The 115632-nt window shown below is 38.7% G+C and overlaps 5 protein-coding genes, 4 long non-coding RNA genes and 1 pseudogene across 17 annotated transcripts; 7 read left to right on the forward strand and 3 right to left on the reverse strand.

Moving 5' to 3' along the window:
• Positions 1-13989: 13989 nt before the first annotated feature.
• Positions 13990-17132, reverse strand: LOC133723156 (nudix hydrolase 14, chloroplastic-like). Its single transcript, XM_062149979.1, has 10 exons — positions 17099-17132; positions 16545-16610; positions 16276-16359; positions 15934-15990; positions 15596-15830; positions 15393-15498; positions 15229-15306; positions 15038-15130; positions 14776-14868; positions 13990-14091 (listed from the first exon to the last, which is right to left on the reverse strand). The coding sequence occupies exons 1-10, from the start codon at positions 17130-17132 to the stop codon at positions 14050-14052; spliced, it is 888 nt and encodes a 295-aa protein (XP_062005963.1). The 3' UTR covers positions 13990-14049.
• Positions 17133-17547: 415 nt separating this feature from the next.
• Positions 17548-40104, forward strand: LOC133723157 (uncharacterized; annotated as a pseudogene).
• A 3380-nt stretch (positions 40105-43484) lies between these two features.
• LOC133719751 (small ubiquitin-related modifier 1-like) lies at positions 43485-44420 on the forward strand. The gene is made up of 3 exons (XM_062145921.1): positions 43485-43719; positions 43853-43996; positions 44110-44420. The coding sequence occupies exons 1-3, from the start codon at positions 43633-43635 to the stop codon at positions 44176-44178; spliced, it is 300 nt and encodes a 99-aa protein (XP_062001905.1). The 5' UTR covers positions 43485-43632; the 3' UTR covers positions 44179-44420.
• Positions 44421-61527: 17107 nt separating this feature from the next.
• LOC133722272 (phytoene synthase 2, chloroplastic) lies at positions 61528-65930 on the forward strand. 5 transcript variants are annotated; one of them, XM_062149123.1, is made up of 8 exons: positions 61528-61619; positions 61732-61795; positions 62015-62550; positions 62654-62704; positions 63790-63962; positions 64488-64723; positions 65251-65443; positions 65631-65930. In XM_062149123.1, the coding sequence occupies exons 3-8, from the start codon at positions 62109-62111 to the stop codon at positions 65805-65807; spliced, it is 1272 nt and encodes a 423-aa protein (XP_062005107.1). In that variant the 5' UTR covers positions 61528-61619; positions 61732-61795; positions 62015-62108; the 3' UTR covers positions 65808-65930. The 5 variants fall into 5 exon arrangements, with proteins under 5 accessions (XP_062005107.1, XP_062005104.1, XP_062005108.1 ...); XM_062149120.1 differs by having other exon boundaries at positions 61531-61619; positions 62069-62550; XM_062149124.1 differs by having other exon boundaries at positions 61547-61619; positions 61729-61795.
• A 2687-nt stretch (positions 65931-68617) lies between these two features.
• On the forward strand, positions 68618-70800 carry LOC133720210 (uncharacterized). Its single transcript, XR_009851757.1, has 3 exons — positions 68618-68879; positions 69993-70125; positions 70303-70800. It is a non-coding gene; the product is annotated as an uncharacterized LOC133720210 (long non-coding RNA).
• An 8862-nt stretch (positions 70801-79662) lies between these two features.
• On the forward strand, positions 79663-81479 carry LOC133723823 (uncharacterized). Its single transcript, XR_009853287.1, has 2 exons — positions 79663-80717; positions 80855-81479. It is a non-coding gene; the product is annotated as an uncharacterized LOC133723823 (long non-coding RNA).
• Positions 81480-83868: 2389 nt separating this feature from the next.
• Positions 83869-86462, forward strand: LOC133722163 (F-box protein CPR1-like). Its single transcript, XM_062148984.1, has one exon. It carries the CDS (start codon positions 84572-84574, stop codon positions 85808-85810), a length of 1239 nt encoding a protein of 412 aa, XP_062004968.1. The 5' UTR covers positions 83869-84571; the 3' UTR covers positions 85811-86462.
• Positions 86463-86591: 129 nt separating this feature from the next.
• LOC133722164 (glutathione S-transferase F11-like) lies at positions 86592-98709 on the reverse strand. The gene is made up of 3 exons (XM_062148985.1): positions 98424-98709; positions 98292-98340; positions 86592-87203 (listed from the first exon to the last, which is right to left on the reverse strand). The coding sequence occupies exons 1-3, from the start codon at positions 98568-98570 to the stop codon at positions 86755-86757; spliced, it is 645 nt and encodes a 214-aa protein (XP_062004969.1). The 5' UTR covers positions 98571-98709; the 3' UTR covers positions 86592-86754.
• On the forward strand, positions 91187-93370 carry LOC133722166 (uncharacterized). Its single transcript, XR_009852515.1, has 4 exons — positions 91187-92223; positions 92640-92758; positions 92858-92959; positions 93072-93370. It is a non-coding gene; the product is annotated as an uncharacterized LOC133722166 (long non-coding RNA).
• LOC133722165 (uncharacterized) lies at positions 95230-98280 on the reverse strand. Of its 5 annotated transcripts, none has more exons than XR_009852511.1 (6): positions 97695-98280; positions 97489-97586; positions 96534-96634; positions 96347-96438; positions 96159-96228; positions 95230-95563 (listed from the first exon to the last, which is right to left on the reverse strand). It is a non-coding gene; the product is annotated as an uncharacterized LOC133722165 (long non-coding RNA). The 5 variants fall into 5 exon arrangements; XR_009852512.1 differs by having other exon boundaries at positions 96521-96634; XR_009852510.1 differs by having other exon boundaries at positions 96347-96634.
• Positions 98710-115632: the final 16923 nt, after the last annotated feature.

Genomic DNA, 115632 nt, shown 5'->3' on the forward strand with positions numbered 1-115632 from the left:
ATTTTTCAGAGAACGTATAGTCCTCAGACATAAAATCTGAATCTGTGTAAGAACGGGACACTAAGACAAGTATATTATGCATCATGGTATCAAGTTAATGCTGCATGCCTGATCTGCTACAATACCAAAGAAAAGAAAGACAAAAACTGGAAACAACTTACCTTGAGAAGCCTTTGATACACTATCAATAGCAGCCTACATATCTCCACTGAAACATAACTACAACCAATGAGAAATGTACGTTAATACACAATACATGGCACATGATTATTGAAAACTCATACGTACCAAGAAGCAATAAAGACACCAAGACCATAATCTTCAAAATTTGCTGACCACCGACAGCCAAATACGCCTCTCCATGAAACAGCAAGTATTCATACTTTACCATCAAGATGGCAACTCCTGGCCTTTTACAACCAATGAGGAATGTGCATTACAACACTAAATTTTGAAATGACTCATATTAAAGGAAAATTAAGATTTTAAGTTGCAAAGAAACAAGTAGATGAACACATTAGACAATATTTATGAAATGAAGTAACTAAGAAATTGATGCAAGTCAAACTGAAAACAAATATGAAGTTTCTTACTTATAGTGGAATTGGAGAAAAAGACTAATATTGAAGTCAAAATTGGGTGATCAGAGGCTGCGAAACAAAAGTTAAACAATTAGAATGAAACTATAGCAGATGGAATATGCAAGCTAGAAACTTAGATCCCACATGGCTTTCACCAACCAACTGAAGGTGTATCTTGGAATATATCTCCATACCAAAATAAAACAATGTTACAGCTCTCAGCAATAATATTTTATTTTCTGATAAGTAGTTATATTAGAATCCAACACCATATCTGACACATTATATGCTGAAAACTTGGAATAGATAACTCACAATGACACATTAGTATGGTAAGACATCACAATGGGGACAGACAATAATTTAGCGATGATAAGAGCACCGAATACTACCAAAACAGTTTTGGCAATTGTTGTCTACACTTTACCACAGAAAGAACAAGAAAATAAATGTACACCATGATTCCAGGTGAGGATGCCTGTATGATCTCAGGATACGCATATCTAGTAGTGTCCTTTCTTGGATTTCAATTGGAGGATCCACCTGCATATGCCAAGAAATTAAATAATGCCGAAGATCTGTAGATCTGTAATCAGCAAATATGTGGCCAGAAAGACAATCTTAGAAGGAAAGATTTAACAAATATATTAAACTCTGAACCTACTAACTAAAACACTAACAATAACTTTTCAAAAATCGGATCTTCTCCAGGATTGGCGGCGCGATCTGGTGTGGCACGGCGGAGCAGGACGAGGCGTACTGGGGCTGTGCGTGGATGGTGGAGGCGGCGCCGTGGGTCCTTCCACTGGTGGCATTCGACGGTTGCAGTGGGAGGGTAGATGGGTGGGTGCCCAGAAAAGGTCTGATAGGGTGCCCATGTACTTGGGTGTCCAAATCAGATTCAGATGGGCTTGGGCTTTTGTCCAATCTGCTTTGGCAGATTTGACTTTGGTCTCAGGCCGGATTTGGATCCGTATTTGGGACCCAGGTCGCATTCATATCCGGATCTTGGATCCGAAACAGCTGCTCATATTGTTATGGTATTGGTTCTGGTTCTTAAGAGTTCGTCTGCCTAAATCCGAGGTCCTGAAACCCTTGGTCGCTTTCGATCTCTTGGTGAGCGAATCGCCTCTCCTAGGTGGTCATATCATCGGTTACAGTTACGGTTACTCTCCTATTTACACTGCTTCAGTGACATATGCAGTGCAGCAATGCCTTACGGCATCAAGTCACATGGTTACCTGGTTACCTTTTATTCTTGATGCGATTGTGCATCTAAGTATGCTTTATTGTTTTTTCTTTATTACAGATGCGTTTGTGCATCTCGTTATGTTTTATTGCTTTCTTTTGATGTTTTATGCATCACTCCATGTAATCCTCAATTTTCACTTAATATAGTTTGTCGTCTTCCTTTCAAAAAAAAAAAAACTTTTCAAAAATCAGTTTGTCACCTAATTAAAAGAATGTCAACTGAAATTGAAAGATTTCCAGTATTAAAACTATACACAATTTCAAGAGCAGCAAAAACAACATTTTTTATTAAATTCAACAGAGTTTGAACATGAAAAAGGTTAATGACGCTTACTTTGGTTAACATGTGGGATGAGGACAATTATAGCAGTTTGTTATAAGGTAGAACAATTCATTGAAAACATATTACCAGGTAAAATAAAAGAAAGTTTACTACGGCACTGTCATCATTGTATCCACATTTTTCAGATTATATGCATTAGATATTACCCACATCATCATGTCAACATATTTATACAGATTGTGCCCTGACTCCACAAGTAGGGTCTGTTCTTTTGAAACAATAGGGAAGTTAAGGTAGTATTTGAAGCTAATCTCTTGGCCTTGGGCCTTTGCTAATCACAAGAGGTCAGCTTTCTACTATGATCTTTGGAATATCAAGTACTTGAGTAAAACAAAGAGAAGGATTTCTACATCTCTATGGTTGACACGTCTTGTAAGTTGAGTGCCATAGAAGAAAGAATGAAGAAGACCCCGAATCTAAACCAGTAAATATAGTTATTTACAGGAAATCACTAACATTAAGAATCTCATTCCATTTATTTGCAAATTGCTCTGAACCAAATATTTCAACACTATCTTATCATCAGCGTAACACAATCCAAGATCAATACACACTGAACACATCAAAAACATTAGAAAAAGGAAAAGAAAAAAAAAAAACGATCCAGTAACCTCACCTTGTACTTGGCAACCTCTTCTTTCACTTCCTTCAATAACAAACTACCAATAGATTTCTATAAACAATTAAAGGTACTTTATAACAGAGATGAGAAAGATAACATGTACCTCCCATCCTTCAGCAAACGATGGTAACCACTTAATTGCTCGGAAACATATTGTGTGTCATTTGTATGTACTCCATTCAGTTGGGGAACAGTCTTATGGTTCTTTTTAGGCAAATGTGTTAGTTCTTTATTTGCTACATATCCATTGTAGTTTCCCATGTCTTCTCTGCTCCGGACATGGCCTTCTTTGTGATTAGATATATCGCCTTCTACATTCTCTGAACAGAAACTACTTAAATGAAATCGGTAAATAAATTTGTATGTGCAGCAGCAGCAGCAAAGTAAGTATCTTCATGTCATAAACGCAGAAGCAAATTGTATCTCAATGGATAAGGATTTCTTCAGAATTGTCAGCTGAGATGTTGACATGCCAGACAAGTGTCAACATGACATTGGCCTACAAAAATATCTAAAATAGCTAGGAGATTCCATCTGGATGTAAAATGAAATGTTGCGTTTTAAGAGTAAATAGAACTAAAGAAATAAGACTAGCTATTCCTAGTCAGCCTAGGTAGTAATTCCCTCTTTCATGACAAACAAAATCCTCCTGGAGCTGCAGCTGTAGCTGATAACTGCCACAAACTGCACAATACTCGTGAATGAGTTTCTGCAATAGTTAGCTAAATATGTGTAACAAAATTCTAGAAATTTGTAATTTTCTGTTACTAAATCAGTCAAAATATTAGGAGATAATCACTACTAAGGTCAGCAACGATTCTTGTATACATAAACTCAGTTGTAGGTGTGTGAGAATTAGTTCGTGAAATCCAAATTTTTCCAGAGCTTCTATTTCTCTTTTCTCATTTCAGTTTGAAGCAAACTGAAAGTCTGAAATAGATCTTTTTCAAGCCACAGTTCTCTCTCTGCTTTCTATTTCTCATTTCTTGATCGGAAAACCCTAATTTCTTTCTTGATCGGAAGTTGATGCGCTAAAAGGAAGCGTATAATTTAACCCTGAAAATATCGTTAGTAGTATAAGCAAATAGGGATCGTTCTATTCCGGGGATTGAGGGTACACCTGTCATTGTCAAACAATTAAACAATTAAAATTAAAACAAAGTATAATATTCACAAAGATATTCACAAGTATAAGTATTATTTACGAAATTAGGGGGGTTTTTGTTTTTGATTTTCGAAAATAAAACTAAATAAGTAAAACAAATAAAATGCAAAAACATAAAGATAATGATGGAATGAGAGAACAAAGATCAAAACCGAAACCATGATTAAAATCGATTCAAACCCTAATATTGTTCATCTAAGTCATGAGAAAGGAGTTGATCATGTGAAACATTCGAAAGCAAACGATTTCCCATTTTTTACTTTTCAATGCTAATTAACCTAAGTGAAAGCACCTAGATCAATCCTATTAAACATGCAATCAAGCCCTAGAAAGCTAGTCAATCATGACATGTTTAACGCATTAGACATAGAGAAAGGCTATCAACTCAAGTGTACAACTTAGTATGGAAAAGTCCACCTAATTGCAATCCTCGTTAATTAAATTCGATCTTTGTCCAAAACCTTTACTACTTTTGATTCAAGTCACACAAAGCAAAAAGTTGATTTATGTTCTTAAACCTAGCACCAATTACATGCAAATCCTATAAGTGTCGACCCAAATAAGATAAACATATAAAAGTTTTCTGTAAAGCAAATATAATTAAACAAACTCACATAAGAAACTCTCGAATTACAATATATGAATCTGAAAATTCTCAATTAATCATAAAATTCCAGAAATTAACAATTGTTCAAACATATATGTCAACTAGAAACAATTCCAACGAAATCAAACAAGGTTACAAAGAAAGAGGTTGAATTACACCGTGAGATGGAGATGGGGATGAAAGATAAAACGTATGGAGTCTTGAATCTCGAAAGCAAGCTTCAAGGTGGAGAATGGATGATGATGCTCACGGCTTGGTTCTTCTTCTTCTTCGGCCTTGCTTGAACTTCGTGGCTTGCTCTAGAGGATGGAGAGAGCTTTCGCGTATATAGTAAATTTCTAAATTATGGGGGTTGTGTGTAACGTCTAGCATAGGGGGAGTATATATAGGGGACGTTGGCCTTGGTCTCCAAGTCTTCATGAATCTTCTATTATTTTCCAAGGAATTATCAGAAAATGCCACATAACTTCAACCAATCACAAATTGCTATGTAAGCCCTGATGTGTCATCCAACCAATCATAAGCCTTCAAAATAAGTCCCAAATATATTATTGCCGAATATCCATGAATTAATTCTGATTTTCTTCTTTATTTTCGGCCAAAATTCCTTTAAGAATTGTAGGAATGAATCTGGACTTGTTTTTGAACCTTTTATTCCTTAAATCTCTTCATGGACTTCCTTTAATGTCTCCCCTTGATTTTCTCTTGATTTTCATGACAAAATACAGATTTTATTCCTCATTTTCGTCCAAAATATCTTGAGGGGATTTAGGAACGAATCTGGACTTGTTTTGAGCTTTTTCTTGTTGCACAATCCCTTGAAACTCTCCCTAGAATATCTCCAACGTTTTTCCTTGATTTCTTCTTGATTTTTCACATTATCTTCATGATTTCCCACGGCAAAATCAGATTTAATTCCTCCAAAAATATCTCCATTACGTCACAAACCCTAATTTCCATGGGTCTTTATCCATTTTGCCGAAAATCCAACTTCTCTTGACAGTTCTTGGGCCTTTATGCGTCACCTTCAAGCCATGTCATCTTCTAATGTCTTCAAGAAGCTTCTCAACATCATGACACTTCAATATTTTCGATCACACTTCTTGGACAGCCTAAGGAGTCATTTCCTTTCCTGGACAGGATTTCCTGGTTGAAACAGGAAAACTTCTTTTCTTCATTTCTGCTCATTTGTGCATCCCTTTGTATCTCATCTTGTTTCCCTCCAACGTTCTCTAGCTCCTCTTTCCATTTATGAGCTCATTTCAGCTCATTTATTCCAAGTACCTGAAAATAGAAACTTTCCTAAAATGAAAAACGGAAACTTTCCTAAACTAAAAAGGGAAACTTTCTAAAAATGAAAAATAGAAACTACAAAATGGAAACTTTCTACAATAAGGAACCTTCCCAATCAAAAGATGGAAACTTTCCTAAACAGAGTTTTATTAAGGAAATAACGCAAGAAATGTAGGGAAAAGCAAGTAAAACGTCGCATTAAAATGCTCCTATCAGAAGTATGGAACGCAAGGTTGCCGTTGGTATCGTAGGTGGAGAAGCAGACTCTACTCGTCCATCGTCTTCAACCTCGCTACCTCCAGCCTCCTCTTCAACCTCGCCGTCCCCGCCCTCATCTTCCACCTCCTCGCCTCTGGCCACCTCTTCCACCTTGTCAGCTGGTCAGGTATGTTCTGCTTCCAACAATCTTCATTTCCTGATCACAATCCTTACCGGTAACGATTCTAATGTGCTATTCCAAACAGTCGTCTCCACCACCTATACTGATTGAGGAATCTGAGATCGAGACCGAGGAGAAGTAGGAGATCGAGGCTGAAACCGAGTCAGGCGTCTTCAAGAAGAAGACTCAGGCCCAGAGTGGCTCCGTAAGTTTCCAAATCCACCTCCTCTTTGTGTATCGTTTTATTCCAGCTACTTAACCTTGTTCTACATCTTCGTTTTTTCTTCCTTTCTGTTTGTATTGAATGAATAGACAAACTAAAATGTTGACGAGCTCGAAATGAGTTCTCAAAATTAACCATGTTGACAATTGTTAGTATATAGCAAGTAGGGATCGTTCTATCCGGGGATTAAGGGCTCTCCTGTCATTCAAACGTCAAGAAAAGAATTATTAGTTGCAATTATACAATATATACAAAATTTACAAAGGAATTAAGGGGATTTCCGACTTTGTTATTATTTTTAACCTAATTAAGTAATTACAATAATCAATCAAACCATGAATCATAGATGGGATGGACGGCTAAGATGTATGATGAAGTCAACATCCATTAACACGAAAACTAGATAGCAAATCATAATTCACGAATCAAAACATACACTTGGATGAAACTAATCAAGAACAATGATGAACGCATACAAAGTTTTTTTACTTTCCTTAGTTAAATTAACTAGATGAACGCACCATAGTTTATCCTATTAAACATGTAATGCTAGTGAGTGATCAATCCATTAACAAAAAATATTCAATGCATTAAGCACTTTGAAAGTTTGATTGATTTAAGAAAAACACACAAGTTAGAACGCTAATCAAGCATGCAATTCTCTTTGTTGATTTACCTAAGGAATTATTGGTTTTCTATTTAACAATTAAGACCTAGAACGCTAGCAATCTTAATATGGATTCAATCATGCATTCGAAACCTAAGTTGGCCATCAAAGAAATCGAAAATCATGAAAGGTGGGATTGAAGAACAAAATCAACAAACATTGAAATTCACATAAAGAAATCGCAAATTTATAATATGAAAATCCTAAAACGTTTTCATGCTTCAAGGCTAAAGAAAACTAAACATCAATACACATACTTCATTCTAACAAAGAATCGAATCATCCATTCAAAACAATTATATAGAACGCTACATAATCTGATTTTAAAGTTACAAAACTTGAAAACCGAAAACAAAAGGATAAAGGTCATGGTTACACTTTTAAAGAAGCTTCAAGAATGCAAGAAGGTCTTCAAAGGTGGTGGATGATAATGAGGGTCACGGCAAGGCTTGTGGATGGAGAATGGAACTTTGCTTTCACGGCTTCAAGTCTTGAACAATAGAGAGGCCGAAACTTTGAGATAATAAAGGGGAGGAATTTAGACTTTGATTCTGGGTTTTGATGATGATTTCAACGTCTCATACTCCCCTCCTTATATAGTGCACGACATGCTAGGGTTTCCTAAGAATTCTTCTCTTGATTGCATCATTCAACCAATGAGAAAATTCCATAAAAATTGGAGAACAAGTAATCATTTTCATTGCCAAAAGTCCTAAATGAACTTAGTCATAATTCGGCCTCCATGCATGCAGAATGTAATCAGAAATCCTAAATTGATAATTATTCTCTTTTATTTTCCTTTCTTGATTGCATACGACTTGGATTTTCTCCCAAACTCTCCCAAATTAGGACTTGGCCGAATTCTTCTAGTATCTTCTCCATATCTCACGGCAAAAATCAATAGGAATTGATTTTTGATTCTTCTAAGACGTTAAGAAGGTCTAAAAATCAATAGTTCTTTTATCTTGCAGCCTTTGCAACTCATCCCCAGGATTTTGAGTACCGAAGTGCAGAGGGCTGCTCAATTGGAGAAGGATGAAGAGAAGTCAGAGAAGAGCTTGAAGGAAGATGAACTGAAGAAAAAGAAGATGATTAGAGCAATCATGGAGGGCGACCTAGAAGAGTCAAGATTTAAATGTGAATGAAGGAGATTTACCGAATGCAGTAGATGACAAGCCTGAGCATACATGAGACTTCCAACAAGCCTTGCATCAGACTTTGTTTCCATATCGACTTTCTCAACTTTGGACTTTGCTTCTTAGTGAGTTTATCTGCCTTTGACATTAGAACTTCACCTGATGCACAAGTTTGTTAGAATTAATGTTTTCCTGCTCCATCCGTGAATGTTTGCTAAAGTGCGTTTGCGAGATGAAGTCACTACGGAGAAAAGTTCGCGAAGTAAGTTCGCTGCGAATGTTCGCTAAAAGTGCGTTCGTGAGATGACGTCACTGTGGGGAAAAGTAAGAAGTGAGTTCGCTGAGAAGTAGTGTTCGCAGATAATAGTTCGCTGAATAACTAAGTCTATTCGCTAAAGGTTGAGTCCGTTCGCTGTCGCAAAACATGCTGCGGTGAAAGTCTTAGCTGCGGTGAAAGATATTTTACAGCAACTTGCATTACTGTTTGCTCCACTCAAATTAAGCTAGATATTTTCTATCTAAAGTACTTTTAATCTAGTTTAATATGCTTTCATCTTAGATATTCTGTAGGTTAATCTTATACCCTATATAAGGGAAGACATGGTTGATGTAAAAGTATGAACAAGTTCAGAAACTCAAGTACACAAGTTTGCTGGGTTAAGTTGATCTGTTCATGCTTCATTTGCTACTGCAAATTAATCAAATCAACAAAGTAGTGGTTTCGATTATATTTTGTTCAAATACAAAGTAGAAGCAATCAAAATTATATATATTCAACAAAGTTTGCGTTCCAAACCTTTTCAGAATTTTGGCAATGCAGTTTTGCTGAGATAAACCAGCAAACCTTGCGTTCTGTCTCTTTTAACTTCTATCCCTAGTACGTATGGGTATAGGCAAGATGCATTATGTAGTTGTAATTGGGATCCGGCTCCTCTAAAGTTATTTTTGATGAAGTTTTGTGAAGTTCGTAAAATCTCAATCGTCCATAAAATCGCATGGTCCTTATTAAACCATGTCAGTTAAAAGACTTCATATTCCGTTTGCCTATCTTCCCATCTTCTTCCTTCTTCTCCCTTTTTGTTTGGGTTTTTTTTTTTCCACCTCATCTTCCCCTTCTCAGTTCATGATTACCTTTACTTAATAGTTCCCATGGCCAGATTGATACAAAACAGAAGAAATTGTCACATGAAAACATTAAATTAAAAGCATATCAGGAGGCCGGGTGTTTTCTTCCCCTCATGAAATGTGGATCACAACCGAGACAAATCTGGGATCAAAGCATCCTCCCATATTCCATATGCATATAATTTAAGAGCATGAAACTTGGATTAGATCATCAAAAAGAGAAATAGGGTTACCTAACACCCCTCGGATCCCAACAATTGACAATAAAACCATTGTTAGTCATTGCTTCCGAAGAAGAAAATCCAAGTTCACAAGTTAATTTGGAGATGAATTGAGAAACAAGGTTTCTGTTCAGCCAATAAACATAGAGTTAATGGCAAAGTTATCCCAATTTTTTCTTTTTCTGAATTTGTTTCAATGTTTAAGGAAAAAAAATGTTAAGAAAAATGAAATGGCTCACTCTCAAACCATTAGATTACACTGGTGGTTGAGATTTTACAAACTTCACAAAACTTTACCAAAAATAACTTTAGAGGAGCCGGATCCGTTTATTTGATCATGTTTCCATAGTCTCTTCCCAGAATGAATTGGCGTTGTTTGGAGTCATGGCCGGGTTAATATGGAAGAACAGGAATGCATGCCGGTTTGGAGAAAAAACTAGTACTGGTGAACAAATTGCCCTTCAAGCTAAAGAGTGGCTTTCCAACTTTCATGGGGCAAATTCAAGGTCTGTACCTATTTTGTCTTCTGATCCCTTAATTATGTCGTCTATTCCAGTTCCTAGTTCATGCACTAATGACAAGTGGATTCCACCGAAGCCTCCCTTCCTTAAGCTAAATGTTGATGTTGCAATTGACCGTAAGAGGAGTAAATTAGTTGGGTTGGGTGCAGTGGTCAGAGATGAGAATGGAAGAGTTAAAGGGGCACTTATGCATAATATGTTGGGATGCCTTTCAGCCCACTCTGTGAAACCTTAGCTGTTCTATTTGGTATGAGGTTTTGCTTGAAGTAGAATCTGATGATTTAAATGTTATTAAAGCAATCAACAGCACTGAGAGCGACATGAGTTTGGAAGGACCAGTTTTTTATGAAGTGAAATCTCTAAAGCCTAATTTTGAAGACATCAGCTGGAAGAAGATTCCCATAGGCAGAAACAAAGCTGCTCATTACCTAGCTAAGGAAGCTCTTACCATTAGTGGGATTCAGTTTTGGAAGGAAGCTGGGCCACCATGGCTTCATGATCTTGCAGGGGATGATATGTCTAGTTGATGTTATTTCTAGTCGATGTTTTTTCTAGTTGATTGAGGGGTGTGGTGCTCTTTTTTACTTGCTCAGTTCGGGCAGGGTTTTTAACGAGGCCACATTTAGCCCCTTGGATGTAACTTCCAAAAGCATTAATAATAGTTCTTTTTTCGATAAAAAAAAATTGAAAAAGCAAAACAGTTTCACCGTGCTCTCTTCATCTTCCTATGTCATCTTGAAACTTGAATGAAAGGGTTCATCGACTGGGCGACAATCTTAATTATTCTGTCTTCATGATCAAGTAGGGTCCAAGTAGTGAGTCATTGAGTAAGAGAGCAAAGAGTACTAATGGGGAAGAAGAGTAAGCTGAAACAGGAACAAGTTACAGATAGAAGAAGCCTAGTGGATTTGGTATTCTCTTCACTACTAGAATTTTGTTCATAGACATCGGTTCTGGACCGATGTTAAACTAATTTTCGACCGATGTCTTAGTGGGTGTAGAGAAAAGTATAGACATCAGTATAAGCGCGTTTTCAACCGATGTCCCAGACAACAACCAACATCGATTCTAAAAAACAAATCGATGTATAATCGTTATAATCATCATATTTTTGTATGTTAGGTATGTCTAATTCTTCATATTTTCACATTTTATGCTTAAAAAAATATATGTCGAACAATACCTACTTGAACATTTGCATCGATTTCTATTCCAGAAGCGATGTCCAGTACACTTGTAGACATCAGTTCCCATGAGTATTGTTTGTTCGTGGTCATTTTTACATGTAGGTTGCTACATTATTTTCCTAGGAACGATGTCTGTATCTTTATTCTACATCGTGTTTTTATTCAGAAATGATGTTTGTTTTGAGACTGAACATCGTTTTCAATTAAATAAACCGATGTTCAACGGTATTATTTACGTCGACTATGTTTATTCAAACTGATGTGTTAGTTCATTGAAGACATCGTTTATTATTTCCAAAACCGATGTTCACCTTTTGACCACACATCGGTTTACTCTACGGTAGGTGATTTGTATGTTCATAATAGATTACGGTTTGGTGATTAGAAATCGATGTGCAGTAATTTTGATTACATCGATTTTGAGTTACAATTCGATATATTGATAATCATAGGACATCGATTTCATTTTTGATACTGATTTCTAATCTCTCAACAGACTTCGTTTTCCTTGGCATTACTGTTTTATTATGCTTTAATACACTTCACTTCACTTTGACAAGTATGATGTGAAAACTTTGCATTTAGCTATTGCTGGGAAAAAAATTGCATTTCTCATCATCCAAAATAAGGGGCTTTCCCATTAATTTTCTTTCCAAATTCATGATTTAACATAATTCACAAAATAAACCCCTAAACTTACAAAAGCTAGCTTGGAAACATACGAGCAACAATGTACAAAAGTTCCACACCAAGCTTTGCTTCAAAGCCAAAACTAGCTAGCCTTACTAAAAAAACATCTTGGCAGTCACATTCCTACATCAAACTCTGTATATAATCAGCCACTTCAATGCGCACCTCGTCAATTTGATCAGGGGATGTGACACCATTGATAGGGTCAGAAAACTCTGCTACAAGTTCATCTGCAACCTGGAATACTCTAAACTCTTAGACTTACAATAAGATTTCAATGAGAACTTGTATAATCTGAAAAATTGAATGGCTGTAACTGAGCTAATGGCACTTGCATGCCAATAATACAACTCCTCAAAGGATTGACCATGAAATGAAGGTATATTATAAGCTATAACTTCATACAGCTTATCAGTTAATAACATGCAGCAGACAACTTAACACTTAAACAACTGGTTATCTTTTGAAAATGACTGTTCATGCACAAAGGGACACAAAACTTGGATAAGATGAGTTTTTGTATCCTTAAAACCACGGATAACTCCTTGAAGAACCAAAGATGCTACAACTGCAGAAGCACCAACTTTATGAGTAATCAAACAGAGAGCTCAAAAAAGAGCAATCTCTCACTTCCCTATGACCTAAATTGATGTAGTTTAGTGACTTTATATCTTGAACATGTGGTTTGGTGTGAGTCTTAGTGACTCCCAGATCAATCAATGAGTTAGTCACTTTCCTGTTATATGGAAGATGCTACACTTTAGCAAACCCCACATTAACCAAGTGGGAATGCAATGGTGTGGTGCATATACTAGCTCTGCCTGGACCACTGTGACAATAACCAAAGGAGAAACAGACAAAAACATTACAAATTTCCCTTCTAGATATCTATTCCAACTTTACATGATAACACAGAAGCAATGCAAATTTTCTCTTAAAAAGATAAGAACAAAGGTTTTTGAGATTTGTTCAAAACAAGCTAGAGAAACAATTGGAGAAGTGAAGCAGGTTGAAAGATTTAGAATAAAGCAAATACAAGGTAGGGAGGTTCAAAATGAATAACAGTAACATATATATGGTACAATGGTAGTACAGCAACGCATTTCAAATCCTCCATGCCAGGACCTACATTGATTCAAGAAAATGGATGCTTTACATTAATGTGATTCCGACTACTCCGGAAATATGTTTACCAAGGCAGAACTTTCAGTAAATCTGATCCGTTTGAATTTTGCCCAAGCAACTAAACATATACTGCCACTTAAAAAAGAACTTATCTTTTAGCTCAGTTCATTCCCTAGTCTCAAATTGCTGATCCGTATAGCATGTGATCCAAGTACACTAATTCAACTGCTAACCCAAAAAGATTGTGCAGATCCAAAAGCATAACTCCAGGTACAACAAAGTTAAGCCAACAAATCCATAGCAAATATAAGATTCAGTCTTTTTGCTAAAAAAAAAAAAAAAAAGATTAACAGTATGACCCCAGCTACAATTGTAAACTAAAATTTGAAGGAAAAAAAAGATTAACATACCATAACTAATGATTGAACAAGAATAGAAGCGAATTGGTATACTCACAGATAAGATATTTTTATTTGGATTTAGGGGTTGTTACCTGGCCATATCCAATATCAACTCCATAAACAAACAATGCACCATACTGAAGTAAACAGTCGGTAAATCCACCAGTTGACCAGCATGAATCAAGAGCTACTTTGCCAGTAATATCGATAAATAGCAGCTTCTAACTTATGTCCTGCTCTGCATATACAAAACAGAGGAACAAATTAGCATAACAGGTCTTACCAAAGTTCGAGCATAAAATGACACAAGTAGCTGTCAAGTGTTTACAAATGAACAACATAACTGAACAATGCTCTTGAAATGAGGATCCTGAAATCCAGCTTACCTACCAATGTTGGAATAAAACACATACTACTTGTTCGTTACAAGAGTTGATTAGTCTGTAAATGTGAAAAATTAAGAAGACGTAACTGAAGGCTACAAAACTGAATATAATCATTACAAGAGTTGATTAGTCTTCTTGTTTTAGGCATATGCCAGTCTCTTCTTCCACCTGGAGTGTTATAATAAGAATAATGTAACTTAGCTTTAGGTTAAAGTTGTAAAACTTGCATCTTACACTTAGTACTTGACTGTTGATTACAAAAGAAGCAGAAAACAGTCAAACAAATAAAATTTCAAAAGATTCTAAAAAGCAACATACTCAGGATCGATAGAAATATACAAAGACAAGTAGGAAAAATAAAAGTATTGAACAAGGCATATTTGCATAAGCAAGAACAAGCAGTAATGAATCTCAAGAGTACCTTGTAAAGAAACTAGATTGGTTTTTCTGAGGACGAAACAAAAAGGAGAAAACCAGTACCAAGTTAAAGAGAGGAAAAATATATAAACAAGTAATAAAACTCTCCAAGACACAGGGGCCGGAGGAAAAGCATATTATTGATCACTAAAAAGCTTATGGTTTTGTGGTGATGATGGATATGGATGGCCATGAACTATAACCAACCACCCGTCTTTTTTGGCTCATGCAACCATCATATATTATTGGAACAATAATCTTTTTAATAAACCAAAACCATAGCTTGTGGTTTAGAAGGAATCTAAATTAATTTTCAGCTGATTACATGAACTTTCCAAAATACAAGCAGAAAGAGATATGACACAGCAAATATACATGGCATTATACATATATACATATTGAGAGAGAGAGAGAGAAAGAGAGAGAGAGAGAGACCTCACGGATTGCGGTGCCGAGAAAATCACCCTTGTCATCATCCAACATTCCAGCAGGCAACTCCAGTATGATCCTTCCAACAGGTACTCTAACCTTCGATATGCAACAATTTTTAATAGGGTTTGATTACATGGAAGTACAATGCCGTAATTTCTTTTTGTGATAATATAAGAATTAGGACGAACGTGATTTTCCGATTTAAGTAAAGCATCATAATGTCATAACAGATACTCTAAAACACCAAAATGAAATGAAGAGCTACCTGTTCAGTAAGAACAGCATAAGCCTTGCCCTCCGATTCCAAAAGTATAAGCACAGCTACAGCCGGTCCGCATGCAAACACAATACCTGGAACCTAAATATGTTTTAGTTTCACAACAAACAAATCAACAACTATGGCCTCCAAAATATACCATTAGAATAAAAAAGACAAGTATGTATATGACTAGATACCTTTTCCCCTGTTTCTTTATCAATCACATCTGCTTCAAACTTCAGAAACCCAATCCTCTTTCCAAACATATCCACACCCTATTATAACCCAGCTGATCAGTTCCAAGACTATGAACTTATCAAAACCAAATCAATTCAACCACTTTAAAGAAGGACTGGATCACCTGAATTAGAACTCGTTTCAGAGCCAAAGAACCGTCGCTTAGAATCCCAGTTTCACTCTCCATGTTCTTCAGCCACTGCTTAAACAAAGACGAATCAATAGCGCTCCTGCAACGTTTTACCATCATTATGAATACTTGGGTTCAGTTTATATCCGAAGTTTTAGACTTTTCTGAAGAACAAGGAAGGGAAAAGCGTGACTGGCCTGAACTGGGAGGAGGAGATGTGGGGGGCGGCGACGATCTGGACGGGCTCGGCGGCGAGTTGACTCGGGAGAGTGAGGGAGTGAGTCAACGGTGGCGGGTCGGATGACATTTTGCAGGAGAAGGATCGAAGGGCGAGGAGTGTTCTGGGGAGTGTGAGTGTGAGTGTGGTTCTGGGGATCAACGACATGGAAGCTTGAACGAGCTTGCTACAACCAACGGGGAGCAAGTGCCCATCTCAATAACAATGCAACACCCAAAACAGATCACAATGTTGGCCAAACAAGATCATAACTTAGTCCAAAAATGGCAAAATAAAACTTGGTCAGAAGAAACTTACTTGTAATCAATCCCAACCAGCACAGAGGCTCCAAGAGATACGAATACCCACCATGGCCTACAAAAATTCAAAAGTAAATAAATAATCTAAAATTAAATAAAAAATCCAACTATAAATTACAATTGGGACTATGTATGACATTTCTGGAGTAGCCAAGTTCTTGGTAGTTATGTGTATTCAACATATATAATGGTCTAAAGTATCTAAAACTAAAAAAAACCTGATATATAGAAAAATACAAGCAGTTCAAATAACAAATCTAGATTAGTGGTACCTGCAGATGTAATCAAATTTTGAGCATATATGCTTTCAATTAAAATGACCTGAGAAAAGGAAAAGTACCTGAAGAAGCAACTCGAGTTGCACAAAAAGACACTGAAGCTTTGTGAAGTAGATTTTCAAATTCAATCTTTTCTATCAAGTAACCTGCAGTTGACAAAAGAAAGTGCTAAAATAATGAAAGAACAAAACATATGTACAAATAACACATACAAATGAGCAGCTTAATCCAGCATCCTCACAATCAAAACAAAACATTTGAAATAAAAAGATTAGGTTTTGATTCAATTGAGCTAAAAGAAATCAGAAACAGAGAGAGACAGAGCCATTACGTAGTCCCTGAAAGCCAGCCCAACTTCCATGCTTCGGAGAATCTCCTCTGTCAGCTCCAAAGAGACCTTATCTTCTCTTTCTGGTCCACCTTTTCGCACCCAAAATTGGAAAATCAAATCCCTAATTCTCTACTGATTGAGATCAAATTTGAAGACGAAAGCTTTGAAATTTCGGTTATCTGCAATTTGGGGAATGCTTGACATTGCTTATTGCTCCATCTTATTTCGAGGAATCGGAAATTTCAGAGCAGCCCTTCGTCTCCTGCCACAGTCCCGCCGTCTCTAACCTCTAGACAAGGTTGGGTTTCTTTTGCCTTAAAACCCCGACTTAGCGGTTTAAGGCTGCAACGGCTACAAGCCAGGAAATCGATGTAGGTCCTCTATGTTTTCGCCCAAAATCAAACAAACTTCACAAATGAAAACATGGAAGAGCAAAAAATAAAAAGAGGGGCTCGAGTAAATGACCTGCTTGTCGATCACAACTCTGAATAGTCGCTCAACTCCCCAAATGCAATCGCTCACAAGCTAAAGAAGAACAATGAACCACAACGAACAATCAAGAGCTAAAAAGACTGAAATCAAATCCATATGAACGAACAAAAGCTATGAATAAGCTGAGAAGCCTATTCGTAAACACAACAAATCTCCCACAAGCCTGATACCATCAACAAGTAAAACGACTGAAATTGACTCTATCATTTACATATATAGAACTAGAACAATACGTACTAAGATTACTTCGTCTCCGACCGGCGACTCCTAGAATCCTTCGACAGGCAAATCCTTCGAATCCCACAACAGAGTCGTTCTCTGAAGTGAGTCTCGCCGACTGGCCGCCGCTCTCTTGCTTCGATTCTAGAGGCTAAGACGGAACGGCGCTGTTTAGAAATGCTTTGATGAATAAGCTGAGGACGGACTGGACAGAGTCGATGCCGGACTGGACGGAGTTGATGCCGAAGAAGCTGAGGACGTAGATGAAGGAAGGAAGGAAGGAAGGGAGGAGATGGAGGTAGGGTTTGGGAGGAGATCCAGTTTGGGGTGAGTTCAGAATGAAGGCGAGTTCGAGTGAGATGGAGGCCGCGCGAGAGCTTAGGGTTTTCTGTCCAACTTTTAGGATCAGGCTTTAATTTTTTTATCTAAGTGTGAAAGTTTTTAGATTTAGTACCCGCTTCTTCAATTCACTTAAAACACTTAGCGCGTTTTGCACAAATAGGTTCCCGCAAATTTTCAAACAAAACTTTTAACACCGGTCATTTTAAGACCCGATGTTAATGATATACATTTAAATCGGTATTTTTGTAAAACGATGTTAGATTAGGTTTTTACATCGTGTGCAAGTCTGACCGATTTAAAACATGCGATGTCTATGAACAGATTTCTAGTAGTGCTTGGTCTATTAGAGATATACTAAATGAAAACCTTTACAGAAATAAGGTTTGTCTACATTTAATTTCCTTCATGTGTTTATTACAAGTACTTCTACTTGCTCAATGCCCAATTCTTAGTAAGAAAAGTAGCTACGTTATCTTAGTTAGCATCAACTATAGAGAAACTACAAATACTAATGCTAATTCTCTTCCCTCCTTTCATGGTATTTTTTTTTGAGTTCTTTGTTTGTTCTGTATTGGAAATGAGTGCTTTCATTATTATAAATGTGAATATGTGTCAAAACTTTTGGTTTTTCTTTTTCTTTTCTCTTTCTGTTAGTTAGTTTTTGGGTGAACTCTACAATCAAAATGGTTGCATAAAAGGTCATATTTGTTGAAGAATGTTGACTATTAGTGTGCCTTGTCAAACTAGGTTTAGTTTTATGATTGGAATAGGAGATAAGGTTTTAGAATTCCTAATTCTATTCAGAATAGGTTTCCTTGTATCATAAGAATGTGTACTTTGTATTCCCTATATATAGGGCTCCTATTATCAATAATAGAACACACAATTCTCTCTACAATCTCTCTTGCACCTATTTCCTTAAACACGTTATCAGCACGAGCCCTAACCCTAAAATCAGAAACAAAATAATTTTCTGCAAAGCATCCTGTCGCGCAAACATCAAACCCTAGAACCCCAAAACCCTAGAAACCCGTGCGCACCACTCTTGGCCGTGCACCAACTCCATCACCGCAAGTCCTCCTCTTATGCACTCGTGTGCCACCATCTTCGAGTTCAAGATCAAGATTTAGAAGAAGAACAAGAAAAGAAATCCAAGTAAGTTTTTACATTAAAGTTCCTGCTTTCTGCTTTTAATTTCCTTTTCTCTTGCAACCTCCCTTCTTCTACATCACACCTTTCTGTAACGTGGGTTTGATTCTACAAAAGCAGAATCATGGGGATTCACGCTATACGAACTAAGAGCATTCGTAGATTTCAGACTAAGAGCGTCCGTAAGCATAGATTTATACGAACTAAGAGCGTTCGTAAGCTTCGGACTAAGAACGTCCGTAAGCATCAATTTTGACCATACAAACATCATTGTTTCGGTCTAATCCAAATATTTTTGGAAATCGATTTCTTGGTAGCATTAAGGCTCGGAAATCTTAATATCAGTTTTCGTGGAAGCATTGACTCCAAAACTAATCCGTTCTTGTTTCCCCTTTTCAAGATGTCAAACTTGAACGAGCTCGATTTTACTCAATTGGATTCTACGGGCACGGGATATTTCATGTAGGCTAATAATGTTAAGCTCTACCTAATTCCCTTGATTTATCGCCTACAATCCAAGAGCCCTGTTCTAAAGGAACCGCTCAAGACTCTCAAACTGAGATAGATAATTCCAAGGCACTTACCCTGATGAAGTGCCATATAGAGATGGCACTCCAGTTTAAGTACATGAATGAGGATGGCGCTAGAAACCTTTGGGTAGCGCTTCATGAACGTTTTAATAAACATTCACCATCTTCCGAACTTAGAAGCATGATGGAATAATCTCCGATTCTCTAAACTTTGAAATAGTCATGAAATATTGTTCGGAAGCTCTCTGCATCATATCATTGATGCATGCTTATGGAAAAACTATCACATAAGAACAATTGATTGAGAAAACCCTAACTACCTTCCCTGTCACTGAATTAAGATTCTCTGAATTCTATCAAATCTTAATCAACGAAGGACGGATCACAAATTTCCATCAACTAATTGGAGCTATGGCATGGGTTGAAACGCACAACCACGAATTTGTGAAAAGAGAATATGGTAGGCCTCAAGATGGCTACTATGAGCACTGTTCAATGGCTAGAAGAAGTTATGATCAATATGATCAACATGCTCATGAAGGTAATCGCCAAAGTTGGCGAATACATAACCAAAGGAGTCATGACATTAAGGGTATAGGGGTTGGTTGCCATGGCGCCACTTTTGGCCATGGTGATCGATGCTATTCCAATGCCATTGGTCCTAGGAACCATATGTATCGCGTCAATACAGCTCAATCAAGAGAGCATCTCTTCATGGTACTTTATGGAGTATCTGATCAACGTGATCATGGCATCGAGTTAAAGAAGACTTTAAATCTGGTGATGAAGATAAAATGCCGCAGAGTTTTACTAGTATAGTCTTTATTTTTCAAGAATTATGTAATGGCAATTATGCCTTAAATCAATAAATGACAATTGTCTTAACTCTTTCTCACTAGGCTCACCCGATTAAGTATGATGTCTAGGAAACTAGTTGAGATTAGTGGTACTTAAGCAAGCTTTGCTCCACCGATATCTCTTCTCACTTTCCTCGTCATGTTTAATTGGAGTTACCGAAAAAGATTGAGTGACTACGATTTGTCTAAGTTTGATTTTTATTTTGGATTAGATTTTGGTCAAGAAACATTGATGTAATCATTGGCTATTATTAATAAAGTATCGGTTCTATTTCATGTCTTGGACATATCTTAAATTTGAACTTTATTATTTCAAAGATCTAAGAGCTAATGGTTTTCATGGGATTCCGACACATATAGGCTTTGGCATGACCGTTTGGGACACCTAGGTCATGACATGATGATCCGTATATTAAAGACTTCACACAGACATGCATTCTTCATGCAGAACAAAGAGAAGTAAGAATCATAAATTTATTCGAGGAGAAGCATGGCACGCCCTGCACCTCACGGCGCTGCCTACCCCCTGCGGCCATCACTTGGTTTTGATGCCAAGAACCCTAATTCAACTCCTCGTTTTACTTCTAAAGTCAATTGTGACTTCATGGCTCAACCAAAATCCTTATTGGTTGCTTCTAAAGCCCAAATTTCGTTCTGTAAAGCCTGCTCTTTACCTAAATTATGATCGAGACCATCCTATGCAAAGGACACTAAGGAAATAATTCCATTCTTACATAGAATCCAACGGGATTCTGTGGATCGATTCAACCAACTTGCAGATTGCTTAGATGTTTTATGGTACGTGTTGGTTGATGTGTGGACACGCTAGTCACATGTCGCGCTATCGTCCACTCATAATGCTGCTTATGATAAACTCCTAGCCCAGATCATAGGGCTCCGGGTTCACAACCCGGATCATCCCATTCAGTCAATTCGACTTGATAATGCTAGAGAGTTTACATCGAAAATTTTCTATGACTATTACATATCATTAGGGATTGATATTAGACATCATAATTCTCATGTACACACCCAAAATGGTCTCGCGGAAACAACTACAATGATAGCCCGGACATTAATAATGCGTACCAATCTCCCTATATCTGCTTGGGGTTATGCAATATCGCATGCAACTATGCTAATTCATCTACAACCCACTGCTACTCAATCTATCTCGCATTACAGCTAGTGACTGGGTGCAAGTATCTCGTACTTACACAAATTTGAGTGTGCCATTTATATGCCAATTGTGCCGCCACAGTGCACCATGGTGGGTCCTCATATACGAATGAGCAAAGATGTTGGATATAAATCTCCAACTATAAGTCCGCTATGTAGAACCCTTGACAGGCGATCTTTTTTTTTGCTAAATTTGCGGATTGTCACTTTGATGAGATAGTCTTCCGATCGTTAGGGGGAGATTAGAACGTCAACGTTCAACAGGAGCGATAGGAATTGTCGTGGTCTGTCCCTACTATGTCTCATCTCGATCCCCTAAAAGTGACGAGATCACATATACCTGCTGCAAACATGCCTGCAAGGATTGATGTCCCTACAAGAGGACATGGCGCCATCCAGAGGAGATGGCACGGCACCACCACCATGGATCGTGGTATAGTGACACCACAAAGTGGCATAATGGCGTCATAGGCCATGGGTTCCTCTAGAAAGCGTAGGAGACCCAATAGGTTAGATGGATTCTCGCCCTAAGAAGAGAGCGAGTTTGGCACAACTTGATCCATTGATCATTGATACTCAAAATCCGTCTCATGAGAATATTCTGGATTGTGGTTATGTCCAAGAGACATCGTTGGGGGACGCCTCAATGTTAAGACCAATTCCTGATAATATAGAGATCTCTACAAACTACACTAGTGTACATGAGGACGTGGGATTATTAAGACCAATGACATCGAACCTTGCTCCGTTGAAGAATGCCAACGTAGAGAAAATTGGCCTAAATGGAAAGATGTGATCCAGGTTTAATTGAATTCACTAACGAAGAGGAAAGATTTCGGGCCTGAGATGCCAACACCTCCTAACATAAAACATGTTGACATTATTAGGTCTTCGTTAGAGAGCGTAATGAGAAAAAGAGATGGTAATCTCACCTTACGCCACAAGGTTTTGCACAAAATGCCCTAGAATCGACTACGAGAAGACATATTCTCTCGTAATGGATGTCATTGCACTCCACTACCTTGTCAGTTTGATAGTTTCTGAATAATTGAACATGCAGCTTACAAATGTGGTCACTACGTATCTTTATGGGGATCTAGATACATAATATAATGAAGGTTCTTGTGGACTTCATTTATCCAAATCAAATGGCTCTAGACTACGGAGCTTGTTTGCAATGAGGTTGAAATACTCACTAAATGGCTCTAGACTACGGAGCTTGTTTGCAATGAGGTTGAAATACTCACTAAAGTGACTACTTGATTGGGAGGAGATATGATGAACTATGCCCGCGCGTTTCCATGACAAGTTCCAGATTTGCAATTGTCACGGTTTATGTTGATAAACATAATTAGAACCCTTAATAGTTAAGGGAAACCACTGAACACCAGAAATCCGAGTTTGAGATGAAGGACCTTGGGAGAACAAGGTTTTGTCTAGATTTAGAACTTGTATACCTTGTCATTGAATGCTTTGGCATGCACTCCCATGGTCGTCCGTAGTCTTGACCCTAAGAGGGATATGTTTCGTCCTAGGGATGACGACGAAAACATGTTAATTGGCATAAGTGTCTTACCTAAGTGCAATAGGCGCATTGTTGTACATAACACAATACAAGACCGGGCACCTCATTTGTTATGAACTTGTTGGCTAGATGTAGCCTTGCGCCAACGCGATGCCATTGAATTAGTGTAAAGACAATCTTTCGGTACTTAAAGGGTACGATTGATATGGGCTTGTTTTATCCCTATAAGGAGAAAAGGAATGACGGAAAAATGGGATCGGACCCCATTAGGCATGCCGCCACCACCAAGGGTGGCCAGTCCTACCCACCTCCCATATATACATCAAAATGATGATGATGTTTTGATGGGTTTTGCTGATGTAGGGCATCTCTCTGACCCTCACAAAGGTCACTCCCAAACAGGTTATGTTTTTACCATGGGAAGCACTACGATATCTTGGAGGTCTACAAAACAGACCCTTGTTGCTACTTCCTCGAATCATGCAGAGATTATTGCTCTACATGAAGCTGTGCCTGAATGCATATGGCTAAGGTCTGTAATTAGACATATTCGAGGAACTTGTGGTTTGAAGTCTACCACAGATGAACCTACATGCATTTATGAGGATAATGCAACTTGTATTGAACAAATAATGTTAGGTTTCATCAAGGACGACAACACCAAGCATATATCGTCTAAGTTCTTTTATAATCAGTAACAACAAGCACTTCTAAAGATTGAAGTGAATCAAATCCGATTAGAGGATAATGTAGCGGACTTATTTACTAAGTCGTTACCTAAATCCACCTTCGAGAAACATGTGAAGAGCATCGAATTGAGAAAGTTATCCGAACTCCCATGATTGTAGCAATCAGGGGGAGATGTCGACATCAAAGGGAGGTATGATGTCTACATGTTCGATCTTGAAGAGTGAAGGACGTGTTGTACTCTTTTTCTCCTCCTCGAGGTTTTTTTTGTCCTATAGGGTTTTTATTACTTGAGCAAGGTTTTTAACGAGGCAACAATCAAAGCGTCATCACCAAGTTTGAGTGACACAAGGGGGAGTGTTGAAGAATGTTGACTATTAGTGTGCCTTGTCAAACTAGGTTTAGTTCCATGATTGTAATAGGAGAGAAAGTTCTAGAATTTCTAATTCTATTCGGAATAGGATTCCTTGTATCATAAGAATATGTACTTTGTATTCTCTATATATATGGCTCCTATTATCAATAATAGAACACACAATTCTCTCTGCAATCTCTCTTGCACCTTGCACCTATTTCCTTAACCAAATTGATATTGCAAAATAATTTTTTCAGACCTCCATAATAAAAAAGTTTATTAGCATTCATTATATTGGCTCTATATTTATAGTAAGGTAAAATTGATTCTTTATCGATAGCACCTTCCAATAATATTGGCTCTGCATTTTGGGTCAATCCACTAGTGGCATTGGATTGAATGAATTAGTTTGAAGTGCTTATCTTTAGGTCAATTTTATTTTTCCTCTGTTCACTTAACAGGTGCAGAGGATCCCCGACACATTTGTGACATTGACGAGTTACATGAAAGCATTCATTCCTTCACTTGTTGAGGAAAATCATGCTGATTCACTATCGAATATGAAGACTCTGTCACATGTACCTACTTGTGAAATTCTGACAATCAAAGATTCAGATGAACCTCCTGGTGATTTGTTTTACGATATAACGGATAAGAGAGATACAGAAACTGATGAGAATCACAAAGGAATGACGTATGAGCCACAGGTTGGAGATGTCATTGCCTTGACATATGTTAGACCAAAATGCATTGATGATTTGAACAGACCTCCAAGGTTCTATCTAATCGCGTATGTTGATAAAGCAAATGATATTGATGAATTTCCTGATGCTCTCCAGTTCAAAATACTATCATCGAAGCCTATCAACAATGGAGAACCAGACATGCATAAGACCAACAGATAAACACTTTTTGCTGTCCATCTTATGAACTTGACAACAAATCTCCGTGTATGGAACTCAGAAGAGGGAAATAAAAATATCCTTAACAAAGTTTTGCAACCCATGTCAGATGTATGTATTTATATATCGACACTCATCTAATATTTCCCTCGACAAGCTATACTTTTCGCACTCTCAATATATTTATCTTCTTTTTCTGGGGAAATGATCATTTACCCAATTTTAGCTTAAAAATTGCCCACTTACCCAAACACTCTAAGAGATTGCCCACTTACCCAAACACTCTAAGAGATTATTTCCCTAATACCCAATTAAGTATTTTTTAATTCATTTTTATTTATTTTTGGGACAATTTTGCCCTCTCCTTCTTTGTCACTTTGAGAAAGTCATTGGAGACCTTGCTTGACTCCGGTGGCGGACTCCGGCAACCGGTGACCGGACTCCGGCGACCAATGACCGGAATCCGGCAATCGGTCACCGGAATCCGACTACCGGACTAGTGACCAGATTCCGGCGTCTGAATTTATTGCCCCCCAGTAATCATATCATTGCCCCCCAATACTCATATTATTTCCCCCCAATAATCATATTATTGCCTCCAATAATCATATTATTGCCCTCCAGTGAATTGCATAAACTCCCAAAACCAAAATGAATACACTACAGGCACAATTGATCAATTTATATGCATATTATTGCCCCCCAATACTCATATTATTGCCTCTCAATAATCATATTATTGCCTCCAATAATCATATTATTGCTCCGCAATAGACATGTATAACTGCTCAATAAAACTTTTTTTTTTCATTCTTCTTTCCTTATAAGCCTTCTGCCAAATTTACCAAAAAAAATTTAAATAAAAAAATAGAATTACAGCGCCGTCCAACAAAGTGATGTCGTCCGAGCCGTGCCAGCGAAGCCCAGACCCGATTCCTGTGTGGAGCTTCGGATACTCGATCAGCTTCGCTTCTTTCCCCGATTTCTTCAACCACAGTCGAATACAGACGTCGGGGAAACATGGCAACTCTTGACGAAAGGCTTGTATGCTTAGTCCTCCGCCGTCGTCGAACTGGACATTGATGTGCGGCTGCTTTGATTTCGAAATTAAAGCCTTGGCTTCGAATCTCGACGTCGTCGTCGTCGATGTGGCCGAACGGAACCGGACCGACCAAGAAAAGCAGCAAGCATCGGAAAAACGCTCGTCGCCGACCTGCCTGGCTCTCCCTTGATTCGGACAAATTGGACGACCGGAATTTTCCGATCTGCAGACATGGAGAGAGAGAGAGAGAGAGAGAGAGAGAGAGAGAGAGAGAGTGAGGGGGGGAGGAAAGAGAAAATAGATCGAAGAGGGGAGGGGGGAGAGAGAGATAGATTGATCAGTTTCAATTTAATAATAGGGGCAAAATTGTCAAAATATGTTAGATTGGGTAAGTGGGGTTAAAAAACTCTTAGTGGAGTAAGTGGGCAATTTTTAAGCTGAAATTGGGTAAGTGGTCACGGCCCCTTTTTTTGGTCCCTTACAGGATGGGGATTTGTTTGAACCCAAAATTAACATTTTTTCCTGACGAGGGCGTCTCGGGAGAATCGGGGCCAATATCGGTGGCCCAAGCTATTTATTTTCTACAAGTTCGAAATATATTATTTAGAGGCTAAATAGGGCCTACTTGAAGACCAAGTAATCTTAAGTCAAAGACGGTTAAATAGGGCTAAATAGTGGTTTACTTGGCTACGAAGACGGATCATATGGAAAGATCTTTGCATTAAAGATGGCCTCGTGGTTGTATTTGGCTAGGATTCTAATGGACATATTTGGCAAAAGATCAACAAGGAGTCCTGGTTACGTGCATATCATGGCTTTAATCAATTAAGGAAAGAGGAAGGACGTGATGCATGCATGGTAATTATCGAAGCTACACATATTGCAATTAAAGATGGCATGGACATGGACCAATTCAGTAAGTTTACAATTATCCATCAAGGCTGCCCACTGAATATATGTATAAGGGTATAATTGCTCATGCATGCATGGTGGGACAATTAAGGAAGGCAATCAAGCATTCGCTACCTATGATATGCAAGCAATTATATATTCCCATGCAATTAAGTTGGATGTGGAACAGGGATTGCTCGCGAAGGTATATATCAATATAAGATGCGTGCATATCTTATCGTTCGCATCCAAGAGATTGATTCCCAAGAGGCAATTAACTTTGCCTACATTCTAGCTACGACAGAGGATAACATTACTTATTGCCTACGATAGTTATCAAGACTATTAAGTGTTTTAATTTGATTAAAGGCTAATAATTGTGGCCTAAAATATAGTATTTCATTCCTATTAGGAAGGAGAATCTACGGGCAGCCTATATATAGAGGCTAAAGACGATATAGAAAAGACACAGCTCTCCAATTAATCTCTACGATTATCCAAGTCTCCCCGGAGCAACCTCTCATACCGGTGACCACACTCCAGTCCCAGTCTCCTCAAGAGCCGACTGTCAGCCCCACCAAACCAACCCGGCGACCGTACTTCCAGTCCCAGTCTCCCTAGGAGCCGACTGCCAGTACCACCAAACCGATACTATCTCAACCAGCGAAGCAAGGGTAACGCCCTCGCAACCCAACGAAGCTAAAGTCACGCTTTAGCAAAACCTTGTGCTTTCTCCCAACTTCCCAGTGATTGCTCTGCTTAGTCTACGACACTAAGTATCGATTTGGTGAACGCAAGAGATCACAACCGAAGCCCTTACCCGTAAGGCAAGAAGTCCTTTTCCGGAAGGCAGAGTAAAGAGCCTTGTGACGAGGTTGGTGCTCTCCTCGTCCACAGCGCTTGATTCAGAAGTCAGGTCAAAGGACTCCCCCGATGACTGCACCCCACGGTGTTGGCACGCACGCAATCACAGCAGCAAAAGAGACTATTTGCAGCCAAGCTGGTTTTGGAGCCAAACAGGATTCTTGTTCAGTTTGCTTCTCCAAAAAAAAATGCAATGCTGGCATTTCTGCTGTACGGCCTACAATTTGCTCTCAAAATCTAAATGAATCCTATGAGTTTGACTCAATGCCATCACCAGAATTCTGTAAAATTAATATGGGGTCCTCCCGGTACTGGCAAGAAGAAGACAATGAGTCTAACACTCTTTGCTCTCTTTCAGTTAAAGTGCAGAACTCTCACATGTGCTCCCACCAATATTGCGGTGCTAGAAGTACCAACAAGACTCCGGAGATTGGTTAACCAGTTCCTCGAGTATCGCAGGTCTGGACTAGGAGATATAGTTCTCTTTGGTAACAAGAAGCGAATGAAGATTGACAATAATGATGATCTTCGTGACATATTTCTTGATCATTGTGTTAAAATCCTCATCAAGTGTTTGGTCCCTTTATCTGGGTGGAATCATTTGTTATCATCAATGATACATTTACTTGATAATCCAGAGGAACAATATTCTTTGTATTTGGAAAAGAGAGCTGAAAAGCAGAAACAGAATACAGAAAAAAATGAGGAGGATAATCGAAAAACACAATGGTGATGAGGATTATCCTCTGACATTTGAGGAGTTTGTGAAGAATGAATTTGATTCAATCAGTCAGGAGCTGAAGATTTGTATGGTAGATTTGTACACCCACTTACCAACTTCTTGCATTTCACTCAAAGTGGTATAGGACATGGTAAGAGCTTTGGGCCGGGTTTGCTCAAGTCTATTAAATCTTCATTGCATAATATTGGTGCTGCTAATGAAGGGTTGAATTTAGTCCTCAAAGATTCCAACGTTCCAGGAAGCACTGTTTGTTGCCTTACGCAGTTGAAAACAAAGTGTACAAACACATTAAAGTCCCTTCCTATGGAATTCTCTGTTCCTATCAACGAATATTCATTAAAGAACTTCTGCCTAGAAAATGCTTGCTTAATATTCTGTACTGCATCAACTTCTTCCAAATTGCATATTGTAGCAGGAACAAGACCATTGGAATTGTTAGGCATTGATGAAGCTGCTCAGCTTAAAGAATGTGAATCAGCAATTCCTTTACAACTATCTGGTCTCCTCCATGCTATCCTTGTAGGAGATGAGAGGCAACTCCCCGCCATGGTTAAAAGCGAGGTTTTGTTTATCCTTTGCACTTTCGATTCTTTTCAAAGTATGATAGGTGTTTACATTGACAGCATCTTAATAAATGTGATAAATTACTAGATTGCAGCAAGTGCTGATTTTGGAAAAAGTTTGTTTGGAAGGCTGGCAAAGTTGGGACACAAGAAGCACCTACTCAATTTCCAGTACAGGATGCATCCATCCATCAGTTTATTTCCGAAAAGGGAGTTCTACGACAACCAGATATTAGATGGTCCAAATGTCAAAGAAAGAAGCTACGAGAGGTGCTTCCTCAAGGGAAAAAATGTACCAATCCTATTACTTCATAAATGTAGCCAATGGAAAAGAAGAATTTGATCACAGATTTAGTCGGAAAAATATGGTGGAGGTTGATGTATTCTCTAAGATAGTAGCAAGCCTTTATAAAGGTAATTCTTGTAGTAAGTTGGTCGATGCTTATATTTATGTGATACATTGCAAAGACCTAAAATCTGTGTTTCACTTTCTATTTTTGCCTCAGAATTCAGTGGAACAAAGGAGAGAGTTAGTATTGGGTTCATATCACCATACAAGGCTCAAGTTTATGCAATTCAAGTGATAGTCAGAAAATATACTGAAACTTCTGATGCTCGCTTCTCCGTAAGTGTGCGATCTGTTGATGGGTTCCAAGTTGGTGAAGAAGATGTGATAATTATATCTACTGTCCGCTGTAATGGGAACGGGTCAGTTGGTTTCTTGTCGAACAGGCAAAGAGCAAATGTTTCCCTAACACGTGCAAGGTACTTGCTATAAAATTTCATTGTAGTCTTATGCTATATGATGCATCTCAGACATGTCTGATGTCTGCAATTGTTTCTGTGCAGGTATTGCCTTTGGTTATTGGAATGCTTCAACTTTGATTACTAGTGACTCTGTTTGGAAGAAGCTAGTCCTTGATGCCAAGAAACGGAACTGTTTTTATAATGTTGATGAAGACAGCAACTTGGCTCAGGCTATTACAGCTGCCCTGCTGGAGCTTGACCAACTTCATTCTCTGCTTAATATCGACTCTATGCTGTTCAAAAACGCTATATGGAAGGTGTTCTGCTACTTTCCCAAATTTTTCCTTATTGTAAACTTGACATTGTCATAGCAAACAACAATCAGACCTTATTGAGAGTATAGGTCTATTTGTTGAAGGAAAATCGATTTAGTGTGCCTTATCAAACTATGAGTAGTAATAGGAGAGAAGGTTCTAGAATTCCTAATCCTACTCGGATTAGTATTCCTTGTAACATTAGAATATGTACTCTGTAATCCCTATATATAGGGCTCCTATTCTCAATAATATGTTGGACAATTCTCTCTACATTCTCTCTCGAATCTCTTTTTCCTTAAACACGTTATCAGCACGAGCCTAACCACCAAAAGCTAAAAAAACAAAAACCCGAAATCCCCTTCACCGTCAGCTTCACTATCGCTGCACCTAGCCCGCGCTAACCCTACTTCCTGCTGCCCCCTGCAGCCCTGCTGCACGTCTGCTGCTTCCTGCAGTACCTGTCGCGCCTGCTGCTGCCTCCTGCGCGCCCGTGCGCCTGCAGCTTTGCTTAAAGCTGCTGCTACTCCTGCAGCTTTACTGCACCTCTCGGTCAAGCATCCCAGCTGCCCCTGCAGCTCGTCTTGTCAGCCAAACAATCACCAAATCGGACCAACAGCAGCAGTTTTTGGCCTGCATCCCTGCAACCTTCGGTAGTAACTCAAACCTACTACCACCATCACCACCGAACAATCAAGCCACGACCAGGATTGTAAATAACTTGCAATCCCAGATTAGGATTGAACAGCCACTGCAATCCAAGATTAGGATTGAAGAAGCATCTGCAATCCCAACTTAGTATCAAGCTTCCGAAAGTTCAAAAATTCAAGAATCAAGTGTTCAAGCTCCAAACAAACAAGTAAGTATTTATAATTAAAGTTCCCGCTTTTCGTACTTTAATTTCTCCTTCTATTCTTCGGGGACTTGCAACCTCCTTTCTTCTACATCCCACCTTTCTTATAACGTGGGTTCGATTCTTTGAGAAAGCGGAATCGTGGGGATTCACGCTATTAACGAACTAAGAGCTTTCGTAAGACTTCGGACTAAGAGCGTCCGTAAGCATCGATTTATAACCATCTAAACATCATTGTTTCGGTCTAATCCAAATATTCTTGGAAATCGATTTCTTGGTAGCATTAAGGCTCAGAAATCTTATTTTAGTTTTCATGGAAGCATTGACTCCGAAACTAAGGTGTTCTTGCTTTCCTTTTCAGGATGTAAGACTTGAACGAGCTCGATTTTACTCCATTGGATTCTACGGGCATGGAATATTTATTTGCCTACAATCCAAGAGCAATGTTCTAAAGGAACTGCTCGAGACTCACAAACTAAGATAGAAAATTCCAGGGCATTTACCCTGGTGAAGCGCCACATGAAGATGGCCCTCAAGTTTGAGTACATGAATGAGGATAACGCTAACACCCTTTGGGTTGCGCCTAGTGAACGTTTTAGTAACATTCACAACTTTCCGAACTTTCCGAACATAGAAGCAAAATTGAATAATATCTGCTTCACTAAAACTCTGAAAGAGTTACAAAATATTGTTCGGAAGCTCTCCGCATCAGATCATTGATGCATGACTGTGAAAAATCACAATTGCCTATAATTGATTGAGAAAACCCTAACATGACCATAGGGGTCATGACGTTGAGGGTATAAGGATTGGAATCCATGGCGCCACTTTTGGCCATGGTTGCACTATTCCAACGCCATTGGTCCTAGGGACCATATGCATTGTGTCAATACATTTCAATCAAGAGAGCATCCTCTTCATGGTATTTTATGGAGTACCTGATCAATGCTAATCAAAATATCGAGCTATAAAAGACTTTAAATCTGGCGATGAAGATAGAATGCCGCAGATTTTTATTTAGAATAGTCTTTTAATTTCCAAGAATTATGTAATGGCAATTATGCCTTAATCAATAAAATGACTTACTGGATTATCTCTTTTCCTCTAGGCGTACTCAATTAAGTATGATGTCTAGGAAAGTAATTGAGATTAGTGGTACCTAAGAGAGCTTCGCTCCACCGACATCTCTCTCTACTTCCCTGGTCATATTTAATTGGAATTACCGAACGAATTGAGTGACTACAATTTGTCTAATGTTTGATTTTACTTTGGATTAGATTATGGTCACGAAACTTTGATGTAATCATTGGCTATTATTAATAAAGTCTCGATTTATTTTAATTTAATGTCTTGGACATATTTTAATTTCGAACTTTATTATTTTTCAGTATGTTTCCCGGAGAGCTAGAATGCCTCGTGGATAGTGCAACAACACATACTATCCTTCGAAATAGGTAGCTATTTCTATGGATGACACCATCTCGACCTTCCGGGACTACGATGGCTGGATCATCTCAATTGATTCATGGTCGAGGACCAGCCCAATTTATGTTGCCAAATGGCACAACATTAAATGTCACCGAAGCTCTTTATGCTCCTAGGGCAGGAAGGACCCTATTGAGCTTCAAAGATATAAGAGCCAATGGTTTTCATGTGGAAACACATTGTGAGAATGGACAAGAGTTCCTTTGCATCACCTCTAATGACTACGGACATAAACGAGTATTAGAGACACTTATGTGTCGCTCTAGTGGGTTGTATGCTACCACTATTCGAGTCATTGAATCCAATCATGTTATGAGAGATGATTTATGGGATTCTTACACATATAGGCTTTGGCACGACCGTTTGGGACATCCAGGTCGTGATATGATCATCTGTATATTAAAGACTTCACACGGACATCCATTTTTTAGAACTAAAAGAAGTAAAACTCGGTTTTTGGACACCGAAGGAGCTCCTGCGCCTCACGGCGCCGTTCACCCCCAAATCCGGCCATCCTTGGCCGGCGCCGCCATCCCCCTGCGGCCTCAGGGTGGCATTGATGCCACCATGGCTCCTTTGTCTCCAATTTTTAATTCTAAAGTCACTTGTGACTTTGTGGCTCAACCAAACTCCTCCTTGGTTGTTTCTAAAGCCCATCATTCATTCTGCAAAGCCGGCTCTTTAACAAAATTAGGATCGAGACCATCCTATGCAAAGGACACCAAAGAAAATATACCATTCTTGCAGAGAATCCAAGGTGATATTTGTGGACCTATTCAACCGCCATGCGGACCATTTCTATATTTTATGGTGTTGGTTGATGCATCGACACGCTGGTCCCATGTCATGTTATTGTCCACAAGGAACGCTGCATTTGCTAAACTCCTAGCATAAATAATTAAGTTAAGGGCTCACCAACTTGATCATCCTATTAAGTCTATAAGATTAGACAACGCTGGGGAGTTTACATCAAAGACTTTTGATGATTATTGCATGTCCATTGGGATTGATGTTGACCATCCAGTTCCTCATGTTCACACCCAAAATGGTCTCGCAGAAGCCGTCATTAAACGACTACAAATGGTCGCATTGGTAATGAGCACCAATCTCCCTATTTCTGCTTGGGGATATGCAATATTGCATGCAGCTGTGCTTATTCGTCTGAGGCCCACTGCCACTCAACCCTTTTCTGCGTCCCAGATGGTGACTGGGTATGAGTCTAATGTCTCACACTTACGCATATTTGGGTGTGCAGTATATCTACCTATTGCGCCACCACAGCGCACCAAAATGGGCCCTCAACGACGATTAGGCGTTTATGTTGGATATGATTCTCCTACGATTGTCCGCTACTTAGAACCCTTGACAGGCGATCTCTTTACCGCAAGATTTGCGGATTGTCACTTCGATGAGACAGTCTTCCCGTCGTTAGGGGGAGATAAGAACATGAATGTTCAACAGGAACGACAGGAATTGTCGTGGTCTGTCCCCACTCTGTCTCATCTTGATCCCCGAACCGCACAGTCCGAAATTGAAGTGCGGAGAATTCTCGATCTTCATAACGTAGCAGAATCGATGCCTGATGCATTTTCTGATATCAATAAAGTGACGAGATCACACATACCTGCTCCAAACGTGCCTGCAAGGATTGATGTCCCTAAAAGTAGAGGAGATGACGCCATCTCAAGGGCACCTGAGCATGGCGCCAACGTCCCATCTCACAGTGATGGTGACGTTATGGCTAGGCCCATGGCTCCTGCCAGGAAGCGCGGGAGGCCTATAGGTTCGATGGATTCTTGCCCAAGAAAGAAAGCAAGTTTGGCACAAAATAATCCATTAATCATCGATGTGAATAATCCATCTCATGAGAATATTCCGGATTATGGTTATGTCCAAGAGACATCATTGGGGGACGCTCCAATGTCAGAACCAACTCCAGTGAATAGAGAGATCTCCATAAATTACACTAGTGTACATGAGATGATGGATAGAAATTCTATGGCAATTGATGATGCGTTTGCATATCATGTTGCAAAAGAAATTATAGAATATGATGATATCGAACCTCGCTCTGTCGAAGAATGTCAACGAAGAGCGGATTGGCCTAAATGGAAAGATGCGATCCAGGCTTAATTGGATTCACTAGCAAAGAGACAGGTATTTGGGCCTATAACGCAGACACCCCCAGATGTAAAACCTGTTGGCCATAAATGGGTCTTTGTTAGAAAGCGTAATGAGAAAAATGAGGTGGTTAGATATAAAGCCCGCCTCGTGGGGCAAGCTTTCTCACAACGCCCTGGAATCGACTACGAGGAGACATATTCTCCCGTAATGGACGTTATAACGTTCCGCTACCTTGTCAGTTTGGTAGTTTCCAAAAAACTTGACATGCAGCTTATGGATGTGGTTACAGCATATCTCTATGGGGATCTAGATTCAGAGATATATATGAAGGTTCCAGATGGACTTCAATTACCCAAATCAAGTGGCTCTAAACCACGGAGCGAGTTTTCAATAAGATTAAAACGCTCACTATATGGATTAAAACAATCTGGACGGATGTGGTATAACCGTCTAAGTGACTACTTGATTGGGAAGGGATATATTAACAATGAAATATGCCCATGCGTGTTCATTAAAAGAACAAGTTCCGGATTTGCAATCGTAGCAGTTTATGTCGATGACATGAACCTAATTGGAACTCTAGATGAGTTGAAGGAAATTGCTAAATATTTGAAATCCGAATTTGAGATGAAAGAGCTTGGGAAAACACGGTTTTGTCTCGGTTTAGAACTCGAGCACCGTAGTGATGGGATTTTGATCCATCAGTCTGCATATACTCAGAAAATCTTAAGGCGCTTTAATGAAGATAAAGCAAAGCCTGTGAGTACTCCCATGATCGGTCGTAGTCTTGAGCCCGGAAAAGATCCGTTTCGTCCAAAAGATGAGGTTGAAGAACCATTAGAGGCCGAAGTGCCCTATTTAAGTGCAATAGACGCATTATTGTACTTAGCTCAATGCACAAGACCGGATATCTCATTTGCAGTGAACTTGTTAGCTCGACATAGCTCTGCGCCAACACGCCGCCATTGGATTGGTGTAAAGACAATCTTTCGATACCTAAGAGGTACTATTGATATGGGCCTATTTTATCCCTACAGAGAGAAGAGGAATGACGGAAGAATGGGATCGGACCCCATTAGGCATGGAGCCGCCGTCCACCATAACATAGTGGCCGGCCATGTTGCCGCCAATGCCGCCACCACCACCAAGGGTGGCCGGCCTCATCCTATCCCCCTCCATCAAAACGACAATGATGTTTTGATGGGTTTTGCTGATGCACGGTACCTTTCTGACCCTCACAAAGGTCGCTGCCAAACAAGTTATGTTTTTACCATGGGAAGCACTGCGATATCTTAGAGGTCTACAAAACAGACCCTTGTTGCTACTTCCTCAAACCATGCAGAGATTATTGCTCTACATGAAGCCGTACGAGAATGTATATGGCTAAGGTCTGTAATAAGACATATTCAAGGAAGTTGTGGTTTGAAGTCTACCACGGATGAACCTACATGCATTTATGAGGATAATGCAGCTTGTATTGAGCAAATGAAGTTAGGTTTCATCAAGGGCGACAACACCAAGCACATATCGCCTAAGTTCTTTTATAATCAGCAACAAAAATCACTTCTAAAGATTGAAGTGAATCAAATCCGATCAGAGGATAATATAGCGGACTTATTCACTAAGTCGTTACCTAAATCCACCTTCGAGAAACATGTGAAGAGCATCGGATTGAGAAAGTTATCCGAACTACCACAATTGTAGCAATCAGGGGGAGATATCGACATCAGGGGGAGTTATGATGTCTACATCTTCGATCTCGAAGAGTGAAGGACGCTTTATGCTATTTTTGTCCTTCGACCAGAGTTATTTTTGTCCCACAGGGTTTTTGTTACCTGGCAAGGTTTTTAACGAGGCAACGGATGAAGCGTCACCACCAAATTTGAGCGGCACAAGGGGGAGTGTTGAAGGAAAATCGATTTAGTGTGCTTTATCAAACTAGGAGTAGTAATAGGAGAGAAGGTTCTAGAATTCCTAATCCTACTCGGATTAGTATTCCTTGTAACATTAGAATATGTACTTTGTAATCCCTATATATATATAGGGCTCCTATTCTCAATAATATGTTGGACAATTCTCACTACATTCTCTCTCGAATCTCTTTTTCCTTGAACACTATTAACATTACTAAAAAGAGGGAAAAAATTTGTTAAGTACGTAAACAGGATAGATTAATGGGGAGTTACATAGCTAAATGGAATTCATCTATGTATTAGCTAATAAAATGCAGTATGTTGTTCAGTTGTTGAAATGGGATCAATATTCCTCATCAGATTGCCAAAAAAATAAATATATTCCTCATATATAGTTGCATGACATATAATTATTTCTCATTTCTTTCCCACATAGGTTTGCTTCACTGATGACTTTTTGAACTCCATAACAAAAATTAAAGACATTGATTCTTCGGGAAGTGCTTGCATTATTAACCAAGCATTCGAGTGGATGGCACTGACCTCACAGGGATACAGGAAATTTAGTGTATGATGGGACTTCTGCTCAACTGTTAGAGAAGTTAGAAGTATTAAATCAAAGGGCACTTAAATCTTATTTGGACTGTAGATATTCTCCAGGGGAATGCACATTACATCCAAGTTATGAAGTTTTGGGATATTTTGCCATTTTCTCATATACCAGAACTAGCAAAGCGTCTTGACATTGTTTTTGGAAATTTTACAGTGGATAAGATGAACCGCTGCAGGCACAAATGCATTGACAGGTATGTGATGTTTTAAATTTATTCTTTTCATACATTTTTAAGTCCATGGCACTTTTATTCCATCAATTTGGGTAAGAGAAATTTCAATTGTATAGATGGTGCATATATGATTACTAAAAGAGAAAAATTCAGTCACCGTCTCCAAACTATGCTGCCAAGGCCAATTTGATACCCGAACTCTCAAAAGTATCAATGTGATACCCAAACATGTATTTTGACATCAACGTGATACTTCAGTCAAAAATTCCTAACGGGGCCGTCTATTTGCTGACGTGGTAAGTACGTGGGTCCCCGAAAATGTAAAATGATCAATTTACCCTTTTTTAATTCATTTTTTTTCCTTTTCATTTCTTTTTGTTCTTTCTCTTCTTCTTCTTCTTCTTCTTCTAGGATTTTCCTCTAGCCAAACCGCCGCAACTTCTGCCGCAAGCTCCGCCACCACATTTCCTTACTTACCTGAGTACAAAGAGCACTGTATGCCACCGCAGCCTCTTGCCTCACCCCATAACCTTTGCAATTCAATTTCCAGACAAACAACATAAACAAAAATAAATGTGAACACACCCAATCACAATCACAAACGTAATAACCATAACATCAACCATCCTCAATATCACACACCCAGAATTTACCACAAAAAAAAAAAACAAAACAAAAAAATCTAATCTTTACCCAAGCCGTCGATGAACGCACGGCCACCGCCACCATCAAGGCTGCTTCTCTTCGAGATGAAAGGAAAACAAAAATAAAAAATACAAATCCCAACCCGCCCAATAAAGAAGCCACTTCTGTTGTGCAGTTTCATCTTTCCTCTCAATTGCCTTGCATGTACAGTATACTGGTACAACAATCCCCACAGAACAATTGTACCAAAGAAAGCCTCAACATCAATCAGAAGCCAATCCATAATATAACCACTTCTGAAGTTCAACATTGATGGAGGAACATTAATCAGGTCTCACCACGCTGTTCGAATAACAATGTTAGAACCAAGAGGAGAGAGCAGCAGCCGAAGACCGACCTGCACCCAATTCTCACAATCATCAATTTGACCATAACTATCATATAGGAAATCCTTTCCAACATCACATGCAACAATGATGCCAATGGTGAAAAAAAATCACTAAATCAGCACTATAATTTCAAATTCCACAATAATCACCGGTCCTGGAAACCAAAAATTCTAGTTCCGTAAAAAAAAAATTTAGAAAAACAAATTCAAGGATCAAGCAAATTGAAACGAGATTGAAATGAAGTCCAGAAAGGTAAACAAAATCGAAGGAGGAAAATAGTACAAATCTTTGAAAATGGATTGAGGCGGAGGGGAGGAGGTCCTTGAGGGAGGTGTAGGACTCGGAGCTCTTGAGGGAGAGAAGCTCCAAGTCGAGCTGCGGCAGCCGATGGCGCGGCGTCACGGCGCCGTTTGGGGTTGGGAAGCTGCAGCTATGGCGGGGCTTACTGGTGGGAGTGGTGGAGGAGGATAAGGAGGAGAAGAGGTGGCTGAGCTTGGTGGGGACGACGACGGAGGTGGAGATGGAGTTGCGAACCAGTCTCCCAGTTGGTTGCGCCAGACATCAGAGCCTCCTTCTTGTCGCCGACACCGGCGAGGATCCCCGCTGCTCCGACTGTTCTTCATAAGCCACAAACGCTTTCGATTAAAAAAAAAATTTCTCCATTTCGGCTGCTCTTTGTAAACCCACAAATCCATTCCCAGAAAAATAACCAATTGTGATAGAAAGGAGAGAGGATCAGATTGGCAAAGGAAGAGAGAGAGAGAGAGAGAGAGAGAGAGAGAGAGAGAGAGAGAGAGAGAGAGAGAGAGAGAGAGAGAGAGAGAGAGAGAGAGAGAGAGAGAGAGAGAGAGAGAGAGCTCGATCTCATTTTTTTTTTTTTATAATTAATTAGTTGAGAAAGACAATTTTACCCTTGCCACATCAGCAAATAGACGGAGCCGTTATGGATTTTGGACAGAAATATCACGTTGATATCAAAATAGGTCTTTGGGTATCACATTGATACTTTTGAGAGTTCGGGTATCAAATTGGCCTTGGCAGCATAGTTTGGGGACGGTGACTGAATTTTTCTCTTACTAAAACTACTTTTTCTCCTTTGTTTAAATCATGTATCATTTTCTTTAGGGATATTGTTGTTCCAATGAGGTGGCTGGTGGTTTTCAGCAATTTTCCTATAGCTGATCATGAGGAGTTCCTTTCAAAACCATTGTCTTCTTTCAGTATAACAACTAATCAAAGAACAGCAACTTCAACATATGGGTGAGCATCTATTCCAATTTTAGTTTGGAAGTCAAATTTTTTTTGAATAATCAAATAAAAGTAAATTTGAACTAAATGATACATAACTCTGTTTGCTATAAATATTGGTTTTGGCAAATAGGAATCAACTACCATGTAGAAAAATGGATGAATAATTCTGAGCATGAAATCTTTTCCTCTTCTTTACTGTAGGTGCTCATGTCGTTTGGTGATGCTGAAGTTTATTAGGCCTTAATTTAATTTTTAATAACCATAAACCTAAACTCCAAATGTCTAATACTGGAGGTTATTCTCAGAAGCATAATGTCATCATGTAGGTCATGCTTTTGGTCAAACATATTATTCACTTTCACTTGTTCATGTCGATAGGTGATGTTAAAGTTCATGTTCTGAAACAGAGGAATTAGTTTTCAATAGAAAAGATGGCCATGTCCTTATTCATTACCTGATACATTTTGCAAGCATATATTTGAGCTAATGTACCACTTGCTTGGATAGGGAGACAGCGAAAGCAGTAAAATCAATTATCCCTTCGAAAAGCAATGTCAATCAAAAAGAAAGATTGTTATGGAAAGAAAAGGCTGAGGAAGGAGAAGAGGATTTCAGCACTTGCCTTGAAGCTAATTCTTTGGAGTTCTTGTCAAAACCATTATCATCACTAAGTCTAGCAGATAAGCCAGAAGCATCTACTTCCATTGACATGTGAGTCATAAGTATTTATTCTGACATGCATTTAGGAAGTCTGTTAGTCTGCACATAGTCACTTTTAAGAAAAATAAACATATATGAAATAACTAGAGCACAATAACTGGGTGCTATAAGTTGTAATTGGTCTCGTCAAATATGAGTCAATTATTTTGTGTTATGTATATTTTCTTAGCAACAAATGCATTTGCTTTAACTTTTTAGGTGGCTAGTAATTTCAAACCATTTAATCTTGCATATATGCCGTTACTTCCAATTTCTATGTTGTTACTTCCAATTGTTCCTTCCCTGTTAGGTATGTTGTGAAATTGTGATACTACTTTCACTCGTCCACAATATGCGACCCTAATTGAGCTATTTTAAATGTGAAAACAGGAGATTTTCAAAGGCATCAATCGCATTTTCTTTCAATATTGTAGGCCTACATTTTTAGAAGCATCAACTCACAATTGATTCTCTGCTTTGTGACTTGTTCATCGTAATTGGTAATCCTGAGGTCCTCTAAACTTGAACCAGCCCTTTTTTTATTCTTTCTTTTAAATAAAACATGTTAAAAATCGTAGACAATTGTTAGCATATATCCTAACACAGCTCAAGTTTTTGGGGAACAGTTATCACCTGCTTTATCACATATGGTTGGGGATTTTAATCAATTTATACTTATATGTTCACTGTTATTTTTGCCGATTAGGTTTATTTGTAGACATACAATTTGGTTGGTGTACATCTGAGGTTAGAAGGATGAAGTTTCATTTTCTTTATTTTATTTTGGTGCTAGATCCACAGCGATTGGATCATGCCTTTCCAGTACTCCTGAAAGTCGTTCAAAAAGCAATGCGAGTCGAAGAAGGAGATCTTTATCAAAACTAAAAGTCGGAGACCATGTGTTCCTTAAGATTCGACCTTGTTGTGAAATTGAAAGGTATTCCAAAGGCGCAAAACTCACTCCAATGTTTACTGGTCCTTTTGAGGTTTTGGTCTTTGGAGGTAGTTGGTGAACATTCTTATCGAGTATCACTTCCACCTAAACTATCCGGTGTCCGTGATGTATTCCATATCTCTGTTTTGAAGAAAAACCATGAAGATGTTTCACATGTTTTGGATTGGAAAGATTTGAAAATTCACAAAGATCTATCTTATGACGAGAAGCTGGTTAGAATTGTTGATAAAAAAGAACAAATTCTTCATGGTAGGAACATTCGCTTGGTGAAAGTGATCTGGCAGTAACATGGTATTGAGGAAGCAACATGGGGAGTTGGAGACTCGAGTCATGGCTAAATATCCAGATTTGTTTCTGTGTTAGCTAATATGTAGAGGTTTTCTATTTTGACTAGGAAAATGTGAACAGTTTGATCCAAAATTTCATGCTGTGTTAGTACTTTAATGAAGTTTCTTATGTATGAAGTTTTTTGTATTTCTAATTTATTTGTGGTGTAAAGATAACAGTGGCACTCAGACCTTAACTGGGGTAGTGGGGTAGATTGCAAAACCATCCCATGGGTCATTTTGTCAAATTTCACTTTTTGTTCACAATGCCAACTTCTTGATTTATGTACGTAACGGTGTTTTCTCAATCCACTCCTTAGCTCAATTAATGTCCCCACTAACCTCAACAACGTACAAGAGTTTGGAATGGAAACAAGAGGGGAATGCATCTTTTCGCCCCCGGTCAGAAAGTTTGGACCAAAAACTTGACCACCATATGTGGTGTTCAAGGCAGATGCATCATTATTTAACAAAAAATTGAAAGGAATTTATAACTTGTGCAACATCTTTGGATAGTATGGTTGTGAAGTGGTAACATTGAAAGCTTTTGAAGTACTCAAGCTCTACTGGTCATGGTCTCTCTTTCCCTCGTTATTTGGGTCAAGAATATTCCAAGCATTGCTTCTTCAGTCTTTAATTTAGATCTTCTAAACTGTAATCGCCCTAGAGGCTTTTCATCTAACTTACTTTTCTCTTAAAAAAAAATAAAACAAACAAATAAACTCAAGCTGATGCCAAATGCCATATGGAGGGCTTAAAAGGAAAATCTAGCAGATGACTTTGCTCCAACACAGTATGCAAAGCTGACATGGATTTCGCATATGCAAAACTCCTGTCGAATTTGACTGATGAATCCAAATTTATTGTTTTTTTTTTTTAAACAAGAGGACGACGTCAATACATTAATATGGTAGAGAGAGATGTACAGTACACAGTAAATCACCTGCAGTGGGCCTGTCAATATCGAGTTACTGTCTAAAGACCTTAGAAAACTAGAAACTCTAAATAAAGATACCTTGGACAGCGATGTGATTCAAGTAACACGATTCCCTAGTAGTATGAGCCGAGCCAGGTTAAGTTCAAACTCTAATTTATTCATAATGCTTTTATGACCTCCCTATGTAGAGAGGGTTACCCAATCCAACTGAACAAAAGCCTCACCCCGCATTTGTAACTTCTTCTTCCTCATCTTCTGAGGAGGCTTCAAACTATGAACCGACGTTCCATCCTTAATTAGCCTCCTGAGACTTAGACTTATTCCTGCTTCCACGAGGATGTCTCATCTTGTGGATATTACCATATGCGTCCCAAATTTATTATTCTTTAATTAGATTAAATTAATAGTAGGACTCATTGTTTAATAAAAAAAATTAATTTTTTATAATTTTTTAAAACTTTATGAGTAGTATTTTCGATAAAATATTAAAATAGCATATGAGAAAAACATATATATAACAAATCAATTGGCCCAGCACCATTTAATATAGTGACATAAGTCTCCCATTTGTAAGTGGGAGGTCGTGAGTTTGAGTCACAATAGATTAGTTGTTGTATTTAATAAATAATAATAATAATACAAATTAGCAAACTTCCGGCAAATGTCAAAAATTACATAATCTATAAATTTATATTTGACATAATTCATTTCACATCTTTATTGAAATTACTCTAATGTAAGTCGTACATTGAATTTGTTTTGTGGCCAATACAAAAGATGGTGAATCTGGTTGGGGAGAAAGTTTGGTTACAAGGCATTCAGTTCTATACGTACAGGATTTAAAATAGACGTACTGCTAGTTTGATTAAAATACTATTGTTCTTGGGCATCATCACCACGACCTCAAAAATCAAATGCATTATTGTGGGTTCAGTTCTATCAGTACCAATTATTATCGTGACAGGTCTATTCAGTTCAGTGACTTCCAAGACGCAAAAGATTTTCAAAGACAACTGAAGACAACAGATGAACAGAGCTATTACTGTAAATACTACCACGTCCTTGATTGATTTTCCTTGCCTTGTTTGTGTCGAGTTTTTGCACATCGTATCATGACGTCTCCATCTTCTCTTTTCAGTAAATAGTTAAATACATTGCAACTTTCAAGATGCCAACCAATGTGCATTAATATTGTAGACCTGAAAGTAGAAGAGGTAGGTGAAGATCGAGAGCTACTTATTAGCAAAGAGTAAAAAGATATAACCCAGATCAATTTCTCTCTCAGTTAGTGGCTCAGTATCTGATTCAAAAGAAATATCCGGCGTCATGAACACAAACAAAGACAATGGCAAGAAGCCAACCGCCGCCTCCGGGCAGAACTCCACCGACGTCAACCTCAAAGTCAAGAACCAGGTACGTAGTCCGATGTAGTTCAGACCTAGCTAGCTAGAGATAGATAAATCGATCAGCTAATTTATAAGTTTGGTTTTGCTTTAATGATGATCGATCCATCTTGTTACATGTGCGCTTGTCTGTGTCTCTGTAGAAATTGAAAACAATGTACTTCAGGATGAGGCGCAATACTCCGCTCCAGGAGCTTATTGATGTTTACTGTAAGAAAAACGACGTGTACCACTTCCGATTCCTCTTTGATGGCCATGGGATTAATCCCAAGCTCACTGCACTCCAGGTCAACTACGTCCTTTTCTGCTGCGCGCTTTATATTTCTGCATGTTAATATACACATAGTACTTCAAATTATGACCATGCCAGCTGATGTGTTCATACTCACTCTTTCTGCAGTCTGGAATGAAAGATGGGGATGAAATTTCTGCAATGTTGCACGTTGACGGAGGTGGTCGACGTGGCTAGTCGAGAAATTTCAGAAGCTGTAATCAATCTCTTACCAAGTAGAAGTACTATGTGTCTCGTCTATTATCCCCTAAACAAAGAGAACTATGCGTGTCTGTCTATGAACACTATTGCTAGTTCCCCAGATAGTAGAGATGTTGGTTGTGATCTGTTTAATTAGTAACTATGAATGCTTGTTTTAACTAGCTATCGATCTGATTGGTTTTAGTTCATGATTTTCTCCCTTGACTTGACTTAGTTTATAATTGATTATGGCATATTAAATTTGAATTTGAGTATGGCTGTTTGGTGTTCAAGAAGAAGCTCAAAATGAAAACTAATTAATGATTGATTAGTCACACTCTAAATGCTGTTTGAAATTTCTATAATGTGTAATGTGTTGATTGGCTTCATGTTTATAATTACGAAGATACATGAATGCACGTACAACGGGAATCTGTCGTTGGTAATTATCCAATGAAATGAGATATCCCCTACAAGCCACTAGATGATATATCTTGGAAATCTCGGCAAGTGTACTTGTTGATCAAACTATGGTTTTTGTTGATCAAACTATGGTTTTCGAGAACTGCATCAACATGAGATACATCATGATGACCTGAAAATCTAGGTGACTTCACGATATTGCATGTTTGACCAAAAAAAGAAATATTACATGTCGCGTATATTAAGAGCGGGATATGTATTTGATAGAATAATCGAATTGTTTTATAATTACAACTAAGCTTTAAAAATGTAATTTGAAGCTCGATTAACAATAGGACCATCTAAATTATTACCCTCACTGCTAGGGTTTGAGTGAATGCCGCCTCTCATGGGTAGGCGTTTCTGCGCCTTCCTCCATCTTCAATGGAGTAAAATTCCGGCGCTTTCCCTGGTGTCACAGATGTCGAGTACGGCCCTTGCCGCCTCTTCCTTTTTACCATTTTTTCTCCAAGAAGTTGAGATCCTTGACCTGTTTTGCGGCGATGGATTTCTTTTCTACCCTAACTACTTCTAACTGGGGTTTGGAATTGTTCTCGGATCGGCACCCAGGATTGGTGGCGGCTGGCGACTGGAAGGTCTGTGGGATCCAGGGACCCTAATGTCGTCTTGGAGGTCAGGATTCGGATTAGGTGTGGCTCCGGTATGTCGGCAGTCAGATCGGTGGTGGAACTATGGTTTGGGGGACCCGAACCAAATATGGGATCCCGGACCTACTGCTTGGTGGTTGAAGGTTGCTGCACGCTGGGCGTTTGGACGGAAGATCCTGTCATGGTTTCAGGTTGTGTCGTGGATCAGGGTGTTACGGCTGGCGGTGGTGTTAGGTCCTCCCAGCGAGGGGTTTTTCCATTTGTGGCGCGGTGGAACGATTGGGCGAGGAGCGCTAGGGCTGGCTGTGGTTGGTGAGGGTGACGCCGTGGGTTCTTCCGCCGGTGACATTTGCCTGCTGCAAGCTGGGGTGCACAGACATTTGGGTGTCCAGAGATGAGTCGATGATAGGGTGCCCATGTGCTTGGGTGACCAAATCAGATTCAAATGGGCTTGGGCTCTTGTCAAGTCTGCTTTGGCAGACTTGATTTGGGTCTCGAGCCAGATTTGGATCCGTATTTGGGATCCGGGTCGCTTACAGATTCAGATCTTGGATCCGAGACAACTGCTCATATTGATCTGGTATTGGTTCTGGTTCTTAGGAGTTCGTTTGCTAATTTTCGAGTTTCTAACACCTTCGGTTACTTTCGAACTCCTGGTGAGTGAATCACCTCTCCTAGGTGATCATATCACCGGTTACGGTTACGGTTACTATTATATTTACACTGCTCTCGTGACATAAGCAGTGCAGCAATGTCATCCGACATCAAGTCACATGGTTACCTTTCATTTTAGATGCGTCTGTGCGTCTTGTTATCCCTTATTGTTTTCCTACTTTATAGATGCGTTTTGTGCATCTTGTTATGCTTTATTGTTTTTCTTTCGATGTTTTTGCATCGCTCCATGTACTTCTCAATTTCACTTAATATAGTTTGTCGTCTTTCCCTTAAAAAAAAAAATTTTAAAAATGTAGCTTATTTAAATAAGGACTAAATACTATTTAGTCCTTGAAGTTTTGACCATAAAACACTTCAGTCCCTGACCTTATAATTTCACACGTTTAGTCCCTGTACTTCAAAATTTCAGACCAATAGGTCCTTGTCGTCTAAAAGTCACGGCGAAATGTCTATTATATCCTCAGAGAAAGGAATAAATTTATTAAAAAAAAAAAGAACTGAGGGCATAATAGACATTTCGCCGCGACTTTTAGACGGTAAGGACCTATTGGTCTGAAATTTTGAAGTACAGGGACTAAACATGTGAAATTAGAAGGTCAGGGACCGAAGTATTTTATGGTAAAAAGCTCAAGGATTAAACAGTATTTAGTCCTTTAAATAAGCATACTTATATCAGTGAGTAGGCATGACATGCTACTAAGTGCCACTCACACTTTCACGAGGTGGTTAATTTAGAATGCGATTATAAATAAATAAAATTAATTAATTGTTTAATTAATTCTAGGGCTGGGATTTTTGAACTGAAAATCCGAGGAACCGACCTGAAATGGTCGGTTCGGTGCGGTTTCGATCGGTTCTTGATATGAGACTTTCGGTTCCATATAGAAACCGACCCAAGGAAGAGGGTATCGGTTCGGTCCCGGTGTTTGGTGTCCGTCATCCCTTAGAACCGAATATCCATTAATAGACACGTTGCCTAAATCGACTAAAACCCTAAAGGCCTAAAGTGCTAAACGCCTAAAGTGTTAAACGCCTAAACAGGTCAGAACCCAAACACGCCTCCTCTCATGAGTTCTTCACTTCTTCGCCTCTTCCCCAAAATTCAATTAATCGATTCAAACCATTCCCACTCTCGTTGAGATCGCCATTTGGCCATTTCGATTTCGAGTTCGATTTGAATACCCAAACATTTCTTTTTCATTCCCAACTTCCCATTCTCGTTGAGATCACCATTTCGATTTAAATACCCAAACATTCCCAAACTTGATACAAGGATGAAGGGAGAAAGCTTTGATCTGTCCAAGGAGCCACAGAGTGGGAAGAGGTTGAAGTGCTCGAGTGTTGAGAACTTGAGATCAAGTGAAAGCCGATCACTTGGTGCTCGTAGAAATTGATCCTGCCCTGTTAGCTTTGCAGGTTTGTAATCTTTGATTCTTTGTTATAAACTTCATTTGTGGTGGTCTAGGAGTCTGATTGCCTTGTTTGCTTTGCAAGTTTGGTGTTTCTTGCCTCCAAATTGATGCTTTGCGGCGGCTTCTATGCTTGGGGAGATTCGTAGTTTTTTTTTAGCGCGAGGAGTTTCTCGCTGATGATTGTTCTGAAGGTATTGTAACCGTTGATGATTCTCAAATTTAATGTAGGACGAAAGAGAGTAGACTCATACAATTCAATCGTGGATTTTGACATGCAAATTCTATATTGAGTATTCTATGCAGGCTCATTCTTTTCCATCATGCCCCAAACTTCTGGTGCCGGACAATCTGGGTCCAACAAGTCTGATGCTTCTGATTCTTAACAATCTGAGCCATCCTCTACTTGCAATGAAATCGTTATTGCAAGCAACAACCCAGAAGCAAGCAAGGGTCGAAGCACTGCTCCTATGAAAAGAAAACGAGGAGAGAAAGGCAAGTAGAGGTCAGATGTCTAGGATCATTTCACAAAGGTGGATCATCCATTAATCGACACTATTGATGGAGTTGAGAAGGTGGTTGGCAATACCAAACGAGCTCAATGTAAGTATTGTCCGACACATTTGGCATGCAATCCTTATGATAATGGAACTTCCTCTCTTAGGAAACACATAGAGATAGTCTGCAAAGGGTACTCGGGTAGAGTTAAGGTTGAATCTGGGCAACAAGTGTTAACCAGTGATGGTAAAAGAGGGAAAGGCAGTTTAGTTTTTGTGAATTGGAGTCAGGATAATTGCATTGAAGCTGCTACTCATATGATTGTTGTCGATGAACTTCCTTTTAGTTTCATCAAAAAACTTGGGTTTAATTACTTTTGTAGTGTTGTTGTGCCTCTTTTTAAAGTCCTTTGTAGAGGAGTGATAATGAAAAACTTTCTTCGTATGTATGATGCGAAGAAGGAAGAGTTGAGGAGGGAATTAAAGTCTCATTGTGTTAGTTTGACAACTGACACTTGGACTTCTTGTTAGAATATAAACTACATGGTAGTTACTGCTCATTTTATTGATCGGGGATGGACAATGCATAAGAGAGTGCTTGCATTTTGTGTAGTTTCAAATCATCACGGTGTAACAATTGGTAAACTGTTAGAGTCTTGTCTCATTGATTGGTAAATTGATAAAGTTTTAACTGTTTCTGTTGACAATGCATCTGCGAACAAGCATGCTATTGATTATCTTAGGAGGAAAATGTGTAGTTGGGATATTAAACCAGTTTGTGGAGGTAGGTTTATGCATGTGAGATGTTTAGCTCACATTGTAAACCTCATTGTGAGGTCTGGTTTGAAGTTGATGGAGAGGTCAATGGCAAGCATAAGGAATGTTGTGAGGTATGTTAGGAGCTCAAGTGCTAGGTTAGAGGAATTTAAAAAGGCTGTGGAGAAGGAGAAAGTTGAATGCAATAAGATTTGCATTTTAGATGTTCCAACAAGGTGGAATTCCACATTTCTTATGTTGGACACATCTTTGGAGTTGAAAAAGGCTTTTGAGAGGTTGTTTGTTGATGATGAAAGGTACCGTAGCTACTTTGATGAAGATGAAGAAGTTACTGAAGATGAGGCAGAGACTACAAGTAGGAGGAGAGTGCCTACGAAAAGAGTTGGGCCACCAACTAAAACAGATTGGGACAATGCAGCCATTTTTGTGAAGTTCCTGAAGGTCTTTTATGATGTGACACTTAATGTAAGTGCTTCACTTACCCCTACTGCACACAAGGCCTTCCATGATGTGTAACCATTGAAGCTGAGCTTGAAGAACTAAGCTCAATTGGTGTAGGGCCAGATTCAAGTGAATCTGGCCTGGTATTGTATGACATGGCAGTTCAAATGAAGACCGAGTATGACAAGTATTTTGGTTCCTTGGATGACATGAACCAACTTTTCCTAGTTGCTGTGGTCTTAGATGTAACGTCCCGAACCTAAATTTACCAGTTTACGAGTCTTTCGATGGGTAAACGACATTTACATTTACTTTTTGGCTCCGTTTCGACATTTTAGGGGACCCTAAAAGTTGGCTTTTTGTTCGAGTCAAAATTTGAGAAAATGTTCTTCATGAAAGTCGTAAAGGACGTTAAACCGAGTTCGTGGACATGCAGCACGTTAAAATCGGAGCTGTAACGAAAAAGTTATATAAGTTGGAATGTAATGGCAATTTTGTAAATTGGGGGATTTTTTTGGTATATGGGGGTTTCCCAAAGGGGAAACCCATTATTTTCGGGGGCTTCCATTTCTGGAAGCTGACGAGAGAAAGAGAGGGAACTCGAGAGAGAGAGGAAGATAGCCGGCAGTGGGTTTCCCGGCCTCACCACCGGCGTTTTCGGCCACCCCCGGCCGTGCAACCGGGCTCCCATGGACGTCTCACCTTCCTCTTCCTCCCTGTGGCCACGATGCACTATGATAATGGCAGAATACGGCGCAACAAGCTTGATTTCCGGCGAGCACGTTATTGGTTTTCCGGCCAATTCGTGATTTTCCTGCCATGTTAGACGACTCCACCGTCTGGGCTTTTTAGCCCCTTCCTCCACGGTCCTAATCCACCAAGTTTCATGTTCCAATTCAGCTGGAGGAGGGTGAATCGAAGATTTGAGCTAAATTTGGAGATTTCAGATTTGAGGTAAATTCGACCCTTTAGACTTGAAATTGAACTTGACCACAGTTATGAAAGACGCTTAGAATGTTGATTTGATGATGTTGGTAAAATTTGGGAGCCAGATGTGGTGGTTGACCGGCGGCGCGTGGGGCCTAGGCACAGCCACCTGTGGCGGCGCGTGAGGGCGCGTCCGGCCATTCCTGGTGAGTTGTTTGGTCTATTGAGTAGTATATATTGTTACGAATTTATGGATAGGTGTTTGGTGGAAGTTGGAGGAGGTTTGGATATTAATCAGAATTTCCGAAGTTCAATAGTTTGGTAATGGATTTATGAGAATTCCACTATCAGATTTCTCTTAGCTTTGCCCTAGAAACCTTCAATTAAAGAATTGGTGCAAATGATAAAGTTTTAGTTTAATTAGAGAAGAAATAGAAATGTTAATTCATGAGGATTTAATGTGGGAATCGTATTTAATTTCCGGATTGTTATTCACGAATTATAATTGTGTACAAGGCGATATACCGAGCTATTGCTCGATGAAGGAATTCGTATACGTGATCGCCTAAATAGTACTGTGAGTGGACATTTATTTTAAATTAAATGTGCATGCAGTATAATATTATTTTCCGATTGAGGTTTAATTTATTATTTGAATTATTGAGCATTATGATTTTATGAGCTTGATTTCTTGAGATTTATTACGCTCTATGAGTTACGAGATTTTTAGTGGATTTCCTTCCCGAGGACTTTCAATAGATTTTTCAAGCTATTTATTTATGAGTTATTGAGATGGGAAACGATTCTCGGGAAGTGATTAATTAAGAAAATATTATGGGAATTATTGTTTTCGAATATGAGTTTATATGATATACGAGTACGAAGGATTTAGCAAATATTTGAGCATGGTTGAATTATCGAGATTTATTGAGTTTTGAGCTCTGCACTTATCAGCCTTGAAGTTAGATTGAGATTTCTTTCCGAAAGCATTTATTGATTTACAGAGTATTTGATTTATGCTTTCGAGGATTTATTGAGATATTGAGATTTGAGTTAGCGAGATAATCCTGAGTTATGCTTTCGGTGAATTATTAATGTTTTATTGAAGTAACAGCGAGTTTCTTTCCGAAAGCAAGTAATTGAAAGAGGTTGTTTCCAGTTTATTGAGGAGGCTATTCAGTTTATTGAGGAGGCTATCTTCGGCGCATGCGCATATTACCTAGTTGGCAGTCCCTTCTAGGTAATAATCTGGTTGGCAGTCCCTTCCAGACTATATTCCGGTTGGCAGTCCCTTCCGATGCGTCATCTGGGTGGCAGTCTCTCCCAGATGGCATGAGATGGTTAGTTGGCAGTTCCTTCTATCCATCGCCTCCTATTCCGGTTGGCAGTCCCTTCCGATGCTTCATCTGGGTGGCAGTCCCTTCCAGATGACATGAGGTAGTTAGTCGACAGTCTCGTCTACTACCTGTGGTTAGTTGGCAGTCCCTTCTACCACCGCCTCCTATTCCGGTTGGCAGTCCCTTCCGATGCGTCATCTGGGTGGCAGTCCCTCCCAGATGGCATGAGATGATTAGACAGCAGTCCTTTCTAGTCATCAAGCAAGCCTCTTGAAAAGGATGTTTTTATAAGGATTGAGGATGAGATTTTAAGAGATTTCAAGATGTTTTATTTCTACGCGATTAAGATTGCAGTAAAGATGATGATTAAAAGTATTTTTCAAGATTGTTACTGCATGCGAGATTTTAGAGAATAACTTGGGAAAGCATTAAGTTTTACTTATTAATTCGAAATTATTTATTTTTCGTCCACTCACTCTAACGGTTTCTAAATGTTTTCCCCTGGGCCCTTCGGTTTCAAATGCCCAGTTTGCAGGCCAGTTTAGCTTGAGGTCGAGCGTACATGGGGTTGAGGCATAGCTGTCATAGCTTCCGCATTATAAAAGTATCGGCCTTTATCTTGTATTCTACCTTCTTGTACTCCTAAGAAATAGATTGCTCTGATAACCTTTGAGATTAATATGTTTAAGTTCAGAATTGTTTGTGAAATTGGGAGGTGTTGTGATTTAGGGGGCATGGTGGCTCCAGAAGTTTGTGGTGGATTATTTTAGAAGTGTAAATGTCTTTCTACAGGTTTTTGGGTAGTCCACTTTTAGAGGGAGTTCCGCCAAATTTTTTGGTAGAATTTCTTCTAAGGTGGGCCCCGCAGGGCCACTTTGGATTTCAAGGTGAAATCCGGGGCGGGTCCTGTCATTAGATCCTAGGTATAAGTTGAGAAACATTGGTAGAGTGTGTGAGGTGTGGCTGAATTTGCCTAGTGGGGAGATCAAGAAGAAATCGAAGGAAGTGAAGCAACTTATTATAGAACTTTGTGACTTGTACAGTCAGTCTAATGATACATCAAGTGGAGGACAGAAGAAGAAAACACCAAGTACTAACTAGTAATAGTAGAGGCAGATCGAGGGCAGTAAGTGGGAAAAGGGCTGTTATGCTTGAAGATTGGAATAGGCAGCTTGAACAAAACAATGAAGTTGTTGTGGGACATGAAGTGGATCGTTATTTGCTGGACCCTATAGAAAAACCTGAAGTGAAGCAAGGAGAAGAGGATGATTGGAAGATTTTGGATTGGTGGAAGCTGAATGGAGGTAAATATCCCAACTTGCAAGCATTGGCCAGAGATGTATTAGCAATACAAGTGTCTACAGTTGCAAGTGAGTCCAGTTTCAGCACTGGAAAAAGGGTGATTGATCCATATAGAAGCTCTTTAACTCCTAGGACAGTTGAAAAGTTAATATGTCTGCAAAATTGGCTAAAGTCTGATTCAATTATGGGGTTGGAATATGTACCAAGTGTAGATGAAATGGAGACCTATGAATAACTTGAAGCTGGTATGTGTTTCTAACTTTCTGTGCTTAAAGACTTAAATTTTATTTATTTTTTCTCTGTTAAAATTCCCTTGAACCATACTGATTTGTTCTTTTTCTGCAGAACATGAAAAGGAGGACAGAGACAAGGCCAACAGTGTTAGTGGATCTGCAGAAACACCAAGTGTGAAAACAACCAAAACCAAAAGTAGTGAGGCTTCAGTTTCAGCCCCTACAACCAAGAAGAAGAAACATAAAAAATGATGTAGGTTTGCTTTGTCAAGGTATGAAGTTTGCAGTTTGCAGATTTTTAATTTTTGAAGGCTTCAATTGTTTTCTCACTTTTCTGTTTTCATTTAGTTAATGGCAGTTTAGTGAATGGCAGGTTTAGAATTGAACAATATGTCATAATCTTAATTTTTGAATAATGCAGAATTGCTTGTATGCCTATTTGCCTTGGTGATTGCTCATTTGATTCTTGGATTGGTGGAATGGTGTAATGAGGAAGCTGGGAGGAGTCTGCATTGCAGCCATTGCTGATGGAGTTGTGCAGATGCTTATTGCTTTAAAATTTTAACCTATTGTGGAGTGTGTCAAACTGCTCATTGTGATTATGTTGGAAACTTGGAATGTTGCAGACTTTCTTGTTCTGTTTCATACTTTCAGTCGGAATGTTTAGTTATTTCAATTGTTTCTATATTATTTGTTTTGTTTCAGACTTCCAGTTGTAGTTTGTACTTTGCATTTGCAAGTTGGACAGTTTGTAACGTTCTAATGGCATAATGGCATGTGTTTATGACTTTGTATGGTCTTGCCAAGTTTCTGCGATGCTTTATTGAAAGTGATTATGCAAATGCATATTGCAATTTTGTAGAATTTCTGTAACTTTTGTAAATCAGGTCAGTTTTGAAACAGGAACCGAAAAAACCGAAAACCGAACCGTATGTGATCAGTTTGGTCCCATCTCGGTTCCAAAGATGAAAAAATGCAAACCCGAACCGAAAATATACTGATCGGTTCGGTCTCGGTTCCAATGAAAAACTGCCAAAATAGGACCAATCCTAGCCCTAATTAATTCCATTGTCGATTTAGCTAAAACTTAAAAGGTCACACATATATAATAGTTCTAACGACCTCGGATCCTTCACCCAAAACAACAAAAATAGAGTTTTTTTCCACACAAATTTTTCTTTATTCTTGTTTTCCCTATCAGTCCATAGGAGGTAGTATGAGAATTTCTTTAAAGCTTTTTATTTATTTAGTAAAACTAAATAAAACGATTATTAACCCTCACTAAATACTTTGCTGAACGATAATAAATATTTTTGAAACCCCCCTCTCCAAATTTATTTTATTAATCCAAAGTAAATACATTATTAACCAACCACTTTTAGTCTTTAGCCAAAAAAAAATTTCTTTATTGGAAAATCTATAGATTATGTAAACTGATGGGGAAAACTTGTAGTAAAAATTAGACATTTGGAAAATTTTATCAATATTATTATTAAGAGAAAACGTGTTGTTAGCCGAAATCAAAATTTTTGACTGAAATAATCCGAAATGATTAAAAACTTGGAGAATTAATTAATTCGCAAGGGCAATTATGATAATTACCAATATATTTTATTAAGAAAAATAAATAAAAAGAATTTCATAAGTCCATAACTCAATAACTGTTTTATTCTACCCTAAACCAAATGAGTCTAATTGAAAGCAGCTCTAGAAACCCTAGAGTCTGAGCAGAGAGAGGCGGCGGTTGATTCTGTTGAATCTGGTACAGACGAGGCTTCTCGTCGTTGAGACTGTTCGCGGCGGGGCTCTAATCGTAGAAGACTTGTTGTGCGCTGGGAGGAGTGCGGTGCGATCGGGGGTTGCAAAGAAGCGGATCAGAGGTGGTGATTTTCCGGATTGGACGAGGCTCGCTTCGCCGATCTCGGCTGTGGGCAGATTTCGTGCCGGCTGCACTGGGATTGAGGTGTGCGGCTTGGATCGTCAGTAGTCTTTGCTCGGATTGTTTCTGCCAGATCTGATGGTGCAGTGGGCTGGGCGTCCACCAGAGAGACGGAAAGCGGCAGCGGCAATCTTACCAATATGGGCTAAGGCAGTTTTCCTCTTTGCTCGGGTTTGGGCCTGGGTCTAACCTTGGGCTGATGGGCTCCTTGCTTTGGACAAGTATGGAGGATGTCTTGCCACCCTCATTGGTCACTTAGTGATGAAGATAGGCCTGGGCTAAATGGTGGACCTTCGTAGCTTTAGATTGATATATGGTCCATGACCAATTGTTTCGGATCATGATTGCTTCGGGAGTTGGTAATTATATGAAATAAGATTGGTTGTCAAGCGGCTTATGGACAAGGAGTTGGCTCCTATTTGTTTGCTATGAAGTAGCTTTTTGTTGGTACCACAATTGCGTGAATGGCTAATAGGAGGCTAGAATATGAGTTTGCCCTAGGAGACACAGAGTTGTTTTTTGTACTATAAGCTCGCTTATAGCGAGCTCTAAACAGTCTTGTAATGAGTTTGCATTTGCTTGGTAGAGTTCGGGACTTGTCCATTCCTACTCAAGTGTATGTTAGACTCTAGTTTACAATTGGCGTCAAATGGCCTTAACTACACCTCCACTAAGTGGTTGCAGCGCCTCTATCTACGGCGCTGTGCCCCTTGTTGGGGACTTCTAACCTTGCAGGCACATTTGCAGCTGGTATATGTGATCTCGTCACTTTTGCGATATCAGTAAATGCATCAGGCATCAAATCTACTACGTTCTAAAGATAGATTATTCTTTTCACTAGTTATTGTTAAAGGAAACTACGAGCTACTTGAAATCCGAATTTGAGATGAAGGATCTTGGAAAAACTCGATTCTGTCTAGGCCTTGAATTAGAACACTGAGTTTGTGGAATACTAATCCATCAGTCTGCGTATGTCCAAAAGATGCTCAGGCGATTTAACATGGACAAAGCGCATTCTGCTTGCACTCCCATGATCGGTCGAAGTTTGGATGCAAGGAAAGATCCATTTCGTCTAAAGGAAGATGATGAAGAGGTGTTGGGAGCTGAAATTCCCTATCTAAGTGCAATAGGCGCATTATTGTACTTAGCCTAGTGTACTCGACCAGACATTGCATTCTCAGTGAACTTGTTAGCTAGATGTAGCTTAGCGCCAACGCAACGTCACTAGAATGGTATTAAGAACATTTTTCGATACCTAAAAAGGAACCATTGACTTGGGACTATTCTTTCCCTACAGAGAGATAAGAGAGACCGTAGATGGAACTGCAATCCCTAAAGGAAATGTTGATGGCGAAAGCACCACCCACTACATCGAAACCCCAAATAATGTTTTGGTTGGTTTTGCTGATGCTGGCTACCTCTTTGACCCACATAAAGGTCGTTCCCAAACTGGTTATGTATTTACCATTGGCAACACAACGATATCTTGGAGATCAACAAAGCAAACCCTTGTGGCTACCTCCTCGAACCACTCTAAGATCATTGCTCTACATGAGGCGGTTTGTGAGTGTATATGGTTAAGGGCTATCATTACACATATTCGAGGGACTAGTGGTTTGAGTTCTACCTCTGAAGAGCCTACTTGCATTTATGAAGATAATCCAGCTTGCATCGAACAGATGAAGCTAGGATATATCAAGGATGATAATACAAAACACATATCGCCAAAGTTTTTCTACAATCAGCAACAACAGGCTCTCCTCAAGATTCAAGTGAATCAAGTAAGGTCTGAGGAGAATGTGGCAGATTGGTTTACCAAATCATTGCCTAAGGCCATATTTGAGAAACATGTGAAAAACATAGGAATGCGAAGACTTTCCAAGCTCCCTTGACTGATGTAAGGATCAAGGGGAGGTGTAGACTTCAGGGGGAGTCTAACACACACATGTCATCATCAAATGTGATAGGTGCGTTGTGCTCTTTTCCTTCGAACAAGGTGTATTTCTCCCACAAGATTTTTATTGTTACTTGGCAAGGTTTTTAGTGAGGCAACAATTCATGCACTATTTCATCTTTGACTTGGCACAAGGGGGAGTGTTAAAGGAAAAACACGTTATGTGCCTTCGTCAAAGTAACTGACGAAGAGGGAATTAGCGGTTACAGCTCAATTATCCATTATTGTCATTATTGTAATTGCTATTACCATTGTAATCCTCACCCTATATAAAACGACTATCTAATGAAATGAGTAGATTAATTTCCCCATTTTACTTTGGGTGGTGCTATTCACACACTCATTTTCTCTATTCACACACCCCCTCTATTTTTATATTACTTTAATTCAATTCTGTTTTACAAATTACCCTAACTACCCTCCCTTGTAATTCTATTTCTTTTATTTTTTATTTTTTCTTTTATCTATTTGGCAAGTCAATCATGAATCAAACATCATTATGCAATAAATTAATTTTCTTTTACCTATAAATGAAGGAAAAATAATACGTTCATTAAGTGGAATGACCTATATTATTAGACGAGAATATGCTTCCCAAGTAATTACATTCATCCAACTGAATCTAAATTGCAAAGTTTGTTCTCATCATACAAGTAGGAGGGGTAAAACGCATGCTTTACTCCCTCATTGTCTCGGGTTCCAATATTGCACCTAGCTTACTAGAGTTTCTTATCTCTTATAGATTGGCAATAAGCCATTTTCAAACGAAGTCTACAAATTTGAAAAATTTGTAGGTAAAAAAAAATGGAGTAATAGTTCAAAATTAATTGTTTGAATAAGACTAGCTTGATGGGCTAGACAAATGTAGACACACGCATAATCAATGGTATGAACTCTTAATTTAATGTATTTTAGATAACTGTATTGAAAGAACACTGACCCATAAATAATAAGAATGTATTACGCAAGGCTGAAGACAAACTTTGCAATTTTGATTCAGTTGGATGAACGTAATTACCTAGGAACATATTCCTTGTCTGTCTAATAATACAGGTCATTCCACTTAACGAACGTATTATTTTTCCTTCATTTATAGGTAAATTAAAATTTTGATTTATTGTATAATGATATATTGATGTTTGATTCATGATTGACTTGTCAAATAGAAAAAAAAAAAAAAGAATCAGACTTGCAATGGAGGGTAGTTAGAGTAATTTGTAAAAAAAGAATTGAATTAAAATAATACAAAAATAGAAGGGTGTGTGAATAGAGAAAATGGGTGTGTGAATAGCACCACCCTTTACTTTTACAGTTGTTAATTTATCCTAGCTTCTTCATGTGAGCGTGTGTAAATTTGGATATTTTTCTGTATGTTTATAAATTAATTTTAGAGTTTTTCTTGTTTAGATAGAATTTTTCTCTCCTGTTTAATGTTGGCGAAAAAAACGCAATTAAAAATTTTTTGTGCGCTTAAAATAATTAAAGGAGCCGAAACCAAAGCCCAAATGGGCCACACAGTTAAAAGGTGATGCAAGCCTGCAAGGTGATCATCCACCTCATCTAGGGTTTGTGCAATTGTGCATGAAAATACGTGGTCGCTGAAGTTTTTTTTTTTTTTTTTGACTTTGTCAAGGGGAACCCAAATGCTTCCTAGGCCCAAGATAAACCCCTTCGGCGCATGTGAAATGCTCCAACTGTGCATTGCAGCACAGTGTCTGGCCACTTTGACAGCTTCGGGGTTCGAACCTAGGTTTGGGAGCACACCCAACTAGGCAAGAACCACTAGGCCACTTGCAGTGGTTCGCTACTTTCAGACAAAATTATTTATGTGTATTAAATTATATATATATATATATATATATATATATATATATATATTTTTTTTTTTTTTTTATCGAGATCACATGGTTCCTCAAAGGCTTCCCAAGCACAGAGACTAGTCCGTATCGAGAGATCATATCAGAATGCTTCCTTTCCCCCCGACCACCAAGGATAGATTGAGATTTAACTCCAATCAGCGTCGGCAGGATTCAAACCCAGGTGTGGGGGTTCCACACCTAGAGACTCTTACCAACTTGATCACCTGTGGTGGTTTATGTGTATTAAAACATGGCCTAACTACAAAATATGAAAATCTCCTAACAAATATATCAAAGAAAAGACAAAATAAGACCAAATTAACACATATTGGGAAAAGAAATAAAGTGAAAAACCCGTTAAAAATGGCTTAAATTCACAATTGCAAAGGATTTAATATAGCTATGTTTTTGTCGAAGGTGTTGACAAATTGAGTTTCAAAGTGAAACTAAGAGAGTATTAGGGTGGACGATAATTAAAGGTTTTTTTTTTTTTTTTTTTTATCGAGATCACACAGTTCCTCAAAGGCTTCCTAGGGCCAGAGACTAATCTGTACCGGGGAATCATGTCAGAACGCTTCCTACCCCTGGCCACCAAGAATAAACAATAATCAAAGGTAAACGAGACTATATTATGATGCGAAAGACGAGAGTGTATTTAGTGTTTTTTTTTTTTTTTGAGAAAGTGAATTGCATTAATAAGCAATCTAGATAGATACATCAGAAAGTGTATTTAGTGCACTTGCACTAATAAGAATGGACGGTTGGATAGCATATCATGTTATCAACGGTTGAGGTCTACTGAATCTGCTAGTTCACTTACAGTATAGAAAAATGGTGCGGCTATTGCCACCCTACTAACTATTTTGTTCACTCTAAATTCTCTTCTCACCCTGCATATTTTTTTTTTTAGTTTCTAGTTTACTTTGTTCACCCATTTATAGTACCCAAAATACCCTTTTCTATTATAGAGTTTAACTCGAATTCTTTTTCTGTTTGGTTTCCCCCATGTCTCTCTCAGTTTTTAGAATGCAGGAAATCCTCATAATCAAGCTAAAAGGATCGACCTCCTCAAGGAGCTCGGCAAAACCCATTATACAAGAAACAAAGACAAGGGCCTTCCACTCGATCTTAGGATATATGTTATTCAAGAAATCAATATTTAAGTCCACCTGCTTCTCCACCTACTCACCAATTGCTGCATAGTCAAACGATACCTAATTGGTCCATGAAAAATGAATAAGTTTTAATGACAATCATGAAATTGTCAATAGAGGATATAGCAAAAGGCTGCTTGATAGTCTTTTAAGCTTCATAGAATCCAGAAACCCCAATAAGACTACACTTTTCATTATCACCTTATACGAATTTGTCTGCCATCACCACATTCAACTCAATATACTTAGCATTAGTCCAACCTTCTTTAATTATTCAATCGTCTTACAAAATGAAAACAAGTGGTGTCTACACTCAGTTATATGATAATGACCTGGAGAAGAATTCTAATAGGTATGCCGTATGCAGATGTATATTTTCATATAGCAAGAGAATCCAACTTGAAGAAAGGAAAACAAAAACATGATTACCTCATTTTCAGGCTCAAAGTAGGTGTTCCCAGACTCCATTAGCGTTAATATTTTTGAGGCATAGTTGTTAACATAACATGAGAATGATTGAAGATGATGAATGCTAAAAAAACAAAGTGTTAGGGTTTAATGATGATTGAAACGATTATGTTTCAAGTTTAAGTATGTGTTCTATAAGGAATTAGAAAATAAATTGTAATTTTTAATAAAATACTGTTTTTTATTATAATTATAATAATCTAGATAAGTATTAAAAACTAAAAATTATTATTAAATTTATACAATTCTATCTAATTTAATTTATTTTTACTCAATTATTTATTTAACCGACACGGAAGTGGCGTATTTTCGCACCATCTGGTTGGTCTCCCACATCGAGTGGCCGGTTTGATTCCGCTTATTTCATAGGTTCATAGTAGTGCAGCAGAGCAATGAGAGTTGAGTCGGTTTTCCATTTTCTCGGGCTCTGAAATAAGTAGTCCAAATACGTTGTGTTGGTGACGTTATTTTGTCTCCAAATTTTCTCAAGGCACCGGCAAAAGGGCAACGTATCAGACCCACACACAGTGAGAGAGTCAATGATGTGTGCTTTCCCCGGCGCACTTTGAACACATCTTCTCTCTTCCCTGATTTGTTGAGTTGGAAACACTTGAACCACCCCACACACCCCCCATGCATGGCCACCACCTTCACTGTCCCTCACCCAGAACTTGCCACGTGTGCACCGTCCCCCTTCTTCTTTTGTTTGGCTTTTGATATTTGATAACGTTATCCTTCACTGATTGGCCCCCCTTTCCGCCTTGTCATCCTCATCGGATCTTCCACCTATCCCACTCCAGACTTCTCATTTTCCTCACCCCCCCCCCCTACCTACATATACCATACCACCTCCCTATCCAAACCTCGATGCACTCTTTAGAGACGTGTTTAGTACAACTTCACTAGAAATGCGTCTTAAGTGACAGAATATGAACAGAAAAAGTTAGGACAAGTGATATCCTCCCCACTCTGATGTACTTGTTAGTTATAAGTCTCCATTACGTATTCTAAATTTTCTAACATCTAATTTCATATTAAGTCAAATACAATCTTTTTAGAACGGATTGTGTTTGAATAGAAATAGAGAAAAAAAGATGCGCACGAAACCTTGTTAAGAGTTGGGACGCAAAAAACACATGTGAGTAAATTAAGGATGGCAAGACTAGTCTTGAACGTGTGACAACTGAATCAGTGGAGCCTCTCATCCCAGAGTCCAAGCAAAGCTGAAAGGTTGGTTAAGGGTAATGCAAAACATAAGCAAAACGGTAAAGAAGTAAGAAATCATATTTTATAAACCAGAAAAGGACGTCCTCATGAGAGAGAGAGAGAGAGAAAGAGCCAACCAAACATAGAAAATGAGAGAGTCCGGAAGATTGGAGAGACTGATGAGGTCGAGGTGAGTCAGCTTTCGAGGGGCCGTTTTTAGTTGGGTTTTTGGACATTGATGTTGGTGTCTCCATTGAACTAACTGTGTTTGTTTAATTAATTAATTTGGTGCTGTGCAGCAGTGCTCAAAGTGGGTCTCTCTCCTCTCTCCCTAGCAAATGCAGCAGCAGCTTCAACCAGCAACAGGTCTGTGGTTCTCTCTCTGTCACTTTCCACTTCCTCAGCTCAGATTTTTGATGATAAATAAGTGTTTCAGTCAATACCCAGATAGAGATTCTACCTGAAAAGAGTTTAATTTGCTGCCCATGTTGTTGAACTTGCATGTTTTTTTAACTCACTTGTATTAATTTATACCAATGCCCTTTTTGGTGTTGAGTCATTTGGATTAAGCTTGTTTTCTTTCAGTTGTTTGCATGCTTGATATGAGAACTGCAATGAGCTTGGTGTGATTAAATTAAGGTAAATAAAGACAAACCCAAGAGAGAGTTGATAGCTAAAGATGTCTGTAGCATTGGTATGGATGGTTTCCCCCAACACAAAGGTGTTGAATTGCTTTGGGCTGTTGGATTCATCAAGTTTTGTTTTGGGGGATGGAAGAGCAAAGATGGGTAGGAAGCAGAAACGGAATTCATGCTGTCTGAGTAGTAGTTCAGAAGTCAAGTATTTGAGCACTTTTGGCTTACAAAGTGATGAAACCAAATTCCGCATTTTGTCAAGCATGGTAGCCAACCCGGCTGGAGAAATAGTGGTGTCATCGGAACAGAAGGTTTATGATGTGGTGCTGAAGCAGGCAGCCTTAGTGGAGAAGCAGTTGAGGACTAGTGGAGATGATGTTGATGTGAAGCCTGATATTATTCTTCCAGGGAATCTGAGCTTGTTGAGTGAAGCTTATGACAGATGCAGAGAAGTTTGTGCAGAGTATGCCAAGACTTTTTACCTGGGTTAGTCTTCCCTCCTTTTTTCTCTTTTTATTCATAGGAATGTTGGTTTTTCTTACATTGCAGTCAATGTAGTGAGCTAAGTGCATTATTATTCACTTTTCAGGTACTCTGCTTATGACCCCTGAGAGAAGAAGAGCTATCTGGGCAATATATGGTGAGTGATTTATGGCTACTAATAAGACTTTGATTTTTCTTATTATGACTTTGGTCTAGTATAAGAAATTAGTAGTTGGTTTAGTATATTCATGTTCAATTAGTATATTTTAGTAAGAGCTGTCTGCTTTGAAAAAGAATCTTGAGATGGCTTGTGATTGCAAAGAGTACTTTTATAAATACTAGGCTTTTGGGCTCATGAAAGTGATCAAACTGTGGACCTATTCTCAGAATAACCACCTCTGTTAGCAAGTGACATTATATACCATTTGGTTCTTACCTTTATTGGGGTTCATGTGCATACTTCTGTACTATGTATATTCCAAACATGACAATTGCCCCCACAGAGAAATAAGCCCAAATACATGATCTATTTTTAGAACCGTTAAAAAAAAAAAAAAAAAAAATATCTGCCAAGGCAAGTTATGTCATCTTATATTTTTTTGCTGAATAAGTCTTCTAAAATATCGTTTCCTTCCAATTTTATTGCTAGCATTTTGGCAATATATCATTTGCTTTCTAAGAGAAAATTATAAGACCATGAATTCACATTTGTTTGCAGAATCTTGATTAGATAGAATCATTTGCTTACTTTATTAGCTGTCCCATTTCAAATTTAATAAGGTCTTGAAATTATAAGTTTATAACCATCCCTCATCTGTCCCATCTGAAAGCGAGCATGAAATGTTTGTCTTTACCCCTCAAATAATAATGTGCTTGCATGTTTTATATTGCTGCAATGATATGAAATTTTCTAATCCAAATTCCAAGACCTTACCACTATCAAATCATATATAAGGTGGATAGAGACTAGTGCACTTCCTTGCAGTGAACACAGAGGGACAAAACAGATTTAGAGGAGAAATGGGAACAGGTGGAAAGTGTACTGCATTATTTATCATCTTAATATATGATGTCACTTGTACTTGATTTAATTGTATATGATTTGCTGAACTAATAAATGACATAGATGGAAAGGAGACCTTTTCTTTTATTACATACTGCTGTGGATGTTTGTTCTTGACTTCACCCTCAGTGACAAAATGTATCTCCTTTTTGTTCTCATGATGTTTTCTGCATTTACAGTGTGGTGTAGAAGAACTGATGAGCTTGTTGATGGGCCTAATGCCTCACACATAACACCACAAGCTTTGGATAGGTGGGAGTCAAGGTTGGAAGATCTTTTCCAAGGTCGTCCATTCGATATGCTTGATGCTGCTTTATCAGATACAGTCACCCAATTTCCTGTTGACATTCAGGTTAGAATTACTGTCAAAGTTTTATATGGAAGAAAAGGCCTAATCTTTAAGCTGTCATTTTAAAACATTTTCAGTTGTGCATGATGTTTGGATTAAACATCTACTTTCTTTATCGAGATGTTACCGATTCTGTCCATTTTATTTCCTTTCGGAACTGTATCTACCAATGGGAGAAGCAATTCCGAGGGTTTTATGTGAGCTTATGGGAGTATGAAACCTACATGTTTCCATCCAATAAATGTCAAGGTGCAAGTGATAGATGTCTAGACAAAATTGACTTTAGTAGCTTGCTCTGTCTCATATATAATTTTCGTACAAAGTATAGCAGAATGTACTATTTCTTGATGGTAGGGTAAAATTTGAGTTTAAAACCTACCCATTGTCCTCAACCAGTTGGATAGTTCCAATAAAAGCGTTGTCAATTTGATTGATAACTGAATTAATACCATGATTGAGCTTGTATATAAATGTTGTGGCTTTAGCAGTTCAGGAGCTTTCTGACCTAATCTTCTGACCATCTTGCAGCCATTCAAGGATATGATAGAGGGGATGAGAATGGACCTTAGGAAATCAATATACAAGAACTTTGATGAACTATACCTCTACTGTTATTATGTTGCCGGGACTGTTGGACTAATGAGTGTTCCAGTCATGGGCATTGCACCTGACTCGCAAGCAACTACAGAATCTGTATATAATGCTGCCTTAGCATTAGGGATTGCAAATCAGCTAACTAACATACTAAGGGATGTTGGAGAAGAGTAAGTATAGAGCTTTAATGATTTATATGCTAAAAATTTCAGCGAAGTTAGCAATATAATAGTAAGGATAGTGCATGAAACCATAGAACAATTTGGTCTATAAAGCAATGGTCAGGCTATACAATTATCAGCATAATCAATGTGTTGAATTGAATTATTCTCTTATTTGCTTGTGGTTGTACACAAACGCTGAAAACTTCAAAGTTAGTTATAACTTTCATTTTCTTCTTTTCCCTTTTCCTCTCTTTTGGTAAGTCGATTTTGTTCTTTTTAACAGAATGTGCACACTGCAAAATATTCAAGCCAAATGGATAGAGAAGAACTTAAAAGAAAATGGTTAAGCCAACTAGGAAGTAGAGTATAGGCTTAATTCTTCCTTTTGTTATAATGAATTGGGTTGTCACCTATGTTTCAATTTCTACACTGAATGGTCTCTTTTTGGAACTTAATTATGGTTCCTTTTAAGTGCATTACAGCTCCCAACCTCCCATTATCTTTTGTCATACTTACGACCTTTTGTTGACCAGTGCAAGGAGAGGACGCATTTATTTACCACAGGATGAGCTGGCACAAGCTGGACTTTCTGATGCTGACATATATGCTGGAAAGGTCACAGATAAATGGAGAAGTTTCATGCAGAGTCAGATTAAGAGAGCAAGGATGTTCTTTGATGAGGCAGAGAAAGGAGTCATGGAGCTCAGTGAAGCCAGCAGATGGCCGGTAAGCAACAAAAGTTTGTGTTACATAATTATGGTTTGATTCTCTATTTGGTATATTGTTCGAAACTCATCATATCAGTATCAATTAACTGAATCAACACATCATCGGCCGTATCATGTTGTCAGTTAAAAATAATGTCTTAATAAAGAGAATAGATTTCATTTTGCCTTGTTGATCAATATTGTAGGTATTGGCGTCCCTACTTTTGTATCGCCAAATATTGGATGAGATAGAAGCTAATGACTACAACAACTTCACAAAAAGGGCTTATGTAAGCAAAGCTAAGAAATTACTTGCTTTGCCTATGGCATATACTAAATCCCTGATTCTGCCATCAAGAACACTCGAAATAAATCGAGCCTAGACCACTGAATTTTCAACATCACTATTGTATTGTTGGTAATTTTGTATATAGATGGAAAAGAAGAGTTAGTTTGTATATTATGATCTGTATAATTGCAGCAAGTAACGATTGTTATGCTTCTTACTTTTGTGATTAAACTCCTTTTTTTTTTTTAATTTTTTTAAATTTTGGTCTTATCAAAGAAATCATCCAAACGTAATATTTTGCTTAAGCAATACGGCACCGTTACATCGCAACGCAAGCAATTTGAAACATAAAAGAAGCAAGATGAGGCTAACACAAACCAGGAAATTGAAGAGCCATAGTTGACGACGAAGCCACCATTGGAGCATGGGATGCCCGAAGCCACCATTAATTGGATTGAAGGTATCTTGGATTTTCCCGCATTTGTTTGATTCAAATTCTGGGTTCGTGTTTCATTGGTACAAGTTATGTTACTTGTCAGATATCTAGACCATTGTGTTGCTTAGTTTCGGTGTCCAAGAATTGTTGTGAGCTATTATTGACAAGGGTTTTATCTTAACTGTCTGGATTTTGGAATGCTCTTGTTTTCTTGTTAAGTTCTGTATACGTTTTTGTTGTCAACATGGTTAACCTCAAGTGCTATAGAAGAAGGCGAAGAATAAAGCACTTACCCCATGAGATCTTGGTTGAAATATTTGCAAAATCTTTTGCAGTTAACAAGTGTTTGCAAATCTTAAAGCCTCCCTCAGTTGACAAAATTTCATACGAAACGACTACCATGAAAGATGCTTCCGATTATCTACTTGTCTCTACTAGATATGAAGGCTAGGAAAAGGGCTTCTCCCATTGCTATATTTAGTCAGACCATACTAAGTTCATAGAACTTCCCATGATGCACTTGGAGCTTCCTATGTCCTACTTTGGCTTTGCATCTCTCTAGCCAATATGCGTCTGGACTATTCAAGCTGAGGTGTGCAGTCTCAACTGGAGTTCTTAGGCAAGAGTAATAATGCAGATCCCAATTACTATTATGTTGCGGTTGGTTCTTGGTTTATGGACAGATGTGCGTGCTTGGTTGGAGTTATATATTGGGTTTCAATGCACTATCCTAACATGTTTCCTTTGATATCGACAGTCTGGTTCTTCAAAAGAGGATGATGCGTCCAATTTGTTTGCAAGTGTTGCATCCGGAGTGTGTGCAAGTGTTACGTACATGAATTTGTTTTTGCAAGGGTTGGGGAAATCACTCTGTTTGTTCAGGAATTATACCGAGGGGGTAACCATTACTGTGACATATGGCATGGGTTCCGAAAATGGATCATGGGGAAAGAATATCAGGATTCGTATTACACTAGATGCATCTATAGCATGGCCATTGGGATTGAGCACAAATGGTAATCTTGTTCATATGGCTGTCGTTGATTTGGCTCAATATGTTCCTCTGCTGGACTGACTTCTGAAAGATATCATTCAACTAATTAGCAGTCACTGGTGTGTTGATGCTTATAGAGAGAGCCTAGTTCTATTCAATAAAATCTTGAGTTATCATGGATCTTGGGTAGCATTGTTTTGAAAAACAACTTCTTTTCAGGAATCTCTTTCTTTGGCGTTAAACATTGATACTTATGAAGGGGGGTGGGTGTATTCTACTAGCTGATTCTGAATTTGCACGGTAGACTGTCTACTCTTCAACATTTTTCTAGCCAAAACTTTACTCCTGTGCGTTGTTTTTTTTTTTTTGCTTATGCAATCAACATGTTGCCTTCTTAAAAGAACCATTGTTTAATTTAGAAGAACATACCATATAAACATCTAAATCACTACTTTAAGCAAGAAAAGCTATATGTTTCTAACTGTTTCTACCAGACAGCTATATTCCGTAGTACTAAGGCTCTCAATTTTCAAGACATGGTCATTTTTTGCAAGTTTCTATTTTCTTGAGAAAGGCCTGATCATTTAAAGACTTACAATCTGACTATGTGCATCTGTTATACCAAATCTAAAAAGAACTAGTTGATGCATATTTCCTTTAGAGTGATAGTGTAATTGTTTTGAAAGCAAGCTGGGCACTGGTGACTCCTCTTATAGGATTCTTATCCCTAACTAGCCTCTTTTTATTTAAAGGAATTTTTGTTTTCACTTTGCAGTTAAAGCGTTGGCCTAAAAGAGCCAACATACTGTTTAACAGTTGCTATTGCTGCCTGATTAATGTAACCAACCGACAGTCAGAGAAGAGTTATCTCCCAAGGAAAGTTATGGCATCTGATATTTTGTGATAACTAAATTATCTACAACTGTTGCATCCTTCACTAGAGTTTTGGAAGTACATCTCTTTCATTTTCTAAGACAGAAAGCACTAGATTATGAAATATATCTGATACTTGTAGGCATTTGATTATCTTACTGTCTGTCCTAACTCTAAACTCAATTTCAGTTAAGGACAAGAGGCCTTGAAAACTCATCCTCCTCTCAATATTGGAGTCAGCCTTCACTTGTCTCGTGTCTGAAAGTTCGAAAGTGAGCAAGCTATAATTTTGCTTTCTCCTGAAATGAATAATTAAACAGTGGGCTGTGTGCTGCAGCAATAATAAAATCTTTCTCATCAAAATTCAGAGACATGGTCACTAGCTTCCACTCAACTTGTGTATAATGTGAAGATAAGTGATATGGAAATGGTGGAATTATATTACATTATCTATGGTCTACTGCATTTCCTTTATGTGATGAGAGATGGACAAAAAGACTCAATAATGGAAATGGTGGAATTCCACTGCATTATCTATGGTATTAATCATTGGCGTGAGAGACTTGTGCTCTCTTCTTTACTCAAGTGACAAAAACATATACCGCAGAGGATCAATATTTGTTTTTGACTTCACCCTAAATAACAAAACATTATTCCTGTTTCGTTCTTGTGATGTTTTCTGCAGATACAATATGGTATAAGGAGGCTAGATGAGATTATTGATGGGCCTAATGGTTCATATAACACCACAAGCTCTACATAGGCAGGAATCCAGGCTGGAAGATCTTATCCCAGGCTGTTTCTTTAAGATGCTTCACGCTGCTTAATCAGATATAGTCAGCAAGTTTCCTGTGGATATTGAGGTTAGAATTATTCAAGTTTCCTGCATTTATTCAAAGCTATTATTTCAAAACATTTTCATTTGTCATCATGTTTGAAGTCAACATCCACTTTCTTTATCTAGATGACAGCAATTGTGCTTTTTCTTTATTTCTTACGGGACTATATCAAGCAATGTAAGAAAGAATCTAGAAAAGAACTTGTAGGTGTATCTATATGTTTCGAACCCAGAACACTCACTCAAGCTGGAAGGAATAGATGCCTAGAGGAAATAGATTTGACTGGCCTCCTCTTTCTAAAGTTTTACTTTGGTGCACCATGTAGTATTGGAAATGATGATTTTAATACTTAATTACCTGCGCATTTCCATTCACCACATAGTAGTAGGGCTGTTTAATTTGATTAACAATTCAAATGTATACCAGTATTAGCCTGGAATTAATGTCACATCTTACATAGACCTCTGACCTAGCTTGTGCTCTATTTCCCCCATTCGAAGATATGATTAAGGGATGAGAATGAACCTTAGGGAGTCAATACACAGACCTCAAGAACTTATGAGTGTTCAATATATATCTGAGCATTGCACCTGGTACGCAAGCACGAAGACTGTACATATTCTACCTTGCATTAGGGATCGTTAATCAGTTAAATGACAGAAATTCAAATGGATGTTGAGGAAGAGTGTGCAGGGCATCCATTATTTAAATGCTGAAAATTTTTGTCATATTTGCCATGTTAGTTAATATAACCAATCTGCTGAATTGGTTATGCAAATAACTTTTATGCCACCAACCCTGTTCACAATCACAAAAGTTCGAAGCACAATATGGTTTAAATTTTCAAGCTTCTGTTCTTTTTCCAGTTGTTCATCATGCATTTCTTTATCAAATGGATTTGACCAGCTTCCTCTATCTAAAGTAGCTCTTTGGTGCACCATATAGTTATAACTATTAGTTATTTTTTGTAAAAATTTGAGCTTAATAGCTATCTGCCCATTTTCATTCACCAGATAGTAGGGCTGTTCAATTTGATTAGCACAGTTGAACTAATACCTGCTGGTACTAAGTTTGCGTATTTACGTTAAAGATTGGGTTGTCCATGAACCTCTGACCCTAGCTTGTGTTCTTTTGCAGCCATATGACGATTGATAGAGGAATGAGAATGGAGAATTCACAAGTGAAAATGAGGAATGGAGCAAGTTAACTAGGAATTAAGTGGAGCACATGGCTATGGGCTACCTATGAGCCTGTTACTTGTGCATGAATGGTAGGTTTGATGTCCACGTATTGCTTCTAAAATACTCGGTTCTTAATTCTCTGCTTTTGTTAATTGTGAGTTCTCTACCTCTGTTTTAACTGCTGCATTGAATTCTATTGTTCTGGAACTTACTCTATATATCATTAATAGTACCTTCATTCTTTCGTTTATCCTACTTGCAAGCAGTTTATATATCAGTGCAAGCAGAGGATTAACTTACGGCAAGCAGGATGAGCTTGCAAGCAGGGTTCCAGATTGCTGAAAGGTCTCAGAAAAATGGAAGGTTAGTGAGGATTCAAATTCAGAGAGAAAGGAGGCATAGAGCTGAGTGAAGCCAGCAGATGACTTGTAGGCCTCAAAACTCAAAAGTTTATGGAAACATGAAATAATTAAGTTCTTGGAGGTTTGATTTTGTATTTGGTCATGAACCTCTGACCATAACTTATCCTCCTTTTTCCAGCCATTTGACATTAGAAAAGAGGAACGAGAATGGAGAACTTAAAATTTGAAATGTGTTGTAGTATATATGATAGTTTATATGTCTATCTCATGTATAGGATAGGTACTTGAGAATAAAGAGGGATGCTTAAGTGTAAAGATAGGTATAGTGACTTGTATGATGAGCTTTATGCCAAAGGGGAACAAGCATGGTTATCTCTATCATCACAGCCACAATGCCACATGAGAAAGCTAGAAATGGAGCTGTCATCCAAGTTGTGTCATTTCTTTAAGCATTTCACACCTCAATTGTATTCCTATAAATACCTCCTTGAATGAGATGAATAAACACACTTGAAAACTCCATTCTCTCTTAGGATTACTCTCTCTCTCTCTGTGTTTCATTTTATACTTGTTCTTAAACACGTTATCAGCACGAAATTGCTCTAGAATTAGGATCGAAGTTGAGAAGAGAAGAGGTAGTTCATAATCTAATCGAAGCCATTTTTTCAAACTTACAAAAAACCTCCAAACCCTAGCTCATATCAAAGCCCTTGATTCAAGAAACCCAGAACCGGTTTCAGAACCCCCAGAACCGGTAGGAAACCCCCAGAACCGGCTGCCGGAAGTTCTGAACCGCTGCCGAGCAGCTGCGCAGAAGCTGTCGACAGCACCTGCCGAGCTCCTGCCGAAGTGCTGCCGAGCTCCTGCCGAAGTGCTGCTGACAGCCCTGCCTACCCCCTGCCTAGCAACTGCCGAGCTGCTGCCGAGCAGCTGTCGACAGCCCTGCCTAGTAGCTGCGCAGCAGCTGCCGAGCTGCTGCCGAGCAGCTGTCGACAGATCTGTCGAGCAACTTTTCCGGCGACTTTCCGGACACTTTTCTGGCGACTTTTCGACAACTTTTTCCGGCAATATTATTCCAAGGTATTATTTACTAAAAGTTCCCGTTTTTGATTTTTTACTTCATTTTTCCTCGGGAACTTACAATTAAAAGCGGAATTACAGTAATTCACGCTAAACGAACTAAGAGCGTTCGTAATCATGAACTAAGAGTGTTCATAATAATCGGACTAAGAGCGTCCGCAAAACATCATTGTTTTGGTCTAAATATTATTGATTTTAGCTTTCGTGGAAGTTTAAACTCCGAAACTAATATATCTTCTCTTATTATCTTCAGGATGTCGAATGAACCTAGACTCGACTTTCAAATACTTGACTCAACGGGTTCGGAATACCATAGTTGGGTAACCGACGTTGAGAACCACCTCACTTCAAAAGGAATATTGCCCATAATTCAAGCTCCTGATCCAGGCCTTGTGTTCCAACGAACACCTACAAAGCATGCACAAGCTATTATCTTGATGCGGCGCCATATGGATAAAGCACTCAGATTAGAGTAAATGTCAATCAAAGATGCTAGAGACCTATGGGTAGCGCTAGAAGAGCGTTTTGGTAATATCCAAGATACCCTCCTCCCTGACTTGAAAGTTCAGTGGAATAATATACGCTTCTCCGACTTTAAGTCTATTGCTGAATATAACTCGGAAGCTCTTCGCCTTAAAGCCATGTTGAGGTTCTGTGCAAAGCCTCTCACAGAAGAGGAGCTAATTGAGAAGACTCTCTCCACCATTCCCGTCTCAGCAATTGTGATATCAAAGCAATATCGCACCGAAGTCAATGCTGGACGAATTACAAGGTTTAATGAGCTTATTAATCTTTTGTCGGTAGCTGAAAAGCACGACAACATCCTTGTAAAGAATTATCATTCAAGGCCCATTGGAACCAAGAGCGTCCGTGAGGCAAATTATAATGCACCCAAAAGAGGGCGCAAGCGGCAATACCCTAATAACAGGGGACAAGAAAGGCGTACTGGCCCATATAACCACCCCAATAAAGAGAGAAACCGCAACTTTAAAGCGGACACTCGTGGTGGCAACTTCACACGTGGTGGCTTCACACGTGGTGGCAACTCCATACGTGGGAGAGGTGGATACGATAACAATATGGGCCGTGGAGGTCGCATCATAAGACGTGGTAGTAGCAGTAACCCTCCTAGGGAATATCCACAACGTGGACAAACTGCACCTCCAATGAAAGGAGGCAACCATAATGACGTGTGTCATCGGTGCGGATCAATCGAGCATTGGTTCAAGCAATGCAATGCAAGTACTCAACTAGCTGCAAGCTACAAAGAGTATAGGCAATTCAGGGAGCAAGAATCCAACCTTGCCGAAGATGAAGAGAGTGAAGATGTCAATCTCACCATAGAAGACTTCAAAGCTAAACAAGTGCACGAGGATGCAGCAGACTTTGATTAGAATAGTCTTTTCTATTTTCCAATAATGGCAAATGTGCCTTAATCAAATTGTATTGACTCTTTCTCATGTAGCGTACCCAATGAAGTATGATGTCTAGGAAAGTAATTGAGATCAAGGTATTTAAGCGAGCCTCGCTCCACCAACATCTCTCTACTTCCCTGGTCATATTTCATTGGAATTACCAAACGGATTGAGCAATTACAATTTGTATATGTTTGATTATATTTTGGAATAGACTTTGGAAACCTTGATGTAATCATTGGTTATTTTCCTTATCAATAAAGTATCGCATTCAATGTCATGGACATGTGTTAATATTCCGAACTTTATTCTTTTTCAGTATGTTTTCCGGAGAAATGGAATGCCTTCTTGATAGCGGCACGACACATACTATATTGCGACATAGGCAATTATTTTTATGGATGACGCCTAGTCGATCTTCAATAACTACGATGGCAGGATCATCACAATTGATTCATGGTCGAGGACCAGCTCAATTCTTGTTGCCAAATGGCACGAATATTAATATCACTGAAGCTCTATACGCTCCTAGGGCTGGAAGAACCCTATTGAGTTTTAAAGATATAAGAGCCAATGACCTTCATGTGGAAACACATTGTGAGAATGGACAAGAGTTCCTTTGCATTATCTCTAATAACTACGGAAATAAACAAGTATTAGAGAAACTTATGTGCCGCTCTAGTGGATTATATGCAACCACTATCAGAGTAATTGAATCCAACCATGTCATGAATGAAAATTTATGGGATTCTGACACATATAGACTTTGGCACGACCGTTTAGGTCACCCAGGTCGAGATATGATGCTCCGTATATTAAAAACTTCACACGGACATCCATTCTTCAAAACGAAAAGAAGTACGAACCAAAGATTGGTCGAAAGAACTACTTCATATCATTCGTTTTGCAAGGCTTGCTCTTTAGCAAAGGTAGGATCAAGACCATCCTATGCAAAGGACACTAAAGAAAATATACCATTCTTGCAAAGAATACAAGGTGATATTTGTGGACCTATTCAACCAACTTGCGGACCATTTAGATATTTTATGGTGTTGGTTGATGCATCGACACGCTGGTCGCATGTCATGCTATTATCCACGAGAAATGCTGCATTTGCTAAACTCCTAGCACAAATCATTAAATTAAGGGCTCACCACCCTGATCATCCTATTAAGTCAATTCGTCTTGACAATGCTGGAGAGTTTACATAAAAAACTTTTGATGATTACTGCATGTCCATTGGGATTGAGGTTGAACACCTTGTACCTCATGTACACACCCAAAATGGTCTCGCAGAAGCTGCCATTAAAAGACTTCAAATGGTTGCTCGAGCATTGGTTATGCGCACCAATCTCCCTATTTCTGCTTGGGGATATGCAATATTGCACGCAGCTGTGCTTATTCGTCTTAGGCCCACTGCCACCCAACCATTTTCTGCCTCCCAGATGGTAACTGGGTATGAGCCCGATGTCTCACACTTACGCATATTCGGATGTGCAGTCTATGTGCCAATTGCGCCGCCACAGCGCACCAAAATGGGTCCTCAAAGACGATTAGGTCTTTATATTGGTTATGACTCTCCCACCATTATCCGCTATATAGAACCCCTGACAGGCGATCTATTTACCGCAAGATTTGCGGATTGTCACTTTGATGAGACAGTCTTCCCGTCATTAGGGGGAGACATGAACAGTAATGTTCAACAGAAAAGACAGGAATTGTCGTGGTTTGTCCCCACTTTGTCTCATCTTGATCCCCGAACAGCACAATCTGAAATAGAAGTGCGGAGAATTCTCGATCTTCAGAACGTAGCAGAATCAATGCCTGATGCGTTTTCTGATATCGCTAAAGTGACAAGATCACATATACCTGCTGCAAATGTGCCTGCAAGGATTGATGTCCCTAACACTAGAGGACATGATGCCATCTCAAGAGTACATGAGAATGGCGCCAACGTCCCCTATATGGGTGACGTAGTGGCTAGACCCACGGCTCCCGCCAGGAAGCGCGGGAGGCCCATAGGTTCGATGGATTCTCGCCCAAGAAAGAAAGCGAGTTTGGCACAAAATAATTCATTAATCATCGATACAATTAATCCATCTCATGAAAATATTCCGGATTATGGTTATGTCAAAGAGACATCATTGGAGGACGCTCCAATAACAAAACCAATTCCAGAGAATAGAGAGATCTCCATGAATTACACTAGTATACATGTGATGATGGATAGAAATTCTATGACTATTAATGATACTTTTGCATATCATATTGCAAAAGAAATTATAGAATACGATGATATCGAACCTCACTCCGTTGAAAAATGTCAACGAAGAGCAGATTGGTCTAAATGGAAAGATGCGATCCAAACTGAATTGGATTCACTAACAAAGAGACAGGTATTTGGGTCTATAACGCTGACACCACCAAATATAAAACCTGTTGGCCATAAATGGGTCTTTGTTAGAAAGCGTAATGAGAAAAATGAGGTTGTTAGATACAAAGCCCGCCTTGTGGCACAAGGTTTCTCACAACGCCCTGGAATCGACTACGAGGAGACATATTCTCCCGTAATGGACGTTATAACGTTCCGCTACCTTGTCAGTTTGGTAGTTTCCGAAAAACTTAACATGCAGCTTATGGATGTGGTTACAGCATATCTCTATGGGGATCTAGATTCAGAGATATATATGAAGGTTCCAGATGGACTTCAATTACCCAAATCAAATGGCTCTAAACCACGGAGCGCGTTTTCAATAAGATTGAGACGCTCACTATATGGATTGAAACAATCCGGACGGATGTGGTATAACCGTCTAAGTGACTACTTGATTAGGAAGGGATATATTAACAATGAAATATGCCCATGCGTGTTCATTAAAAAGACAAGTTCCGGATTTGCAATTATAGCAGTTTATGTCAATGACATGAATCTAATTGGAACTCTAAATGAGTTAAAAGAAACTGCTAAATATTTGAAATCCGAATTTGAGATGAAAGATCTTGGGAAAACACGGTTTTGTCTCGGAATAGAACTCGAGAATGATGTAGGACGAGAATGGACCCGATTCAATCAGAAAATCATAAAAGTAAAGAAGCGGCATATAATTAAGAAAAGTGATTGGAAAATAGGTAACTCAAGTGTAAGGAGGTTATTAGCTGCTGGAATATTCAAGAAAAATTGGTTTTGGACTTTTCGGGTTTCTTGTGCGAAAAGTCAGGTTTTGATTTTGAATCAGAATTGACTAACTTTTGGCCAGAATGTCCGTTTGAGACACATAATACCTTTCCAGAATGGGAACGACGAGATCTTCAAGACTCACTTTAGTGAGCCCTAACGGATTAAGGCCAAAATATGTCGTTTTAATTATCCGATTCGGGATTTAATATTTTAGGCTAGTTTTGCATTCTTTTTATTTTAGGTTTTCTAGTTTGTTTTGTTTTTACCCATGGGCTTTAGGGTTCAATGTTAGTTGCCCTAGGGTTTTATTTCTCCTATTTAAGCAGCCGTATGTGGCTGCAGAACGCATCTTTCAACTTTTAATAAATAAAATAGAGATTTTCTCTTTTATCTCTGGTGGACTCCAGAATCCTTTTGTTAGGTTTATTGCTGGTAAACCTAGGTTATCAATCCGATCATTCCGACTGCGTCAGGTGGTATCAGAGCAGGTCTTCCCTGTCTCTTTTATTTGCCTTAGTAGCAATGGGTGAAGTTACGAAATCAAATATTGAAGCTCTTACAACAGCGTTTACCGCTGCCATCAATTCCTTGAATAATCAGATCGGAGAAATTCGTGGATTGTTGGGTGAGAGGAACAACAACAACAACAACAATAATCGGAATAGAGGCGGGGAAGGAGGCCAGCGAGTTAGGGCTCCACGTAGAGAAGTTGTTGTTCATACTTCAGAATCTGAGTCTGAAGAAGAGATTGTGCAATATGAACCACAAGGACAAGCTGACCAGGATTACAAAGTCAAGGCCGAAATTCCTTTCTTTTCGGGCAACTTGGGTGTGGAAGATTTTCTGGATTGGCAAGTTGAGGTGGATAGGTTCTTCGAAATTATGGAGATTCCAGAGAATAAGCAAGTTAAGATGGTGTCTCGAAAGCTTAAAAGTACTGCTGCTTATTGGTGGGATGAATTGCAAGGAGCCAGAAAGAGGCGAAGAAAAGTGCCTGTTCAGACATGGCGGAAGATGAAAGGTCTTCTTAATGAAAAATTTCTGCCTAGAGATTTTTGTTTCAAGAATTATCCTCCTAAGATTTTTGAGAATAAGTTAAAGTCCAAATAGTTTGCTTTGCCCGTTGAGAACAATTGTTTACCTGAAGAGAAGATAGAAAATTTTTCAATAGAAGAAGCCCCACAAGAAATCATCCATGATAAAGAAGAGATTAAATATGAAATTGCTCGTGTTGACATGGTTATTAATAATAAAGAAGTTTTGGAGCCTGAAATAAATCATTCAGAACCCGATGTCATTCAAGAATGCAACCTTGAGAGCCAAGAAGAATCTACTACGGTTGCCTATGAAAGCCAAAATGCATATGATAGACTCATCTATGGTGTTGGGTTCATGATTGTGCCATCAGAATATGCAGAAGATCTGATCAATAATCCACAGGTTCAATTGTCTAATTTTTTCTTGGGTCTTTTGAATGCCTATTCTTGTCTTTTATTCAAGAGGAACTCGAGGGCGAGTTCTTTCATAGTGGAGGAGAATGATGTAGGACGAGAATGGACCCGATTCAATCAGAAAATCATAAAAGTAAAGAAGCGGCATATAATTAAGAAAAGTGATTGGAAAATAGGTAACTCACGTGTAAGGAGGTTATTAGCTGCTGGAATATTCAAGAAAAATTGGTTTTGGACTTTTCGGGTTTCTTGTGCGAAAAGTCAGGTTTTGATTTTGAATCAGAATTGACTAACTTTTGGCCAGAATGTCCGTTTGAGACGCATGATACCTTTCCAGAATGGGAACGACGAGATCTTCAAGACTCACTTTAGTGAGCCCTAACGGATTTAGGCCAAAATATGTCGTTTTAATTATCCGATTCGGGATTTAATATTTTAGGCTAGTTTTGCATTCTTTTTATTTTAGGTTTTCTAGTTTGTTTTGTTTTTACCCATGGGCTTTAGGGTTCAATGTTAGTTGCCCTAGGGTTTTATTTCTCCTATTTAAGCAGCCGTATGTGGCTGCAGAACGCATCTTTCAACTTTTAATAAATAAAATAGAGATTTTCTCTTTTATCTCTGGTGGACTCCAGAATCCTTTTGTTAGGTTTATTGCTGGTAAACCTAGGTTATCAATCCGATCATTCCGACTGCGTCAGCACCGTAGTGATGGGATTATGATCCATCAGTCAGCATATACTCAAAAATTACTAAGGCGCTTTAATGAAGATAAAGCAAAGCCTGTGAGTACTCCCATGATCAGCCGTAGTCTTGAGCCCAGAAAAGATCCATTTCGTCCAAAGGATGAGGACGAAGGCTTATTAGAGGCTGAAGTGCCATATCTAAGTGCAATAGGTGCATTATTGTACTTAGCTCAATGCACAAGACCGGATATCTCATTCGCAGTGAACTTGTTGGCTCGATATAGTTCCTCGCCAACACGCCGCCATTGGATTGGTATAAAGACAATCTTTCGATACTTAAAAGGTACGATTGATATGAGCTTGTTTTATCCCTACAGGGAGAAAAGGAAAGAAGGAATTATGGGACTAGATCCCACAAGGCAAAATACCACCTTCCCTCCCCTCCATCAAAATAATAATGATGTTTTGATGGGTTTTGCTGATGCAGAGTATCTCTCTGACCCTCACAAAGGTCGCTCCCAAACAGGTTATGTCTTTACCATGGGAAGCACCGCGATATCTTGGAGATCTACAAAACAGACCCTTGTTGCTACTTCCTCAAATCATGCAGAGATTATTGCTCCACATGAAGCTGTACGTGAATGCATATGGCTAAGGTCTGTAAATAGACACATTCGAGGAACCTGTGGTTTGAAGTCTACCACAGAAGAACCTACACGCATTTACGAAGATAATGCAGCTTGTATTGAGCAAATGAAATTAGGTTTCATCAAGGGGGACAATACCAAGCATATATCGCCAAAATTCTTCTACAATCAGCAACAACAAACACTTCTAAAAATTGAAGTAAATCAAATCCGATCAGAGGAAAATGTAGCGGACTTATTTACTAAGTCGTTACCAAAATCCCCTTTCGAGAAACATGTGAAGAGTATCGGATTGAGAAGGTTATCCGAACTCCCATGATCTCCAGGGGAGGAGTCTAAATCAGGGGGAGTATCCAGATACGTACTCCACACTCAATGCGCATTGTGCTCTTTTTCTCCTTCGACCAAGGTTGTTTTTCCCACAGGGTTTTATTACTTGGCAAGGTTTTTAACGAGGCAATTTCGAAGCGCACGGCCTAGACAATACTATTGACATGAAATATCCAAGGGGGAGTGTTGTAGTATATATGATAGTTTATATGTCTATCTCATGTATAGGATAGGTACTTGAGAATAAAGAGGGATGCTTAAGTGTAAAGATAGGTATAGTGACTTGTATGATGAGCTTTATGCCAAAGGGGAACAAGCATGGTTATCTCTATCATCACAGCCACAATGCCACATGAGAAAGCTAGAAATGGAGCTGTCATCCAAGTTGTATCATTTCTTTAAGCATTTCACACCTCAATTGTATTCCTATAAATACCTCCTTGAATGAGATGAATAAACACACTTGAAAACTCCATTCTCTCTTAGGATTACTCTCTCTCTCTCTGTGTTTCATTTTATACTTGTTCTTAAACAAAATGAACAATATGGATAAGTCGAGTATGAATTAAATGGTTGTGCCAGCTTGTCATAGTACTAGAGTGACCAAATTGTCATGATATCTGATTACCTGCCGAGATTGTTAAGTGTTTCACAACACACTTTCTGTGTGCCACAAAAGATGAGATGACTATGGAAAAGATTGGTACTGTGACATTCGGGTCCTGGAGATGGATAATTGGAAAATGATCCACACAGCTCTTCTTCCGGCATATGGATTTATAGCATGGCCACTGGGATTTAGAGAAAATGGTGGAGTTCATATGGTAATGATTAATATGGCTGGTGGAGATTCAGCTAACTTAAATTTTGTTTTATGTGAATCTGAGTTAGGATACTGGATGCAAAATGAGTTCATGTTTCCATTACATCAACGTTCACAGTGAGAGTCTAATTTTACTGCATTGAATTCAGAGTTCTGTTTGGGTAGTATCTGGCCAGATTTTGTTGAACAGCTTGGTAACCTCTGTGGTTGATGTTCTATAGTTAGTCCAGTGTTGAATTCAAACTGGCTTTCTAACTTATAAATTGATACTCATAATACGAGTCTACTGCGAGTTTAGTATGTTATGTGTTTACACTAGGAATAAGTAATAACTGATTAGAGTTTAAGTTCAGGATTGATATTAATGTTCTTATCGATCTGTCTTCTACATTTTGCAAACCAGAATATATACTACTCTGCAATGTATTTGCTTTTGTTTATTTTGTTCAACTTGTGCACACTATATTGAAGTTCAAAAATTATTTCTGCTGACCAACACATTGCTTATTTCAGCCAGTAAGGCAATCACCTTGTTAGACTTAAGAATATAGACATCTTTCTAATTATAAATTTAAAACCAGCACGCCTTTTTCCGAAGAAAATGCCAGTTTCTTGGAGGAAATATATAGCTTTTTCTCTTGAAAAGAGGGAACTTCAGTACAAGGGAGGAACCAAGAATACAAAGGAGCAAGAGGTGATGCTTCTTAAACTTGTATGTACCTCTCTTTCACCTCGCACTTTGTTTGTATTAATATTATATCCCCATATGAATTATGATGCTTTGTCAACACCTTGATAGCAATTTAACAAGTGACACTGTTCTTATGACGATGCTCTCTGCATATACAGCGTTGGGTCATGCTTAAGAGATTAACACCAACAGCTTCAGATATGTGGCAGTTGAGTTTGGAAAATCCTTTCCAAGGTCTTCCAGTTGATATGCTTCACCAATATTACGGCCGACATTCAGGTTAGATTTACTGCTGCAATTCACGGTTCCAAAATGTTTACTTGGAACAAGTCGGATAAGATTAGGCCAAATCCTTATGTTTTCATCTTAAGATATTTTCTAAATTACATCATCCCTTATGACTGAAGATCTTGTTCCTCAGAGAAGATGGCACCAAGTTTTTGGCTCTTTCATTTGTTAATGTTTTTGTAGTTATGGGTTATGGCTAATGAAGGAAAATGCTTCAAAGGCATGTAAGGATTTACGCTTTCCTTTAGACTTTATTTGCCCCACAACAAGTGTGCAAAGGGGTTTGATCAAATAATCCTTTAGGATAGAATGAAGCCCAGCAATTAATCCTACTATTGTTGATCGGCGTCTTGCACTTACGAAGATCAACCCAACACTCGATCAAAGGTTTTTAAGAGGCTCAAGGTTGTAGGAACTATATTTGCAGTTTTATAGTTTCTAGATTTTATCTGTGTAAGAGAGAGGAAGATTGATTGAATGGCTTGAAAGAAAGAAGTAGAGAAGAGAGAAAACAAGGTTGCTTGATATGCAAATCTGCAGAAAACTATTCCCTATATATAGGAGTAGTACGTCATGCCTTTTGAAATGATATCATACCTCTTCACCAAGAATAATGTATAATTGCCAAGATATATATTTTGAATCGAGTTCAAAATCAGCATATACAATAATTATTCTGAAACATCTTTTCAATATATACACACCTCTTGGTTGTATATATATCATACTACTTCTATTTTCTTTTATAATTTGAAAATCTTTCTAACATCATTTCTTTCTGAAGATCCTGTTCTAGATATTTTAATCATTTGCCCACAAAAATCATGATTTAAGCCTAGGATGCAAAACCTTACTTTTAGATATCGAACCTTCACCTTCCAAGTGATTCTGATGCTTTGTAGTGGTTTTTGATCTCATGGCATGGTTTGGTGCTGAGAATTGGAAAGGTTGGAAAACAAAGGAAAATGTTGGAGTTTGTTGGATATCCGGCAAGGTGTTGACCGTTATTCTACACCAGTCCATGAACGTGAATGTTGTTTCTAAATTTTCAAGTTTTTTATGAGTCAAACACTTCACGCATGTCAATTTATTTTTCGGTAATTTTTTTTTTGAATAGAAGTTTAATATCAATAGATCAAACAGCCAAATGGCTATAGTCTACAAAGCTTACATAAGAAAGCCAAAGTCAAACGACTACCCTATCTAAGCTAAAGCAAACTACTAGAGTCTCTGATGCGCTCGCAAATATGCAAGCCTATACAAAATAATCAAGCCTCGCCTCCTACGGAAGAAATATTCAACTAACCCTTGCTTGCCAGGCACGCAATTGTGGTACAAACACTGATTAGAAACGTCATAGCAGACATATAGAAGCCTCATCACCTTGCAATAGACTTGACGGAAATAAAATGCAATTAGTAGATAGCTATCTCCTTCCCTTTCGGGTTGGAGCCTGCTCCAGCACCTGCCTTGTCAAGTTTGGGGAAGAGCCTTTTCTTTGTTGTCCTACTCTCTTCTCCCTGCTTTGCTTTCTTCTTTTCCCCATAGGGTAGTTTGTTTCTACTACCTGCAGGTCTCCCTCTTTTTTTCTTTACCTGGAGAGGTTGCTCATCAGTTTGCTGCACTGGTACCAAACCGAGCTGTTCCGGTTCCAAGTTCAGGTTCCTTTTGCCAACAGCTAAACTCAACTTGAGCTTTTTCGGAGAAATGGTGATGTTATCATCCTCCCTTTGTCGTCTCTTCCCCATGATGCTGTCAGGTACAGTCAACATCTCAGACAATTCACGAATGTGAGCTTGACGTCGAGGTCGAGTCATCAGGATGGCCGGATTGTGGAGCAGCCGCTCCGGCAGTTGGTTGGGAAGCATAGTTCGGAATACCACCTCCTGTCCTCCCATGGAAACCCTAGACCGGATTCCTGCATTCACTGTGCTAACCGACGTCGAACTCGAGGTCGGAACATTGCTCCCAACAAGCTGCATCTCCGGCACAGGAACAGCAACCTCCTGTGGGGCACCTAAGACCGTGCGTGCTGCACCGTCGGTCTCCTCCAACGGAGGGCCAGAGCAGGGAAGGCCGACATGAGTAACCAGGCCGCAAGTCGAGCAACGCCCAAACAGTTTGTCAAACCTAAATTTGCATAAGAACTCGACCTCATCCTCCACCCAGTACCAGCGTTGGAATGGCAGCGGCCTGTTGAGAGGGATCTCCACCCTGATGCGATATTTTCCAACTTTCTTGGCCTGTTTGTCGATCTCCTTGAAATCTCCAAGAGTAAATCCGATCAAGGACATCACCCTCTCAGAACGGAACGCAGGCGGGATGCCTTGCAAAGTGATCCAGTACGAGGCTGTGGTGAAAGGGCGGTCAATGGCAGCCACCCCATCATAGTAGGCTAGGGCAACCGGAGCATGATTGTACCCCCACGGCGCTCCCTTCCATATCCGATCCCGATCGGTAGCGTCAGAGAGGGTGAACAGAACCCTCAGTCCCTCCGCCTCCTCTACACGGAGTGATCCATGCACCCGCCAGGCATTCCGGAACATCCCCAGAAAAGATCGATTATTGTACTCTCGAGCAGTGAGCAGCTTGCCCACCATAAACACGTCTGCCTGCCGCAGACCCTTTCCTTGTTTTGGTCGCAGATCAACCTGCTTCCTTCCCTCAGCAATCGCAAGAGATGAAGCCAGTCGAGCAGCCATGGCATCAACAGAAGACATTGTTGATGTTTGCACAGAAGCACCGCAGAAAACCCTAACCCTAGAGAGGAGGCGGCTCTGTTTTTTGCAATAACTATTTTTCGGTAATTAAATGTATCTTACTTGATTCTAATTTTATAATACACCCGATAAGATTAATATTTAGGCCAATATAACAATGAAATTGTATGAAATCATCGTAAATTAACGACCAGAGGAATATTGTATTGGAAGAAATTAGAAAGTTCACAGTGCATTATGCAAATTATTTGTTAGAAACTCAATTGACGAGAGTAAAATTCAATTACAAAAAGTAACTAAAATTTCTTGCAAGAAAGAGGAGAAGCCAGGTGTCACATTCTTGAATCATCTCCCGTACTTTCAAGCGATACGACACCGCTTTCAGTGTGAGCAAACAACGAAGTATATAAAGAAGCAAACGCTCACTCTTTTTCAGGCAAACAGAAAAGCAAAACCAAAAGAACTGAAATTTCCTCCCAAAGAAAACCGCCAAGAAGATCAAGAGCCATTGTCGACGACCACCACCACCACGAAGCCGCCATTGGAGAACACTGGGATGCGGCAGCCGTGTGAGTCCAAGAAATGGGTTTATGGGTCTTTGAAGATGGGACGTCAACTTGATCGAGGCGAGTTGAAGGTATCTTGGCTTTTCCCGTATCTGCTTGATTTCAATTTCTGGGGTTGGCTGTGAATTACTTGTCAGATATCTCATCGTGTTGCTTAGCTGCATTGTCTAAGAATTTGGCAAAGATATTTCTGGGTTTTTACTTATAGTACTGCTAGTGCTATCTGGGATTGTCAATTTGGAATTCTCATATTCTTGTTAAGAATAAAGTATCGGTTTCCATTTCTGTTGAGTCAGTCAACATGGTTCCCCTCAAGCAATATAGAAGAAGAAGAAGACCCCCCACTGAGATCAAAGACTTGACCCCTGACATATTGTTTGAAATCTTTGCAAGAGTGCCCATGAAATATCTTTTGCAGTTAACAACAGTTTGCAAATCTTACAAGGCTTTAATTAGGGGCCATGAGTTCAGAAGATTCCATCACGAAAAGAATACCATGAAAAATGCTCCTGATTATCTACTTGTTCGCAATAGAATTGGAGGTCAACAAAGGGGCTTCTCCATTTATTCTGCTAGAACATTTACCTATGATGAGAATTCAGGGCTTCCTAGGTCCATAGATATTCCCATGCAGATGCAGCTCCATGACCTTCCTCTGTACGAATATGGTTTCACTGTTTATGGTTCTTGCAATGGATTGCTTTGCATCTCTTTATTCTCTCTGGACTTGGACTCTCCTTTATATCTGTACAATCCATCACTCAGAAAATTCAAGCAACTTCCTCGAAGTGAATTTGAGCTTCCTCAAGGCACCTCCATTACTTCTCAGATAGCCACAGGTTTAGTTACTCTCGGCTTTGGGTTCCATTCTGGGAAGGATGACTATCAGGTTGTGAGGTTTGTACACCCCAATACAAGTTTCTTTCATGCTGAGGTTTACAGTCTCAAGTTGAATTCTTGGACACCAGTAGAGAATGTTGTAGATCCCCGTGAGGTTGATGCTTGGTTTATGGAAGGATGTACATGCTTGGATGGAGTTATATATTGGCATTTAATGCAGCGTCCTAACATGTCCCTCATTTCTTTTAATATGCACACTTCAGTTCTTGGAAAGAGGACGCTTCCTTATGATCAGCTGCAACCGGTGATGCGTCCAATTTGTTTGCAAGTGTTGCATCCAGAGTGTTTGCGAGCGCTGCATGAAAATAGTGTGCAAGTGTCGAAGAAATCACTCTGTTTGTTCCAAGTAATACAGCGAGGCGGCCATCACTACTGTGACATATGGGTTCTGAAAGAGGATACTGAGGAAAAAATCGGCAGGATTCATCTTCCACCACATGCATCTATAGCATGGCCATTGGGATTTAGCACAAATGGCAATGTTGCTTATATGGTTATCACTGAGAATCAAGACTTACCCCTGTTGGTTCAATATGTTCCTCTGCTGAACCGCATTCAGACTGTTATAACTCAAATAAGTCACAGACCGTGGTACGTTGATGCTTATAGAGAGAGTCTGGTTCTACTCGATGAAATCTGAGTTATCATGGGTTTAATTGGGTTGCATTGTTTTGAAAAGTGTAGTTGGAAAATATATCTTTGATCCGAACTTCTTCCTTATTGGTGTTAAACACTGATACTTGTGAAGCCAGTCTACTTTTACTGAGCTAATTGTGAATTCGCTTTGTAGACTGTCTATGTAGTTCATATGGTTTTCTATTTTGCCGGTCCATATTTGGTTTCATTTGTTCCTCTGCTGCATAGACATCCGACTGGAAATTCAACCGAGTCACAGGGAGTTTCTAGTTGATGCTTATAGAGAGATGCTGTTGTAAGAAGAGCTTTGGCTTTATATACTGCTGAAACTGATAATGATTTTACTGAGCTATTGTGAATTCACATTGTAGACTATTTGCTAAAAGTCTATTGTGATCAATTACTCTTATTCATATTCTCATAACCACATCATTTCTTCTATGACATCTCTCAGCTAATGTATAATGTTATCAGCTTTATGCCTTTTATTATAGAATGCCCACATGAATTTCTGACCCCTCCCTGAGCTGTAGGGTGCATACAATATGTATGGTGCAGCTTTCTACTTGTATCCCTTACCTATTTCATCACTTGATTGAAATGGGGAATGGGATACTGGGATAGGGGTGTTGGTACATATATACTTCATCTAGAAGTCTCTGAAGTCTCAAAAGAACAAACGGAACTTGATCAAACATTCAACTCTTGGGAACAATAGCTTCAGCAACATATTTCAGCTCAAACTAATAATTATTGATAAAAGCAAAGTACCCAAAGAAGAGAAATATGAAAAATTCTTATTCTTCTTTTTCATTTTTTATTATTTCATGAAGAGACTCACAAAACACATTATCCTACTTAATTATTGCACACATGGTTGGTTTTTTCTTTCACACATGCTGGGTGTGATATGATCATGTGATCGATCAGCAGGCAGCAGCTAGCTAGCTAGTATTGAGCAAGCTTCATGAGTTTCTTCCACGCAGGCCTGTTCGAAATTTTTTCCCACCAAGCATTCACATTCTTCCTCTCCGTGACCAAATGTCCCATTTTGACCTCGTCCATCAGAAACCGAATCGCTGGAAGATGGCTCAGATCAGCCAAAGTGAAGGAGCTTCCGGCCAGATAGGTGCTCTTGGATAGTCTCTCCTCATACACATCGAATACCTTTTTCAGTTTTTCTTCACAAGCGCGCACCAATGCCAAGTCGCTAGTTTCGCCCATGCTGGGAAGGACCACAAGTTGAAGCACCACAGCATAAACCAAGTCGTTGAAGTTGTGTGATTCGACTTCGAGCCATTGATCCACCAGAGCCTTCTCCTCCAGTGTTGTTCCCAACAGGTTAGGGCCACGGTCTGCGTACTTGGCTGCATAGTACCTCACGATAGCTCTAGATTCTGTAACAGAGCGAGCCCCAGATCCAGTTAAATGAGGGCAAAGAAAAATTAATAAGCAACAAGAAAGAATTGTGATGCCTTCCATTAAGTTCTCCCTAACTTCTCGCCTCTTTCCAAAAGTTATTAGATTTTGATAAACTTTATAACCATTTTATAGGCTAATGGTGCGAACTTTGAACCTCTTCCAACATGTAGAAAAATAATATTACTAGACTAGTACCTAGTTAGTCTCTTGATACGTACATTTACAGATTTTACCAAGAGTTTTTCTATTGGAATCTTTAAAGAGAAGTTTTAAATACACACCCCTAATTACTTAATACACACTCCATACTTAATACACCACCCATTTAATTTCTCATTCTAATAATTTACTAAATACACAACCCAAAGTACCTAAAATACCCTTAATCTCAAAAATCATGAAATATCCTACTTTTTGACTATATTAAGGTTACTATTTAATATGATTCGTATATTCTAGTATATTGACATTTATTACTTGTGTTAGTTATTGAGAAATCCATAAAGATTTATTATTGTTCCCTTTAAATAGATGCATATAAATAGGCTTTGTGTTATTTGAGCTCTCATCCACCAAACATCATGTTAATCAAGTATAAAATTATGAGTTGAACATTCAACCAAAACTATACCAGTAGCTTCTCCATAGTGGCGGAACTAAATAGTTGTCATTAGAGGGGCCAAACAAATTAACAATTACAAAGTTTTTTCACCTGTGATGTTTTATATTAGAAAATAAATTGATTAATCATAACTCTTAGAAAAAAAGTAAATTAACTAAAAAATGGGAGTAAAGCGATATGTTTTAAAAATATTTAATGCCATTGATTTTGAAATTCTAAATATTATGGTCTCTAACCTCATCTAATTACAATTTATTTAAGGAAAATTTAAATTAGATAGTTTCTAACTTTATTCTTGTATTAAATTGGGAGGCCATGTATAGAAATTTGTTGTGTTTATCTAACTATTTATACATAAATAGAATAATATAAGGAAAATATGACTATTTTTTTCTTCTTCTAATGCATGGATGTCTTTTTTGGTCATTTAACCTACCTACAAAATCTAATTTGAAATATAAAATAATAGGGATGTGTATTAAGTGATTAGGGGTGTGTATTTAAAATTTCTCATCTTTAAATTTACTCACTTTACCTCCTATCAAATTTTCAAATACTAAATTTACTCACAAAATCTCGCTAAAGTTCCTTAAATAATCTCACTTATATAATTTGCAAATCAAGCTATTACCTTTAAAATAAAAAAACTCAGGTGACGTTCGGTAACGTTTTCAAGTCATCTTTTTCATTTTATAAAATGAAAATTGCTTGAAAATGCGTTCATTGGTCTGTTTTCAAAAATGCAGAAAATAAAAATTGAAAATAATTTTTTATTTTACTCGTAAAACAGGAAAACGACAAATAGACGTTTTCACATTTTCATTCTCATATTTTAGAAAACACGGAGATATATTTTCCAAAACAAAGAAAAAAAAGAACGTGCTCTCTTCTTCCATATTCTCACGTCGCTCTTGCATTTGTTTGGTCTATTATATGAAGGTCTTTAAATTGTTTTTAGAATAAACTACCGGACACATTTTCGGATCTCAAAAATCCAATCTTGTTTTCTCGTTTTTATTTTCAAAATCGGTTTTTGAAAAATCATTTTTAAAAACGTTACCGGACAAGCCCTTAGTCATTTCAATGATTTAATTCCTCTATAAATCTTAACTACATGTCTATTTCTTAATTAGACAACATAAATCTCTTAACCAATAAAAAAAAGGGCATTCAAAAAAAAAAAAAAAAAAAAAAAGGCAATAGCGCCATCCTACAATTTTCTTTGTTCACCCTACAAATATTTGAATTACCCAAATACAAAATGACTAATAAGTACACTAATTTTCTATAATTTAAATCTTTAAGGAAAACTAAATACATAACTAATTAAATACAAAACTACTTAATTTCTCTTCTGATAACATATTCATCTTCTCCATCCAAATTTCAATTTATTACAATTTTCTTTTTTTTCTTTTTGTTGCGTCCTCATTGTTAATTCGTTATTCAATTCACAAAACCATTAGTGTTAACTTCATCAAAATCTTTGTAATACCTTTATAAACACCGAAAGTTAAAAATTTAAAACATGAAAAAAAAAAATCAATCTTTTCTTCATTGCTCATAGTAGCACTTACTAATTTTTTTTAATATGGATTGAAATAAACGAACATTGAAACTGAATGGAAAAAAGAAAAAAATAGAAGTAAATCAAATCATGATTTTATTAGTTAGTACGTCTTTTTAATTGATATAAATTAAATGAGAAATTTTCGTTAAACAAAATTTCTTTTTTAATTTGATATGTCATATGATGGAGGATATTCCTGGAAAGAGAAATGGGTTAGATAAGTAAATCTAATAATTGAAATTAAAATGTAGGGTGTAATGAGCAAGTAGGGTGAACAAAGAAAATTATAGGGTGGCAATAGCCTCACCCTAAAAAAAATCAGCAAGAAAATAACATCAACTATTCTATGGTTTTTCTCTTTTAGCTGTGCAAAAGAAAAAAAAAAGATTAATCATGTTTTTCTCTATTTTCTATACCTGACAATTATTTATTTAAATATTATTTTTTATTTATTTTTAATTGCTAGCTCCCTTTTTTTTTTGTAAATATAATGGATAGACTTAGATTTAGGTCACAATAGGATTCAATTTGTTGTCCCTCACCAAAATGCGTCAACATGTATATCATATATTTTTATGTCACAAGATCTTAATCATAGTTTTAATGCTTATTTTATATATATATACATATGTGTGTGTGTGTGTGAATGTTTTAATGTTTTAATGAGTATGCAGTGAAATTGGAAAATGAAAATAGAGAAGGAAAATAATAAAGAATGCAATATGATATTATTGAATTAGAAAGTCTAGAGAAAATAAAAAATAATATTTTTTTTGGAAATAATTATTGTCCTTAATAGTCATTTTATAGTAGACTATAGATATCATTTAATAAATTAAAATAGAGTGAGGTCAAGTGAGCGGATTTGAATGTCTCAATAGAAACACTCTTTTACCAACCATCTATAGCATAGAAATGACTCCCACAAGATTCTGTATACAGCCACGTCAATGAATTCTTAGACACAAAACAAGTTGTTTTTGATGTAGACAACGATATTAACAATAATTTAGTATGTCGTTGATGATTATTCCTTTTTTAGTATTAATTATAGGGACAATGATAAAAGAGGTCATTTTAAAGTGTGTTATGATAATTCAGATAACACAAATGTCCTCATGATACTTTAGGTCACTCCTTATCAATCTAACACTAAAAATAACAACAATTACGAAAACTGCCACTGGCAGCTCTTAGTCTCCCTCCCTCCCGTTACTGGAGCTCATCTAACCCTTGTCCATTCGAACACTCGACCCCTACCAAAATCTCTCTCTCTCTCTCTCTCTCTCTCTCTCTCTCTCAAATTCTCTGCATCTGGATTATCTGTTCGTTCGTGAAGCTCCGAAATCCATGGTTTCTTCTTCCTTGAGACCTTCGTCGACGACAACGACAGCGGCCGTGGCAAACAATGGCGGAGCTAGATGGAAGTTCCGAGAGGCAACAACTCCATCCTGCTCGGTAAACGACGTCGTATGTTCCATCCAAGCTGGTGTCTTCCTCGACTTCATGGTTGAAAGAGGAGGCGGCGCCGATGTTGAGCGTGGAGGCTTCTGCCACAGGTTCGGAGGTGACTGTGGTCGCGGCGGTAGGCGCCGCGGTGCTGGGCCTGAGAGAATCATGAAGATCATGCCGGTTCTGAAGCAAACCGTTTTGGTTAGAGGGCTTCTTCTGGTAAGTAACGATCTCTCGCATGTAGATCTTGGTCATGGAAATCTTAGTTGTTATTCGTAGTTGAGTGATTGCTAATTCAATTGAATTGTGGTTGAAGACACCCTGGATTATCATGATTGATTGCTAGGCGTTTAGTTTGTATGATTGAGATGAGGAAAGTAGCAATAGTTATGTGAATTTGGAGTCTGAATACTATAGTATTTGCTGTGAATGACTGAATGTTAGACGAGGAACCTGCTTCGCATTGCTATATTCAATATCACTGGGTATGATATTGATGCATTTTCTACTCACTTCCTCAGTTCCTCTATCTCGGCCATGTTCCCCAACCCTAGTTGGCCGTCCCACAAGCTCTTCAACAAGACGTCGTGGACCGACTTCGATTACTGCAAAATCCCGCCAGGTCACTACTCTCCTTCATCACCAATCAATCAATCTATCCAATTCAGTTTGCTTCTAATTCTAAATACTAGCCCTTCTTTTTCACTTCTTGGCTGCATTCTGAACATGCATGTTGTTTATTTGATTATTATGTCTCTCTGTAAAGTTTGGCTTTTTCTATAGAGATAATCATAAATTACTGCCCAGCTTTAATTATGAGGCACTTCATGACTTTATCATCTAAAGCTTATGAAGCTATACCCTATGCTTTGTATAGAAGATCGAGGCTAGGCTTTCTGGCTTTCTATTTTTGGTGAAGCTTGTGACCCAAAATAGGCCTTGCTTTATATGGCAACGACAGCATGGATTTCTTACATTGCATAATGATATTAGTTTAGTGCTTTTAGATTTGGTCTATTTTTCCCAAATGCTTTTAGTAAGTATTATCTATAGCTGCTAGCACTCGATGAAGTTGTAGAAATGAAGTAATTATTCAAACTGGGAGCATATAACTTGTATTCAAATATCTCATAGCTACTGATTTTGGCATTTGATAATTCCAGGAATTGTAATTTCTGTTTTGTAGTTGTGTTGGTAAATTTCTATTGGTTCTTTGATGATAACTTGAATATATATCTGAGTGAGGCGGCTATCAAGAAGGAAAGACATGAGGCACGGCGCGCTAAAAAGGATTTGAAGGGACTTTACTGGGGTGAAGCGCAGCATGCTTAGAGAGTAGATTCTTAATGAGGTGAAGACTCCTTTAATGTGATCTAAATGTTAATTTGAATTTCTTCTGCTTGCACTTATTTTAAGTTTGTAATTGAATGGTATACTAGGTCCTGTATTGATTTGAGTAGTTCTTTCAGAAATCTAGTTGTAAATGAGGTGTCATTTGCGCATAGGATCATATGGTTTGTGTTTATGAGGTGTTTGTACGTTTTTCTTCTAGACTCATTGGATTTGGCATGAAAACTCATAAAGAACGTTTCAAAGTTTCCAGGTTCTTGAACTAATGAACTACTGTTGCTGATTTGAAATGTTTATAATTATGATATTTGATGTTTCATGCCTTTTTCATAGTTGGAATGTGATATTTAATAGATTATATTGCATTGACATTCTATTGAATTGGCTTTGTGTTTGATCTTATACACCATAATGCAGTTTTTGTCAAGTGGTTTTGTTGTGATGCTTTTTCATTATGATGGTAACGTTGATGAGGGGAAGCAATTTTAATGGAATGATCTTGTCATTTATGTGTCTGCAGTCAATCAAACAAAATGGTACACAGGACTTATCTTCATGCCTTCAATCATTTCATTTGTATTAGAAGTTGGCTTATTTTAGATGCGTTTCTGAGTGATAGCTTTCTTGATGCCTAGGTGGTTCGCAAAGCGTTTCTTACATCCTGATATAGTTTATCAATATAGTCGCATTCTTCTACAGGATGAGGACCTTGGAGTTGACAATTTCAATCCTCAACGGTACTGTAGCTGCATTTCCTTTTAGCAAATTTAGGATGCTTGCTTGCATTTGAACTACTGTAAAACTCTGTTGCTCAAACTCTAAATTGTTCTTCTTCTACAACACTTCTAGGTATGTGTCCATTGTTCGAAAGGAAGGGCTTGAAATATCACAACCGGCACTTGATTTTTCCAAGACAGAGGTGAACTATATGGAGAAACTTTCAAAAGAGGAGGGGATTCAGAAGAAACTCAGCAAGGATATTTTGCAATATAAAGCTCATATAATCAAGATATTTGCGGAACATAGGTACAATTGGATCTCTGCAGATTTAGAGTTTTAGAAATTTGCCTAGGGCTTAGGATGCAAGTCACTGGTGAATTGTAAACTCCAGTTTATTAAATAAATTAGCTTTTTGTATATTTTTATGATGTCACTGTTATGTTTAGTTTTCCTTAATAAAACATTACTTATATAGATCTTTTACAGCACATTCTAATTTTTGGCATCTTTTGAATTCAACAAGTCAATGTCACTGACCATGTCCAAGGTTGATCACAAGTCAGTAGACAAGTCACTGAACATGTCATTGGCAATTGCATATCACTTGTCAAGTTACTGTTATATTCATGTCACTGGTTAGGTCACATTGCATTTCACTGTAATACAAGTCACTGGCCAAGTCACATTGCATCATTGACCATGTCACTGTTATACACTTGTCACTGATCAAGTTACTGGCCAAGTCATATTGCATATATTCATAGTAATCTCCTCAAGGGAAATCTGGATGAGGAGATATCCCCTCAAGACCAATATGAGTGAGGAGTAATCTCCTTAAGAAAATCTAGATGATGAGATATCCCCGGCCTCAAGGAAAATTTGAGTGAGGAGTAAAATAATTCCCTAAAGGCTAATCTGTGTGAGAAGAAATCCTCTCAAGGCTAATATGGGTGAGGAGTAATCTCCTCAAGGGAAATCTGGGTGAGGAGATATCCCCTTAAAGAAAATTTGGGTGAAGAGTAAAGTAATTCCCTAAAGGCTAATTTGTGTGAGAATAAATCCTCTCAAAGCTAATATGGGTGAGGAGTAATCTCCTCAAGGGAAATCTAGGTGAGGAGATATCCTCTTAAAGAAAATTTGGGTGAGGAGTAAAGTAATTCCCTAAAGACGAATATGTGTGAGAAGAAATCCTCTCAAGGCTAATATGGGTGTGTGGAGAAATCACCTCAAAACCAATATGGGTGAGGAATAATCCTCTCGAGGTAATTCTAGGTGAGTAGAAATCTCCTCGAGAGGAATCTGGGTGAGGAGCAAGAATTGAACCAATTTACCTGTGAAAGTAATTTTGATCATGGTTAGTTACATGTTCAGTTACATACATTGTAAGTTACATGTTCAGTTACATACATTGTAAGTTACATGTTCAGTTACATACATTGTAAGTTACATGATCAGTTACATAATCTGTGACATGAGGTTAACACACGTTGCCAAGGAGTTAGCCTTTTCCAGTGACTTCTCTGGCCAATGACTTGTATAGCGACATGGCCAGTGACCACACTGACCAGTTTCATTATATGATCCTATAAAGTATGTATTTGAACTAGCAACACTTCCATTTTAATAAAGCATACAACCTAAACAGCATTACACACATTCATTATCTCCACATAAATGTATATGTTACTGTCCATGTGTCTGTATCAATTTCTGGCCAAGTCAGTGGCTAAGTCACTGTCAATCTTTAGCCAAGCCAAACCAAGTCCCTAGTTAGTGAGATCACTACCCAAATTATTGTTAACCTCAAGTCATTGGCCAAGTCATAGTCATAAACATGTCACTGTCAATCGTTGTTCAAGTCACTGTTAACCTCAAGTCACTAGCAAAGTCACTGCCCATGCAAGTCACTGTTCAAGTTACATGTTCAATTACTTGGTCAGTTACATACATTGTAAGTGACATGGTCAGTTACATGATCAGTTACTTGGTCAGTTACATGATCAGTTACTTGGTCAGTTACATATCACAGTCATGACCATGTCACTGATCACGTAACTGTTAAAGTCACTGTCAGTCACATGTTATTTGCCAAGTCACTGGCCAGGTCATATTGCATGTCACTGTTATACACATGTCACTGACCAAGTTACTGGCCAAATCACATTGCATGTCACTGACCATGTCATTATTATACACAGGTCACTGATCAAGTCACTGGCTAGTGAAGTCATTAGCGTGACCAAGTCTCTAGTTACGAAGCAACTCGAAGAAACTAGAAGAATAAAAAAATAAAAAAAAGTGAAATTCTCATATAATCTTGAGATGAGAGCTCGTTTAAGAATCGCTCCTCATTTAAGAATAAAAAAAGAGAATTTGCATTTCAATTCATCGAGTTCTGCTTCATCAGCAGATTTTGGTAATTGGTCAGCGCTAAAGCTGCTTGTGCAGAGCCACTCAAAGCTCCTCCCCTGGCCATGTGATGGTTGTTATTACCATTAGCTTATTCAATGTGTTCCTATCAGTTGGCATGCCCTGAACACTTGCTAACTGCTCCATTTCGTGCATCCTTTGCATCTGAAGCTTGGTTGCATTCGCATGTCGAGGATGAACCTGCAAGCCCTCTGCAATTTTCAGCAGAAAGTCAATCAAAGAAATCAATATAAAGAAATAGAATCAACAACTGAAACAAGCAACAAGCAAAACACAGGAGCTCACAAAAAGTTTGGCACAACAAAGAGGGAGGAAGGAAGTGAGAAAGAATCAATGAGAGCAAGAAATAAGTAGCCAAATACCAACTTCACCGCATTATATATCAAATACAAGAAACAAGAGCAACATTACTTCCTACAAGAAAGATGTGAAGACGACAACAAGCTGATTCCAATCAACTCTAGATCCACCATGTCCAAAACCTCCATTAACTTAATTAAACATAATACTCAAGAAGCATGCCTATTAGCTCCAAATTGAACACTACAACTACTTCACCAGAAGATAGTTAACTCATAGAATGAGTAAATTAAAGCTACAAGCAATACCAAGCGGATATCAGGGGCAAAACCATATAATGGTTTGTTCAAGAATCTGTCTAAGATGGTGCCGGAATACAAATATACAACTAATTGAACAAGAAATTACTAACAATATGCTCAACTCCATGCAAAGCAGCAGCAGAGAACTACAAAATGGAAAGAGGAATGAAAAACAGGAAAATACCAATTGGGCCAACTTTGTTTTCCTGGCAGAATTCGATCAAATCTTTCATGTTGTTCACAACCTCTGATATCTGTTAAAAGTTAGAAAGTTAGCAACTTAAATAAAATTCAAGTATAAAGATATACATGACATAAAAACTGAACATTATCTAACTCAACGATCACGTCCATGAATGCAATAAAATATACCTGCAAACACCTCACATATCTTTTAGAAAAGCCAAGTCATTCAGCGACTGCAACTCCAAACTCTTTGCGAGCTACCGCCCAGCTGGCAGAACCTTGAAGGAAACAAACAACATCGGTGAAGCCCTACTTCTTTATGAGGAGACATTAAAATTGAATACCAAACTGGTTGATCACCTCAAAAACTCACAAATTACTATTTGCTTGTAGATCCTGCTGAGAAACCCCATCAGATCCACTTTCAACAATCGTACTCTGGCACTTCTGTGCAACCTGAACCAACTGATTGACCTGGAAAATATCATGCCTTGTAAGTTCACCACATGAGTCTATACTTAACCTTATCTACTTGTTTCTTACGTCACAGCTCTATCTACTTAATTCATCGGTTTTCATCACTTAATTACACAGCACACTTGAAATTCTGGCATTAAGAGGCGCATATGTTTCTTTCAAAAACACAGAGAAATTATCAAAGTAAAATTTCAGAACTACAACAAAACATAACTTAAGATGGCTCATTAGAAAAAGCAAAGAACGAGACACTACCTTACCAAATTATTGCAATCACTATATCTCACATAGTCAATTTTCTCATCCAAGAACATACATGCAATCACTACCTTACCAAATTATTGCAATGTCACTACCTTACCAAATAACTAAAAACACAGAAACCAGATACACGTGAGAGTGAGGAAATAGATAACCAAGTCTAGTACTTCATTACACAAATCTATTTCCCCTCCAAGAACATGAATTTTAATAAAGATCACTTCTTAACCAGCAAACATGAATTGATCACTCTAATTTACAACTGAGTCCACTCCGTGTTCCATGTTTTCAAACTTTTTTCTCTTTAGTTGAACAGGTTTTCACGTTAATAGACCAAACAAAGAAAGGAATTCAATTATTAACTCAACCAAATTGGTGGCTGTGCAACGCAAAATTTGATTGTACTCCTTAGAATCTCTCTGATAGTGAAAACTAATTAACCTGGACCGAGATTTCGACTATTCATTTAGATCCAAATTACAAGTGTTTCTTGTGCAGAACATAAACAACATAATTTGTAAGCCAGATTTTCATTTGATGTATGCCAGCAGATCTAAACTCGAAATAGTGAAAGAAAATAGACGAATTACCTTGCAAGCCGGAATAGTGGACACCGAGGCCAAGCTAGTAGGCGTAGCCACTGATTGGTGTGAGATCTTAGATATTGAGATAACCTTACAATTCACTCCTACTCCAACAAAATGACAAAAAAAACTATGAAGATTTCACGCAAGAGTCGACGCAATCTACAAAAACAGATCGAAAATCCAAAAGCAGAAAATTCAAAGTCCAATACCATAAGTCGGGATCAGCAATCGGCGACGAATCAGAAGCACATGCGCCGACTATCACGGTTGCAACAAAGCACATTCATTGGAATCGAGCCGCCGCCGCCCTCCGATTCCGGAATCCAACGGGAATAGGAAATTTTTTGCTCCTTCCCTTGGTCTCTCTCCGAAATAGCCAAGAACAAGAGAGAGAAGATTTGAGCTCTAGGATTTTTTTTACTTTAAGGGCATAATGGGAATCAGAAAAATTTAAAACTGACCTTTTTTAACATTAATTCATTACTAATAAGGACTAAATTAGTATTATTAACAATTCATAATGGACCTTTTTATCAAGTGGAAAATTAGGTGACATTTTTATCATTTCACACTCTAATGTGACCTTTTCTATCATTTCCCTTTAATTATATGTAATCTTGCAAACTAATTTTATTATTGCCATATAAGAATATATAGATATTTGACGCCATTTTCTCAATGTTTTGTACGCATTACTTTTTTCATGAATTTCGAAAAGGGCCAAAATACACAAAAAATAACAAAAGAAAAGTACAAAAAGATACTCCAAAATCTATAGCTGTCGTGTGTGTGTGTGTTTTTCATACCAAAAAGCATGAAATTGCCGTCTTCAATTGCTGGAACTTGCCCAAACGGCTGAAAATGAAACAGTCAAACATATTATATTGTACATGTAGATATGTATGTGAGATGTAATATGCTAGATTGTTAATAATTACCTGTCGGGCAAGAATGTGAGGTTGCTTCTGCTCTCCTGCTTGAAGATCAACGTGCACAACCTCAAACTCAACTCCTTTCTCCAAAAGACAAATCATCACCCTCTGGGGGCAGGCTGCCCTAACTGGACCATAAACTTTCACTACCATCTTCGCGATATCGATATCGATCTGGATCTCTTAGTTCTCGATGTGCACCAGCTAGCCAGCGAGCTGAACAAAACTGCTAAAGTACGATCAGAGGACACGAAATCAGTAGCTTGTGGGTTTACTCTAAGAAATACTCTCAACTCTCCACTCTCCACTCCTTATTATATAGAGATACATGCAAGTGGCAGCTATTAAGGAGACACTGTACGTTATTGAATGCAAGGGACCTTGTTACCTAGATGAACAACCCGGGGGTTACCACCTACCACGTGAATAGTTTGAGCTAGCCATATTCCTATGCCAAGGGCTGAATTGGAATAGTATTATTTTCTTGCCACAGAAAAAACAGACTAGTATTATTACTCCTTTACTTCTGCTTTCTTTAATATGACTAGCATGTTAAGAATGGCCAAGATAAAGAGTAAAAAATTATACTACTTATTATATGACTAGCTAGCTTATTATATACTATATACTACTTCCATGCAATGGTAAATTTACTTAGTTTGGTTTTGGGATAGCCTACAACTATAATGAGCTAATATATCATATATCAGTAGTGGACTGGTACGTCAATATTACACTAAAAGTCAAAGTCGAAAATATCAAAAGTTTGGTTATGTACGTTTGATTGTAATTGCTTGGACATATAACAATAAGTCAATAAGTCAATATTCAAGACTAATATTGTCCTTTTCAAAACTTTATGCGGAAACGACATTGTTTGCTTCATACGCCCATGATCCCCTGGTCAGCTACTGACCATGAATCATTTGGTCAGTCACCGTCTGATTGAAATCGGACGGCTGACAGATAAGTGATGAAATCTAATATGAATTCTGTCAGCTGTCCGATTTCAATCAAACGGTGACTGACCAAATGACCTCTGGTCAGTAGCTGACCAGGGGAACGAGACTCTTGCTTCATATAATAGATAGATTGTTTTAGGAGACTGTTAGTTAAGAAGTAATGGATTGAGCAGTACTTAATTTTTAAACATAGCAAAATAATTACTTAAGCGAATTTTGAGAAATTTTTAGGTTTGAAGTCATAGAGTTTACTAAACGAGGTCCGAAGCTAGTCTTTGGAGGTGGGACTAGTGAATGGGATGACAAAAATCCCCAACAAGGCGAAGCTCAGTTGGATACCCGCCCCTAATGGGAGGAGAATTTGGGGACAAATGAGGAATGGGGATGGGGATCCCCAATCCCCGTTATCTAAGATTGGGAATGGGGTGGGAGATGGGGCGGGGATGATATTGTGATCCCCATCCCCAAACCCGCTCCAATAATTAATATATACATATATTTAATTTATATATATATATAAATTTATTTTTATAATATAAATCACAAATATATATATATATATATATATATATATATATATATATATATATATATATATTTACTACTAATACACTTTCGCTTTAATGGTGTTTTGATTTTTGCAGTCACTATCTCACTGAATTATAATTTATGAATTTAATTATGTTTTAATTTTATTTGTTGTAGATTTTGATTTTAGAAAAGACAATATGAGAAAAAAAATTATTTTATTTATTAAATTCTTATTGGGTATTTGGGGTGGGTTTGGAGGCTTAGTCCCCAGTGGGGATGAGGACGGGGAATCCCCAATATATTTTTATTGAGTATTGAGGCGGGGATGGGGATGGAGAATGACCTTGGGGATGGGGATGGTATTGTGATCCCCATCTCCAACCCGCCCCATTGTTATTCCTACTAGTGAAAGGTCAGGCTGTGGAGTTGCATTCACATATTTAAGCTTTTTGCGTGCTTCATATCAAATGTACGAGCCTGAAATGAGTAGACAGTCTACTCACTGAGAATCTTGCATCAAGCTGTTTTAGATAATAGACCGAGTTTTGATTTGTTACATCTACTCCTAGCGTTACCGATATAATTGTGAATCGTAAATAGAATGAAAAATGAAAGAATTTTTTTTTTTTAAATTTATTTCTTCATTATCTTATGAGCATGAAAAGAGGTGAGATTATTTAGACAACAATTTTTTTAGCAGATCTTGTAAGTGTGGATATCTAGAAAGAAAAGAAGTTGGTGATCAAAAAATGACAAATGCTTTGTTCAAAGGAACAAATAAACTCCCGGCGGACTGGGTAACCAAGCCCCCTCCCTCCCTAATGCGCATCTTACTCTTCGATGCAATAGGACCCCCTCCTTGAGTCTTCTCGGAGCTTTGGTTTTCTTCTGTTCTTTGCTTTCAGTTTTTCTTTCTGTTTTTGTTTCTGGGTTTTCTCCCCCTCGTATGTTCCTGTTGTAACCAAAAAAAAAAAAAAATGGAACAAATAAACCGGTTACGTACCAAAGTTGGTGTACGTCTTGTCGAGAGAAAAAGAGACAAGTCACAACTGGGGGTTAGCTGTTAGCACATGCCCGGGGTAAGCCTTACTTGCCTCACCACCCTTTAGGCCATTCTTGTGGCCACGACATGCTGTTTGTGTATGGACACGTCTATCTTGAAATATACACTTAATCTGCATCATTGACAATGTCAAAGTCGCATTTTGTGTAATACGGGTGTTGCCCGATAACATTCATGAGAAGTTTATCGTTGTTTGTGCGATAAGTGTATTGCCCAATTACATTCCTGAGAAATGAGGAAAATATACAAATAATTGTGAAAAGATAGTTCAATGTTTTTTTTCTATAATTAAGGAATTCAGTCCTCTATTTCTTCTTTGCATCCAATTCGAGAACAATATCACTGAAAATCGAAAATTTTGCCACATGTATTTAACAGTTCGTCAGAAAACGTTCGTTAATTTAGGTATTTTAAAAAAATAACCAAATGCATCACATAAATTTCATTTCAATTGCTCAAAAATAGTGCTGCAATTAAGTTTATTTAGAATTTTTGATACAATTTCTGCATTTCATATCATATAGAACCATGAAGCCCTTATAAAACAAAAAAATAAAAATAAAAAAAGAACATTAAATAGGCTTGGGCTCTAAATCGTGCAATGGGCCTCTTCCAAGCCAATTGTTGGACAGAGTTAATTAGTTAAAAGCTTATTTGACTACATTTGGAGGAAAATGTGGCTTCTCATTATCACTTTATTACAAGTCCTAATCATGTAGTGTGATTTTGCCTTGTGTAGTTGTGTTTAGTTACATTCCATTGTATGCAACGAGTATAAATAATTTTCTATGTGATAATGCTCAGTGGTATATAGGATGAATATAATATAATTTGGCATTTGCGCGCATTTACAAATTTAGGGTTAATTAATTTAGACTACAGTATTGCTGTGTGGGTATAAGGTATAGCATCTCGAACTTTATGCGAAGCAACAATCAGTATATCAGCAAATTATATATATATTTATTAATTTATATATGGCAGAGAGAGAGAGAGGATCTTCCTCTAGTATTTCCTCTTCATCTTTGTAGGTAGAATTTTTTTTTTTTTTTTTTTTTTTTTTTTTTTTTTAAATTTTCCTGCTTTATTTCGTCTTCCTCTATGTTTTTAGTTTCCTCTTCATCAGCCATTAGTCGCAAAATAGAGTTGCTTATGGCATAGCAAGCTTGAAGTCCAAGAGGTTTGGCGAGTTTTATGGTCAGATGTTGTGCCTTCGTTGCTCACGTCCATTATCGATAGTGATAGGCCTTTAACCGAAGTAGATTTGAGGGAAATGTATGTCTTGTACTCCTAAGTTGTTGCGAGACTTTGACACTACATCGAGTCATTGGCCCTATATAATCTTTCTTTGAAGTAATAAATTTTTTTATTCCCGAAACAAAAAGAAATTTGTGTTTAAGGAAAAGAGAATTGGGAGAATAGTTGTGTCTTTCGTTGATAATAGGAGCCTCTATATATAGAGGATACAAGTACATAATCTTGGTGTACAAGGAATCCTATTCTAATTAGAACTAGGACTCTAGAACAATCTTCTTCTATTACAACAATAGAAAGTAATCCTATTTTGGTAAGACACACATAATCCTGATATTCTTCAACACTCTCCCTTGTGTCGTCTAAACGTGATGTCATCGTGACACCATGGCGCTTCAAATGTTGCCTCGTTAAAAACCTTGCTTGAGTAATAAAAATCTTGTGGGACAAAAACAACCTCGAGGAGGAGAAAAAGAGTACAATACGCCATTCACTCTTCGAGATCAAACATGTAGACATCATACCTCCCCCTGACGTCAACATCTCCCCCTGATTACTTCAATCATGGGGCTTCGGATAATTTCCTCATTCCGATACTTTGCACATGTTTCTCGAAAGTGGATTTAGGTAATGACTTAGTGAATAAGTTCGCTACATTATCCTCTGATCAGATTTGATTCACTTCAATCTTTAGAAATGTTTGTTGTTGCTAATTGTAGAAAACTTAGGCGATATATGCTTGGTGTTGTCGCTCTTGATGAAACTTTGCTTCATTTATTCAATGCAAGTTGCATTATCCTCATAAATGTATGTAGGTTCATCTGTGGTAGACTTCAAACCACAAGTTTCTCGAATATGTCTAATTATAGACCTTAGCCATATTATTCACGCACAATTTCATGTAGAGCAATAATCTCTGCATGATTCGAAGAAGTAGCGACAATGGTCTGTTTTGTAGACCTCCAAGATATCGCGGTGCTTCTCATGGTAAAGACATAACCAGTTTGGGAACGACCTTTGTGAGGGTCAGAGAGGTACCCTGCATCAGCAAAACCCATCAAAACGTCATCATTGTGAAGAAGGGAGGGAGGACGCCGGTCACCTTGGTGGCGGCGGCAATGTCGTGTACTGCAGCGGTGACGACGGCCTTTTGGCCAATGGAGTCCGATCATATTCTTTCGTCCTTTATTTTCTATCTGTAGGGATAGAACAAGCCCATATCTATCTGATGAAGAAGCCATCACATGTCTCGGTCTTTCAACGCCTAGGGACGAACGATCCACCCCGTGTCCCAATCTATCAACGCTTGGGAACTCAAACGCAACCCCGTGTCTCAGCTTTCTAGCGTTTGGGCAACACTTCTTCATTACCGTCCAACAAGTCACAAAACAAGCAAGAAATGGAAGGTTAAACGACACATGAGGGTGACCGGGATTGTACCCTTTAAGTATTGAAAGATTGTCTTTATACCAGTCCAATGGAGTCGTGTTGGCGCAGGGCCATATGTAGCCAACAAGTTCATAACAAATGAGGTGTCCGATCTTGTATTGTGTTAAGTACAATAATGCATCTATTGTACTCAGGTAAGCACTTCTGCTATTAACAATCTTCATCATCATCTCTGGGACTAAACGGATCCCTCTTAGGGTCAAGACTACAGACGACCATGGGAGTGCTTCTTGACTTTATCAAAATGCCTAAGCATCTATTGACACGGTATTCAAGTTCTAAATCTAGACAAAACCGTGTTCTCCCAAGGTTCTTCATCTCAAACTGGGATTTCAGGTGTTCAGCAATTTAACGGTTTCCCTTAACTCATCAAGGGTTCCAATTATGTTCATCAACATAAACCACGACAATTGCAAATCCGGAACTTGTCATGAAGATGCGCGGGCATAGTTCATCATATCCCTTCTCAATCAAGTAGTCACTTAGGGATTATTGCATCCTCATTGCAAACGCGCTCCGTGGTCTAAAGCCACTTGATTTGGGTAAATGAAGTCTATCAGGGACCTTCATATATTTTTTCGTATTTAGATCCCTATAAAGATACATAATGACCACATTCGTAAGATGCATGTTCAGTTATTTGGAAACTACCAAACTGACAAGATAGTAGAGTGTAATGACATCCATTACGGGAGGATATGTCTCCTCGTAGTCGATTCCAGGGCGTTTGTGAGAAGCCTTGCGCCATGAGATGAGTCTATAATCTCTTTTTTCTCATCACGCTTTCTAACGAAGACATATTAATGTCAACAGGTTGGTGTTAGGAGGTGTCGGCATCTCAGGCCCAAAATTCTTCCTCTTCGTTAGTGAATCCAATTCAACCTGGATCGCATTTTTCCATTTAGGTCAATTTTCTCTACGTTGCCATTCTTCAACGGAGCAAGGTTCGATATCATTGGTCTCAATAATCCCACGTCCTCATGTATGGTAGTGTAGTTTGTAAAGATCTCTATATTCTCAGGAATTGGTTCTAACATTGAGGCGTCCCCCAACGATGTCTCTTGGACATAACCACAATATAGAATATTCTCATGAGATGGATTTTGAGTATCAATGATCAATGGATCAGATTGTGCAAAACTCGCTCTCTTCCTAGGGCCAGAATCCATCGAACCTATGGGTCTCCTATGCTCTCTAGCGAAACCCACAGCCTGTGCGCCATTATGCTACGTACCTTGTGGCGTCACCATGCCACCATCCATGATGGCGGCGCCGTGCCCAGCTCTGGGTGGCGCCATGTTCTCTTGAGGGGACACCAATCCTTGCAGGCATGTTTGCAGCATGTATATATGATTTTGACACTTTTAGGAGATCAAGATGAGACATAGTGGGGACAAACCACGACAATTCTTGTCGTTCCTGTTGAACGTTGACGTTCTAATCTCCCCCTAACAACGGGAAGACCGTCTCATCAAAGTGACAATCCGCAAATCTAGAGGTAAAGAAATCGTCTGTCAAGGGTTCTACATGGCGGACTTATAGTTGGAGATTTATATCACACACAAATATGTATGCATTCATTGCTAGCTAATGACCCATTTTGATGCGTTGTGGCTACGCGATTGGCACGTAAATCGCGAACTCAAATATGCATAAGTACAAGATATCAGACTCACACCCAGTCACTAGTTATAACACAAAGAAAGGTAAGTGGCGATGGGCCTTAGACGAATGAGCATAGCTGCACGCGATATTGCATGACCCCAAGTGGAAATATTGGTGCATAACTGCACATTACCAATATCTAGGCTACCATCGTAGTCATTTAATGGTGGCTTTCTGCGACACCATTTGGGTGTGTACATGGGGATATGATGTCCAATATTAATCCTCAATGATATGCAATAGTCATCGAAAGTTTTCGATGTAAACTCTCCAGCATTATCAAGTCGAATTGACTGAATGGGATGATCTGAGTAGTGAGCCCGTAGCCATATAAATAGTGTCAGGAATTTATCATAAGCAGCATTACAAGTGGACGATAGCACGACACATGACCAGCATCACATAAACAAACACCATAAAACATCTAAACGATCTGCAAGTTGGTTGACTCGGTCCGTAGAATCCCCTTGGATTCTTTGCAAGAATGGAATATTTTCTTTAGTGTCCTTTGCATAGGATGGTCTCAATCCTAATTTTGCTAAAGAGCAAGCTTGCAGAACAAAAAAATGGGCCTTAGAAGCAACCAATGAGAATTTTGGTTAAGCCACAATGTCACAATTGACTTGAGAAGTAGAGAGAAGAGTCAAGGAAGCAACTTTGGCGTCAAGCCATGCTTAGGCCGCAGGGAGTAGCTAGGCGGCGTTGGCGTTAGCCGGTTGTTGTTGCACAGTAGCGGCACCCCGAGGCTCAACGGCGGTGCTTTTCTCTCCTTGAATCAATTTTTGATTTTTACTTCTCTTTGTTCTGAAGAAAGGATGTCCGTGTGAAGTCTTTAATATACGGATCATCATATCATGACTTGGATGTCCCAATTGGTCATGCCAAAGCCTATATGTGTCAGTGTCCCAAAGGTCATCTATTATGACGTCGTTGGACTCAATTACTCAAATAGTGGTTACATATAACCCACTAGAGCAACACATAAGCTTCTCTAATACTCATTTTCGTCCGCAGTCGTTAGAGGTGATGCAAAGGAACTTATGTCCATTCTTACTATGCGTTTCCACATGAAAACCATTGGCTCTTATATCTTTAAAGCTCAAAAGGAATCTTCTGGCCACAGGAGCGTAGAGAGCTTAAGTGACATTAATCAATGTGTCGTTTGGCAACAGAAATTTAGTTGGTTCTCGACCATGAATCAATTTAGATGACCTTGCCATCGTAGTCATTGAAGATCGAGTAGGCATCATATCAAGGAACAATTGCCTATGTCAAGGTATGGTGTGCGTAGTAACACTATCCGCGAGACATTCTAGCTCTCCGAAAACATACCTATGTAAATAAAGCTCAAATTAAAAGAATCGACACTTTATTAATAATAGCCAACGATTACATCAAAATTTCTAATCCAAAATAATTATAATCAATACTCGACTAATGGTCATTACTCAATCCTTTCAGTAACTCCAATTAAGCATGACTAGGAAAGTAAGAGGAGATGTCAGTGGAGCGAAGCTCACTTAAGTACCACTTATCTCAACTATTTCCCTAGACATCACACTTAATTGGATGGGCCTAGTTGTGAAAGAGTTATGACCAATGTCTTTATTGACAATAGTTTAAGGCAAAATGCCATTACATATATTCTTGGAAAATAAATTAGTTTCGGAGTATAATACTTCTACAACAACTAATTAAGGATTTTTGAGCCTCTTTGCTACCAAGAAATCGTTTTTCCAAGAAATTTGGATTAGACCGAAACAATGATGTTTAAATGGTCAAATTTTGATGCTTACAAACGCTTTTAATCGGTAGCTTACGAACGCTCTTGGTCCGTAATATTTTGATGCTCACGAACGCTCTTAGTCTGTAGTTTGCGAACACTCTAAGTTCGTATATAGCATGAACTCCCCACGATTCCGCTTTGATAATCGAACCCACGTTACAAGAAAGGTGGGATGTAGAAGAATGGATTTTGGAAGTCCCCGAAGAAAAGAAAATAAAATTAAAATTCAGAAAGCAGGAACTTTAATTTAAAACTTGGTGCTTTCTTGATTCTTGATTTTCTTGTTCTTCTTTTCCTTGTAGCTTTGTAGTTTTCTTCCCAAAGCAGTGCGTAGAGATGGTGGCGCGCAGGAGGTGGTCTTAGGGTAGGGCGTTCTAGGGTTTCACAGCAAGAAGAGAGTTTTTGGCTTTTGATTCAGGGTTAGGGCTCGTACTGATAACGTGTTTTTTTTTTTAAAGGGGTTTGGAACCCAGCCTAGCTGGGAGGCTCAGCCCCACGCCCGGTTTCATTTATTATATTAATAGTATGATTTTGCAACGGGGGGGGGGGGGGGGGACATAAAACCTGAACCCCGTGCTACAGGAAAACACTTACAATAATCCTCATAGAGAACATCCTGAATAATAGCAGGAGTCTCATCTAACCAAACATCATCAATAGCAAACAAACTAGCAAGGTGCGCAAGTCTATCAGCAACACCATTTGCTTCACGGTAAATATGATGAATTCTAACTGACTGAAAAGCATTAAAATAATCTTTACAATCATCTAAAATCCGACTTACCTCAGAGAAATCCTGCTTCGAACTATTGAGCGCAGCAATCAGAATGGCAGAGTCGCTTTCAATGTCAATTTCAGACCAACCTTGGTGAATACCAAGTAGAAGACCCGCTCTACATGCCTCAGCTTCCATATTTAGGACTGAGTGAGCATGTAGAAAAGGTCTAGCCAGAGCAGCAATACCCATACCAGCGTCGTTCCTGACCACTACACCAATGCCTCCACAACCATTATCCACTCTAAAAGCCCCATCCACATTGATTTTCAACCTACCACTAGGTGGCCATTGCCATTTGGTTAAAGGCCTCTTCTTTTTCTTCACAGCTTTAGGATGATATTTCTGGTAATCATTCAAAAAATGAACAGCCCAATCAATTAGAAACATAGGCTGGAACGCAGCATCATTCCAGACCATTTTATTTCTTTCCCTCCATATTTCCCACAAGCCCACCAAGAAGAAGTCTCTATGATCATTGGTCAACTCATCTAGCATGTCCAACGTCCACTCTTTAATGCATGTGGCTGGGTGCTCCAAGGCATTCAACTTCAAGGGCCCATATAACCAAAAACAAAGTAAAGCAGGGCAATTTTTAAAAAGATGGGTACCTGTTTCGACATCCCCCATGCAGAACATGCAACGTAAATCATGCATATGGATCTTCTTCTTAGCCAGAGCACTCTTAGTTGGCAAAATCTCTTTGAGTAGCCTCCACATAAAAACTCTCACCTTTGGAGGCACATTAGCTCCCCATATCATCTGCCAATACAGCCGCCAAGCTCCACCCTCCACGGCCATAGAAGAAGTAGCCTTTTCCAAAGCAGTTTGTGCCTTGTTAAACACATAGTAGCCACTTTTAACATTGTAAATACCTCTCCTGTCAAAATGCCAAATTAATCTGTCTTCCGCGCCCCAGAGACTTAATGGAATAGAAGCAATATTCTCAACCTCCCCATTTGTGAAAAGTTCATCCAACAAGTCTAGTAACCATTCTCCATTCTCCCTATCTATGAGGTCTGCCACCATAAAGTCCTCCGTCCCTTCCATTATGGGAGAAAAAGGTTTGAAAGAAAGTGGTAACGCTATCTAGGGATCCTTCCAAACCGAAATACCACTTCCATCACCCACCTGAAATCGTAGTCCTTTCTTCAACACTTCCCTCCACGATATGATGCTTCTCCAGGTGTAGGAGTCACCCCCCTTGACTTCAGCCTCCATAAAAGAGCAATTAGGAAAATATTTGGCTTTAAGAAGTCTTGCAATAATAGAGTTTGGATTTTGAATCAACCGCCAACCTTGTTTGGCCAAGAGTGCCAGATTAAAATGATACATGTTCCGAAAACCCAAGCCTCCTTCATTTTTAGGGCAACAAAGCTTCTCCCAAGAAACCCAATATATAGATGTGTAGGAGCCTCCTTTATTGTTGAGAGAATTGGAGAATAGTTGTGTCTTTCATTGATCATAGGAGCCTCTATATATAGATGATACAAGTACATAATCTTGGTGTACAAGGAATCCTATTCTAATTAGAACTAGGAATCTAGAACAATCTTATCATATTACAACAATAGAAAGTAATCCTATTTTAGTAAGACACACACATAATCCTGATATCCTTCAACGATTTGGGTTTTTTGTTGGGCTTTTTCATGGTAGCATGTTTTGTAGGCCTAGCTTTAGGTTTGCTTAATAATTTTTCATTATTGGCCAAAAATAATAAACCTTTTGAGAATTGACAACTCATACTGAGCAAAGAAAGAGACAGAAATAGACTGACCTAGCTTTGCTAGGGTTTACTCGAAGGCTGCCGTTTTCGACAAAATCTCATCACTATGGATGGTGGTGTATCTGCGACTGGGTGGACGGGGCTCTGGTCCCTTTTTCCTGGTTGGCGTGAGGGTAGCAGCGGCGGGGTTCGTCGACGTTTTCCCCTATCTCTGGGCCTTTGGCTGTTCATTGCTTTGGCCGTCGTGGTTGTTGGGCGGGTGATGATTCCGGCATCGTCTCAGGTTCTTATTCCTCATGATAACAGTTTGGTGTCGGATTGCTTCGTTCTTGGAAGCGATGGGGATAGGAATATTTCGTCTATGATGGACAAGGTTGATGGCGATCTCGACATCTATACAGACAAGGGTCGTCGCTCAATGGACGATGGTGGTGTTTGGTGGCCAAGAGGTCTATCAGTTCACTTCCCGGATCACTGTTTGTCTGGTTTTGGAGGCTTGTGTAAGAGTTTCTGGGATGGTGGAGGTTCTTCCATTGGCTGGTACGGCGGTAGCGGTCAAGGTGGAGGCGGCAGCCGGGAGGTAACCTTGATGGAGTCTGCTAGGGTTTGTGCAACCTTGGATTGTTGGGCTCCATTTTGGTTATTGGGCTGGACCTGGACTGGGCTGCTTTGGTTATTGTCTCATAGTCAGGCTTCTGAGACTGCAGATGCCAATATCATTGAGGTGGTAGGGGTGCAAGTTGAGGAGGCTAGTCCTATTGTGGCCTCGGTTTCAGTTGAAGGGGGAGTGGGTGAGGACTCGCCTACTTCATCTGTTTCTATTTGATTTATTTTCAGGTCGCAAAGATCAGCTGCTTCGTTGAATTTTTTATGTTTGCTTCGGAGTTGCTAGATCTTTGTTAGAATAAAGGTGCTTAATTTTTAAAAGGTGGGTGTACTTGGGGTATGTTGGGTTCTTATTCTGCTTCTAGAATAGATTTTTAGGGTACTCTGTAATACGGCTCTTTCTGACGGCCCCTTGGGGTGTGTCGTGTTGGTACTGCTTGCTGAAATACAATATCGGGATGACCTCTTTTTACCCAAAAAAAAAAAAAAAAACTCATACTGAGATTAATTTCTATGACTAATGTTTTAGTCCTTCGACAATTGCAATGCAAAAATCCTAAAATTTCTCTCTCCTTTTTTTTTTTTTGACACAATTGTATCAGTACTCTTGCATTGGCACCCGCAAAATAACTCACCATGGTTTTCAAAACTGATTTCTCTCCACACACACACACACACACACAAAAAAAAAAAAAAAGGAATCTACTGTTGTTTTCTTATTGAAGATGTTATGTCAGTATAAAATAGAACGTTAATTTTATTTTAACTATATAATGCCTCGAGCTAATTAATGGAGTTGCTCATTATTTAAATCGAGTGGCCTTACATTCTACTTATAACTACAATTAGTTTGGTGTTGCTCCTGATACTCTGAAGAATGTTATTCTGAATTATTTTAATCATTCTTAATTTAATAAAATTTCAACATACTTCAAAAAAAACTCTATAAATTAGGTAATTGATATAATCATAATTAATATCTCTTCTAGTATGAACAGTATGAAGTAGAGAAACAGATGATTTGGTGAAAGTTATTGAAAAAGACATGAGAGTGGAAACAAGGAATCCATTTGTCACAGTTGACTGTGAACATGCAAGTAACACGAGGACAAGCAAAGCATTTCGGAACGGGACGATGCTGCTTTTGTGGGTTTCGTCTTTATTCTTCAACTAAAACGTACAACAACCTATGGACGTCCCTTCATACCCAGATTCCTCATAAATAACCTGAACTGACTAGAAATTCAAAGAATTAAACAAGACGGAATATTCAAGCGAATCAGACTTTGACTAATTCAACAACCATTTCCATGTGTTTCTCTCAACTCATGCAGTTAAGGTCGATGTATATGACAAACGCTGGTTAGTTGTATCTACTGTATTAATTTCTATTGTAAAGAAAAACCTAAATACACACAGCTGATTCAAAATGGAAAAAATGGCGGGTACGCTGCTGCCCCTTGGTTTGGTCATCACAAGCTGCAGTATTGGACTCTTAGTCGATAGGTATTGGTATGTGGTGGGTTGAAGCGAAACACCAATACCTATCAATTTACTAAGTGAAATACGGAGACCTATCGATCAACTAAGTCACAGGTTGGTGATAGATATTTCCCAATCCGAATGGTCACAAGATATAGTGTTAAACTTCCCATGCCCTCTTTATCGATCGATCACCAACCTCTTTATGAAGAAGCTTAGTCACAAGATGGAGCTAGCATTTCGATCGATCGAAGAACTCAACAGTCCAGTTGCGACTAGCTAGTACTACCAGGCTTAATTTCCTGAGCACTTCACTCTCATAGAGGAATTGGAATGAGCTAGTTCTACCTGCTAAATACAAACCCAGTCGCTCGCTTTCCGCAAATTGGCCGCGATCTGTTGTGACTTCAATGAGAATCCAATGGCACTGTACGTACAGTTTTTTATCATGACTGAAGATCGAACCGGATGGCATTGTAAATACAACTACTAAATAGATTAGAAAAATATGCAACATTAATTGATTTCTAACCGATCCGAATAGCTAGGATATGTTGCTTAATTGGAGTCACATTTTGCTTTGTGGAAGTAATCTTGAGCTTAAATTATAATATCTAAATGGATTAATTTATACAATTTACATGTCATGGATAACATTTTTTTTTTTTTTTTTGGAAGGGATTTGGAACCCAGTCAAGCTAGGAGGCTTATCGATCCCCATGCCTGACTTATTATATTAATATATATATATTTTTTTTTTGACAAATAATCATATAGATTTCATTAATATGGTAAGGCCAGAATGACCATTACATATCTTTCCGCTACCATGTACAGATAGGCAAGAAGCTGTGATGCAGTAGACACCACGGTGATACATAGGATAGGACCATTCATTCGAAATGTCATGCTCACTTATTCAAAGCGAGCCTATTAACTATGACACAGTACGCATAGTAATAGGCAAGTTTAAATTAAAAAAACTAACTAGAGGGTGGGTATAAAAACCCACCAGTCATTCCGGACCCAAAAGGGCCAGGCCCAGAATCAATGTGACATGCTCTAGGCTGAACCATCTGCCCAAGGCGAAAAGCCCCACTAGACATTGTGGACCCCAACAAAAGTCCAAAACTGACTAGGGCACCCAACCCAGATGGAGGCCCAACAAGCTTAAGGCCCAAAAGTAGCTTCGCTGCTGGAGACCACCATGACGACGGCGCCGCCATCAACGTTGGCCGATCAGACCTCTTCCACAAGGAGAGAACTCCTGCCTTCAACGTCACCCAGATCCGGGTTCGAACTCGGGTCCGAAGACAATCCATTTGCACAGCTACCCAAAGTAATCTGGGCACCCAGAGCCAAATCGGGTTCAAGGTGCCACCGCCATGAATCACCGCCCCTATGTTCCACCATAGCCAGTAGTCTATACTCCCTGCAACAGGAAACAAGAACACGGTGAAGTCTGCACAACCCAGCACCGCCTCCATCAGCAGCCAAACCTGCACCGCCGCACTCCAAGTGGAATTCCAAATGAACCCAATCAAACCAGCACCGCCTCGCTCCACCGATGTCGTCGCCAGAAGACGACCCAGTCGCAGGTGGTCGCGGGTCTTCCTCTTCCGAACCCGTGGTCGAATCCCCCACTCCAGACGCGATCGATCTCGAGTATGATTCACAGTTGCAGGCTTAGCATCCCCGAACGCAGCAGGAAATCGGAGGCAGAGAACCCAAAAGATAGTCGTCAAGAGATCTTGACATTGAATTCTGGCGAAGCAGGCTCCGACCAGTGATGGCGTCGACACTTCAAAGCATCCTTGAATACCCAAGTCAGGGCAGCTAGGGTTTACTGGCGGCAGAGCTCTCATATCCCTTATTATAGTAATATATGAGATATGCATCGAGGGGAACATAAAACCTTGACCTCTAGCAATAGTATAAAAATCTTCGTAGAGTATATCCCGAATAATAAAAAGAGACTAATCAAACCTGACATCGTCAAGATATTCCATACTAGCAAGGTGAGCAAGCTTATTAGCTACTCCATTTTACTTTCTGAAAGATATGCCTAATCTGCCCTAGCAACCTCAGCCTTCATATGTAGAGCGGAAGGAAAATGCCTCTCAAAGGCACCAGACAAGTATCATATTCGTTACGAACATGTCATGGATAGCATGTTTTGAATGTCGCATCAAAAAAAAAAAAAAATTTGAATGTATATAATTAGATAACATATCATGCATGGAAACAATAATATATAAATGGATTAATTTATGCAATTACGTATACGTAGATGGTCCTTAGTGTTCATCCAGTTCAACACGTACATTTTCTTAATTAAAGGAACGCATGCCACTCGATCGCATTATTCATTATTTGTTCCATGAGTAATTGAGTATCACATGCAGCATTATTGTTTGATATAAATCTCAAAACAAATATTATGCAAAGAAAATTGAAAATTGAAAACAGAAGGGGACCTGGCGGGGTTTGGTTTGGAAGGGACCCCCATTGAAGCTGGAATTAATAGTGAATGGATTGATGGATTATTGGAATCGGATCGGACAAATCCCACTAAGAATCGCAGATGCAGAAAAGATGGAGAAACCCCACAAAAGTTGCTTTGGTTTTGGGTCAATAACCAATAGAAAGGAGAAAGGAAAAAGAAAAAAGGAGTACTGAACAAAAAAGTAGTCTTACTTCCATGGAGTTGATAATGAAAATCACTTGAACGTAATTGACTGGGATGGCTGCTCTTAGTTTGCTCTGTAGTAATGCTAGTGAGAGCCATCATCGATTTCAAAGTGTCTCTAATTCAAGGTTACTATTTCCCAACTTCTAGTACGTACCCTCACAGACCCTTAAGCACCAGTCACCCCTTACTGATTAAAATTTTATACTATTTTATTTATGATTAGGGTTTTGAGTTTTAATCGGCGGTGGGGAGTCTATAGGATTTAGAGCTCTGGCACCGAAGCCCTAAGGTTTCGTTAGAAAAACATTAAATAGCAATCTCGTAATACCTAAGTAATACTTTGGTGAATCTATCTAAATTTAACATGTGATCAAGTTCGTCAAACGCCACTGCCAAGTCGGATTGGCACATGTATGCGAACCGTGGATCTTTAAGATGGAAATTTGTGATCAGATTTCGGACCATTGATGTTAAGCATGTCTGGGGTAGAATAGAGTTGCAGCCCAAAACAAATGACTCCATTGATCGATGCATGACATACAAACAACCACATATGAATGATTGAATTAACTAGAGAATAATCCAATTCCATAAGATAATTGACAAGACTAAGATAGCTTCGACATGCAAATGGCTCTAGCTGGACAAGAATTCGTCTCCGTGATACCTTGAAAACTAGCCTACAAGCATGTAAATGCCTCTAGGATTCAAATGACATTCTTTCCACTTATAGATCGAATGGAGATATATATATATACGGAGGCGTTCCAAAGAGGACGTCCGCACTTTCGTTAAAGTGCGGACGGCGCTGCTGTAGCTCGGCTCGGGGCGCGACGGAGCGGCGGGGGTTGCAGGAAGGACGCCAGGGGTCGGGCGGAGAGGTCTGCAGTCGGTGGAGTCGCCGGCGACGTCGTTGCAGCGCTGCCCAGAAAACCTGCAGTTGCAGGTCGGGTTGCTGCCCAGAACCTGCAACTCGGACCTCCTCCGACCTCGAACGCTGCCCAGACCCGTCCGCCAAGCCTCCGGCCTCCGTCCGCCAAGCCCCGAGCCGCCGTCGCCGCCTGGAAAGCCTCCGCTGCGTCGCCGTCCGCACTTTAGCAAAGTGCGGACGTCCGCTTTGGAACGGGCCTGTATATATATATATATATATACAGTCCGGCTACGAAAACACCAAATCCGTATCTAAACCTTAGGTAAGGACATCCTTACCTGAGAAAAATC

Source organism: Rosa rugosa, chromosome 7, assembly GCF_958449725.1.
Source record: "Rosa rugosa chromosome 7, drRosRugo1.1, whole genome shotgun sequence".
Taxonomy (NCBI): domain Eukaryota; kingdom Viridiplantae; phylum Streptophyta; class Magnoliopsida; order Rosales; family Rosaceae; genus Rosa; species Rosa rugosa.

Excerpts from the sequence above, each read along its gene's own strand:
- LOC133722163 (XM_062148984.1), top strand. The coding sequence starts at position 84,572 with ATGGTTCCCCTCAAGCAATATAGAAGAAGAAGAAGACCCCCCACTGAG.
- LOC133722272 (XM_062149123.1), top strand. The coding sequence starts at position 62,109 with ATGTCTGTAGCATTGGTATGGATGGTTTCCCCCAACACAAAGGTGTTG. Across the intron at positions 62,551-62,653 it reads TGCCAAGACTTTTTACCTGG|GTACTCTGCTTATGACCCCT; the intron begins GTTAGTCTTCCC and ends TTCACTTTTCAG. Across the intron at positions 64,724-65,250 it reads CTAAGGGATGTTGGAGAAGA|TGCAAGGAGAGGACGCATTT; the intron begins GTAAGTATAGAG and ends TTTGTTGACCAG.
- LOC133719751 (XM_062145921.1), top strand. The coding sequence starts at position 43,633 with ATGAACACAAACAAAGACAATGGCAAGAAGCCAACCGCCGCCTCCGGG. Across the intron at positions 43,720-43,852 it reads ACCTCAAAGTCAAGAACCAG|AAATTGAAAACAATGTACTT; the intron begins GTACGTAGTCCG and ends GTGTCTCTGTAG. Across the intron at positions 43,997-44,109 it reads CCAAGCTCACTGCACTCCAG|TCTGGAATGAAAGATGGGGA; the intron begins GTCAACTACGTC and ends CTCTTTCTGCAG.
- LOC133722164 (XM_062148985.1), bottom strand. The coding sequence starts at position 98,570 with ATGGTAGTGAAAGTTTATGGTCCAGTTAGGGCAGCCTGCCCCCAGAGG. Across the intron at positions 98,341-98,423 it reads CTCACATTCTTGCCCGACAG|CCGTTTGGGCAAGTTCCAGC; the intron begins GTAATTATTAAC and ends TTTCATTTTCAG. Across the intron at positions 87,204-98,291 it reads CGGCAATTTCATGCTTTTTG|AATCTAGAGCTATCGTGAGG; the intron begins GTATGAAAAACA and ends GCTCTGTTACAG.
- LOC133723156 (XM_062149979.1), bottom strand. The coding sequence starts at position 17,132 with ATGGATTTGATTTCAGTCTTTTTAGCTCTTGATT. Across the intron at positions 15,991-16,275 it reads AACTCGAGTTGCTTCTTCAG|GCCATGGTGGGTATTCGTAT; the intron begins GTACTTTTCCTT and ends GAATTTTTGTAG. Across the intron at positions 15,307-15,392 it reads TGAAACGAGTTCTAATTCAG|GGTGTGGATATGTTTGGAAA; the intron begins GTGATCCAGTCC and ends GGGTTATAATAG.